Raw genomic sequence first — 143,582 nt, forward strand, 5'->3', positions numbered from 1 at the left:
ATGTCTCCTTTACACCTCCACCCTAACATAATGCCTGCTCCCAACACCTATCAAAGTCCACTACAGATCCCTAATTCATACGGCTGTTTAGAAGATTATCGGACAATTGTTATCTTTGTCTTCAGGTGTGTGAGATGATTTACAAACTTTAAGTGACTTGCTTAGGTTCACATAGGCAGTCGGTAGTACAAGTGGAAATTGCGCTGGGCCTCCTTGGAAAGAAACTCTCTAACTGCAAAATCCTGTTTAATATATCGGACTGAAATGTGAGTGTGTGCAATATGCATTACCACCCCGAAATAAATTAGAGCTCAGATCTATATGCCCCAAATTCAAGGGTTGTCCAGACTGTAGCAGTAGGACTGTCTTTGAGTTAAACAACTCTTAAAGTTTTTGAGAAAAGAGCTGTGTTACGAAGAAGTGGGCAGAACTGCTTTGATGAGTCACATGCTGACTTGGAACAGAATACAGCTGGCATACAGCTATTTTCCACAATTTCTTGAGGTCACTGCTTAAGTTCAAATAATGGAAAAACCAGATGAGTTAAAAGAAAACCTCTTTGAATTATATTTGAAACACATAGCTCAGTGATAGTTTTGCAAAATTTAACTAGCCTTTGAAAAGTAAGGCACAATCATCTTAAGCTTCTCCACTTACGAAAATTAGCCCACGCTTGATGATACAGTCGTATGGGGATTGCACGCTTTGACCAGCTACAAAACAAGGTAAGTCTGTGCTATGTGAAATCCTTTAAAATAAGGTACAAAAAGAGGAAAGGAGTAGTCATTCATTTGCTATAACTGATGCTTAAGCCAGGGATGACTAAAACTGTGTCTTGATGGGGTTTTTTCAGCATTTTTTTCCCCGCTCTCCTCTTGTTTGCCTGCTTCTGTCCTTATCCTTGACTGTCTATTTAAAAATATACTTTTGTTCACCACTTTTTAAATGGCCTTGTAGAGATAAACACAACAGGCCAAGACATCCTCATACTTATTTACCTCTTGCATGATTTTCAGTGCAAGCATAAACCTTCAACAACTTCAGCAAAAGTGCTCTCGGTTGGGCCATTCACTCGCAGGATTGTACCAATAATTGCAGAAAAAACTCTATATTTGCAGAACTAATTGCAGAAAAATATCTGTATTTGATTGCATCTGTTTCATACAGCTACAATTACAAATGTGATTAAACTTATTTGTACCCTCCTTTAAAGAGATCTTTGTGGGTGCTGTGAAGACAGAGTAAGATACTTCATTCTACTGTTCTCTGATCTAAAAAACTCCGCAAGAGGGCACCAGATAGTTATCTTAAATATCCAGGCAGCTATTATGAAAAAGCTGTTACTTGCGCCTAATTAGAGACGAATAGCTGTATCAACCAACTACAAGTTAGGCCTTCAATACAGAAACATTCAGTGGCAAGTGCAGTGTTTCCATCTACACTCAGAGTGAAGTTTGCTGCTTCACATACACATACAAGGAGAGCTTGTACGCAGGTATTGCTTCTACCTACAAACATTGCCCCATGTCTAATCTTACTGCCATGCTGTCTTGTGTCACATACCTAAAATATTGCACATACCTAAAATATTGCCTAGAGCTCTAGGATGAGAATAGCGATTGTAAAATTTGTTTTCCAGGGCACAGCAATTTTTTCACCACAAATGAAAAGTTTACCAGTGCAAGAGACAGCTTCATTATGGGTTAGTCTCAGTCTGTAGAGCTATTCCCCCAAATGCTACCACCTACCATGCTTCAAAGGCCTTTGACCTTGTCTTTGCAATGTGTATATAGTTATTTTTTAAAAAAAAAAAACAACTATTTCAAAACATTGCATACAGAATTTCCGCTATGGGAAACCACATTCGATAGGTGTTAATCACATTTGTTTCCTTACTGCAGAGTATAAGACGTTACAAACATGTTTGCTGAACCACAAGTTAAAAAGTTGTAAAAATGGTTTTATCACCTCCCTGTTTCTGTTCAAATTACCTCTGCTAGGCACCGGAGCTAGCATTCTGCATTCTTCTTTGCCCTGAGACTACTTAGATCCTTCTGAAAGTATGTGCAAAATCTCCTCAACTATTTTGAGGAAACAAGAAGGTAAAAAACAAGCTAAAAAATTATCTCTTTCCCCTCAATCCACTTATTATAATGCAAAAGGTAAATAAAGTGGTAAAAAAAGGAGTTACAGGAAAAACAGATGCAGCTTGACACCTAGCCTGGATTCTGTCCTCTTTACTGCCCCTTTTGCAGAGCAAGGTAACCACAGGAATAGCTTCTGTTTCACTAAAGCATTTCAAGAAGTCATCCTTTGCAAATCTAACAGAGTAATGTTAAGTCTTTAAAGCAGATTTACAGTGATTAATTTGTAATTATTTTGAAACAACTGGTTAATTGCAGAAGCCCCTGGATAGCACATGAAACTAGCCTTGGCCCCTAGCTGTGACACCAGTGGGAAGCATGTTATGGGATGGCAGGACTTTGTCCCTTGAAAAGAGAAGAAGGGATTAAAAATCTTTATTGCACATGGCTACGAGAGAACAGAAGAAGGTCAGTGACAGTTTGCCAGCCACACACGTACTCTCATCTCCTTCAAAGGGGAACAAAAATGCTCAATGGGAAAGTGAAGAATTCTCCCAGGCTAGCAGTATTAAGTCTTAGAGCAGTTACTATAGAGAGTGGTTTTGTTTCTAGACATATTCCTAATTAGAAGACTCATTTGACTTAGTATTCAAGAGGAGCAACATTTTATTGCCTTCCTAGTTGCTTATAATGAGTGGCCGCTTTTTTGTCTTTATCTCCCAGACCTGGATTTCTGGGAATAGGAGGGTCTCCTTTATCTTTTATAGCTTGGATTTTGAATATCCATTAGCTACACTTGGTCATAATGCACAACATCCCACAAATAGAAAAAAACCATATATGTTTAGTGTGTTGCTCTCACCCCTTGAAATAAGATGGACAAGAATAATATTCTGTTATCAGAGATTAAATCACTGGTGAATTCAAGCCAAAAAAGTTCAGTGTACTCTGAAAGTACAGCTTAGAGGACCAGACACCTGGCTTCACATGCAAGAATCTACACCAGAATGTTAACTAGCAACAGCTATATGTTTGGGTACCTGAATGGCTGTAAACTCTATCAGAAAGTTGCTACTTTGGGCAGATAAACAGCTTTACCTATTCAGTTATGATTTTTTCTGGCAGCACATGCAAGAAGAAACAATTATTACCTTTGGTTTTGTTGTGGCTAAACAATATGTTTTAGATAAATGGAATTAATTCTCTTCTCTTACCTTTTTAAAGGGATAAAGGAAATGCCTAAAATAAAGTTCCCACCAAATGAAAATATGTTTAGTAAGCTGTCTAATTACCTGATTAAATAATTACATTCTTTGTCTCCCTGCATTTCTACACCTGTTAATATACTGTCTTAAATATCAAATTCAGAATTAACACCAGCCATTAAGTGCATGCTACCCCACTCCAGAAGTCCAAATTAAGCATGTCTTTACAAATGATACCTCTAATTATCCAGCTTTGCTATTTTCATCAAATGTCTTAATACGCCTTGAAGACATTTCACAAACTAAGGAGACATAAAATGTCTACTCAAAGTATGAATATTCTGAAAACATTGTGTATTTTCAAGCACAAGCCCTAAGGCTATAGATTTTGTAAACACATTTTTTTCAGTCTGAGTGAGTTTGGGGTTTTGCCTTTTGGAATGTTTAAGAATCTGAATTTCATGTACTAACTTCTTCATTTGTAAGCCATTTCTGTAATTCAGGAGTTTGCTGTTTTGAACTGTCTATCTTTCATTTTTTACATTGGCAAAATCCTCTGATCACTGCCTGAAACTTCATTTTATGAAGTAGACAATATTATCTTGTGGCTACTCCTGAAGTTCTTGGCTAGTTTTGACCTCTGTTTTTACTTTGCTGACATGATTACTTTCAGAACCATGCAGTTTAATGGTGTTATGAAAACACTGTCTGGAAAATACTAAATATTCCTGAATTACTACCAGTTACTGATACCACTGTTGTTCACCAGTCGTGGTTGTAAGATTGTTTGGCTTGTATCTACACTGGAATGCTTCATGCCCATACAACTACTAAAACTATTAGAGTATATGGCCAGTTAAGAGGTGAGATAATTTTTTTCCTACACTCTGCCTCATCTTTGCCTTCTTATAAACGATCTGCATTAGAGAACTTAGCCTGATACTGTTTCCATCAAAGCCGGTGAAAGATTTTATGCCCCCGCTTGCTCAAAATCTGTTGCCATTCTGCGTACTGCTTAAGAAGTGCATTGCAGTCATGAATTTATTAAGACTATATTAGGGTCAGATACATCAACATTTTTAGGATACATTGGAGGGGAAAACAAGTCTTTGACCCTTCCTAAACAAGATCCACTATGTTACTATCTGCTCCCATCTCTGCTACTTCTAGCTCATTCAGGACTTACAAACTGCTATTTTTAGCAGTATCCTTCCCTCTTGGGTCAGCACTGATTGTCCAAATGCTGGCTACACACTGCTTTTCAGCAACTTTTTTGAAAGCAAGAACTTCATAATGGTGAGGCCTGAATACTGAAGATCCTGTAGTGTCTCATGCAAAACTTCTTTTCCAAAGGAATAAAGCTGAGAGAATCCCTAATATGTGCATTTTGATCCTTGAGTAACATGGATTCTGCTACAATTCCCATTTATTCACATTACCACTGTGAGTAGTTAAATATGCCATGGCTTTCTCCTTCTCCCTTATTTTTGTCTACAAGTCTCAAAATAAAGCCACAGTCTTTTCAAAGTTCTGAAAATATATTACTGGGGTATTATGTTACCTATCATTCAGGAAATTAATATAGATTATAGCAGAGCTCACTCTGACACACATGGAATTATTTTCATCACATAGACAAACAAGCACCTAGAATGCGTGACCCACTACTGAAACAGATGATAAGCCTGTCTCCAGATGTTTATCACTGCTGAGCATAACCTACTACACCGTTAGCAAGTATATCCAAAGTAACTCCTTACACTTCCAGATGCCCATTTGAATGCTGCATAAAGTGACATAACTTCTGCCTTGCCATGAAAGATATCCTCTATCGCTGATTTCTTTGGGTCTAGTAAGCCCATGTACAGCCAGGAAGCCCTACTTCAAACACAATGTCTTCACGAAAGTGAACTATTACTTGATGGAAGGGCTGAATTCCTGCCTTTACCGTATCTTTGTGCAGCGCTCTTACGATCCAACAAAGGGCTTTTCCTCTGGATTGCTACTGGACGTTTTCACTGGATTGTTATAGCTCTAGCAAGAGGAAGAGGTACATTGCAGTTACAGCCACACTACGGCAATGTCACATCAGTCCATCTACCTGTGCCAATAGTGTCTGCCAGTTCAAGATATCATTGTCAAGCAAACATTTCTTGTTAAGGTATCTTAGCTTAGTTTTGAAGCTGGAATAAGCACTAGCATCACATGCAAGTATACAGAGATTTTTCTTGTATTCTGAACTTCCTCTAGAATGTGACCTGCCACAACACAATCTGTGCTGAGCACTCTTGTTTAATTTCCCTCCTTTCCCATTTGTAATATTGAACATTTTTCATTAAAGATCACGCAGCTTGCCTCTGCTTTGTTTTTAAAGAATCTAAATCTTAAATTGTAGCAAACCCATCAATTCTGAGCCAGCATTGGTTCAGAAGACCAACCTCAGTGCCCCTTTCTTCCTGCCTTGCTTTTATCTGATTTGGTCCTAAGGAGGGCTGCTTTGTATACGCTTTGTAACCTGCACAAAGGGTAAACGCCTGTCTTGCCCTGTTTGACAGGGGCAGCCAGCATGGGAAAAAGGATTGAGTATTTTACTAATGTTTGGGCAGACAAGTCTCTCAGCCTACCTGGGACACCACCAATTACCTTACCTCATCTTACCAATCCACTGCCCATTTATTTTTCCCTTGCTATGACTTATTTATACACTCATCTTTCTTTACTGTAATGTACCACAGCAGAGTAACACACCGAGATTGCCATTTCCTCCTACCTTCTCCCACCTTTTGTGTATCATTTACAGTTCCCTGCCTCCAGACTTTTAAAATTGAAGTACTTTATTTTCCTTTTTCTTCTCTTTATATACTGGTTTCTAAAAGGCAGTGAATGGGTGGCCTTCAAACACTTTAACAGGTAATAAATATTTTACCTGGAAGGAGGACATGGAAACAGCATGTCTCAATTGACTGGAGTAATTTTCTTTACTATTATTTTGCTGCTGTGAGGAGCAGAAGAAATATTTCCATTACACCAGGAACAGTAGAAACCACGAGCTGATGAAAGCTTTTTCAGCTATCATGCTGCACGGTTTTTTCTTCCTGCCGAAGAGAAAGCTGGATGCTCACAAATGCAAAGGTTTGAAATACGATGTTATCTATATCCCAGGCTTTCTCATCTGCACTGTGAGTACAGAATCACAGAATGATGGGATAGCTTGGGCTGGAGGTGACCTCAGAAGGTCCCTGTCCAATCTCCCGCTCAAAGCAGGTCAGCTCTGGGGTCAGACCAGGCTGCTCAGGGTTTGAACCAGTTGGGTCTTGAAAATCTCCAAGAATGGAGACGGCACCACCTCTCTGGGCACCCTGTGCCACTGCTTGAGTGTCCTCATGGGGAACAGGTTTTCCCTGCATTCAGTCCAAACCTTTCTTTTCAGTTTCAGTTTATTGTCACCTCTCACCTTGCTCCTTTGCGACACTGAGAAAAGCCTGGCTCCATATTCTCACTCACCTCATAGGAAGGCGTTGGATGGTGTAGGGTCCCCGAAGCCCTCCCTGCCCCAGGCTGACCAAGCCTTGCTCTCCCGTGGCCTCTCCTCTCAGGGCAAGTGCTCCAGCTCCAGCCACCCTGGAGGCCTCCCTGACCTCGCTCCAGTTTGTCACCGCCTTTCCTGTACTAGGAGCCCAAAACCGGACACGGTATCTGGATGTGATCTAACGAGTGCTGAGCAGAAGGGACTAATCTCACCCTTGATCTCCTGGCCATGCCCCTGTTTGTGCCACCCAGGATGCCGACCCCAGGGCCTTCCCCCGCAGAGGCAGCAGTGTCCTGGCTCCTACGGCGAGCAGGGTACCTGGTATGGAGCAGAACTATGCATCTGCAGCACATTTTTCCCCTGAACAGGAAACCTTCTTCAAGTGATGTCTTGGCAGACTGACAGCCTGCACTTGAAAAGTATTCGGTAGCCTTTTTTTATATCCTTAGAAGTAGCAAGAACACTATACTGCAGAGAAGATCTGTGGTGCTACTATTAAATGGTAAATACAGGAAATATAAAACAAAATCAGATAAATATTCTTATAAATATGGTGAGTTGGACACCACTGGCACAAATTAACTGTGTTGAATTTCTTTTTGTCTCCCTTTCAGTCAAATGTTCTTAAAAATGTTTATAGTTTGTTAATTTACACGCCACTGTACAGTTTTGCATTTTAACAGATGCCTCCAACTCACCTTGCACTCCATCTGCCTTTGGAGATCTGCCTTCGGAGATCTGCCTTCCTTACAATTGTGTGCTTTGATTCTGCAAATCTTATTTTTGCAACGTTCGATGACCTAATATTCATTTAGGTTTTTGCACCTCGAAAAAACTTTACTAACAGTGGTACATTAACATAGAAACGACTTCACTCACCACAGTACTGCAGACAATTAACAAGTGAAGCAATTTTCACCAATGGACACTTTCTGGTACAGCAATAGCTTGACAGACGACGTCTTCCTTTCCTCTGATGAACAGCTGAAACATCAGGAAAATTTCTGTCATTAATTCTGACCAGTTTCGTTCTAAAGAGAGGAACTTATCAGAATCTCTTTTGCTGTTCTGTACCAGCTTTGAACTTTCACATTTAAAGAGCTCAACACAACCCGCTTAAGAAAAATAATTCTTTAAAAAAACTTAATCAGGAACAAAAAAAGGACTGTTAAATCCTGTCCCCAGTTGACTCCCTCTGAGATTTAGCCGAGACATTTGATCACACTTAGAAAACAGAGATGTTATTGCTGACTACCTTATCAAGCTCTTGTGAGGATTTAATTATATAGGTTGCGGTGTAGGTCACAAGGACTGTGGGGGAGTGAAAGCTACTACATAAAAATAGTTACTTAGAATGACCAGGAATAACCTGACACAGCCTCGAATTTCTTAAGAATACGTGAAGTTTTGCAAAGAGGGAAAAAGTCCAAACTAGGACTTCGTTAATATTCCAATTATGAGAATATTAACAGTAAAACTCTAGGAAAACCTAAAATACTCCATACTGAATTGCTTTAAATACTCCATATTGAATTATCTCAAATGATGTTGCTGCATCATTAAAGACTGAAGTATTAATTCAAATTTACGTCTCACAAGGTGATCTCTGTTCACTTTTTACTCGCACCAGATTTAATTACGCTAAGCGTACTGCTTTGCTTTTGCTATAAAACAGTTAATGACAACACCAATAAAGGCACTGCCAAAGACCCAAAGCTCATAAAAACTATCTTAATTTAACAAATATTAAAACGCAGACAGCGGAAGACAAATGCTTATTCCATGTTACGACCGCAGAGTGGACTCAAGACGCTTGAAAACATCTAACATGCGTTTTTGTGTCTTAAATACAAGCACCGGGTCTTGCTCCAGTTTCTGACCCTTGTTTGAGGAGCGTGAAGATGGCAGCGTGCCGTGACGTTGGGCTTGGTGCCACGCTGCCCCGGCCTCGCGGTTCACTCCTGCCCGGGGGTCCAGCTTCACCTCCCCACTGACAAATGGCAGGCACGTTCCTCTCTTCAGAAAGGTGGTCGAGAGCAAGACCGGCCAAGAGCCGTGGAGTTTAGAGGGCACGTTCAGGGAGAAAAGCCCAGCAAAGGCCAGCCGGAGGCCATGCGTTTGGCCCACGGGGTCCTGAGGCTGGCGGACCCGCTCTTGCCCAAAGACAATTTAATAACCTCACTCCATCGCTTCACCTGGTGAGGAGACGCCAGCTCGGGGTCAGTCTGGACTTCAGCCACGACACCGCCGCCGCCATCCCGCCCGCCTCGCCCGTCACGGAGGTACCCGCACCGCCTCAGGCCGACCCGCCAGCTCCCGGGCAGGCACCGGGGCTGCGGGAGGCTCAGCCCCGCGGCCCACGTCCCCTCCTCGGTGGCCTTGAGTGGAAAACACGAGACCGCACCGATCGCCCACCGCGGCTTTACCTCAAGGAGCGCGGCCGCCCCCGGCCCCGGCCCCCTCCCGCCAGGCGACACCGCCGGCGGCTGGCGCCGCTCCAGGGCCGCGGCGCCGGCTTGGGGCAAGGGGCGGCGGCTCGCTTGAGGGCTTAGCGCCGGTGTGGGCCGTTAATGGAGAGGGGCCGTGGCGCGGGAGAGCGAGGGCCGCGGGCTGAGGTAAGGGAGGGCGGCGGTGGGGAGCCCCTGAAGACCAGCGGCGGGGGAAGGGGAGTGGGAGCCCGGCGCTGGCGCTGACAGGCGGCGGGGAGCCGGGGGCCGGGCGGCCGCAGCTGAGGTGTGGGGAAGGCGGGGAAAGGGGCGAGTGGCCCCCAGCCGCCGCCGCGCCCCGGCGGGGAGGGAAGGGGGGGAGAGGAGGAGGGCGCTGGGCGGCCCGGTCTCGGCAGCCCCATCCGCGCTCCCCCTGCCCAGCCCCGGCCATGAATATGTAACTCCCCTGTATTTCCCGAGCTCCATTGCGGAGGCTGCCGCTCGCCATATTGTGCTGCTAGGGCTGCGGCTTCTCCGCCGGCGAGAGCGGGTGACGGGAGCGAGCGGCGCGGTGGCCTGAGGCGGGAGCCCGGCGGGCGGTGAGCGCAGGGTGGCAGGCGGGGGCCGGGGCCGGGGCGGCCGCTACCGGCGGGTCTCTCCCCCTAGTGGGGCAGGGGAGGGCGCGGAGCCGCCGGCTGCGGCGAGGTGCCCTGGAGGGGTGTCTGGTGCCGGGAGCGGAGGAGGGGCTGCACCTCCCTGAGGTGGTTGTTATGGCGGGGGGGGTGTCCCGCAGTGGGCTCCCCTCCATGCTTGGGGGGCTGTCCGGGGAGCAGACGCGGTCGGGCTCCCCCGGCCCCGGCTGGGCAGTCGCCGCGCAGGTGGGTGCGCTGCCCGCCCCGGCGTCAGGCGGCTCCGCTCGCCCTGAGCCCGCTGACAGGCAGCCCCCGCCGGGCCGGGGCTGCTGGCCCCCCCGCTTGCCGGCCCCGCACGCTGCGGGGGGGCTGCCGGGGGCCGTGAGACGTGCCCGGACCCCTTCTACTTCCCCCCAGGCTGGCCCCTTCGGCGTTGCTGCAGGGCCGTGGGGAGCACGGCAAGCCTTGAGCCATTCCCGGGAGGGCCGGCGTGTGGCCGCCAAGCCCGGAGGTGCGGGGGTATATATATATATGTGTGTGTGTGTGTGTATGTATGTGCACACGCACACTCTGGAAGCTGCAGGGAGAGGTACCATACGCAGCTCCGTCTCACAACTGCATACCGTAACACCAACCCAGAGAGCGAGGCATTGCCAAATGCCTTACTTGGGAAGGGAGAGCTGATTAACAGAGTCACGAGCCGTTATTGTTGTTTTAATAAATTGCCCCTGCTTAAAATACAATATTCAATATGATTTATTGCTCTGCATTCCCAGTCTTTTGTTTCTCGTAAAGCCTGTGCACATCACCATGCTGAACAGTACTTGCAAGGCTGATAAACTGGTACTGGGAACGACCTGCCTGCTCTTGTGAAAATGTCATCGTTTCCAACAGGGCATCAGGTGGGGAAAGACGTTGTGTCGGGAGCTGTAGAAGTGTCTCCTCCCTTCACACTCCCTCTCACTGCTTCCGATAGGAATTTAGCACCTGTTTCTTGCCAACTTTCATACTCTGTGGCAGCTGGCTCTTCAAAACTGTTTGCCTTTCTTGGACCCACCCCATGGCATAGCGTGTATATGAAACGAACGCTCGGAGCAATGTTCTTTTTCTTGGGATTTTTGTTAAGCTGTTTGTTTTTCAGACAAATAATTGGATCAAGTGCCTAATTCCATAGAAATCCAGAGGACATCTAGTGGAGAAAGCTGATTTCCAGTATGATAAATCGTAATCCAGTACTGTTTGGAAGTGGTTATAGCTCTCTGTAATAACTATACATTGCACGCAGGCTTTTAAGGATTAAAGGAAATTGCTTGCATTTGAAAAAACGTGACTGGTGTGTGTGTGAAATTATTTTTGCTTTGGGGAAAATTCTTTAATCAAATGTGTCATTCATTCAGTGACAAAGACTCGATTTGTCATAGGAGTTCCCTGCAGAGGTACTCTCATTTGTATTCATCTGTGTTTTCATGAAAAACTTTTGTAATGAGATAATTTGACATTTTTATACATCATGACAAGCTCGGAGCTGGCATTCAACTTGTCAGCTAAGACAGAGGTGCTCACTTTGAAAGTAGCGGATATCGATAAGCAGTATATTTTGCATTAAAAGATATACTTGTTTGAAGGATTAGCTTTGTCAGTTGTTTGGAGATGGGAGGAATTTTCACTGGACAGGTGTTAGCATGAGCCGCGCTGTCGGGTAGCAAGCTTTGTGGCTGGATCTGGCTCTGTTAAGGTGCGCTTCAGTGATGATGCTTAAGTAAGTTTAGAACATCTTTGTTGACCCTGTGAATTGTTATTTACAGTGTTTAATAAATGCTTTATTATTTTCTGCATTCAGCTTCATAATGATGGTGGGAAGCAGTTTTTGCATTGGAGCAACTGAACTTCTTAGGTGGCTAAAATTTTGATCTTTGGCATCAAAGCGTTGAAGCACCAGCCCTGCTGCAGTTGCCAAGAAAAGCACTGCCTGTCATGTCTTAAGAGTTTTAGTAATATGCAAGCACCAGTGTAATAAATTGCATGCGGTTCCTTTTATCAATAAGACTTTGTGTTTTAAGAATGATGCATGGTAGTATGTTGAGTATAAAGACTAGGCTGGGCATCTTGGGTGATTAGAGCAGAATTCTGGCATTTTCAGGGCTGTGTTATCATGAAATAGAAATGTGGTTGACACCTATGGAAAGCCATCAGTCTTATATGTGAAATAGATGTTTGGATACGTGAACTTAAGCTTTCTTTAAACGTTTCTCTTTCCCTTGCTTAACAAAAAGAATGCAATGGGGGCAGGGGGAAAGGCATGGGGAAAAGGGAGCTTCAAAAATGAGACATAAGTCTGCAACTGCTCAGTTGTATTTTTCTTAAAAGGAGCACTGGATCTACTGTTACTGAAGCATCAGTTCAGCAAACGTGCATGAAAGAAGTATCAGAGTAAAGGGATTCCTTCCACTTTTTTTTTTTTCTTGCTTAAATACCCTTTACCTATTTTTACTGAATAGATCAGCAGTTTAATAATGATGCAGAGAGAAAAGAGATTGGAGAAGGGATATCATTGAGCCTAAACTTGGTTCTGCTTGTTGGTGAAAATAACTGGCCTTTGAAGCTGACCTTAAATTCTTAATTTTCTGAGGAATGAGCAGCGTTCAGTATTAGGGAGCTGTTTAGACTTGTTGCAGTGGAGAAATATTTTAGGAATTATCCCTGTCTGCCTTCCCCCCACTTCTGGATCGTGGAGCTGTCTTGCAAACAGCTGGGAGTTAGCAGTAGTATTCTGCTAACTAATTAAAAACCTAATCCATTCTTTACTCTTTATCACTCAGGGATGAAATTAAACTATTTTGGATGATTACTGGGTTTAAACTGTGTAAGTATTGCTCCTGCAGTACTGTTTACAAAATGTACAGTTTCGTTTGAGAGAGAGTCCTTAAAACACAAATTGTTCTTAGCTGTCACCCAGCTTTAGATGAAAGCTGCCTGGTTGCCAAATTAAGAATTTTGTTTCTATATATTTATTGTAGCTATTAAATCAATCATACATAAGATGACTTGAGTCTTTCTTTTTGTCTCTCAAGTGTTGTGGGGGAGTTTATTTCTGTTTATTAATAACCAGGCTGTCTTTTGTTCTTATTAAGAAAATTATATCACTATTGGTTGTGGCTAGCTTCACGATGATAACTGGTAAGCGGGTGAGAAATTTTTGTGGCTGACTTAGCTCTGGAAAAACTGAAAAGAAACCAAGCATATTTCTTGATTTGATATTCTCAGAATTTCTCCCACAATACAAGCTCATTAGAATACTACTGCTTACTGCCATTTATATTAATAAATGTGACGGATAGTAGGTATGTTGTATGCTGAAGAGAAGGATAGCAAAGTGGCTCACTTGATGTGATCCCAGTCGCCTGGGGAGAGCAGTACACCCGATTTATGGTATGTTTGGCTTGAGCTTCTACGACATTTCTTAAAATTTGCTTAGCAGCATCTTGGATCCTGTAGTACTGTAACAAAGCAGCCAAAGCAGTGGTCCAAGGAGCTGATGCGCAGGCTTTCATGTTTTCTGCTGATGGAGTGAAAAATACCTAACCCACATTGGTTTCCCAGTGAAAGTGGAAGCAGATCTGTGCTGGCTCCTAAAGCATTGCAGTCCAGGGTCTAGCGTGGTAATTTCAACGTACCTTCGGTTTTACACCGTCTTGGCAACTGGATGGCGAGTGAGCTGTTCTGCTGTGGGCTCAGGAGCGGCATCTGAAGGCTGGACCAGCCACCCCAGCACAGTGGAGAGAGCAGGAGGTACAGCCCTGAAGAGTACTCTAACAAATTAACTTTGGAAATAATATATCAGTTCTGTAGCTCCTGTTTATTAAGATCCTATTAAAGGTATCCTCATGTTTGCAATTGAACAGAGTGCAGGTTTTGATGTTGGCGGTGCCTGACACCACCACAAATGTTGGGAAGGAACCTGGAAGCCTTGACTACGCATACCTCTGGCAGAGTTATTTTTTTATCTGGGTGAGCACAGTCTTGTACTAAAACTGCAAAGTTCTGAAGGTGAAATTGAATCAGTGTGTTTCATTATCAGCACCAAAAGTGGGTTGAGCTGTTGGGTAAAAAACAGCTGCGTTTTTTTTTTCCCCTGGTGTAACTGTAGCTATGGAAGTGATTTCTACCAGCACAGTCATCAGTCAAGGACTGCGTTTCTCCACGTTCCCGATTTAAAAACTGAAAGTAGAAGACTAGTTTTCTAGAGACCTAACCTTTGCTGCTGAACTAGTAACAGCATTTGTGGAGATGGCAAGGATCATTTGAATTGTAGTGCAAGTATGTTCATAGGATTTCTATTAAAACGTATGACAAACTAAAAGGCTAAGGACAGGGGTATTAAAATCATCTAACTTAGCCTTATTGATTGGAGGGGTCAGTTCTCGCTTTCGGCAGCTGTTATTTCAGAGAGACAACCAAGAAGTTGGTTAGCCTCAAAAAATGTGCCAGTAGTGCTGTGAGGCTAAGAAAGTGCTGTAAACACAAAAGCACTGGTTTGGAAGCATAATTCTGTAGCAGGGGGTGCACTGCACAATAGAAGGGTACGTGGTATTTTTATAAAGTCACATCCATGTAAATGTGGTCTTTTACTGCACACTATAAATGTGCTACTAGACAATGAATTTAAACAAGGAAAAAAAAAGTAAGTCTGGTTAAAAATATCCTGAGGCAATGTGTATCATTCCTGGCCTGTTTGTATTTAATTGCTGTGACAGATTCAACTTTTCTGGAGTTTGAAGGTTTACTTTTGTTTGCTCCCCAAAATTTTCAGTCCTTTATCCTTCCTACTCTGATCTGATACGGCACTGAAATGCAGTGATTTTAGAAAGGCAGGATTTTAGAAAGGCATTTTTGCCTTCACAGTTGGTTGTTGATTCTGAACTCTAAGGTTCATTTAACTCTAAGAGCTTAAGAACTTCATTTTTGAAACTCGCCTGGGTAATCATACATGCAGTATACAGTAGCATGCTTCATAATATGAGAAACTTTGCATAAAATTTAACAAATAACAGAGAAAATCGCAATTCTAGTCACTCGCCCACAGAGTTCTCCTTAATATTGTTACTTCGCAGGGCTAAATTATGGCTTGGTAATGGCTGTTTTCCTTTTTATACGAATTATTGGTGAAGGTCTTTGGCACATTTGAGGTCAAGTGCTTGCCTGATCTATTGGCCCACATCAAGAAATAATCTTGCTACCTGTTGCATTAAAACAGCGGGCAGTGTTTGCCTTTTTTTTTTTTCCCCGTCTGTATCAAAAACAGAAAATTTTTTTACTTCATCCCTCCAAGATAAAAAAAATCTAAGCTTTTTAGTTTAAGAATAGCCTGATTTTGAAATGCGATGAGTTTGAGCATTTGTAGGTATGATAGCTAGAGGAAGATGAGTGAATTTTGGACTACTTGGAGGCAAGTAGCATGATACAGAGAGAGCTCTTTGCAAATGTTGTGATAATTTTGTGTATTCCAGTTTTTGTAGCTCAGGAGATGTCCGGGAGGGTATGATACAGAACTGTAAATAAGAAGTTGAACACTAAGGACTGAGGTTATCGACAATAATGAAGTGATCCAGGAGGCAGTATGAAAAGGCCACTGATGCCCGTAGCAGGGAATATAGAAACCATTAGAATAAACTGGAATTTGAGCATCATCTACATAAGAGCAACGTAGATGGGCATACAGTGCTATACGTTTGTCGTGGTTTAACCCCAGCCGCCCACTGAGCACCACGCAGCCGCTCACTCACGCCCCCCCCCCCCCCCGCCGGGTGGGATGGGGGAGAGAATCAGAAGGGTAAAAGTGAGAAAAACTCGTGGGTTGAGATAAAGACAGTTTAATAGGGAAAGCAAAAGCCGCGCACGCAAGCAAAGCAAAACAAGGAATTCATTCACGACTTCCCATCGGCAGGCGGGTCTTCAGCCATCGCCAGGAAAGCAGGGCTCCATCACGTGTAACGGTGACTTGGGAAGACAAACGCCATCACTCCGAACACCCCCCCTCCTTCTTCTTCACCCAGCCTTATATGCTGAGCATGACGTCATATGGTATGGAATAGCCTATTGGCCAGCTGGGCCAGCCGTCCTGGCCACGCTCCCTCCCAGCCCCCTGCACATCTGGCAGGGCATGGGAAGATGAAAAGTCCTTGACTAGCGTAAACAATACCTAGCAACAACCAAAACCTCAGTGTGTCGTCAACATTATTCTCACACTACATCCAAAACACAGCACTATACCAGTTAATAGGAAGAAAATCAACTCCATCCCAGCCAAAACCAGGACAACGTTATTTTATTTTACTGCTATAAATATACAGGGAAGCACCAACTTAAAAATCACATACTTCTGTTGTGTCCAAAAGTACGTGACTCTTCTTAACAGTGTGGTAAAACAGCCTTGAGTATGATCAAAAGTTTAATTTGATACTTTTTTTTCCTTAATGCTCTTGACATCTAAAACGGGAGGTTTATTTCTCTTTGGTCACTTCTGTTAGCGTTAGATTCATTGAATGCTTCCATAGGTGTACATGTGTACAGCAGATGGTTTGTATGAGGTCATAGCACAAATGTTTCTAAAGGCCAGGATGAACAGCTTGACGGCCAGATTGGAAATGCTGCCATACCCCATGGATCAATTCATTTCAGGTCCAGTAAATTGTGAATGGCAATTAACTGGAAGATCCCACGTCTTACGGCACCAGGCAATAACACTTTCTTCCTTAGGAGCATAAATACAGCGAAGAAACTGGAAAAGACCATGTGCTAGCAAGCTGGTGTGTTTCAGAAATGCCGGTATTATTTTTTTCCCCTCTGTCAGAGGTCATCTGTCCGGTAGCCTACTGGACATTCATAATCACAGCATTAGGTGGTGTTACTTGGTTTTCAAGGAAGGATTTTTTTTACGTCGAAGAGAAACGCCTATTAAGTTTACAGGGCAGGTTGTGGGAAAATGGGAGTTTGGGACTAATTATCAGGAAAACTAAAAACTCGGAACTAGTGTGATTGAGAGGGACAATGATGTTGGGAAAACGTCTGTAGTGTTATCGACTATTGAGGCTGTTAAACTGCACCGGTGCCTCAGGTTTCTCTGCATTCCTCAATTTTATTGGCTGCTTTGGGACATTTTTGAGTCTGTGGTCTTGAATTAATTATATAACTTTTTTTTTTTTTTCTCCTCTTTTGTTTTTTTTCTCCTTCTCCTGGCTGCTAGCACGCTAGGGCAGAAGTGAGGTTGTCCCTCTTTGCTAATTGCTCTTTATAGGCTGACAAACTTTGGATTTTTCAGTTTGACCATCTGAAAATGGAGAGCTTTACAATACTTGCTTTGGGAATAAATGCAGCTTCCCTAATCTTTATGCACTTCCAGTGTTGAGGGTCATAAAATAACTTCTCATGTAGTCGAGTCTCTTCTAGATGAAAAGCTTTGTTATTGAAAGTAATGGGATAAGAGGAAAAAGAGTGAATCTCTCTAGGGTGCCTTTACAACGGATTTCAATGAGCTTCATGTTTTGAGAAATCGAGACTCAATTTTAAGTGGCAAATGAGAGAATCTGACAAACTGTCTTAAAGATGATATGCTTTCAAGCAACCTGTAGAAATGCATACTTATAACTTCTTATATGCCTTCTGGTGACACAATACTAAAAGAAAAGGAGAATATGTTATTTTTTCATGCAGAACAGGCTGGATTTATATTTTAAATGTAGAACTTGGCACAACTTTGAGTGTGGGGAACATCTGGCACTCATGTATGTACAAATAATTATTGTATTAGTAACTTCTTCATTTATCTAATGTTCAGTGGGAGTTGGATGTACCCATCTGAAAGAGAAATTTGTGTTTCATTTTAATGTTAGTTCTCTGGTTTTATTATAGTTAAATTGTTGTCTTAGCCATGGTGGGGCTATATTGATATAAGTGACCAAAACATTTGAATGTTAATCTCTTAATTTACTTTTGTAAATAAAGTAGGAAGAGAGGATGGCAAGGAACCAGATGCAGACATTGTTAAAATGGAATTGTCAGGATGGTTATCACCTTGTGTCTATGTCTTATTCGGTGTCCATCACGCTATCCTTCAAGTGTAACTGAAACTGGAGTGACTTGAAGTAGTGAAAGGGTAGACCTGCTTTAAGTTGTTTCATCACATTAAACATTGACCGTAACGTGCACCACAGTCAGATTGCTTGCATTAATATACATTATTATTTATGGTAATGTGTGGCCTCAGGATAGTCCCAGCCGTTCTTTATTTTCATACATTTTTATTCAGACTTAGTTTCTGTTTATTTTGTTCAGCTCAGAAACAGGTTTCCAGGTTTGCTTTTTAAGAATGCAATACAGAACTCCTTAAAAATGGATCCGGGAAGAAAGGAGAGAGGATACTTAACTCTTAATGTGAGTGCCTTGTGGCTAATAGCTTTCTGAAGGTATGGGTTATAATGTCAGCCTTCAAGAAATCATAAATGTGGTCTTTGTACCATTATTCAGTTGTCTGGGGAAGAGTGTAAAAGGGCAGCATTTGCATCTGCAGTGGAGATACATGGGGGTTTCTCTCCGGGCTGACATGATCTTTGCTCTTGCAGTAGGTTTGGAGAGAGGTGGAAGAGCGGGGGCTTCCTGCAGTGCTCTGGAGGCTTTGGGTGATTGCAGGGGGATGTAGGGGTAACAGTGCCTTTCCCTGGGGTGTTTGGGAAGGAACTGGGGGAGGACTGTGCTGGCATTTGTGAGGATTTTTTGGGGAGTGAAGGTGGTGGTTAGGGTTGTAATGGTGCGGATGGTTTTGAACATGCACTACCAAAGCCCAGTTCAAGATCCAAGGATGATGCCCTACAAGAATCTGATTGTTTTCTTATTTCCCAGCAGCACTGTTGCCCCTGGAGTTGCTGGTGTGCTGGTTTCATCTCTTTCATGGAGCATGTAACGAGCTGTAGCTATATATATAAAAAACAAGCTGTAGTCTCTCCTCCCTCATTTTTTTCCTAATTCAGTGTTTCTACCCCACAAATAGAGTGCAAGGACATGTATGTTTGCAAGCTGATGCATCTTAAGGGCGGAAAGCATGGTACTCATTATTTGTTATCAGATTTGACTTCTGGAGTGTGTAATTGCTATTTAAAGTTTCAGCTTCATAGTTTGTATTAATTTGGCAATTTTAATAGTCTTTTAATTGGGTTTGATTGTGCTTTGCAGATGATAGACTTTTAGTTAATGTGTACAGAAGTATTTTAAACACTGGCTTTGTGTAAGCGTTGCTAACCACTCATTTTTAAACATAGTAGGCATTTACAAAGCAGCTCACTTACATTACTATAGAGCATTAACTGATAAAGTGTTTGGTAATAATTTTGAAATTAGCCCATGAATGTAATTCTAGGTGTTATGTGATAGTAGCTGAAACTATTCACTTGATAACATTCGCTTTGTAATCTATATCTGATCCTCATGAATTTGCAGATTGACTACTAATCCGTCAGCATTTACAGCTCTATTCTAACAGCTACAAATGTTAAATTTGGGCAGATACCTTCAGCTCTCAAGAGGCCTGCTTTTCAGTAGATGGCCAAAACCCAAGGCATTTTTGCTTGCTGTTGGCCAATTTAAATATACATATAGGAGAGAGAAACTATATTCTCAGAAAACATTTGTATGGTGTTTTGGGGCTTATTTGTTAATTTTCCAGTTTAGACAAAAATACCTAGTTGCAAATTTTACTGCTGATTCCACAAGTTCTCAGAAAGTATTTAAGGAAAGTGTTCTTTTTCTTAAATATATGGTTATATCATGTGTTTACGGAGGAAACTCCCATCTTAAGCAGACTTGCCGGGTATTTTTTATAACATACTAGGTATCTGAAGGCCCAATTCCCTTGTTGCTGTTTTCACACAGTTCAAACAAATGGATTCTCCTTTGTATAAAGCTAGTAGTCCCAAAAAAGCCTTCTGATGTTTCTTTTATGGGTAAGAGGATCTTCAGATAATCATATTCAGCCACATAGGTAAAAGGTGCGTGTATGCAGGTGTGGAGTAGGAGAAGGTCTTGTTAGGTTTCTTCAGCTTTTTATTATGGCAATGCTTTATTGGCTGATGAGTATTAGTTGCCGTTGGCTTTTCTTGGCTGTGTCACTTTCTATACAAGTGCAAACTAAGTATAAATGTCTCTGATAGTGAGATAACCCCATAATTAGAATAATTTGGGTTGGAAGAGACCTCCAGAGATCATCCAATACAACCTCCTGGTAAAAGCAGGGCTGATTAGATCAGGTTGTTCACGACCGCATCCAGTCGAGTGTGACTGTCTCCAAGAGTGGACATCCCACAGCCTCTCTGAAGTGACCTTTTATTAGTGATCCTTTTGCTGTGGCTTTATGCTTTCAGTATAGAATTCATTTCCCCTATGAATTTTACTGCTCGATGCTTAACAGTTTATTCTGTCTGTCCATATGCCTTTTGTCATGGCACGTACTTTCTCATTTCGTTATTGGTAGCTTATGTAATTGTTGCTTTATGTCTGGTTCATGGTATGAGTCCACAGCACAACTTCTAAGGATTTTAAATGGGGTTTTCATGACTGTAAGAGATTATGATGGATACCAAATCATATCTTATCTTTTAGATGTCTGCAAGACTGACAGTTTGAACCTTGCACGTTGGAGGTGAGCTGCACTACAGAGGCAACTGTGCTTTGATTGCAACTCTGAACGTGATTCAATGAGCTTGAGTTTGTTGTTAGCATAGATCACGACTGATTGTGTCAAGAGAAGATGACTGCACGCATGGCTGACATAATATTGAATTCAATTTGCAAATACAAAGAAGCGAAAACCTTCCCTGTAAGGGACGTTGTGACATTGAACTTGATATCGGGAGGACAAGGACTGATAGCTGAATGAACTAAAAACACTTTCGTAAGACGTTCCTCTCTTGAGTTTATCCCCTTTTGAGATCACTATATAATTATAGTGAGTGCAATATAAACGTAGCGAGAGACAGTTTGAAGAATGGTGACATATGAGTAAACAAGGAGAAGAGGAAGGGGGGCACAGACAAATGCAGTGACATACTTGTTCAGGATCATCGAGCAGTTAATTTCAGAGCTGGGAACAAAATGAGCTCCAGGCCAGAACCTGATTCAGCTGTCTCCCAGGGATTTTGAGGTCCAGAGATGAAAAAAAACTTCAGAAAAGAGTGAATACTAAAAGTAATAAATTGTAATCTAGTACTAGTTGTCCTGGATTACAACTGAATGTAAAGCAATCTGAGCTGCCAGTGAACTGCAGTGAAGATTAATTCCTTCAAATAATGACTTTCCAGAAATTTTTTTTTTTTCAAATCAAGCTCTTAACCAGAAAGTAAAAGCAGAAAAAACTTAAATTTCAGAATGCTTTAATTGAATAAATCGAAATGAATGATTGAATTGAATATTTTGTCAAAACATGCAATTTGTCCCTAATACTAGTTAACAGTATCACAGAGAGTAAAACGTAAAACTCTAATCCTGTTAAGCTTCCAAAGTAACTGCACTGTGATACCTGTTTTTAAAAGAACTAATCCTTTGGAGGAAAAAAAATCGGAATGGTTGAAGCTGCTGTTGAACTTGGCATACCAAATAGAGGTCTAACTCTCTTACTGTTTTAAGTCTAAATATTTACCTTTTAAAACTTGGAACAAAAATCAGTTCATTTCTAAGGATTTAATACTGTGTAAAAATGTCTGTATTATTTTTTGCGTTCTTTTTTTTTCTCAAAAGTTTTTTCATGAAAGTGTCAGAGATCAGTACACTGTTTTGAGTTAAATAGCAGCTGGAACGGTTATGGCCACACCTGCGCTGCGTTTGTGGGTCATCTCTTCCAGCTGCTTGGTACCATGCCGCCCTTTCTCTGATCTCAAGGTGTGCTGACACAACCATGCATGCAGTTGCTCTTTAGTCTTTGCCTGGGCCAAAACGGGCACTGCAAAGTGTTTCGGAGAATAATTCAGGTTATGCTTTCTTTTGTTTTTAATGTCCTGGCAATGTGGAGAACTGGGAAACAACCTGGGTACAAAGAAATCAAAATTGACACATTCTGATAATCTTTAGCAATCCCCCTCTTTCATCTTCCAGTTTTCTTCTATAAAAGACACGAAGCAACTAGGCAAGTTTTATGACTAAATACTAAATGTTAGCTTGTTTCCCTTTTTTAAAAACCTGAAGAGATTCATAGCATTTCTGGTTCTCAGGTTTGTAATGCGTTCTTTTGGTTATATTAGTCAGCTCTTGCTTTGATAGTGACAGATGTGCATATTCTGTAATTACCAAGTTTGTGCTTAAGAGTTTTACTGTGCTTGAAGACTTGAGTCCGTCTGAAGGGTTGCAGGTGTCCTTATAATATTGGTTAGGGTTTTTTTTTTTTTAATGACTGACAAGAGTGGCCCTCTGGCTATAGCATAAATCACAACAACTAGTACTTGTTAGTGGCTCCAAGAAAAAGATGTTTGATCTCCCTACAGGAATGTGGCTTCTCCCCTTCATATCACCCTGTGGTCGTGTGACGGCTTGCTTTTCTCTTATATCCAGAGGGTATAGACAAGTCATAAAGCTAAAAAATGATAAAAAGTATAAAGTCGTGTTGTGTTAGAAGTTGTTTCAAAAACTTAATGGTGAAAAACGGCTCACAGGGGCTATCTGACTTCGTATTGTTCCCAATGCTAAAACCTGCGACCTGTGAAGAAGAGGTCTCGTCGTCTTCGTTTATAAAGTGGAAAAGATCTGAAATGTTGAATAGCTAAAAACTTTAATAGATATTGGTGTGATGAAATCTGCTTCGTATTTTGAGTCGGAAAAATGAGCATGAGAAATATTTATGTAAGACTTTAAAAAAAAAAAAAGCTGAAAGGGATGCGGAGGAATAGTGAACTATGTCAGTGAAGATCCAACTTAAGAATGTGAGATTTCAGTGGAATAAATTTCAAGACTGAAGAATAAATGTGAGGTTTTATATTTATTCTGTATCTTCTCTCCCCTTGCCAGTAGTAGTTAATGAAAAGACAGTTGTTCCTTCCGTCTATAAACTTTCCACTTTATATTTTTAACTGTGAACAAAGTGTCAACCACAGAAAAAAAAATCTTTCTTTGGCTCATGAAAGACTTTTCCTAATTTTGTAGCTTTAGACAGGATCAGCTAGTCTGGCCTGCACCATTCAGGATTTCTTTTAGCAGATGCCTGCTTGAAATCTAGTAATGGTGGACAGTCTTAAAAGAAAACTGAACTAAGAAGTAATCTCTGTATTATTGTTGCAGGCTGTGAATGTCTTGGCACTATCAGAACAGCTAGAAAAAGCCCTTCTGTTGGATTCACCCTCGTGCCAGGCAAGGAGAGCTGGAGATGGTCTGTCCACAGCAATTCAGCTCCACAGCCAGCACAAGAACAGAGAGAATGGTGGAGTCCAGTCCAGTCGTGTCTTGCCCATTAGGGTTTTTTCTACTGGAGACCAACAGATTAAATGACACCTGAAAATGAACTAAGCAGTGCTATTTGGGATGCGCTTTGAAAATGACTGCCTCTAAAGAGTACTTTAAGTACTTGCTTACTTAAAACAGATGTCAGTACAGTTGCCTAACTATTCGCTGTTAAATTTGAGCGCGAGGCGCCAGTGCAGTCTCCTCCTGCTTGGTTGTAAAGCTTGACCTGAGAGTCAGCTAACCGCAGAGTTTTTTCCTACCTCCGTTCCCCAAGCGAATGGAGAAGATCAGTCATTGATGAGAAAGTCTAAAGAGATGGTTTACTGGTTATGATTTTGAGACTGCTAGTTGATACTTGGTGGCTATTGCATGGTCAGTGCAATTTTAGGTCAAAATGCCTCTCCTGATTGTGGAGTTTGATCTTTGATACTGGAACAGCTGTTGATGTTGCTGTATTAGATTTCAGCAGTGTGAAGAAACATAATCCAATCCGATATCCCAAAAATGTCATAAGGAAGAGAAGTCAAGCCTCATTCACATGCATTTTTCAGGCCCAATACAGATCTGGAAACTATAGGGGAACAGGAGCTAAGGAGGCTTACTTATTGATCATCAAGCAGATGAAAAACTCCATGCAGTGTAATGTGATTTTATTTTTTGTTGTTGTTGATTTTTTTTTTTTTTCTTTCTGGGCAGGGGGCTTTTCAGCATGTTTGAATTGACCATGTTTCCACCGTTCCTCAGATTTCGACTTTGAACACACCAGAGGCAGAGGAGGTGTTTACTAGTGATAAAGTGGACTGTGTGGATCTCTCCAACTTTCAGCTAGCTTTAAGGCCAGTGTTTTTCCTCTTAAAATTTGAAAGTGCTATCACTGCAGACTTTAGGGTGAGAATGAAGCACTCAGCATCTCAGATGAGAAGCTTTTAGAACAAAGCTGGTCAATTATTTATCATGACACTTGTACCGTGTCTTCTGCAGTGTAGCCTCGGGCTTGTAGGCAAGGCTGCGGTATAAATGATAGCGTTAATACACTTGTTCTCTGGATTGATAGGTCTGCTGACAGACTGGCACCCGGAGAGCTGCCGTTCTGCGTTAGCAAGTGTAAGCAGGCGAGTTTAGGCAAGATATTAACTTGTGCATGCAATGATCTCTTTACTGTGGGGCCGCTTAGATGAGCTTTTTACTGTGATGGAGCTGCGTAATGTTGGGAGCAGCTTTTCTGTAAAGAGAGGTTGGATTTACTGGGACTTAGGTGTCTTAATCTGCTGCTGTAAGAGATGTATGCTTCCGCAGATTTTGGAAGGGTGTGAATGATTAGCAGCTTCACGAATTTCTCTCAGTAGTTGAAATGATAGTTAATTAAATGTGTCAGCTTTAAAGGCACTCAAGAGTAGTATCCAGTGCAAACACAGAATAATAATGTTGGGTCTCTGTTAGAACAACTGACTGGCAACAACGCTAACAAAAATCCGTACCCTGAAGGACTTGACTTCCTGTACGCCTGGAATTACCTTAAATAATAGTGGAAATTAGAACACAGAGAAATACTATTTCCTTCTAACATTGCTCCATTAAATGAATATCTCTGAATAATTTAAATAAAATTCCCAGAATCCTGACAGGACAGTCCAGTGTTTGGCCAGACTGGGAGCTGACAGTCTGCAGCTGGGTCGCGGTGCCTTGTCACTTCTAATGGGGAGGCGAGGTCCTAACTGGACATCTTACTTTTCTGATCCACACAGAGGAACATGTCTCTTATGACAAGTAAACTGTATTTTTAGAGCAGAATATTTATATAGTAAAAATTGGAGTTGATGGTCTGTCATCTCCTAATTATTTCTTTTGATGCCTCTTCGGACCCTTGTAACTTATTAGACATAATAGTGGACATGGCTACTTCATGTCAGGCTTCCCCCCCGCTCCTTTTTTCATAAGGTGGGAAAACTCTCATTTCTGTGCCTGAATAAAAGTAGATAAAATAATCTTCGCTGCACTGCTTCTCTCGCTTTTCCCTCAACAATTAATTAAGGCTTATAAAGTAACCTTGTTCTCCAGAGAGGTTGACCCTTTTCAAATAGAACTTGATGAGTTGGAAACTGGATTATAATGTACCTGGTAGAGGCCAATAGAATCTGCATTTGGCTGCTGATTTGAAGGGTCTGGAAATACAAACCTAAATTTTAAAAAAAGTTATAAATGAAAGGAAGAAAGCACTTCTGCGTTTTCCACCTAGTAGAAATGTCTGCAACTGCAATCTTGTCTCTTACATGCTTACATGTATTTTTTTGAACATACCACACACCTGGGATAAATTTTCCTGCTTCAAGGCAGGCATTTTTGGAGAGATGGGGAGGATTGCCCCTTCTCCCCCAGTGTGAAAATATTTTCTGTTCAGAAGCATAATTTTCTTCTGTCGTTTTGACCTGACTTTCTTTCACATGCCTCTGCAGTGACCATGTGTAGTGGTTTTGCCTCATCTCATAAAATAATCCCCAAATTTTGGTGGGAAAGCATTACAGTTTCTCTGCATGGTCCTTTTTTTTGGTGTTTGTTTTTTTTGTTTGTTTGTTTTTTTTTTTTAATGAAAAGGTGATGTGTGCCTTTGCCTGTAAGCAAATTCTGCAGCAGTGGTTGTGGAGTGTATCAGTGGTGCAGTTATTTCTAGCCCTGTCCGTTTTCCAGGAACGCCTGTCTGCCACTACTGATACAAAAAATGAGCAAAACCCTGATAATGCGTGTATGATTTGGGTTTCTGAAACTTAAAAACTTCTGACTTCCCGCCTCCCCCAGTGTCATTGCAAATCAGGTGCACATCCACCGAAGCCCGGTGGGATTGCACAGGAACACCGGACCTCTTGATTGAAATTACCCACTGACTAGGTTTTACTTGATCTTTCAGTATTCTCTAAACTTCTGATCGGAAACCCCTAGCGATGTATTTTGAGGAGGAAATGAAAGGCATTATAGCGTGCTTCCAGTGAACACGTTTAGCTGGTTTTCTGTGTGCGTGTATAATTTTGACCTTCCACTCAGCTAGGCAGTAGACCCTACTTGACCCGTATGCACGTTTGCAAGGGGATGTTTTATGAATGTTTGCCGCATCAGGTGGCATTTGCAGCTTTCGCACCACACGGCCAAAGTTTTATGGCCTTCAGTTCTGTGTCACTTTTTGTTTAACAACCTTAATTGATTTTTGCAAAGTGTTCATGGCTGACTGACTCCCTCAATCTTTCTGGAGTGGTGCAGTGCGTGGGATTATCCGTGCGTGACACAGTGGAGCCTGGCACTTGGATGAACAAGCGTTCCCCCTGTACTTCTGCTTTGTTGGCACAGAGCGCGCTGTGTCTGTACGGAGCCGGGGACGCCAGAGAAGCCTGCTCGGGAGAGGGAGCTGGCTCCTTGTACGTGAGCATGCAACTTGTTTCTCTTTTTCTTCCCAGCCATGTCTCAAGCCGTGCAGACAAACGGGACGCAACCTTTAAGCAAAACATGGGAGCTCAGTTTGTATGAATTGCAAAGAACGCCTCAGGTAATGCATGTTAAAGAGCTGGCCTTTACGGCAAGGCTTTTTTTTATACATTTTAGAACTTGAAGCTTGATGTTTTAAGATTTTCTTTTTCCTTTAGCAGTGTTAACTGCCTATTTTAAATGACAGTATATGTTAAAAAAATTATCCCAAAACAAAACCTATCTTACAATATTAGAAGAATAAACCAATGTTTGATCTTTATTTCTTTTTTCCTTCCTTTAGCAGTATGTGTGTGTGTGTTTGACGTGGTTGAGTATGTGTCTTGTTTTGTCTTTTTACTGTGTTTCTCTTTAAAAGAATAGTAAAACATGCAATCTCTGTGAGGAAGTTACTAAATTCCATTAAAGAACTTTTACTTTATTCTATGCTAGGAAGCAATCACTGATGGCTTGGAAATAGTGGTGTCACCCAGGAGCCTGCACAGTGAACTGATGTGTCCCATCTGTTTGGATATGTTAAAAAACACCATGACGACAAAAGAATGTTTGCATCGCTTCTGTGCTGACTGTATCATTACAGCCCTCAGGAGTGGGTATGTAAATATTATTACAGGGAAAAGGGATTTCACTTAAGATGAAAATGTGATCAAGGAAATCCTTTAAGTCCTGGGTGTTGATGTGGAACAGTTACGTGCCTGCGCAGTGCAAGTTTCTGAATGTGTAGCACACCTTTCATGTTTCATTCCTGCGTGTTCAGCCACCTGTGGCAGACCAGATCTGGTTTTTTTCCTCATACGAAAAATCATCCTATAACTTTGTTTCTTGCAAGGAGTTGAAAACCTCTTTTTTTCTCTTCTTTTTTTTTCTTTTTTTTTTTTAAATCCAGTAACAGCAAAACACAAATACACTATGTTATTTAGAAAAATGAGTCTAATTTCTGTTATTCTTCCTTTTCCTAATAATAAATTGCAAATTGTGTGGCCTTTCAGCAGTAGTCCTGCTTCCAATAACCTGTGCTAAACTACAAATAATTTTTCTTGTATTCTTCAAGTTACAAGTTTGTATTTTCCTAAAAGCGATAGAATTCTGAGGTAACCAACAGCAATTAAGTCAATAATGTGAGTATCTATTTCTGATAGTGGCAATTACCTGTGTTCAGAGGGCACACTTAATTTGCTGTGTGTGTGTAAATTCTGATGAGTAATTAGCAAAAATACGTTAGAGGAAAACAAGAAAACCATCAGGAGTAAAGACGCCAGGGTTTCAGCTATTGAGGCCTCTTCCTCTTACAGGAAAAAAAAATATGTGAACTTGACATTTTAGTTAAATAAGAACAGAAAGGTAGGAAGGACAAGACTGTTTTGGTTTTCCCAGTAATTAGTGCTTGAACTATAGAATAGGTTCCTTAACCTCTGTTTTGTCCTGCGAGTGCTAGGAAGACTATGCCTTAATTTAACTCCCACTAGACATGCATTTTTTCTAGGTGAAAATCCATTCAGAGCGTTAGGGGAAGAACCGTTTTGCAGAGTGGAACTTTCGAACTCTCCAGTCTAAATACAGTTTGTTCAAACATACTTGGAAAAAAAAATGAAGGAGGGAGAGAGATGTTTGGGGTTTTTGTTTAAATATCTGGAACTACCTGATCTGTCAAAAGATAAAAGCCCCATTCCAGAATTACTATAAATACTGAGTCTTGGTGAGCACTTTGACTAAGAATTGCAGCATTAGGGCAGACTTTTGTTATTGCTGGAGAGTTAGTATTGTTTTCTCCCTTCTTGTTCATGTCCAGCAACAAAGAATGTCCCACGTGTCGTAAAAAGCTAGTTTCAAAAAGATCACTGAGACCAGATCCCAATTTTGATGCTCTCATCAGTAAAATTTATCCAAGCCGAGATGAATATGAAGCTCATCAGGAGAGAGTGCTAGCAAGAATCAGCAAGCACAATAACCAGCAAGCTTTAAGTCACAGCATTGAGGAAGGATTAAAGATTCAGGCTATGAACAGGTACGTAATCCACGTAATTTGTCCATGTGTAACCTTGTTTGCCTTAACACTAAAAATACACCGTCTGTCCTCACTCCCTGAATAGCCTCAGATTCCTCTTCTCTCCTCTGAAGTCTGCCAAAATCATTTTTAACCTTTGGCAAAATAATTCCTAACCTTTTGTCTACTGATAGAAACCTTTGTGTCACTCCCTGCAACTTCTGTGGCAGCCTGATGTAGACAGCAGATTTCAGCTTAGCTTTAACAAATTATGGTTATCATGTCTTAAATAATAAACTGTAATACAATGAATCCTGTACCAACATGTTACTATTACATGCAAATAAATGCACATAATGCTAGAACTTAGGTTTTAATTGCGACTTAATTCACAAGACTGGAATATATGGTATTGAGTATTGAAATTCGGGGTGTGCATTTAAACCTAAAAGAGCCAGCTGGGAAAGAGGCCTCAAACTTTACGTTGTGGTGAAGCATGGTGTGATTTGTATTTTTAATCACATGTGGATTCATATTTAGATTAAAATAATGGTCTGAAATTGCCTGAAAAATAAAAATAACTGTATGAAGTTAAAAATTATCTTAAAACATGTCTAAAAGGTGCTTTTAGATATCTCTGAAAATGTTTTATATCGTTTAAATATCTCTGAAACGTTTAGTGCTTGTGTGTGCCTCTGTCTAACTGGCATGACGGAGACTGGGGGAGGGAGGAGTTGTACAAGCCTTGTGGGCCTGTACATTGGCTGAATTCTGAAGTGGATTAGCATTTATTTCTACCTATTTCTGATCAGGCTACAGAGGGGCAAGAAACAACAGATTGAGAACGGTAGTGGAGCCGAAGATAACGGTGACAGTTCACACTGTAGCAATGCCTCAACACACAGCAATCAGGAAGCGGGGCCTAGCAATAAGAGGACCAAAACATCGGATGATTCTGGGCTAGAACTGGACAATAACAACACAACTGTGGCAATAGACCCCGTGATGGATGGTGCTAGTGAAATCGAATTAGTCTTCAGGCCTCATCCGACCCTCATGGAGAACGATGACAGTGCACAGACGAGGTAAATGTCTTCTATTCCTCTTCATGTATTCTGCTGTTATTTTCTGTTGCTTTTCTTTTCTATCATTCCTTGGAGCTTCTTAAAATCAGTTTACTTCGGTCATACCACATCCTGTTTAACCATATGCACTCTTTCCCTCTTTCATTCCAAGTCAGGTAGATGGTACTGCTCAACTACTGTCAAGAATGCAGTAACAATCTGTTTTAAGCCTTTGAACACAAATAAAGATGTTGTTATGGGTTTCTAGCATTGCAGTGTTCAGTAGGTACTAGGTATGATATCAGCCTCTTTCTACTTATTATAAGATTCTTTGGGAATAAAAAAACCTTGCATAAGTGTCAGCAGTTTTCGGAGCAACTTTGTGTCAGCAGGATTTGTAGGCTCGAAGCTTTTCCTGGCATTTTTTTCATGATCCAGTCCAAGCACAGACTGCAAATTTTGGATCACAGCAATGAGCAGTCTCGTGGAGTTTCCTCAGATCTCTTCCTGGCTTTCTCTCCTGATGAGACATCCCTCTGTAGTGCCTATAAATATATTATAAGTTTCAGCCAGCTTTTCTTTTTGGTTTGGAATTGCAAGGGAGTTCTGGGGATTGTTCTGAAAGGCAAAGAGAAAGCTAAGCTTCTGGGGGAGAAAGCAGAGAAAGCTCTGCAGCTTTTCTGTCAGCCTTTAATTCTTGCGTGAAGAATTAAAGTGAGAACAGGTAGTGAGACAGTAAGGAAGAGTAACTTTAACGAGGTGCAGAGTGTCGCGAGTATCGCTCTCGCACCTTGCGGCTTTCTGTCCAGGCACTTCAGACCGTATCTGTGCTCAGAAGATTTCAGCAGTCGTGAGTAGTTCCCAAAACCCCTTGACAACCTGTTGTTAGGTTCTGCATTTTGAGCAGATGACAGGGCAGTGCTGTCTTCTCTCTACAAAGAGCAGGAGGGCCTGTGGGAGAAGTGTCAAAAAGATGTAAGGGCACTTCGGAACAAGGTAACTTGGTAAGCTGCTTACGTGTCTTGGGTGAGAGCAATTAATATTCTTGTTTGTGAACCGTCTTTAAAAGCCTTTTCACACTTGATGCTTAATATTCAGGGGTGTTTCAGATGTCTTTTTCCCATACCTGCAACTCAAACATCTTTGATTCTCTTTGTGGTGGTTGTCACAGATACATCAAGACCTCAGGCAACGCCACTGTTGATCACTTGTCCAAGTACCTAGCTGTGAGATTGGCTTTGGAGGAGCTTCGTAGCAAAGGAGAATCAAACCAGATGAACCTTGACACGGCCAGTGAGAAGCAGTATACCATTTACATTGCTACCGCCAACGGGCAGTTCACTGTAAGTAGAATTTCTGTCTAAGAGTGAAACTGAGCATCGATACATCTTTGATACAGATGTGATTAAAATCCACTCAGCTGGACTTTTCCTGAGTCAGCTTAGGGATAAAACTCTGGCACCAGGTTGTTTATTTAGAAGCAGGTCAACTTCTTTGTAGGAAAATGTATACAGCAAAAGCTTGGTTAGTGGAAGAGGAGGCATATAAATTACCTGGGAAAAATCCAGTGATGCCAGCAACTACTGGCTGACTTATGCCATTATTTTACTGTTAAAATTGAAGAGGAGAAATATTACTCTGTCTGAGAATCTTGTTTCAAGAGCAGATAGCTCTAGCACCAGGAAGCATCTATTGTAAGGTGGCGTTTCTCTAGTTCTGTGTAGGCTTCCAATATTCCACTATGAAACAGCTGTGAGCACACTTAGGGAAGAATCCTCCTCGCGGCTGCTGACTTCAGAATGTACAGATACAACAGCAAGGCAGTATCGCTATTAGATTAAACTCTGAGCCCGGTCTTACACTTTGGCATTTATCTGAGTAAGTCTTCTGGTTAAGAGATAGGCGGATGCTTTGCAGCAAGACTCTATTTCAAACAGCTTTCAAACACGACTAGAGATTGTCCCTTAGACAAAAGCCGAGATGCTTCTGGTGTAAGTACACATCTACTACTCCCTCTGTTTGCAGAGAGAGGAAAGAGAAAAACTCAAGTTCGCTTTATTTACAACTATTCATTTTGCAAAAGTGTTTTTTGGTGCAGTTTTGGTGAGATCAGCGGGAGTTCAGAATAGCTTGCGTTGTTGCTTTTTGACGCTGAGTGGTTAGCTAATATCTTGTTCCACATTATCTGTGACTTAAGTCGGCACATTCCTCTGATTTAAGTAGTTGTCTGTTGCTAACAGTACTACCTGTGCAAGCCATCAGATTTCATTTCTGTTTTGGTGTTCTCTTCTAGGTATTAAATGGCTCATTTTCCTTGGAACTGGTCAGTGAGAAGTACTGGAAAGTGAACAAACCCATGGAACTGTACTATGCGCCAACAAAGGAACATAAATAAGCTGTGCTGGAAAACTGAGTGGGACTAACTCTTTTTATAGCTATGACTTCTTTAATATTAAGAGAAGGCACCACCATTATCTTCACGGACAATACATGTGATGCCTTCAGGCTCTCTCAGTATACTTATTAATATGATTAGACAGTATTCTGGGTTGTATTTAATTTAGTCTTTGTTTTGGGTTTTTGGTTTTTCCCTAGGAGACTAAATGACCTTCTCCAGTGCATTCCAGTGTTTGACATGCTTTTTTGTTCCTAATGCATGATAACTGAACGAGTGTTCCGGTTTGGAATGTCTTAATTTTGTCCAGGTAAATCTGGATTTCTAATACATTTGACACAGTTATAGTAGCCTCTGTGAAGTATTGAGCATTGGATGGCTAAGTAAGTCTATTCAATAGTAACATATGCCAAGGAATGTGTTAAATGTTGTAATTTGCTAATGGTTATCCATATAAAAGATCGGTAGAGAATTGATTTCTGATAGTCTTGCAGCTAGAGGTCATCCGATTCCCCAGAAAAGATTTATTAGTCCCTTTCTTGTGAACAAATAGAGCTGTAGGGAGAAAACCGACACTTTAAAACCTTGCTGTTTACTAGGTTTCAGTGCAAGGTGATTCGTGAGATTGGTTTGCTTTTTAACGAGTATTTCAGTCAAAAACCTCCCAAACAACCCAAACCCGTAACTCTTCCCCGTGTAGAACATGCCAATCTTGATGCATACTGCAGCTTCCCGTCTGGCCCCTGTTGCGGCGTTATCTTGTCCTCACAAGCTTAATTGAACAAAATGTTCTGGAAGTTTTACAGCCCTACTCTATTCCCTATAATAAGAGATTTTTATTGTGAATGTATCAGAACTTTCTGCAAAGAACTGTCTTGAAAACTTTTTTTTTTTAAAGCAAGTCCCCGAAATTCCAGCACACGGACATAATGCAACATCAAAATGCTTTGCTTTATAGAATCCGTGCCACCCCAGCTGTGAGCTTATCCGGGCTTCAGTTTGAGTAGGGAGGACTTCAACCATAAGCTGCTCAAAGATTTTTTTTTTTTTTAAATTTTTTTTTTTCTTTGCCATAGCTTTAACAAATGTGGCTTAGCACTTTGGAAGACAATTTTAGTACTTGACAAAGTTTACCGGTTAGTGTCTTAAATTTAGGTTCAAGTTTTAAAACTTGGCAGTAGGCTGTTGTGTGAAGTCCAGTAGCTACTGTTCATTTGCCTGTTAAACTCCTCTTCCCTCGCTCTGGACCTTGCTGTCACTCCATGGGGGTTGCTTTACCTGTTAGCATTCTGTCTTGAGGGAAGTGATGTTACCGTGAGATTCCCTTTGCTGTAAGACTTGCTGATGAAGCCTTCACCCGTTTGCACCTGAAGCTAGAAGCAGAAAATGTTGCTGATAGGTGAGAAGTTACATACTTCAAGCCATACGGTATCGCTCCTTCTTTGTCTTGCCCGTAGTTAGACTGGTTTTGGCATGTGGTACGGAAGTATTCAGATGCTTGGGGATTCCCTTGGGAAGTGCGTGCCCTTCCATTGCTTGGGTCTTTCAAGCCTAGCACTTGTAAATACGTGTTCATTCCCAGTCCTGTTTCAGATCAGCTTTATCCCGATGTGAAAACTGCACAGGCTTCTTTGAGTAACGTCATTATTTTCTCTTACTGGAAAGACTTGGGTTTTTGTGACGTGAAACGGAAGTTTTCGGGCCCCAGAACGCAGAGGGGGGCAGTTTTTAAGGAAATACGTTATTCATGACTTTCTGGTGAAATGTTGCGTTGTATAGACTAGTAGTGCATGTCCACTAAATATAATCCGGGGGGTGGGGGAGCGGTGATTATAAATGCTTTAAAATTTATGGGGAAACTTCTAGATTAGTTGCAGCATACCTTCCCATTGTGATAGCTAAGGTAATGTCCAGTCCCTTAAGCAAGAGAGGTGTGTGTTTGTGAAGCTGAGCAGTCTGTCTAGGAGCTGTCTGTCACTTTGTCCCCAGTTCTTTAAAAAGCGTGGGAGAATGTGAAGCTTTTATTTTCATGTTGTAGTGAATTTACTGAATATTTATGTTCTTTAAATATTATATATATATAATGTAGTTGTTTAATTAAACCATTGATTGCACTGTGACTCTTTAGTGCTATAAACTATTTTATTTTCAAAATGACTTTAAAAGACGGAAGAGTAAAGCCACGTTATTTCTTAAGTACATAACGTGCGTTAGGTACAGGTAAGCCTAATAGCTCTAGTATCCTGCTAAACTCACACTGAAATTCTCCAATTGACAATAAAAGCAAAAATGTTACTAACAACCTATTGGAAATTCCAGTGCTGCTTCCTCTGATAATTTATGAAAGAAACCCTTTGGACAGTTTCTGTGCAGAGGGAAGGGTGAGTGGGCGCAGCTGACCTCTGCCGGCGTCGGTCCGAGTTGCCTCTGGCCCCGAGCGCTGTTCCAGGCCACTGAAACCAGCTGAGCTCCCGAGCGCGTTACGTGCCTCGAGGGAGGAACAGGCACCCAGAAGATCGCAGCTCTTCCGGTGACCCGCCATGGGCGCTGCTGTTCTCATCGGATCCTGTAGCCCGAGAAATGGGATGAAGGATTTTCACAGCACTGGGGTTAAACCCAGCAACTTTGGTTGCATTTAATTGTATATTAAGCAGCTTCAACAGAAAACACTGTAGGGGAACTGTAACGAATGACTTGGGTTGAGGTACATTATGAGCTAAAAAGCGTTAGAGGTGCCACTGTACCACCCATACTGGTAACTAGATCATATCCTAAAACTTCAGTTTTCCATCATCCTCTGGTGTTTGTCCTCCAGCAGGCTGATCAGCTGATACGCTAATACTGATTTCAGGACCCTAATGGTTCCAGCAGTTAATCGGTTCTGATCTTCTGTTCAGCGCAAGCCACTGGCAGTAACACCTTGATCCGACAGAGGTGTGTTGCCTGTTGAAGGTCTGGCGTTAGCGATAGTGGCACAGAGGGCCTGGCAAAGTACTGCGCCGTGCACCGCCTCAGGCCTGGCGGTACAAGGTGGGCCAGCTCTGAGAATTTAAAGAGAATCAGCAGTAACCTTGCCACCAGCACCTGCGTTATCCTAATTTATTTACTACTGTAACAGCCAACCGTGGCAAGATGGATTACCCAAGCTGCTCAAAACAGTTCTGGGTCAGGGTTGTGCACAGAGCGCTCTGCGCTGCTGCACTGTTGGTGACTTGTTTTGAGAGACAGCCCCGCAGACTGCTGTGTTCCCCAAATCCCGTTTCCATACAGCACGAGGGCAACATGCTGTCATACCTTCTAGTAGAATCAAGAAATAACAAAGAGAAGCCCCCAAACAATGGCCTTGAACCAATTTAACTAATTATTGCAGGACTGGCCCTACCTGATGAACAACTGAGACAACTATTGAACAGAAAGAATTCTCGCAGTCCTGAGTTACAAACACCCCTTCTGCGGGTCACTTACAACAGGCGGAACTCCTTGTCCCAGGTCAGGACGGCTTCTGGCCATCTGACAGAGGAAAAAAGCCCGGTTGTATGGACAAGCCTGAACTTCCCTTGCTCTGCCCCTCCTTGTGCACAGCCGTGAGCACCAAGGAGGAGTTGGAAAAGATGCACAATGTCTTCCGTTACTTAGGAGGAGCTGTAAAAGTAATCAAAAAATATTTCCCACAACAGGCTGCAGTTAAGAGTTTCTTTTTAGCCTACTTTATTGTAATTGGAACATTCTCTTTTGCCCCAGTTAACCGACTTCATGACTTATTCTATCCCACTTACATTAACACTGAAGTGAGCAGCATGTTATCTGCAAGCGAAGCCTTCCAACGGCCTTAAAAAAAAAAGTCAATTAAAAAAAATGCTTAGTTCAGAACAACTAAGAAACACTAACTTTTCTTTCTCCTTGCATTTATCTTTCCAATTTGATCCCAAGTTATCTTTGGAAAAGAACTACAAGCACTAAATTTTTGAAGGAAACTTAGTTTGTTGCTGTATCACTACTGAAGTGCACTCTATTATCCCTTTAGTGGTCTCCTCTTTTTTTTTAATTAGGACAGAATGAAAATAACTCATTAACAAAGCAGTCCTGAATTTAAGATGGTGTAAGAGGCAGTAACTTAATTCTGGCCTGATAGGAGGTAGGAAGTTTTGCCTAATCAGGAGTGATTCAGTCACGTTACTGCTGGTCGGCGCTCAGTGAGAGAGAAGCAGTACTCTTACTGCGAAGTTTCAGAGACGGATAAATACGAGTAATAACCCCTCATGTTCTGCTCTTAGATAAACCTAACACTGGGGGCCAGGTGGAACACCAAACCTGTGAAAAACTGGAACGGCTAGGTCAATGGTGGTAGCTGCTCCCAATTCAAGTGAAACAGAGGTAGCTGAACAAAGCTTGGGGGGAAGAAAGGACAAAGTCAAGCTTATTTGGCTGGAATGCTGCCTTATATTTAAGGAAACCAGAACCGACTACCAACACACAGCATCTTTGCTCGTTCACAGAAGAGATCTTTTTAACAGCTAAGATTGTATTATTGACGAATAATTAATAGCGAAACGTCACCTAGAACTTGAACTTGCGGTGCCTTGTCACTGTACCTTTTTGCAGTGCACAGCCAAATGTAATCTCTGAACAATCAACTACCTAGGGTGACTAACACAATTCACTAAAGTTTGGTTATAAACTGAAGTTTAAGTAACAGTCTTGGAACCATTCTGTTCCGTTCTCACTTGCGTTAGGTCCTTGCTTGTAGGCAGAACTATGAAAACAGAGCTGAATGCCAAATGACACGTGCAATCTGGAGTTAGAAGCGCACCGAGTCAGGACTTTCTGGCTTGCTTAAACTCCGATCATGTTTTATCCTGTGATGTTTTATCATCTTAACATGACCTCCCTCTGAATGGTAACCAGTCACGTTTTAGGAATGATTCATTTTAGGAATATTCTGTTTCATATTAACCTCATGTTCAGAAACGCGTAAGACTTTTGGCCCCGTCCACCCCTCTGGGTTCTGTGCTAGCAGTAAGGCTTTCACAGAGACCCGGGAGCAGCCACAATGCCTCAGTGTGGAAGTGGGTGTGAGCCTAAAAGCAAGTAACTATCTCGGAGACTTTAACCACACACGCTGTGATCAGGGGTAAGTTCTGCTACATAATTCTAAAACGTCTTTTCAAATTAAAACAGCAGGCAACTCAAATTTTCAAAATCCAGTTTGGTAAGAAGTACTGGCTTACTTGAACAGGGTGTGCTTGCAAGTCTGTAATATCCTGATCTATGAACAAAATGGTTTGCATTAATCGGCCACACAGTGGGCAGGGTAGTCTTTTGTGAACGTGGCGGCAGCGACTCCAGATTTATCATCTTCCAGAAACTCGGCATCTTCTGCCTTGCCGTCTGCAGCAGCTTGAACCTGTTCTCCTGCCTGGACGTCTTCAGCTAGATGGACAGGGCCCTCTGCCTGCCCCCCCGCGTACGTGGGAGTGCTGTACTTCATAAGAATAGTCTTAAATTGTGCCAAGGGCGCATTCGTGCGAACTCCCATAGGATCAAAGTGGGTTCTGCTTACTCTGTATCCAGCTTTGGAGAGATACTTTAAGAACTTATTTAACCTGAAAAAAAAAAACCCAACATTTAAAAAGGAGTTAATGCTAATAAGGCTGATTCAATACAAGTTATGTATCAGTTGCCATAGCAATATAAGACTGGAACTTAAGCAAAAACCTTACTTTGGCATGTTCATTCCTTTAATACTGTGTCTGTGGATATTGTAGTAAAATGCAGGGTGCTCAGCACTGTTCTCAGATTTTTGTCGCTTGGCTGCATTTCGAATCACCTCATCACTTTTTCTTTTTCCTAGACCACAAAAAATGCCAGTGAAACCAGTGAATATTCAGTGAGACCACAAAAAATGCCAGCGAAGCCAAAGACAGTACGTACAAAAAAAAGCCACATAGCAACCACACCTTTGTGTCTGCTTGTATAAACTAGTATTTTGCAGAGTTAAAAATCTAGCCTGAACTTAATTAACGTGCCATTTTCAGTAGTAAAAAGTGAAGTCAAGGAGGCTTCATGGAGTATTTAGCATGCTGCTTTTACCAGTGAATATAATTCTGGATGAAGGTAAAGTAAAATCAGTATTCAGCGGGAAAACAAATCCTGAGTACCAGTATTGTTAAATATAAAAAAATATGTGAACGCTAGGTTGGCTTAGCCATCACTTAAACTATAGCTTGATTTTAAACTGCTAGAGCTACACCAAAATGATCTACTTACCATGTACCAGGTAGGATTCTGCAGAAGTATTTGGTGTTTTAATATATACGCCACACTCTTCTGGAATACAATTAAAAACCAAAATTAATTCGACTGTAAGACAGTAAAATGGCAAAATGCCTTGGTTAAACAGAAAGAAAGAATACCACATTCTGGCCTCAAGAAGGAAGTGTAATAAGAAGCATACAGATGGGTAACTTTTACTTACTAACACAGTAACTTGAATTTAGAGGAGATGCTGAAAATACAGTTTCATTTAATACTAGACCAGCATTCCCGTACAGAAAGCCATTTCTTTTGGCACACTGATTTGCAATCCCTGCCGAGCACGCAGAGCATGACAGCTGGAGTCCTCTCTTCCTAACAACACGTGCTCTCGGGTTGGGATCGGGATACACCAAGGAACTAGCAGACACTGAGTATTTCCACCTCCTTCAGGGAACAGGCTGGATTTCATGGCAGTCAACCTGCCTGCGTTACGTTTATTTGGTTTAGGACCTGTCATACTGATTAAAGATATCTAAATCCAGCGCTCTGCCTCTGACAGACCCTACTCCTTTTGCAGCACCAAAGACCATCTGACAACAGCTGACAAGTCCCACACTGCATTCAAAGCAACAAACATTTTCTTGTCCTTTTTATGTGTACACTGCTGCTAGTAGTAAGTTATCAAAGAGCAGTACCTCTCTAAATCACCGCAAGGCCAATCCTTTTTGTGACCAGTCTGCCATTTTTCTTACCTTGTTTGTTCTCATCATAAGGACTATGGGTAGAAAAATGTTTTAAAGTTGTGCACTCAGCTTCATAAACTAATGTCTTCAAAAGTGGCTGAGCTTCGTCCAAACCATACTGGAGAGCCTCAAACAGCATTCTTCTGAGGAATCCAGTGTTAAAGAGAGCTCCTGACCTATGAAATACAAGACGTGAAAAGTTAAGGCTTCTTAATGAAAGCAAAAATGTTGCTCTAAAAATCTCTCACCCAAATTGATCAGCAATTATATTGCACCAAAGTGCTGCATCAGGCCGACTGTGTTCTGAACTTAGTGATATTGAATTGCTTTGTTTCCAGTGACAGTAACATTGGTCTCGTGTTAAAAATTAGGATCTCAACAATAGCAATTTTATTTCCACCACTGACTTGCCTTACTATGCTGAGAAAGTAATTTAACCCCCAGAAGAAAGGTACTGTCAATTGTCAACCGTTTTTAATACTGCTTTGAAATGGTTAAAAGCCTTAACAAAAGGATTTATCCTTGTTTCTCACAAGAGAAAATTCTAATTAATTATCAAGCAGTGTGTTATTTACTACCATCAGCACACGTAAGGATTTACTAAATAAATTCTCCACGAGTATCAAGTAATAAACCATTGCTTAACATTTGGCAACTGGAGGAACACACAGCCAGGTTCTCCTGTGCGGGACGCGTTATATAAGTTGCACTGAATGTGAAATCTAAAGCAAATTTATTTTTATTTATTAATAAAATAAACTCTATGAACAAAAGCAAAAACTAAATGCCCTACTAAATTCAAATCAATTAAATGTTTCCTAGATCCCTCCTGATTGCTATACCACCTTTTGTAGTGCTAAAATATGCAGGAGACTTGCATGGATTATTGTATGACTGAACAGCTGACCTCCAGAGGGCCCTCCAACCTAAATTATTCTCCAATTCTGTATTGTGTTCTGTACTTACCAGAGAGGACCAAGAACTACTGCCGTCTTCCCAGGCATACTGCCGTGACAATCACAAGGCAGCTGCTGATAAGGGTTTTCTACAACAGAAAAACAGGATTTAACTCGTTTTGAAATAGTCAGCAACGCCTACTTTACTGGAGAGAGATGACATAGATATGAAGTAGTAGCTTACCTCAGTGGAGGTATTTGGAAGGGCAAGCAACAGCAGAAGGGTGACACCGTTCTCACTTCTGCCAAGCAGTGCTTATGAAAATTTAGTGATTGATGACTTGATCTTTAATCATTGTTAAAACATTGAAGAAAAAAAAAAGCCACATAACTTCCTACGTTTGTTGGCAGATTTCAAGTAACAAGGAAATTGTTAGCCCTGCTACACTTATATAAGTAGCTGTCCAGGTTAACAGTAAACATCAACAAAAAAAAATTTCAACCATCAGCCAATTACATCTACAAAATACAGCCCACCTACAAGTTTTCAAAGCCGTAAGTCAGCTCGTTTGCAATTAACACATTAACTAAACAATTCATTTACTAATTAAGATCTCTACCATAACACTGTACTTACCGGTTACTCATTCCTGTTCTTAAAACTTTAATTTTTTTTACTAACAAGCTCATCTCATGCTCATGCACCTGTCTTTGAGCCGGGCACTCACAGACACCACCAGTTAGTAGGGAGATACCCAAGAACCTGTAACTTTGAAACGAGGTTTCTCCTTTTGTAGTCATTCAGACTACCATCTGGCTAGTAGCTACCTCCTAGCTTAATTTTCGTCTCCTACCTCTGCTAACTCGTGTACAGAGACAGCCCACGAACAGCTGGTTTTTAACCTAGAGGCTGCCTTCGTTTACCACCAAGCGTTAGATGAATTTCAGGAATGTTGCATACCTGTCCTACCACACCTGCCGAGATACCTCCATCAGGCATTTACAGATACTGCCGGAGGCCGGGCAGGATACACCCTCATCTGAGGGCAAAGTGATACTGTTTAGTCCACTGCGTTTTAAGGTAACTGAAATGAACAGCAGAAAAGCAATCTGACACCGAAATCCATCAAGCTGCCGCTGTATGGAGGAACTGAACGGTAGGAAACTGTCCCACTCGTCATGCGCTTCACTGACAGGACAGATCCACGGGCATGTCGGGCATCCTGGCAGCTTCAGCAGCTACAGCTGGAATGTGTCCTGCCTAGAAACAAGTCCAGTCCTTTGCAGCAAAGCCCATGCAGACAACTAATCTAACCCACTACCATAAAGCACGGCACCCTCTCCACCTCACATAATACACTCATTGTTACATTAAAGGGAATTATTACTTTACTAAAGGAGCGTAAATATAAACAAGGCCTAAACAAGCACAAAACAGAGACACGGGAATCAGACCTTCTACAAAGTACAAAGGAAAATCCATTTACCTTCTACCATATTACCCTCCTTCTGAAAAATTCTCTCTTCGCACCACTGGCAATGGATGAGGTATCTTATTTTCTTTGCTGAATCATCCGCAGGAGATGGTCCCCTTAAAACTCTGACCACTACTAGAACAAAATGTTCTAGAGCTACTGCGAGTAAAACTTCAATGCCTTTGTTACAGCGAGCTGCAGCTCTGCGAAGGAAAAACAAACACAAAACCACATTGTACTGAAATGAGCAGACTAAGATTGCCACAGACACCTGAACCTGCTGAAAGATTCTTGAGCTCATCCACTTTCTAGAAAGAGATACTAAAGATCAGAGAAAGTGATCAGGAGAAAGTTCTGTTTCTTAAGTGCCTAGTTTTGTCTACTTCCTGAAAGGCTAAGCAAATCTTCTTTTACTTCTTTTTATTATGTCTAGAAATATTGGTCTGCCATCTGCATCATCTTTCTATCCAAATACCTACCTATTGCCAGGATATTGTAACAAAAAATATAAACAAACTAAATGAAAATCTGAGAAAGTAGAAATGTAGAGGGACACACATGATGGTAAATCATCGAACGTTAATTAAATAAGGACTGTGGGAAGTGAGCAGTTCCTGAATAGGTAAGCGTTGAGAAGGATTAAGAAATCTTTAGGGGAGCTGGAGCATGTAACCCAGAACACAATTAAAACTCTGCTTGAGCAGCATATCTGTATCTAAGCATATTCTGCAGGAACAACTTCACATATGTGGGGAGATAGAGAAGGAAAATCTAAACATATCCAGGTCAGTATTTTTGCTCTGGCATTCTGAAGACCTCTGCACACTTTATTTCATCCCCCGTCTTTCCCGAGCAGTTGTCCCATCCTCTTGCCCGTATCTTTTTTTCCCCAACTAGGGACCAGGTTTTATGTCTTCGTTTATCTAACAGACTGAATTTACTGAGAATATCTATATGCAAATGACTAATTTCACAAGTTAGTAATTACATGTATCTTAACCTCAAGCATGAGGACCTGAAGCAAACATCACTTTCCATTGAAGCAAGTCTAACTGTAATGCTTAACTAGAGGCCATTCAAGCAGTTATAATTAATATTTACAAAGTCCTATGCAGCACTAAAATGACCACAAAATTGACAGAGGAATAAAATTTAGAGTCTGCAGATAGGCAAGTCTGGATATTACTTTTTACATTACCATCCCTCCCCACCACCAAAAAACCCTCCCCACCATCCCAAACTCCTCCCCTATTTATGCATTTTCACCTTGCCCAGTCTTTTAGTTTAAAATTTACATTATCCCACAGCAGCACACAAAATATGAAACATCAATTTTGTATCAAGAAGTCTGGCTTTTAGAATTAAGGAAACTGAATACGTACAACCTACAGCAGCAGTCTTAAGTTTTGTATCGCTAGTACTTTTCTGGTAAGTTTCTATCAGAATTTGAGCAATTTTCTTTTAGCGGTACCTTGTCACAGCAGCAATTACTATTCTGGCTGCCAGTTCCTTGTAGTACTCTGTTCTGACAATATTGCATCCATAATGACGCAGGGCAACGTGTTGAGCCTTTGCATACAGAGAACTGATGTCTGTGGACGTCAATGACACAATTCCAAGATTTCTCACATTTCTAAAGGCAGAATCCAGGTAATTCACAGACGTTCCAAAGGGGTCCAAATGGCTGAAAAGAAAGGAAGTCCCACTGAGGATCTATAGATGCTTGAGAGTTTAGCTTTAATCTCAGGAAAACACTATTTTATAAGCTTCACCTACGTTCATACTTAAAATGAGAAAACAGGATTAAAATTTACAGCACACCTCTCATGAATTACTCTGGAATACTTAAGCGTCAGATTGCAAGAGCTAGGGCAGCACTGTGCTGGAAAAAACCACATCACCACGAAGCCAGCAAGTTGGGGTTTTTTTGCACTGACTAATTCAAGTTACAAGAATATTGGCCTGATGCTTACCTTCAACTTTAAAACAAAGGGAAGCTTCTAAAAACAAAAATATCTTCAAATGTCTGCATTCCAGTTTATGTACTAAATAATTAGACTAATTTTCAGCCTGAATACCTGCTGCTTAATTAGCTTAGATCTGGATGTTAATCAATTAAAAAAAAAAATCCCATCACTTATTTTGATGTCTGCATAGGTTTTGAATGTATGCATCTATAAACCCAACTTGGAAGAATTAGCCTACTTTAATTGAGAATGAATATGCTGCAAAATGGATTAAAACAAGAGATGTGATAAAGTCCTACACAACAATATGCAAAGGTATGAATTTTCAACTAATTAGAAGTTTTAAGGAGGGGGGAAAAAAAAAAAAGATTAATCATTTCTCTTTATCAGACAGACAATGAAGTTATACCAAAAACAGTTTGGCTTAAAATTTTCATGTACGTTTACAGTCCAATCCAGATGTCAGAAGGGCTTAATATTTCTCCAGCGATTTCTAAAACATTTCAGATTAAACTTCTGTACCCACACCATTTCTGGGCCAACAGTTACATTTAAAAAACTAAGTGATTTGACTGTTGGTTGCTTCTGTCATTCCAACTTTCCTAAATAATCATACACTGGGAGATGGGGTGGGGTGTGTCATTATCAAGCCAGAAAATTATTAACAGAAACATTCAACACTTACATAAAATCAAATGATCTCAAATGCATTATAACATTGGCATCCATTTTTGTCACCTCAATGGTGTCAGTATTTTCTTCTCCATCTCCCATAGCTTCATCATTGTCTTCTTCCTTAGTGTTCAGTTTCACCTTCATTTTGTTTAAAAGGCAGTTTTCCTGAATCATTGTCACAGAATTTTCATTACAATCATTAATCGTAACTTTCACAGAACTTCTGAGATGCTTTGCCCATTGTAATCCCATTATACCTAAGGAAAGACAGAATTGTAACTCCGTGACAGAGTAAGGAGTTGGTTTCTGGGTTGCTGAACTTGTTAAGAAAAAAATTCATCCTTTTAAATGCTTATAATACAGAAGCTTGCGTGAATGCAGATTTTGTCATGTTCCTGCAAAAATGTGTTGGTGACCTTCTGCCTCAGCACAGAGTGACAATGGGGTATGTAAAGGGACAGACTATTTGTCGCTACGTTACACGATAATTGGGGCTATGGACCGAAGACCTGTGATTTTTGCAGCAAGCTGGACCCACAATCTGAGGAAAGCCCCTTGGCTTGTTTAGCACACCAGCGTAGCAGACAGACTCCTGTGACAGACCACGATGAAACACAAACACGAGAACAGGTACTGTGAAGGTTGTTAGGCTGACTCCAAATGTTTATTGCTGACTTTTGTAGTGAAGTCCGTGATTACACTGCAGAAGTGCAGGACAGGTTGCACTTGTGAAGTCTGGCCTAGTTCAGAATGGCGATAAGTTCATCATCAAGAATTTTTATGCAAAATGCTGAGCAGTTACTGCTGTTCTCAACTACGATCTTAAGTTTACAGTAGCTGGCTGATGAGGCAGCAATCCAGAGCTCTTCAGATTTTTGTTCCAGATGGTTAATAGACGCTGATGTAACAACTTTACATTTAGTTCATGTTCAGAATTTTTTTAATCAATTAAGAGACGATTCTGATAAAGCAGCTTGGATTCATCACCATTTTAAACCACAGGTTTTTACAGCCAAATTCCACAGCCATGGAGTCACAAGGGATCTGTGACCTTGGACGCAAGTTTAGGAAGATGCCATTTCATGGACATTAAGGCAACCGATTTTAAGGAGACCACTGAACTTTGATTTTATTTACAGTCTTTTTAAAAGGCCTAATACCAGGGTCTCGAAGGCTGGGTTTTTTGTGTGGAAGCTAATGACTGCCTGTCTAAGGAAGAAAATTATTGTGTACCTCACATTATTTTGAATATGCAATGTCAGTTACTACGAATTTCTGCAGCTTCATACTATTGGACATTAGCCAAGAGATTAAAGAAATGGACTTTACCTGTGGCACCAAAAGCATCCAAACATTCTATCGGTTTACGTTCCTCAGCTAGAACGGCTAGTGCGCAGAATATCAATTGCCTTGAAAATAAAAAAGAATGGTCATAGTAAGTAAGTTGAGAAAGTATTTTTCCTTCCTTTTCCTCATTTATTTCCCTTGAACATAATACTAGAACATTTAAGCTAAACTCTACCTTTTACACAGAAGAATCGTAAATCAAAAACCTCAACTACCCTTAAAAGTTTAATTCTACAGCAGGATGTTCATAAGCTAAGATCCTGAATCAACTTACCAGTTACTCTAACACTGGAAAAAGTGGCTAGCATTCAAAAGCAAATAGTGTTTTTCTTACTTTCCTAGCACAATCTGACACTACCCTACTAATGGCTCTGTGTTTAAAAAGATGTCAGAAATTGCTGTAGCGCAATGAAATTCTACTGTGTTGAGGAACAGGCCTTGTTCTTTCAGGCACGGCCATAACCTTAGTTGCAATGGCCTTCTTCAGCGGCGTGCCTTAGCTTTCACAGGTGTATCCGAGCTAACTTTAAACCCAGAAGCTCAAATATTAAGAGCACTGAGAACATGAGGGGTCAGCACGGGCTAAAGCGCAGTCCCACACGTTGGTGTCAATGCTTGCACCTTTCAGTTGTGGTACAGACACCATTTGTGAATCTCCTTAAAAAAAGACAATGTTCCTTCATCTTTTTTAATGCAAACAATGGGAAGACACTTAAGAGAATCTGAGTCCCAAGAGGAAAAGGCCTAGAATATGAAAATTGTAAATTATAGGTATGCTGCTGTTCAGTTAGAGAAGAGAGAGCAGTGACTATCCATAGTATCTTGTGGAGATTCACAGAAAAACATCTTAAGCGTATACAATGAAGTTAGGTTTCAAGTGTGCTCTGTCCAAATCCTGTTCTTCTCCATAAACTACTCATTACAGAAAAATGCTTAATTGCTTCAGAAATGACAATATTTCCCATATAGTGTTCTTGGGTTTAAATATTATTTGTCAAGAAGAGTCTTCTGATGGAAAACTATTTCTCCTGCCCTCTGAATACAAGTTTCGCAGGGTTTGCTTTTCAAAACATGAGTATTTTTCACTACAACCTTACCACCCCTCTGGTGCATCCTCCCACTCCCTGTTCTCTCACCTGTTGAGTTTCATTTTAGGATTAAAATAGGAATCTGTTTTCTGAGGTGTGGAGTAATTGGGAAGAACCTGCACATCTGTGGCCGACTCTTTCAGCACTTTATGGGAAGACTTGGGAGCAGGAACTAAAACAAAGAAATTGTGGAGGAAGGAAAGAGTGAGAATTGAAACTAACATTAGCACATTTGATAAATTAAATTGAAAATTTGCTCCCATATAGCAAGAAGTCTGGGTTATGCTGTAATCCAACTAGCACATGGATCAGTTAACAAGTATGTGGGGGGAAAAAAAGCAGGCAACAATTTATCTTCTAGCCCTAAAAGTGGCAGATAAGGATCAAGCTCTACCACAATTTTCTTCCCATAAAACATCAGATTTGTTTCTCAGTTTCTCCTATGTATCCACTCAAATTTAAGAAAGCAAGCCCCTGAGCCTGAGGCTTAGCACATTTGTTTTGCATGTTCAAACATAACACATTGCTAATTAATTAAAACCCTATTAACGTAGTCTTAAATGTCAACGAACTGCAAAAATCCCTCAAAATCCTTGATCTAATCTCTGTAAGTTATCAAACGGCTTCATGAAATGTGTATAGACAGCACAAGCACAGGGACAATTTCAGCACTTAACCTTTGTATAAAATAGTCTGTGGCAAAACAAGCTTTCTGATTTGACGGCTGCAAACACATGCTGTCATTCCTCTGAGCAATTTATTCCCAGTCTAACAGTAGCAAAATTTACCCAGGAACAACCAGGGAAAATTTGTTAGCTATCCACTAGATACCTTTCAGTGCTCAGCCTGCCTATCTCTCGGTGCTTTCAAGCACACAGGTTGCGTATCTGTGAACCGCTCTACCACCTGCTCCACGTTCACAGCCCCCAAGTGTTGCTGAAGCGCCTACAAAGCATGAAATATCTGACCTCTGAATTTCTCCTTTCCCTGTGAGGAAAAATTGTTAAAAAATGACAAATGGGCCATTCTTTACTAACAGCTCTGAAGGGAACCATACGGAGATTAATAGATTGCACAACACAAACTCTATTGAAGTTAAAGGTATGGAATATGGTATGGATGGTACTATCGCTTCTCAGATGTGCAAATTGATCCCCAGACACTTAAACTACCACTCCTAAACTGCATATTGGCAACAGAAAGATGTGTGACCCTCATAGCTTCCAGTCTCACCTTTATTATATTATATTTAGATAAAATCCATACATCTACACAGAGACAGAGAAAAAAAATCAGACTAATTTTCAACAGTAACAGTTTGGGCTATAGCAAAAAAGCCTTTATTTTTACACACCAGCTAATCAATAATGTGCTTTTTACTTGACAGCTGTAGAGAACAGACAACTTGCAAAAATAAAGATTTGGCATTCCAATTATTTAAAATGCTTCCAATCTAGTTTATACAAGTTTATAAACAAAAGTCTAATTCTGGAGAAAGTCAGACAGAGTTGTCATTTACCAAAGAACTATGGACAGCTCTGTCATGACTCTCCAGCACTGACAAAAAAGTCATCTTGTTTTGTGAATCCATGCTGATGCAGTTTGGATAAAAAGCAAAGGATTTTTATATTGCAGAGATTTACTCAAGACTGATTTACAAACACACATAAACACATTGGCATTAAATTCTCTATACAGATTTTGTTTCATGGATTCATGTCCTCCATTCCTTTGAAGAGACAGAAGTCTACATTTACAACATTAAACTAATTGTGAATGGAATATTATTTATCAATAAGAACAGAGTATCTGGTCAATGCAGACACTAAATCACAACATTGCAACACTTTTGAGGGCAAAAAAAGAGTTCTGAAATATTAAGGGCAGATTTCTCATTAGTAAAGCTAAATTTGTTTTGGAATTTTTCTCATGTCTCTCACCCACATATCATAGTTATTCCATGTGCTAGGTAGTATAAAAAGATTGAATGTTTTATAGAAGTAAGACCTACCTGTAATAAACCTTGATTCAGTTTCTCCTTTATTCACATGACGATTAATATGACCTATCATGTCAGTTCTTCGCGTAATAGTTGCTGAACAGATGATACAATGGTAATGGGCTCCCATCTTTGAAAATGTCTGTAAAATATAATATCTGTAGTTTCAGAACATACAAACATGGTTAAAGTATGCCTGAACACAGGCATATGAAGAAGTCATCTGTTACCTCTAGCACATACAAAGTATTTTGAATCTACAGCTACAGAGACTGCAAATAATCATACCCGCAGAGCCAGCACGGCACAGCTCTCCTGCCACAGCACCACAACCAATTAAACTCTGCCAATATTCCATATACTCAGCACACAGGGAAGGAACTGAGAAGCATCCGTCGCCTGGCCTGATGAACCCTTCACCTCTTCCACACAAAGCTGTTTACTCCAAACCGTGACAGTGTTTTACATGATCTAGGCAGCTGCCCACCGAAATAAGAGAGAGATACAACTACATTCAACTACCCAGAGGTTGTATCAGATATTTGTACTTTGGACCAATAAGCTTTTGGATAGCAAGACATATGTTGAGACTAAGTAGATCGCAAAAGTTCCCCTATATCACCCATTTTCCCCACTCTGTAGGGTAACAAGTATTTCTGTGATTCAGCATTTTTACCTGGTCTCCAACGAGGTTTGGTTTTACTGGACGACAAGGTAAGTGGCAGATGCACATTCTGTACCCTGGGAAACAAATTCTTGTCACATCACGGTACAGTAAGTGAACAGAATGCACATGTCCTGTACCACAAACTCTGAATCAAAGTGTTCTTTATTTTTAGGGTACGGTCTCGTTTAAGATTCCCAAATATTGCCACAAGACAGCAACAAGAGAACATTACCAATTATATGATAAACTCACCTTCCATACAGAGAAATTTTCAGCTAATTATACATTATAAATTTTTAAAATCAGAAAAAATTACATACAGGCAGTTCATTTTAATAAGTCTGTTAGCATCCTACAAAGCTATGGTGAGTCTTCAGGCTATATGTTATATAACTTTCAAAGATTGTTACCCCTGGCTAAAAGACTTGTGTGAATACTCCTATGAAACGTATGTTCCACGGTTTAAAGAAAAAAAACCACCAACAAAAAAGACATCTGCTAGTGCACACAAAACCAGAACTCCAGTCAGATCATTTTTAACTTAACTTTAATCTTGTCCATCTTCTGATTAGTCATCTTATTTCCTGCAAACTCATACACCTAGTTCCTTAAAAACACATACTGCTCACTTTCTTTTCCTTCTTAAAACTTCCTGTAGGGATTTTAATGCATCTTACAGACCACAGAGTTTGTTAAAAAACAGATTAGGCTACTAAATACTGATACTAAATAAATAATTTAAGTATGTATCTGAAACCATGGAATCTTTATGATGAGCCAGAAACAACTGCATGCACCTGTGTGTCTGATTATTAACAATATAACCAAAACTTTCATTAAAGTAATTTTCATTATATACATATTTTAAATTTTATAGTAATTTTCATGCTATGCCAAGCAATTGTTTTTTTTTTAAATGAGCAAATGCACAACTGTAACTATTTTGGCATGTAGAAGAATACAGAGTTATTCTACATTTACATTTTACATCCCAGGTCAAAATTCATTATGTCAAAATACGGTTCTAATTCAGAGCTGGTAACAAGATGCTTAAGTCAAGAGGAATTTAAAAAGATGAAACAGAACAGTGTCCTACATGTCCACAATTTCTTCCAGTATTTACTATTCAAATATGATTGTCATTACCTTCAAATTCAACAGAAACTTTCCAGTGCAAATTCTGAAGGTGACGATGGAGTTTATGACTATAGCAAGCTTTGAATTTCTCCTCAGGACACAATGGACAAGGCTTCTTTTCATCTGAAAATACAAATAAACAAAAAGTATGAGAAACATGAAACGCAGTTACCACTCATATTAACAGAGATGCATGCTAGGAGAAAAACAGAATGAAGGCACTGTCAATGGGAGTTCAAGATGTATTCCCCAGGGTATACTCTATTTCAGGCATATACAAACTTCAAATTTATGGATTGTCTCCTTCTACTCCATAGAATATAGACAAGAACCACTATTACGTTAAAGATCATTAACTGCTACACCCTTTAGTTTTTGTTTTTTAGTATTTTTTACTCCAGCAACATGAGGCTAATGCAACTTCTGAAGAGCATCGCAGAATAACAGAATTTTATAGATGAAGTCTAGAGACTTGCAACGTTTCAAAAAAAACCCAACTGAAGAGGTTAGGACAAGAATCTGTCTTTCCTCCTCCTGAATCTTTTAGCTAAAACAAGCAACCTTTTAAGCTGCAAAAAAGATAATGTACTCTATGTTAAAATAATTTTTCTTCTTGGAAATTCTGCATAAGGGACAAAAAAGCAAAAGCAAGATTATCTGACATCAAAGGTGTTGAAGCACTTGAAGTACTAACCTAAATAAAAACTAGCTACTGGGAGACGTATCGTAGAGCTGTACATAGGAATTATGTATCAGAGCATGCATCTGCTGCTGGGTCTTCAGATTGCTGAATGTCAAACAACCTCTCATGCAGAATTTAGCAGAAAAGCTTTGTGTTAGAATAGTACAGGATGAATACTGAAACATGCCACACAACGTCAGCATCTATAATAATTACTTATCTTAGGCTTGCACAACAGTAAAACTCCTTTTTTATGACTTTTTAATGAGTGGACTACATGTCCATGCAGAGTCCCATGCTACTGAATTCAACAGAGGCAGCCTACAGCTCACCAAATAAATCACCAGTGTTCTCTAACGTTGATCAGCCTCTTCTATTGACTTATGATTTATTGAGTATCAAATACACGAGGCGATGGTAATAAATACAAGTCAGTCCATTAACACATGTCAGAAGAATGCTACATCCATGGCAAAGAAAAAAAATTACTATTGAGAATAGGCAAGGGAATAATGAGTTTCTTATCACTACCATGGATTTACATATAACTCGACTCAGCAACAGCTACAAGTACCAGACTTATGAGATACTTATGATCCATCTCCTCATTAAAAATGCAACAAACTTGCTATAGAAGTTTTTGGCATATTTGTTAGTAAATTAAACAGACATGGAGGTAGGCTATTATTTCCATCAGTGGCCACTCTAAAAAATGATTACGGTGCAAGAGCCGTATGGTGCAGAGCCTATGTAGACCCTGACGTTTTTCTTGATCTGTGAATAAAAACTAGTTTCAGTTGCAAGGGCTGCCACTACCAGCACTAAATACATACATGTGATCAGAGAAAAACTAAAAGTTGTAATAAAAACATTTTGCAGTCTTAAAGCAATCCTTCAATATACATCTGGATCAGAAATTAATACAGAATGGGAAACATCCAAAACAGAGTACGTATTTATTTAAACTGATATTTAAACGCTGCAAAGACAACAATTAGCTTCCGTGTTACGGTGGCACTTGAAGTAAAGTGAAAATGAGACTAAGCTGCTATGTATAGCTAGAATTAATATTTTGCTGATCCATGTACACTGCCAACATTAGAAATGCTACAATGCAGAGGAAAAAGATGGAAAGGAATCACTAAGGCCTTAAATTTACTGAAGGAAGTACAGCATTCGATAAGTAAGGGAACAAATCATAAAGCTATTTTTTATGAAACCCTTAGTCTTCAAGCATTATAAATATATGTAGTGTGTTAAAAATAAAAACTAAGAAAAAATGTAAATACCTGTAACATGAAGATCTGTGTTCTGGGATACTGCCATGGTAAACTCACCTTCTTTCAGGTCAGCTAGTTTCTCTAGATCAGCAAGATGTCTTTGAATTGAAATATGTTTCTCTAAAAAACAGAGATATTTAGAAGTTAAACATTCTTACTTAAAAAATTATTTTTAGTTTACTGCTATTTGTCTATGACTTTAGTACCAACTGAAGTATTTGTATCCTTTAAACTCCATGGTAGAAGGAATGACTGCAAAATTAATCCCAAGAATGGTTCTTTAATAAGATCCATTATTTCCATATATTTCTACTTGCTTTTTAACACTGACACATATCAAATTTCTCAAATTGGAAAGACCTTCATTTGAAAAAACAAGCTGAAAAAACCAAGTCACACTCCATTTACTCCTGATTTTACTGCTCGACATAGTGAATGCGAATCACGCACAAAGCAGTATAAAAACATCCTATGAACTGTCTAGCAAAACTAAAAGATCAGCTAAGGTGGACCAATTGTAAGTAACAATTATTCACTGTATAGCCAGCATACATTAAATTCTACCGCTTCCTTTTTCCCCCCTTAGGAGACTGTTTAATCTTCAAATTTACCTCCTGATTTTTCAATTTATCAGTCAATGGGAACAGTGAAGAATTTGCTAAAACCAAGAGAATTAGCTTAACCAATAAATCAGCTTTATTAGTTTCAGCACACAGAACATCCCAGTTTACAGTAATACTGGTTCTGTAGCGATTTTAAACCTTTACAATGTCTTTACAAGATTAGGCTTCAGGTTTTCCTATGTGAAACAAGCAGCAATTGATCAATGTGCTCAAGATACGGAGGTGAGTTTTAAAGCTAGGGTTAAAAGCAATTCCTAGTTTTTAATTTCTCCACTTAGACACAACAGATTTTCTCTGCTCTCTGTGGTGCTTTTAGCATCAGAGCCTGATGTAGATCATACCTTATCTAACCTTGGCTTCTCTTCTGTCACTGTGTATGTGTGCATTTCCGCAGTGATTTCTACAAATGTTAGTAAGGAGAATATGGCATCTCATTTGAAAAAGATTTCCAACGCCTTAGGAAAATATTTTATTCAGATGCATGGGAAAAAGTATTCATACCTATCGATGTATGGAAAATGAGATTTCACACATTCCCTTTACGTTTCTTCCCCACTATTTCTACCTTTTCTCCTTTCCGTCAGTACACAACACAAATATTCTCAGAGTTTATTAGCAAACCTCTCGGATAATCAGATGATACATCCAAAATGTTGCTATCGGATTCCCTTGTGGATTCTTCCTCTGTTCCTTTTTCTTCAGTTTCCAATTCTGACTCAGCAACTTTCACATCCAGGTTGTTGCTTTTCACTTTTCCAGGGACAACCACGCCATCTTAACAAAATCAAACAAATAAAAAAACATTAAAAGCGTTGTCCATATAACTGAATTATACAAATATGTTAATTTGTTTCCAACTGTTGTGGTTTAACCCCAGCCAGCAGCTAAACACCACAGCTGCTCGCTCACTCCCCCCCTGCCCCAGTGGGATGGGGGAGAGAATCGGAAAAAAAAGGTAAAATTCGTGGATTGAGATAAAGACAGTTTAATAGAACAGAAAAGGAAGGGGGAAATAATAACAACAACAATAATAATAACAACAACAACGATGACAAAATATACAAAGTAAGTGATGCACAATACAATTGCTCACCACCCGCCAACCGACGCCCAGCCAGTTCCTGAGCAGCAGTCACTGCTCCCCGGCCAATTCCCCCCCGCTTATATACTGAGCATGATGTCATACGGTACGGAATACCCCATCGGCCGGTCTGGGTCAGCTGTCCTAGCTGTGCCTCCTCCCAGCTTCTTGTGCACCTGGCAGAGCATGGGGAAGCTGAAAATCCTTGACTAGTGTAAGCACTGCTCAGCAACAACTAAACCATCAGTGGGTTATCAACATTGGGGAAGAGTGGCTGGAAAGTGCCCAGAGGAAAAGGACCTGCGGGTGCTGGTTGACAGCCGGCTGCACATGAGCCGGCAGTGTGCCCAGGTGGCCAAGAAGGCCAACGGCACCCTGGCCTGTATCAGGAATAGTGTGGCCAGCAGGAGCAGGGAGGTGGTCGTGCCCCTGTACTCGGCACTGGTGAGGCCGCACCTCGAATACTGTGTTCAGTTTTGGGCCCCTCACTACAAGAAGGACACTGAGGTGCTGGAGCGTGTCCAGAGAAGGACAACGAAGCTGGTGAAGGGCCTGGAGCACAAGTCTGATGGGGAGCGGCTGAGGGAACTGGGGGTGTTTAGTCTGGAGGACGCTGAGGGGAGACCTCATCGCGCTCTACAACTACCTGAAGGGAGGTTGTAGCGAGGTGGAGGTCGGTCTCTTCTCCCAAGTAACAAGCGATAGGATGAGAGGAAATGGCCTCAAGTTGCGCCAAGAGAGGTTTAGATTGGACATTAGGAAAAATTTCTTTACTGAAAGAGTGGTCAGGCCTTGGAACAGGCTGCCCAGGGAAGTGGTGGAGTCACCATCCCTGGAAGTATTTCAACGACATGTAGATGAGGTGCTTAGGGACATGGTGTAGTGGGCATGGTGGTGTTGGGTTGACGGTTGGACTTGATGATCTTAGAGGTCTTTTCCAACCTTAATGATTCTATGATTCTATGATTATTCTCATGCTAAATCCAAAACACAGCACTATATACCAGCTACTAGGAAGAAAATTAACTCCATCCCAGCTGAAACCAGGACAGCAATAATTCGGTGCTTGTAACAGGCAAAAATGACTACAAGTGTGAAGGAGAAAAAAAAAATATAAACACTACATTGGAGAATAATATGAGATTAATTATCACTCATCCTTGGAAACCACTGTGAAATAATGCCATCCTGGACAGAAGAAACCATTCACCCATCTGTATCATCAGATGTTTAAAGTTAACAAAATAATATTTATATGTTATTTTCTGGCAAAATGCAGTGCTAGCAAGACAAGGCAAGGCAAGGAAGGGGTCCAAATACTCGTAACAATATACTAGCGGCTAAGAAAATTTGAAAACACAAGTTTAGAACGGTTTAGGACTAGTTGAACAATCTGAAAAAAGGAGGGGAGTAAGGAAGGCATTTGCTATCATCAGGGGCCGTGATGAGGGTTAAGTGCTGGTGCCATCAGCATCTGCAAATGACTGACTTCTCTGGGGTAGCGCAGAGATGGGCCTACTGAAGAATTTCAAAAGGACTTAGAAGGCTCAGTGATTGGGCAATAGAATGACAAAAAAATAGTCAAGTTGTGGACTTGGGGGAAAAAAAAATGATTTTGATTTCACATATGAATGGATGGACTTTGACCTGAACATCACCAGTCAGGACTACCACCTTGGGATTTTAAAATACAGTTTTGAAGAAAGCAAGAAGTATAAATCCTCAGAAGCAGCGGGTCACTCTCCCCGCCAACTGACATTGGGAAGGCTAGGAAAGGATGCAGAAAGCCTCGCTCAGCCTGCATAGTGAACAGCATTGCCCCTGATCCCTCACGCTTTGAAGGGACAGGTAGAACTAGGAAAGTTTCAAAAAAGAGTGACAAGAAATAACAAAGCTACGGCATCGCTTCTTAGCTATCAAGAAGCAACAAAGCAGGCCATGACTTTTCAGCCTGGATACAACAGATGTCCGTAAGATCACGAGGTGCAGAGAGAGCACAGAACTCAAGCACTCACTGTCCATTCCAAGACAAAAACTGGGATGCACCACATGGAGATATCAGCTGGAAATTCAGAGCAGAAGAATGTTCTCTACATGACCGACTGTTAACGCTGCAGACCTCCCTGCCACAGGCTGCTGCAAGTCTACAAGTGCCAAAGTGAGAATTTTATGGAAGAGAAATCCACCATGGGATTTTAAATACGAAAATCTTTGGCTCAAGAAAATAGGGAGTAACAAACTGTTTTGTGTTTGAAGGTATTTTGGGAGGATGCATTAATGTATCGTTGCTCTGTTCTGCTAGTCTTCCCTAGCCATCTACTCCTGGCCACTACTTGTCACAAATGAGTGGTTTTAAGGCCGCATAAAGAATCACTGGCAAAGATATTGGCAAAGGGTGATTTTAATAGAAATGTAAAAAACATGACTTAACAGAATTTGATGGCAAGGTTCACTCTATTACTTATTACATGGATTAAGTCTATACAGGGGAAAATCGTGTCAGAATTGTGTTGGAATGATTTGTACAGAGATTGAGGATAAAAGGGTAAAGGGGGGATCCTCCCATTGAGTCACGAGGTTCAGAAAAGATCCGACTGGACCCAACCTTAGTCTCAGACTTGGACAACAGTTTGTGTCTAATACAAAAGGGGGTAGGAAGGCCCTCCCGTTGGGTCACGAGGTTCAGAGTAGACCCCCTTGCTTTCTAAACTCCTTCTCAGAGAGGAGCCTAGGTGCGACTGGATCTACCCTTAGTCTCAGACCTGGACAACGGTTTATGACTAAAGGGTTAAGAGTGTTTAGCAGAAGTGTGCTCAGCAGTAACTAAACACTAATTAATTTGACAGCTATACAAAGAATTAGTTCAGTTACTACAAATACTAAAACAACTTAACTACAGATTATACTTGTTAGTAACTGTACAGATAAGCGCGCAAAAAGATCTAGATCAATCAATACATATATATATGCATATGGTACCAAAGCTAAACGAAGGGCCTAAAGTTAGCTAATTTATAAAGGTATACCTGTTAAAAATTTCCCTTGAGTCCCGTGAAATACTCACGTTAAATGCTTTGGCATTTCTCAACAGGTGAAGGATTGAGCCCCGAGGAGTGTTTCAGCCCAAATCTCGGGGATCCTCTGAGTATTGCAAATTCGAGTTTGCGGACTCTGAAAGGCGTCCCACTCAGAAGGAGATTCTGGGCGCAGCCCGCTGCGGTCCAGGAGAGCTCAAAGGGTCTCACTTGGTACCGCTGTTTATAGGTTTGCAAGATGATTGGCTTTAATCATCAGTAAATTTCCATTCTGGCTACTATCCGAGGTGGTCCAGGGTAGTAATTATGGTATAAGAATGGTATTGTTCCACTTGAGCTATGATCCAGGTAGGGAATGCTTCAGAGCCGCCAGAGATGAAGAATTATCTCTTGTTTCTGTTCCCTACTTTGATCATGTAGCTAGTGTCCCTGGTACGATCAGTGTTGTTCCCCACCTTAGCCACGCAAGAGCGCTTGGTACAGCCAAGGGACGCTTAACTGCCTGACTCATACACAATGGCTAAGGCTTAACAGAAGATTCTGAGATTGTATTGTAGCCCAGAGGAAAAGAGGGGGGGAGGAATGCACCACCACACTACTGAAGACAGAATAAGGGCTGGAAGGATCTTACAGCAGTACTTACGATTCCCCTGGGGTGTTTTTTTGTTTGGTTGGTTAGTTGCTTTTAAACATTGCAGTCGGACACAAATCTTTGCTATTATAAAAAAACAGAAAGAGGAAATGGAAGGAATATCTCAAGACAGGGGTTAGAGAAATTGTTTAGAAAGACAGAAGCACAGACTAAAATTATTCTACCTACCTTAAAATATATCAAGACCAGCACTGCTACTCAGAGAGCATTGCTGTATTTCTCACAGACCTATTTTTAAGCTGACAACTCACCTGAGACAGACTTGTATTTTCTGCCTACTTTTCAATTAAAAAGTTGCAAGATGCCTGGTAATAGTTTCTGCACACTTTATTAATAGAAAGACAGAAAGAAAATGAAGAAAGAAAAGTATTTTTGGTAAGAAATCCATAAGAAGAACAATGATTGACTACATGTGCTGTGAGAAAACTGCTAACGCACTTACAAAAATGCATAGTGAGAGCATAGCAGTGACCAAAGTCCACCAGAGTTGGACCGTCTGCATCTTCAGATCAAGTGTATAGGTTAAAACGGTTGAAAAAGAGAGTATGCATATATGTACATATAGTTTCTATATACATCTACATGAAGAGAGGTAAACTTTCACACTAAATGATTAAGAAAAGCAGGCTGCTACTGAAGCAAGACTGCAGGATTTTTAAAATGCCCATCAGGAATCACTGATTATGCACAAACATAATAAAGCTTCAAAGAGCCTAAATTATACTTTTTTTTTTTTTAATCAGAAGAGTCAGCTCACTTCAACTGGAAGACTGCACTAGCAAACGACTAGCATCAACGCCACATTTGGCGCGGCTGGAAAACTGGCATAACCAGTTTAAACACATTTGCTAGAAAATACTGAGGAGAAAACGCACGGGTCAGAGACGGCATGGCACACACGGCACCCCATCCCTCCCCCAACAGGCCCGCTTTGTAACGGGGCCTTGTGGACCGCCGTTTGAAATAATAAAAAGATTATCGACAACAACAACAAAATCTCGTTAGATTTAAAGGGAGGAAAGGGCGACACAAGTGCTGGTTTCGCTGTTTCAAAGCTCCCCGGGCACGGAGGGAAGCGCCGAGGCCAGCGCCAAGGCTCAGCCCCGGGGCCGGGCCGGGCCGCCGCAGGGAGCACGTGTGGCCCCGCCGCCTGCCCAATTCTACACAAAGTCGGTAAAACGGGGAAAACAGGGCTTCGTGCACCCCGCAGGGGTTTCATGGCGCAGGGGGAGGGAGAAAGGAGCCGGGACCAAGGCGGCTCCAGGCGCCCGGCTGTAAATTCAACCCCCCACGGGGTTCTCCCTCCTTCTCCCTCCTGCGCCTCCGCATGGCGCGGGCCCGCCCGCCCGCCGCACCTCCCGGGCACGGCGGGGCCGCGCAGACCCGGGAAGAGGGGCAGCCACCGGGCGCCGCGCCGCTCCCATCAGAGAGGGACGGAGGGCCCGGCTCCCGCCACACCGCCCGCCCGCTCACGGCCCCCTCACGCCCGGCCCTCACTGAGCGCTGCAGTCTCGCCGCCGACTTCAGGGTTCTCCTCATCGTCGTCTTCCCGCCCTGGCTGCCGCCGCTCGGGGGACAGCCGCGCCAGCGCGGCCTCTGCAGCCTCCTCCGCTGCCATCTTCTCCGGAGACAGCCCGCGGCGGGTCGAAGGGAGGCGAGTGGAGGCAGGAGGACGCGCCGCCGTACCCACACGCCTCTTGTTTGGAAGGGAGGCGCGGCGGTGGCGGCCCAGCACGTACGGCGGGAGGGGAGGCGGGCCCGCACCGCCTACATTTCCCAGCGCTCCCCAGGGGCCCAGGCCTTGCCCAGCGCGCCCCGCGGCGGGGCGGGGCCGGGGCAGCGGCAGCTCCCGGAGGCAAGCGGCGCGGTGGGCTGTGCCTGACAGGGAAGTCCCCGGCCCAAGAGTGGGGCCGCGCTCGGGGCGCCCCTGGGGACCCTCCGCCAGGACCGTCCTCCTGAGGCGACGGGGCAGGGGGCCGCGGAAGCCGGTGCCCGCCTCGGCTTCGACTTCGACGGGAGGGTGCGTCCGAGCTGGCTGACTGTGAGGCGGGGCCGTCCCTGTGCCCTGCTGCCGGGGAGGCGAAGGAGGGAGGGGAGGGGAGAGGGTGTGCTGGCAGCCGCCGGGTGGGGTGGGGGAGGCCGGCCGGCTTGTGCTCTGAGGGGCCGCGGGGCTCACCCTGTATTTGCCCTTTCTTCACGCGTGGGGTTGGGGGCAAGAGGCGGCTCCCCCTTTGCTCGTGGTGGGGCAGCCGCTCTTCCTGCAGTCACTTCAACCCGCCCATGTTGAAGGCTGTCTTCAAGAGCCGTGTGTTTACTTAGTTTTCCCTGCTTTATGGCCGAGCTGCTTCTGGGGCTTATCTCTGTAGGCAGTTGACCTGTGCTCTGGAAATTCACTTCTGGAGCTTTGGGGGCTTCTGGTGGAGCTTTCTTACAGCCCTCTTAAACCTCCTCTTGTTGGCGGCAGGCTCGCAGGACTGGTTTGTGCGGAGGGTGGTGTAGCTGCTGCGAGATGTCACGATATTGCCTCCACCCCAGGGGAAGAGTAGGGGGTCCTAAGGCGAGAGTTACATAGTTGGAACTGCTTTAAAACTTGACGGTTGTATGACTAAATGTTAAAGAATTTTTGTCTCTTATTAGTCTGGTATGTTTGCTGGTACAAAACATGTGTCTCTGGAGCAGATGGTGAAGTAATTGCCATCCTTTTTTCTGTAAAGTTCTCTTAGTAGTGAGAAGTGAATAATTAACCCTGTTGAAATCTGCTGTGGGTCTGTAATGAGAAAACAAAAGAAGAGTATTAGAGTATTTTTTTCTCTATGCAGTTAAAATTTATTTTTTATACCAGCTGGAAATAAAAACTTGAAATAAATAATAACAGCAACACTGTTTTTCTTAGGAATTGAAGATGTCTAAAAAGAAACTGAAGAAATTGACTGGAAAGGAAGACTATTTGGATGGCCGGGATGACAAAGTAGGAACAGCTGTATTACTATTATCATTATTTTAATTCAAACCCCCACATTCAAGAGAAGAGCATGAATTATTTAGCAGTCTTGTGATAGAAGGATGAATCAAATTTAAAGGTGGGGTCATTAAGAACAGTAGGAGGGTTGAATTGGTCAGACAACTGCAAGTTCTAGCCAGATAACTAGCTTATGTTTTTCTCCAGAGGCTGAGTAGTGTGAGTATCAGAAAATAAGAGATTTCTTTTATTGTAGTATATCTTCCTGGTTGAGGAAAGCTGAGCTTAAAACTGTTACCAAAACCATTACTGTTTTCCTGGATTATTCTTTATCTTGGATCATACATCTTAATTTTCTGATTCATCACAAATTGTACTTTGCCGCATTTTAGCAAGCAACTCTCAAATATTTCCTTTTAACCACTGAGACATAAATCTATGACCAAAATTCTTGTATACTCTGGTACATATTTGTATCTAGTGAGTAAGCTTTCACTGAACCACTTGTAAAATGCAGGTGCCACAGGGGTGATAATCTTTCTGGTCACGCTTGTATGTAGCTTCCCATTCGTTTGTATTGTTTGTATCCCCTTCTGGGAAGTTATTTCCTGCCAGTAGTGTAATATGTATCCAATAAATCAGTAGTTTAATAAAGCCACGCTTAAGTTTGCTAGATCTTTTTCCCTTGGATTTTGTAAGATATATATGAAATAAGAGCTTTTAACTGTCTTATCATAAATGTCTGAAAAAATGTTTGGAAGTGTTTATAAAAGCATGACATTATGGCCTTATAAACTGAGTTATATATGCTAGAAGCCTTTTGCTGATGTAGAAAATGTTGTTCAAAGCCAAATATTTGTAACTTTTTTTTCTCCTGAATTCCTTATTATTATTCAATTTGTCTTTTAACATTAGCTTATTCTAAGGTGTTTTTTTTTTTTTACTTCTCTAATACAAAGGGTAAAAACTTGGCTTAAAATCTTGCACTGCAGATGTATTGCCATTGCTAATGCCTATACCAATTTGAAGAATATGGAGTTTTAACTGTTGCATGACCTCGGTCTGTTTGAGACAGCATCAAATATTGCTATATGCAGGCATTGACCAGCACAAGCAGCAATGAGAACCCACACTAATAATAGCAAAAAGATAAGGAAACCTCTGAATAGTAGCAAGTGTTTCTTCAGTGTGATCACAGTATGCATAAGGGGTATCCTCAGCTCTTACAGGTGAGAGTAAGCCATTTAAGTAGAGTCATATTTAGGCACGATTGTGGGGGGTTTTGTGTGGTGTAAGCATGACCACGGAAGACTTTATGCCTGTTGGCTTTTAGCGGTTTGGCATAAGATTCCGTAAGTATGAGTGAAAGGACATTTGTCACAGCGTAAATTAGAACAGCTTTACACAGAGCTGTCTAGAGGAGCCGGCACAGCTGCTTCTTGGTAACGTGGCCTGGATAACACCAGGTGATATGGTAGCCATGGGATTGTAAACAGAACACCTAAAACAGTCTGCTCCAAGAGGACGTTTACCCTGAACTGATAATGCGAAGAGGGAAGTAGCAGTAAGAAAGTTTGCTTAAGATGACCGAAGTAAGTGAAAATCAGGGAATTATCAAGAGACTTTTGAGAAAGGGAGGAGCGAAGTTGAAAAGAAATACTAAAAACATCATGAAAACTCGTGGTTCTAAGGGAATAGGCCTTGAAGAGAGAAAGCGGTAACTGAGCAGCAGTCAACCTGGGCTTGATACTGCCGGAGGTTGTCCCACCGGCATCACGACCTCCACCTACCCCGGTGGAGCACCCTCGCTGCCCGACACTGTCAGTAGCCTGCATTCCAGCTGCTGGAGTGACAGTACGGGGGGGCATGCCGTAGGGTCCCACACCTTGGGGCTGTGTACGTGACCTCGTGGGGGGCCTTTCTCACCAGCGTGTGCATTAGCAGATTGTAGGAAGTGGTACGGCTGCGCACATGACCGGAGCACCCACGTCTTCAACAGCACGAGGGTGTGTGCCAAAGTGTATCATGTAGGTGTGTGCGATTTAAAACTTTCTGGTACCAAGTCATCTGATCTGGTATAATCTTGTAATTGTCTATTATTATAGTTTTTCTGCTGTATTGCTAGTATTGATCCTGACTGCATAGTTCACTGATTGCCAGTTAGTTGAGTTGTTAATAAACCAATAAAACGCTTTGATTCCTATTTGATTATAATATGTGAGTTGAACAGGTCTTCCTGCAGCAAGTTGCATCAATATGATTCTCAGTGGCAGCAGCCTTTAACAGCCTCCTAAGTTACGATTTCATTTGTTTTGCTGCTGTTACAACTCCAGAACCAGCCGCAGGCAGAAGTTCTCAGAATTTCCTGAATTCGTTAGGACTCCACTTGTTTCTGCAACCCTTTTATTTTTTAATGAAGTGCTTTCTAATGTGGAAGTAAAATAGCTAAGGCCTCATAGGCCTTTGCAGGCCTCTCTAGTTAGGAAAATCTCTGCAGCAGTGAACTAACGGCCTCACTGAGTCAGCAAGACCCAATTATTTAAGGAGTGAATTATTTGTAAAAGGATGTACTGTGTGGAGCTTCCTTATCTGAGGTAATCCATATGTTACCATTCTCTGTTGTAATTTCTTACACCCTGCTGTAGTTTTGGGAAAACTGAGTCCTATAACCCCAAGGTATATAAAAATTAACTGCCTTGTTGGGGAGAGTTTATATCAGCAGAGTCTGTCATTTTGCTGCTCTCTGTTCTTTCCTGTAGCTGCAATAATAAACTGCTTTCTGTTCCAACCTGATCAGAGTCACCTTCCAGTTATTCCGCAACATGAATGCGACGCAGCTTGCAATATAGATATGCCAAGCAGTGATATAAGTGCTTTTGAAACAAGGACTGTTCAGGTTCTTTGTTTGGGGGCTATCTTGACTCTCAACCAGGCCTATGTAACTGCAGTTTCACACTGTTCCACCTGATCAGTAAATCTGATGAGAATTAACAACACATCTCTTCTGCACAAAAAGCTCCCATAGAAATATCATCTCTTTGGCCTTACCTAGGGGGTAGTTGGAAGCAGTCTTCAGGTAACTTTCTTTCCCCTAAGCATTTTTATGAATAGACAAAAATGTGTATTTTACATACTGATACACTTGTAAAGCATATGAAACACATGAATCCTAAATGTGTTTAATTAGTTGAGCTTTCTCTGTTTATAACCCAGAACTGCATGCCGCATTCAATTTTTCCCCTTGTGTTGTTCTTAAATACAACAAAATCTAAATACTAAATCACAGCAAGGTATGTGGCTGCCTTTTTCAAGATTAACTTATTCAAAATCATAGTGAATCTAGTTTGAAATAATAGCTTGTTCCATCTTATGAAGGTTTTTTAAACATTTCCCTCTATAAGCCCTTGGATTTTTTCCTTCTTTCAGAACTCTGAAGACACGAGAACTTATAACCATACTTTGAAAGGAGAGACAGAATTTCAGAGGTAAATTCTTGCTCTGTCATTAAATGGAATTACTTAAAAATAAAACAATCACAGACTGAATTTAAGAATTTTGTTCGACTTGTTCACCAAATAAAATACGGTATTTTAACTGATGAAGTGTTGACATTGCATTGAGTGGATTCTGTCTAAGCTGGGCAGTTTGAGGTAGCGAGAAGAAAGGGTTCAGAATTTTTTTTTAACTAATGTATGCTACTACACTTCAAATAAGGTAGGAATTACATCCTTCCAACACTGCTGTCATAAAAAGATCAATTTTTTTTTGTCTTGAGCACTACCTTGTTGGTCTGTATTGCATATCACACATGTTTTGTTAGCAAAAAAAGACTGGAGAGTAGTTCTGTAGGGAACTTAGTATTTTAATAGATTCCTGTGGTCCTGAAATCATTGATTTCTCCTGATGCTTGAAGTAATTGATTCCAAGGCAATGAAAGCAGTCTTCCATCTTGAGTGTAGCAAATGTAAACAGTGTTTGAAAACTACTTCATATAAAGTGAGAATGTTCTCATGAATCCTGAAAGGGAAAAGATTTGGATTATTTCTTAATCATAGCAAAATCTTGTTGGAGTTTCTCTGTTTCTGGAGTTGTAAGTTGTAGGATATTTAGCTGCATGTATACGTGCTGTTAAGCACTATTTGCTAGTATCATATAACCATAAAACAGTAACTACGTTCATGCCAAAACTCTGTCCAGTCCAGTTCACCGTCCCTGACAGTGGCCGGCAGGGCTTGCATAGGAAGGAGTATGTGAAACAAGACAAGTACAAAATTATTTTTCCTGTTGTACACCCTTCCAGCTTCTAAGAACCAGTCAGGGGTCTCCTAAGTCAGAAGTTGGATGCCAATCAGTGCATTTAAGTTACCTGTCCTACGAGAGTTTCTCAAATGGCCTTTACCTCCCCAAGGTTTTCGACAATGCTGTTACAGAGTAGGGTAGAAACTTTCGCTGGATATTTTAAACCTGGTATATGATAAATGAAAGCTGTGCGGTGTTTGGCGCTGTGCAACCAAGTTGAACTGCTGCACACTCGAATTTTAGGGTGCCACACCTGATATATCATTAAACTGCTGTTAAAACTTATCTGTGTGGTAAGATGAAGCGAGACTTTGTAGGGTATCTCTCAAACCAATAGATAGTGAATGCAGAAAAAGCTTTTTCTCAATTTTGTAAGCTAAAATAGCTGTACAGCTAGGAAAAATGTAAATACTAAAAATGCTGTATCAAACTATTTCAAAGGACAGATGTTGCTGCAAGTTCATATTTAAGAACATACCAAACTGGTACTCATAAATACTTAGCTGTAACTGCCTAAATCAAGTGCAGGCTTTTTTTTTTTTTTGTTCGTTTATATTAACTGAGCTAGATTACATAACTTTTTTCGTAACTTTTCTATAGATTCAAAATAGAGAAAAATGGCCAAGAGAAGAAGCAAGACCAATGTTCTAATATTTCTCATGGTGCTGACGGAAGATCCCAAGGAGAATCTCCAAACAGAAGCAAAACCACAGACAATTCTTTAATCCAAACTGAAAAGCAAAAGAGAATAGTTATCCAATTTAAAGCCAAAGAAATTAAACATGGAAAAAGTACACGCACTCCTGATGTAGTGACTACTAGCAGGGAAAGTTATAACAAAAGTTCTGGTGGAACAGAAGGAAAAAGACTCTGGCATAGCTTTGCAGTTCAGAGGGACAAGGCACTGAAGAAGAAGACAGAGAAAGTTGAACTCTGCAAACTAAAGTTAAAAGCGGAACAAACTATGCTGGAAAAATTTAAATCATCTGCGTACGATTATGTGCCACATAAAAAGGCAGAGGGATCAAAAACACGGAGTGAAGATGTCAGAATTCCAAAAAAGCCATCTGACACCTCTACAGGGACTCTGCATGATGATAGGCCTTTCACTAAGAAGGCAAATACATTATCTAGGACTTGGGAAGAAGAGTATGAAGAAGAATATAAGGAGTTTTCTAAGAAAAAACGGCATGTGAATAAACATACACCATCACGCTATTCAACTGAAACACCACAACGATGGGACTCTTGTAAACGGAAAAAACAGGATGCTGATTCAGATAAAGCTACTGGTAATTCAGGGACTGAAGAAAGGGACTTTGAAGCCACAGCACTATGTTTTAAGCAGGTAATGAGAACCCAATTCTTTATATTATGCAGGTAGATGTTTCAGGCTAGTTTCTGAATGGCAGGCAGTTTTTATATAAGCAGACTGTCTTCTTACAGATTTCAAAACAGGATTTCATAGCTAACAGATGGATTTTTCTGATCCAAATGTAAACCGTGTTTCTCTGCTAGGTGGTTAAACAAACTAGAAGAATAAAGGTCTTGCCTATTAGGACTGTGTCTGCACATATGTTTTCATAGCTTTACTTTGCTGCTGGGGGCGTGGAATACTTCAATTTAGGTATAAGTCAACAGTATTTTTTTGAGCTGACATAGTTGTATCATTTTTTGAATGAATAAACTGAACCGATGAAAACTTGTCTGCCAAACAGGTGCTTATTGCTGGCAAAGTGATGCCAGGAGAACTTGTTGTAGATCTAGGACTAAATTTGTATGTTTCCTGCAGAACTTCACGTTTGGCTGTGATTGGTTTGTTTCTAAATCCTAGCTTGTGTTTGGCTCTGCACCTCAACTTCATCTTGAGCATAGTTACTTTGTTGTTGTTGATCTTGTTAATGAGACTAGCAACATGATTTCAGTTCATGTTATGGTAGCGTGGTCATTTTGTGTGTACGCAAAGATAGTAATTACATATAGAATTACGGAATCGTTGAGGTTGGAAGGCACCTCTGGAGATCGTCTAGTCCAGCTGCCTTGCTCAAGCAGGGTTAGAGCAGGTTGCCCAGGACTGTGTCCAGTCAGGTTTTGAATATCTCTAAGGATATTCACAACCTCTCTGGGCAGCCTGTTCAAGCACCTTCACTGTAAAAAAGTGGGGGTTTTTATGTTCAGATGGAATTTGCTGTGTTTCAGTTTGTGCCCATTGCTTCTTGTCCTGACATTGGGCATGACTAAGAGTCTGGTTCCATCTTCTTTACACCCTCCCATCAGGTATTTATAGACATTGATAAGATTCCCCCTTCTCTTCTCCAGGCCAAACAGTCCCAGCTCTTTCAGCCTCTTGTATGACATGCCCCAGTCCTTTAATCATCTTAGTGATGACCCTTTGCTCAGTTCACTCTGTTAAATTCATGTCTGTCTTGTACTGGGAAGCCCAGAGTAAGAATAACATAGTCACAAACTCACAAGAGATTGGAAAAATAGACTTACTGTGTAAACCACTATATTTATTTTAAAAGAAAGCCATCCTTCTAAGCCCTTTTGAAATTATACTGTAGATGCTTCATCATGGATATCAAAAATATGTTCTACGTTACCTATTCAATTCACTTGTGAATATTCAGTGTTCTCTAAAAAGCACTGTAAAAGACTGATGCATGTTCTAATTCCGTTCCTACTTGTTTCTAGAATTTTGAGGTCCCCTGCACGTCTGACTCCTACCAAGAAGGTGAGGTCATAAAGTCTGTCCAAGAGGTTAGTGATGTACTTGTTTAACACTGAAGAGCTATATTCCAAAACTCTTGACATGGGGATCACTTGTTCCTCAGTCTTCCTTGATATTTGTGGTGTTGGTATGTTTTTTTTAATTCTTCCTACAGAGCTTTGAAGTCTTTCCACCCCTTCAAGACAGTCAGAACCCAGAAACAGACCAAGAGGTTAGTAATGCTTTAATTTAACACTTCTAAGTTGTATTAAAAACTCATGGCATGGAGGTTGTGTAGCTAGACAATTCCATGACCTTTCCTAGTATTTTGCATTGTTGGCTTATGATCTACACTTGAAAAAATGTGAAGCATTTTTTTCAAATACTAAACAAACTTGCTAAAGTCCTACTAATCAGGAACTTTCTGAGATAGAAAGATTGCCTTTCTGTTATTCTCTGCAACGTAGGGGGCCTTCATAGTTGCTTACATGCTCTAGCTATCTCATTTTCCATCCTCTAACTTTCAAGTTGGAAAAAAGACATATTTTTTTAAGAAACACTTGTCAGGAAAGTTGCAGTCTATGTAGCAAAAAATGGAACAAAATTTTTGGGTACCAGGTGGAAAGGTCATAAACAAATCTTCCTTCTAGGCTGTTTTTTGGATGTCTTTTGTGGACTTCTTATAGTGGAGGATGTGCAGAAGGTTCTCATGGCTTTACATTTGCTGTACCAACATAAAATTTTTCATGCTTCATTTTTAGTCAGTTTTAATGCAACAGAGTTAATGCGAAAGTATCTTTTTCGGGAACAATTCCTAAGTGATTACTTACAATTGATTTCATACGTGCAAATTTTTTTCATTGTAGATGCAGATAGTTGAAGATTTGCATGTTGCTCGTGTTCAGAAGAGGATGGCGCTCTCTGTAGTACAGACTTGTGGAGAACTTACAAGTATGGAAATAGATCTTCCAGAACAGGATTTAAATGTTTCTGCTGGTATGTCATGATTTGATGTTCTTTGGTATCTACTTGCAACTAGTTATTACAGTTGGTTAATGGTCTGAGTAGAGAGTACACAACGGATTTTTTCACAACTGCCTTTTTTTTTTCTTTCTTTCTTTTTTTTCCCCCAGAGGCTTTTACTTCTGGACTGAACATACTAGTGGTGATTGACACAAATATAATGATTAGTCACCTTGAGTTTGTCAGATCCCTGAAATCTGAGGATATACCAGGTATGTGAATACATGGTGGTGATCAATAAGGCATTTTAAGAAAAAACAGATTTTGTAAGAACTTCAGGCTACGTGCAGAAAAACAAACCTGGGCTCCTTAAAAAGGCAGCAGGTTTCATATAGAGGCAGAAGGCTCACAGTTAAGAGGCTGGTTCTGTGAACCCAAATAGGCTGCCTCTTAAGGAAAGTTCAGCTGTGAAAGTAGAACCTACTATGTTTATACCTACGTACCTACAGAGAATCATGGTTGACGTTCCCAGGAATGTACCTGAATTCTTAGAGGTAAATAAATCTTACCTATTGCAAGAACATACTTTTAAGCGTTTAATTCATTACTAGTGGTAATGATGTTTTCTACTCTCTTTTTAGCATTTTTTTTTCTAGAAATCTAAAAACATTTAAAATCTGACAAAGCAGTCAGTCAGTGCTTTATTTCTGTCTTGGTAAAGGTCACAGAAGGTGCACAGTGCGAGCAATTTCTCAGGAATTCAGATTGCAGACCCTCACTTTAATGTTTGGCTTTAATATGTTGTGAAGCTTTTAGTGATTTAATGTTAGCAGGATTAGGATCGTGCGTGTCAGTTGTTGGTAGATGTATTTGGAATCTATCAGAGTACTTAGGATGCTTTGATGTTTTCAGCTAATGAATACGCTTATTCTGGCCACCAGGAAAATAACTTTAATAAGGGCCTGAGTAATTTTCAAGAGTGTGTCAGACTGTATTTCTCTTTTCCATATTGGGAATGGTGTTGCACTGTGTACACTGGGATGCCTCTTTTAGAATATTGCAGCTCCCAATTTCTGGTCCTGCACCAGACCCATTATGTTCAGAAGGTTGCTGATTCCTGACTTATTTATTACAAAGCAGGTGGATATTAATGTATTTTTTCAAAATTGTATTCTTATAATGTGAATGAGAAAGAAAACAGTTGAAGTATTTGTTGTGGGTGGACCAACAGAACAGTCATTAAATTTCTGATTTACCATGTATTTCATATATAATAGTTTTAAAGTTCAGACCATAATTACATACAAATAAAACCATGGTCCAATATCCATACTTCCTGTTTCTGGCTTAGGAATGCTGGTTGGCAATTAGCACAAACCATTGCACCTTTTATTTGATGATTGTTTTGGCACAGTGACTGTTGTGGTCATTCAGGTGTTTTCAGCCCGTTATTTCAGCTGCTGTCACCTTGCATTAACATCTTACAGTGAGTGTGTGACAAGATAGTAATTGCTGCAAATATATTCTATAATATTGCTACACACTGTTGTCAAAGTATTCTGTTGATTAAAATTGTGTCTTCCTTTTGTTTGGCTAATATTGTCATTTTTACATGTAATTAATGTAGTGCCAGTTTGAGGTTAGATTAGAAAGAGGAACTTGGCTTTTTTCAGTTGTTCGTTTTTTAATGCTAGATACTCTTGAGCATGGAATATGAGAACTCCTGGCAAAAAGATAAGTGTGAACTCACATAAATACGATGTTTGAATTAGAAGTTATCTGTAGTAATTTGCATGGCTCTTCAAAATGTCTTTGTTTTTTCATTGTGGGTGGTTGTTTTTTTCCTTCTAGGTGTTGGCAGACTTGCATTAATAATTCCCTGGGTCGTTCTACAAGAGTTGGACAACTTGAAGAAGGGGAAAATGTTGCAGCATGTTCGGGACAAAGCTATCCCTGCAGTCCAGTTCATCTACATGTGTCTCAAAAACCAAGATTCAAGATTGTGGGGGCAATCCATGCAGCTTGCTTCTCAAAAAATATGTAATATATGTGCAATCGATCTGTTTTGGGTACTTAATCCTTGCAGTTCACCTGATGTGAACCCTAGCACTAAATTTTGAGTTTAATACAGTCTTCACTCTGCAGTTTGTTAATTAAACAAATTAAGTTTGTTAAGCTAATAGCTTACAGCAGCCTTCAGAGCATATCCAAGGCTATAGTATGCAAATACCTTATTCAGATTAGTGCTTTGTTCACTATTGTTTTATCAATTGTTTCTCACTTTTAGCTACATCTGTTGGTAAGTGGGGGATTACTTAATGAAAATTCATCTAGTTACTTTTACCTGTGGGCTAAGTATATGTTGTGTGCTTTTGCTTTTGACTCGGTTGTCGCAAAATCCAACATACTCAAATTTACGTGTGGCTCACAACATTTTCTGGCAAAACCAGAGCAGTTTTGAGTGGAGTAGTGCCTAAGAATTCAAAGTTCAGATTTGTGTTTAGATTACACTTCTCTGTCCTTGTTTGGGGAGTGTTAAATTTAAAAACAGTACCATGACTACACTGAAGTATTTCTTACGTTGAGTTACTTCTGAACATGTCAGCACTGTCTTAACTAAATTTGCAGATGGCCTGAGTGACGAGAACAATGACGATCGTGTTTTGCAATGTTGTCTGCAGTATCAGAACCTCTTCCCTCAAGCTGTTGTCATACTCTGCACGTGAGTTCCTGTGTGGTTTTAGGTCTCTTACGAGGTGTAAGTTAGTCTTATGCCAAATACGCTATTTTCAAATCACATCTTAAAATGAAAAGCTGTTTCTGAAGTAAGCTTTTTGAAGAGCAATCACCCTCTTAAAAGCTAGAGTAGAAGTATATAATAAAACACAAAGATTGTAGACTTAATCACCTTCATGTGCTCGAGGCCTGAAGTAGAATTAAGTTCAATATTCAATTTTAAAGCTTTCTAAAGCATAGCTTTCTCAGATTTTATTCTGATTTCTTACAAAAAATATTACTGGAGTTACAAAATAGAAAAAATATTTGTATTAATGATTGAGATCCAGTTAGATGCTTTCTTTTTGCTCACCTGGTTGGGATCAGTGATAAACATCTGGGCATCTGGGACAATGATTTGGCCAGTAGAACAGTAAAAAAGAGTGTCAAAAATGAGAATTTATTGTAGCAATCGAATAAGATATTACTGTCTTAGAATTATTGCCTTGTTTACATTCTAAGATCATAGCAACTAGGCATTATTGCTGTAGTATTTATAGCTGGTTTTTTCTTAAAAACCTAAAGCCCAAAACATTTTTCAGTATGTTTCTAATTTTTTCAGAATAGCTGCTTTAGTTGATTTTTTTGGTTTAATTTTTTGAACTGCTTCTAATTGCTTGGGAAAGAAAACGTCGTATATAATGAAGTTCACAAAATAAGCTTATCAAAGACAATTTTTTCAGTGTGTTGCTTTTATTACTTACTATGTAGTAATGTCAGTTTTATGTCAACAATTAATTCTCTTCTCCTAGGGATGATAAAAATTTATGTAATAAAGCCATTGTGAGTGAGGTCAAGGCATTCTGCAAAGCTGATTTGGTTACTGCTCTACAGAATCTGAATGTGAACAGGCACCAGAACTGTGTTGAGCTGCAACAGTCAAAATGTGGTACGTTTGTTTAATGCACGTATATACATATGATGGTTTTTGAGACACATAATAATCTGTGTAGGAGAGGGATAATAGTTTCTACTATAACTTCAGTTTTCATATACTTTGAATCCTTAGGAGTGCTTTTTGTTTGGGGCAGATTTTTTATTTTCAAAGGTAAATGGTTTTCTGAAAGTTTATTAAAACTTTATTAAAACATCTGTCTCTTAGAGTTCTAGGAAATTCAAATAAGACGTATTTCTGTTTTATAGAAAAAACACAGCATGAATTTTCTGTGTTTATAATTATTTAAAAGGTGTCCTGAACTTTTTAGGCCTGAAAAGAGGTTTTTCCAGTTGAGCCAGTTTGAGTCCTATTCTTAGTAGCTGTAAAATTCAGTATGCTAAGATCACTCCTTACATTTTATGCCAATACCTTTACCTTCATCCCAAACAGTAGAACCTGATTCTTGAGTTGTTCATTTTTCCAAAGATACAAATATAGCTTACGGTATTAAGAAGTGATCTTCTTATACTTGCTGATAACCCCACTGGCTGTATATAATGTAAGTTATTTAAGGAAAAAAGAAATGTGGAGTAAGATCACAAATTAATAATGCTCTGGGGAAATTAATGTTCTTGGTTAGTAGCTTATAATTAAAAATACCCACAGTACAAGTGGGTATAACTAGAAATACTTGAAACCTCAATTAGATGTAGCCCATCTGCTTTATAACATGAACTGCAGTCTGTCTTTATGGGAACAAGTTGTTTGTGTACTGTCAACATAAATTAGATACAGAAACAGTTGCAATAAGTACCTTTTATTATCATTGGTTTGACAGATACAGAATTCGAGAAAACAGGAAGAGGTGATGCTAGTCTTACTGCGCAATTCCCAAATACACTTCCAGACCTTGAAAAGAACTTAGGAGAAGCTTTATCTTGTATTTTGGAGACTGAAATGAAAATTGCATTTGGAAACCTATGGATGGAGGTGGTTTCTCATGTCATCTTGCTTGATATTTCAAGTGTTAAAAGGTTTAAATGTCCTTGGTATTTTAATGATGTTAGTACCTGTGCGAAGCCAGACAGATAAGCCATCTAGTTCACTAACGTAACAGTTCACTGACAGTGAACAGTTCAGTGTTCAGTTTTACTATTTCATTTTATAACGAGATTATTCTGTTTAACCAGTAATGACTGTGCAGTATTTTAATAGTCTTTTAATATACGGTAACAGAGATGTTGGCTGTTTAGTGTGAATTTTCAGAACTCTTTTTATTAGTTGCATTAAATTTCTGTTTCGGCTTTTCTAATATGGTTAAATCACTGCATTGTAAATATGTCCTTCAAGAAATAATTCCATCACGTTTTATATAATATCAAGGCACTGTTGTTGCAGGCACTTCTTCCCAATCAGAACAGATGTTTTTAGATACCATGTGAATAAAATTGTTCACCGCTAAATTGGTTACCACGCAGATACAGAATTACAAGGGTGTTAACGAGAACCTCCAAACACTCACTCTTTCAAAAGTATTGTTAACAGAAAATAAATACGCATGTACAAGGCACTTTCAGATTATCCATGCTTTGGTTTAGATGCCATTTTATAGCTGGTAGGGGCTAGTTAGAAGTTTAAATTTATTGCAGATGAGCCTCTGCGGCTTTAAAAAAAAAAATATTTGCATGGCATGACTGTTGTTCCACAAGATAGAGTTTTGGTTAGTTGTTGAGCTTTTAGGCACTTCTGACTAACTTAGTTGATTTCTGTTAATATCTTTTCAAACTCTGGTTTCACTTGGTAGTAATAACTTTCAGTTTTATTGCAATATGCATATATTACTTCATGTATATATAGTCACAGCTAGGAAAAGTGTGTTTATTTTTACTTTTTTAACAACACTAGAAAATTAAAGGCATATTTACTGTTGTTCTAGCTTTTGTACACAAGTAACACATTAAATCACTTTAAGAGATAACTCAAGAGTATTTGGAGCGTTTGAGGAAAGGGGAAGCAAAAATCATGAAAATGATTGTACATTCAATGCTTCTACATGAGCATCACTGTTTAACCCATGATGCTGCTGAACCAAATCTTTTTTAATAAACTTGTTAAATCTGAATATGGCCTTATTTCTGAGGAATCATTGAAATTCTACTTCAGCAAGCACAAATCATAATATTATTGAAGAATACAGCAGTTGTGAAATGTATAGGAATATGTCTATATGAAAATCAGCCTTTGAATTTATAACATACTATCTTTCAGATACTGTATCTGAAGCCACCATGGACATTGGCAAACTTGCTGAAGTGTTACAAAAAACACTGGATGGCTGTTTTTGGTTATGTTGTGCCAAGGAGTTTACTTTCAACCATTGAATGTCTCTATAAACACCTTTGTACAGGTAAGAATCTCTGAGAACGTTAATTGTAAATTTGTAAAAAAATCTCACTGTTCTGGTTTTAGTAGTTACAGAAGTAGATACTTTGAGAAGGCACGTATTCTGTATGTTTAAATAGTAGTGTTCCATCCTCTTCTGCTTTTTTTTTTCAATTGAAGATTATCCAAACGGAGCCATACCTTGGACAGTCTTACCTACTTTTGTATTGACCCACAATTTATTCCCAGGATGGATGACAAAATCCCAACACTGTTTTTGTAGCCTTAAAGCCAGAATTGAACTGAAATTGATGAGCTATGAAGAACATTAAAAAAAAAAAAAAAAAGAAAAAAAGAAGGCTTGTGCCAAGATCAAGTCTGTCCAGCCTCTGGTCCCAGATGGTCTAAATATCCCCTGCAAAAATCATGAAAACGATTTCTGCAATCTTTTTTTTGTTTTTTGTAATTCAGTATTCTGCTGCCTTTTTTCTACTTTTTATACAAAGACAGTAAAAGCAAATGCATGGACACTATCGGGCGTGTAAGAATTTATTTCACACATCTCTATGTACCTGCAAAGATCGGGGGAAAAACATTTTAATGAATATATATACGAATGGTCACCAAAATCTCTGAACTATTTTTAAAAAGCAAATAATCTTTCCCCCTCCTTTGCCACCATGTTATATGTGGCCAAATGATCTGCATTTGCCAGATAAATTATGGAGGAGTAAAGACTACTTAATGTGATAGATGAGGGCAGGGAGGTTTGTTTTCAAAAAAAGCCAACAGCAACAACAAAAAAACCCCTTTCATTTATTTAAAGATGTGTTTAAGAATTTGATTTTAACAGATATACCTCTTTTGGGATATTGCTGTTCTGCAGAATTATTTTAGGTATGCCAGTTGATCCTCTTGCCAGATCCTGGGATAAATATGGAAGACTTGATTAAGAAGCGAGAAATCTTAACCTCACACACGTTTTTCTTGAGACTGTTTTATCTAATGCTTCTGAACCATTTTCAAGGCTTTTTACGTCCTTCAGTTAATCCAGATATTTGAGTATTAAATTTGCCTCCTAAGATTGATAACTCCTAACATACAATACTTTTTTTTTTCTATTTCCCATATTACTGTCTAAATATCAGGTAAAATAATTGACTGCTCAACAGCGGGTATCTTGCTCCAGGAATCCAAAAAATTACTCCATGCTTTCAGTTCAAGGTCAGACTATAATGGTATACTTCCCCGGGCTTATGCTGAAGTGAATAAGCTATACCAAACACTTACAGAGGTAAGGGGAGCTTTAGTATTCATTCACCTAACATCTTCTTGAAGTTGCTCCATGTTCATATTACAAATCTGGCTTAGATTTCTAAATTATTCCCATAATTTCAACAAATCATTGCAGGAAATGTTGTTGCTAGAGTTTTTCAAAATGAATAGACCCCAAATTTAACTTTTATTTTCATGTAGCAAATATCTACCTTTATGTATATGCTTGGTAGGCTTTTTTTCCCCCCCTAATATAAATGTGTTCATGTTGGGAGGGTGACTGAAAAACATTGTTTAGCTGCTTTCAGGAAAAATGTCTTAGTTTTCTATTGTATTTGTGGTTGATGGAAAAGGGCCTTAAAGATTAAGATTAAAATTAAAATTGTTGTTTCTACTTCTGACGTTGATCCAATACTACTATTCCTAGGCATGTTATTTCAGCTTTCATTGTCTTGGTAGCTCTGGTGCTACACATGAAGAAAGGACTTGCTTGTATCATGTGCTTTGTGATAGTTAATGGGGGGTGTCCTGATACCTTTTGTGTTCTGAGAAGTATGTCTTTACTTCCAGCTCATCTCTGAGTTGCTGTGGAAGAAATTTCAGTGTCTTGGTTTGTGGTTACTGTTAGTTCCATATGTAATGGCATAAAAAATGGAATAATGAGCATGGATGACTTGAAATATTTCTCTATATGGGAAAGAATACAGGTCAGAATATCTGTAAAAAGTTCTTTTTAGTTTTGGAGAAAGCTGAAGGGGAAGGGAAGAAGAAGGTGGTCAAGGAGAGGAAGGATGATCTGGGGAGTCTTGACTGTCTCCTGAGCTGTAACTTCTGTGTGCATTGCAGTCATCCACTTAGTTCGCAATTCTGTGAACAGTGCTGCCACAAGAAGCCCGCTTTCTGTCTGAAAACTTGTTTCCTGTGGTCCTTGTCCTGACAGGCGTTTGACTTCACAAAGAACTGCCCTTATGCAGACTAGGTTGTGCCAGATCAGTTCAGTTTAACCTGGACAAATTTTCTGAACCAGTTTACCAAATGGGTAGATGAATACTTTGTGCTGTTGCAGAGGAAAATGTGCCATCAGTCGTGGGATAGGGAGTAAGACTAAGAAGCAGTTCTCATTTATACCAGCGTACCATGCCTGGGAAGCTTTGGCACAGGGTTTCCCTTTGCTTCCCTTTGTTTCCCTTTCCTATCTATAGAAATACCAATATATACATATAGAAGAAAGACTTGGTGAAAGACTGTGAGATGCTTCAGATGCAGAGACTATAATAAAGATGGTTATGACTAGAAGAGACCTGCCTTCTTTTTTGAGCGTTGCCTTAAAAAAAAAAGTAGAAGTGTTCAGGTTTTCTTAAGTTAGGAACCAAACACACTCATCATTTGTTTGCTAAACTGTTTTATAAGGTGAGGTCAGACAGTGAGCAGGATTTATCAGAAGACATCATGGTTCTTTCAGAAAATGCTGTATGTGAAAAAATGGAAGCAATGACACCAAATCTTCAAAACTGTGAAGAAAAAAAGTTACATCCAAGCTTTCATGTAGCTCAAGAAAACAGGCACCAGGAAATCTGGTCAGTCCTTGAAGGTGTATGGAATACAATAAACTTGTACAGGTACAGTATGCTAAAGAAAATCAGAACTTCTACATAACCTTACATAATTTTCACACGAACACACTTTAGAAATTGCTTTTTTTTTTCCTATTTTAGAGAAGAAGTTATTAGTAATTAATCAAAATCGACAAAAAAAAAATCACACAACTTGTCACACAAAGAAGTGACAAAGAAGCATACAAATTGTGACATGGATGCAGTCAGGGATCTGTCTAGTCTGCTGCTCTTTTTCTGGACAGTGGCTGAAATAAGTTGCCTTAGAGAATGGTGTCGAAAACCCTGTAAGAGCCACAAATGTGAGACATCTGTGGAAATCTCATCTTTGTCCATAAAAAAGAGGCATTCAAGTTTTCTCATGGTTATTTTCTTTCCAAATCCTGTGGAGGTATACTAGCCTATGTAAAATTGTTTACTTTTTAAAAAACTTTAATCAATTTGAAATATAGTAAGTTTTCTTGTTAAGCAAAATCCTTCACTCTATAAAATCCAAATGCAGAATCTAGTGACGAATTTCCGTTCTGATCTAAACTCGAAGTTGCATGAAATTAAACCCCCCTCCATCTAGGTGTTTTACCATTGTTAGTATTTTGGTTATTTTTGAAAAATCTGCTTGAAAATCACTGAGATGCCACGCTTCTGGATGCTATCACAAAATCTGAATAGATACTGTGTTTTCTTTTTGTAATCTTAATCTGAAATCTTTTCAAAGGAGGGACACTGACTTATGTCAAGCACAAAGGAACTCAATTTTTGGTAGTCTGTTAAGGATTCACCTAATAAATGGTGATGATAACTCTACCAATGCCATTTCCACCCTAGCATTTGAATGTACTGTGGAGCTGGTGAGTCCTCTGGGCTTACACCAGTGCAAATTAATCTGAATTGAAGCTGGTTAAGAGGTGGCTTGGTGTGGTGTTCAGATCAGCTGAGGATCTGTGCCAGAGAACAGTCTCTCACTTAAAACAGTTCTCTTACTGGGACAGTAATCATGAATTTGAAGGTTTCATACAGGCATCAAGGAAAAACTCTTTCAAGTGTACCACTTTGTAATGAAAGTGCAACTGAACTGTTGGCCTTTGCTACCTGTTAAGGACCATACTGTGAAAAGAGCATAAAATTTGAGAATCAAAGGTCACTTCACACTCTTCTTGTTCACGTCAAGAAAATACTACTTATCTCACACCTGTGGGGATAATTCTTCATGAGTGCACTGCAGCTCATCGTCCCCATGCAACCATTGCAGGGAAGGTGTCAAGCCCATTCCAATAAATCTTGAGAATGAAGCTGCTTGAAAAATTGATGGAAAGCACTTTGTTTCTTTAACCTAACAATTCTCTTCTAAGAGAGGCTTACTTAGGTGTACTCAGGTCGTGCATGAAGAGACTGTTTCATTCTCAAGTGAAGTTTAATGATAAATCTGTTTCAGTCAAAGGTAAAATACTGTTACAGAATACAGTTTAAACAGGGAAGTACAATTGTAGGGCATAGTCTTTCTACTATTTATTCTAAGACTATTTTAGATAACATGGTTTTAGTATAGATTTACATTTGACCTTTCTTTTTAGTCAAAATACAATGCATACAATACATACTGGGTTTCTCTGAATTTTGAGAATTTTTATTAACTGCTTTTCAATGTCTCTTCTTTCTTTCTTTTTAATATTAGTATTGAAATTTTCCAAAAGTTGGACCCCAACACAGTAACTTTGACTGCAAAGTCTTCGTTTGAAGAAGCTTTTTTAGGTCTGCAGAAACTGTTGGCAGCTGTGAATGATATCCGTGAAGGAATCAGTAGGCAAGTATTTAGTCATAAAAGCTAGTGATAGTAACAGTCACTTAAAGTCATAAAAGTCACTGAAATCTTTTGATGTCAAACTACAATTTATTATGTGTGCTTGGTTACATGATTCTCAGTAAAAATCTTGGTATCAAGGCTACCTAGAACCATTTCTTGGTAGCAGAAGAATGTTGCAGACATTCAGATCTCTTGTAGTGAATTTTCTTTTTTATGACTTGGGACTTGTTTTCCAGTATTTGATGACGAACCACTCGCCTCTGCTCAGAGTGTAACCGGAGCTATGACATGAGTAACTAATACACTAGCTCTGATGGCAAGAACTTTTAATAATTCAGAACATTCATTTTTCATATGCGAGGCGCACTAGAATTGGGGCAAATTTCCGATTTAGTGAAGGACATAAAGTTTTGGGACTTCACTGTTACCAATTCTAGAGTATTCTTCATGGGTCAAAACCTATACTGCAGCAGCAACAGCAACAATCAATCAGCTGGACTCTCAGTTTAGGAAGGATAATATTCCCTCTGTCTTCCTTCTTTTTTAAAGAGTGCAGAATAATAAAAATGAAGCTTCGGAAAGACTAAGGTAGCTCGTGTATAGTCAGCTTAGTCCTTTTTTTATAGCAGTGAAGTTTATTCACTGGCAGGACCAGATACAGAAGAATGCTTTACACTGTCACTCTTACGATTGTGGAGTTCCTCAGTTTCCCATTGACTTTAAAGGGTGTTTGTAGGAGCTGGTTTGTAATTGTGGTTAAAGTTCCAGTAATTGCCATGAGCATCCGTAAGTGTTACAGACTGTGAATCTGAATGGCTGGAGGTATTTGATTTGGGAAAACACCACCACTTCGGACACTGTTTTTGCATACTAATGATAGAAATAGGTTAGAAAACTGTGAAATAGATGTATCGAATCGATTGGGCTTGCCCTGTACGTTAACAATCTGCCTTTTAAGTAAATGTTGAGGTATATTACATTTCTGTTGTAGACTGTAACGGCTTTGTTAGAGATCATTTAATAAGCGTATAATTTTTTTAAAGAAGTGTTCTTTCTATCATTCTACATAGTAGTGAGCTTTTAAACTTGCATTATCAGTACTAAGCAGTGTTCATTACAATCTTTGCTGAAGGATCACAGTCCTTATGCTATAGTTACCACAACAGTCCTTCTAAGTATGGATGTATGGTTATCCTAGTTGTGAAGTGTGAGGTCTGACCTGTCAAGGCATTTCCAAAGTCTAGAGCAGGGATCTGGAGCTCTGTCACTTGGGACTTGAGATAGTTTTCATTTGTAACTGCTAGAGTATTTCTTTTTTTTTTCAATAAAAATTGTGATAAAATCATGCAAACATTTGCTTCACTTGTCACCACTCCCAAATAAGTTTTTGTTGCTTTTTTTTTTCATTATGGTCAGAAGAATATGTCTTTAAAATGTTTCAGTAAAATATATATTCTGTAAGTCCCGAACAAGGTTCAAGGTATGCTCATGTGTGTTCACATGAGTGTAAAAGACCATCCCTGCCTCAGTAGTATTACAGCCTAAGTTATAGGTCTGATTTTTTTCAGCACACTAATAGTGGGACAAATCCATTCAAAGAATTGATGTCTTTCTTTCAAAGATAAATGGTCTAAATACTATGAAAGTAGAAACAGAAAAATATGGGTAGAAATGTGAGCTAGAATAGCTTGGTGGTAATTGATTCGTTTTCATTGCTGATTGTTTGTTTCAGTACTCCCAATTGAGATTAGATTTTAGTAGTGGCAATTGTCAGTTTTTTCTCTAAAGAAATTTTTTTAATAAAGCAGGTTACTGTTAAACTTGGTTCTTTTCATTCCGGTCCTGAAGTTCTTGCAAGAAACCCTGTGGTAGCAGTTTATACATGCGGTGGATGAGATTTAATGGGAATATGGTGCTTCAAAGTCGTTATTTCTGTGTTACAGCGGTGTTTAATTAAAACTTTGTGTGGCTATAACAAAAAACATTTTTTATTTCTTTTAGTGAAAGCTACTTATCTCCTGTATTTCCCGTAACGGGAGAGCTCTGTAAAAATAAAAAGGTCTAACATTATATCGGATAAATCTATTTTACAAAAGATGTACTTTCTTGATTAGAGCCATTGGAATATCTGGAGCAAAGATAAACAGAATTCTGTCATTTGACTTTATTTGAAATGGAGAGGCTATTTTCAGTTCCACGTGATTACCATGACACTCAATAATATTTATGAAATGGCTTTAAAAATTCCTTTCATACTTTTTAAAATTTTCTTTTCTACCACTAAACCGAAATACATTATTTATGCATCCAGGATGATTCTCGGAGTGGAGTAATTTTCTTGCAAGGTTGCATTTCGAAATGCCTGCTCTGAGTTTGTTCTGCAGGTTTGCAGTAGGGGGCATTGTGGAGCAAGAAATTCAGAGAGACTCTAACATGTAATCTTCTGGTTTAGTCTTGAGTATAGGTATTTAAGTTAGTTTGAGACTTCTGAGTAGGTTTTCCAAAGAGTCAGAAGCCATATTTATGAACCATTGTAGGTTTATATATATTAGGGAGTATTAAAACAAAAAGTCTGAAGTTTTAAAAAGCGAGAAGGAGGCTCGTTTTGCCTAGGGCACGCAGCCTAAAACTGAACTTAGAGTATATCAAGTATTCTTGAGATGTACTCACTTAAAAAGTGAGCATGAAATACCTATTTTCCACCCTTGACAGCAGAGGGTATTATATATGTTGATGTATATTACATTGAATAGCAATGAACAAAGATTATTAAACCCCTGAAATTTATACTTCAAGTCAAATTGTAAAACCATTACATGTTTTTAAATAATTTTGGATTCAATAATATTTCTGACTGTTTTCAGTGATGATTTACACTTGTATTTGTGTTGTGTATTATTTGGGTTGGGTATTATTTGGAACCAGTTAACTAGGGGACCTAATTTAAAGTCTCTTAATTTAAGTCTTTAAAATAAATTAAAATATTTATCTTCAAAAATTTTTAAAGATAATTTCTTGGTTTTCAAGTAGCTCTTTGAGGCAACAGCTCAGGGTTTTCAAGTTTGTGCCAAATCTTTCATCACTCGTAGAAATTCTTCCACTGATTCTGCTGGAAGACATTTGGGCCCTTCATCTTTGGAGAGAATAGAGGTTTAAGTACTTATCACAGCTAATTAACTCTTACAGATCTTGTTCTAAGAAGTGCAGAATGCCTTGCAAGGTATCGCTGCTGGGGGGTATATATATTTGAGATATATTTGACTCTATACTTACGTTACATCATAAATTCTCTCCACTTTCTGCATGCAGGATGTGTTTCTTTTTTAACCTGTTGAAATTAACGTGTGCACCAGCACCAGCAGAAGATTGGAAGTGCTTGTAGGTTTTCATGATCAGTCATCTGAAACATGTGTCTTGTTGCTGTTAAACCTTCCCATTAACATACTGGTTGGAATATTGGATACAAATAGCTTTCTTCCCCTTTCAAAGGCTTCAGCAGCAGCGTTTAAATGTGTCTGTAGGGGTTTACATTAGCCAGCGTTTTCCCTTGGCTGAATATAACTTCTGATTCAAAGGTTTATATGCATTCCTAGGGAATTTTACATGTCTTCATGGTTCCTGCCCAAGTTGCTTTTACATCAGAAAACCTTGTTAACAGAAAAGAAAAAGGAAGTTTAGTCTTTGGTGAATTGATATAGTTATTTCTAGTTTGATTTTTTTCATCTGTTCATTAAGAGATAATTGTTTTGTTCACATGCCAACTTTAAAATCACTCACAATTTACAGCATGTACTCTTAGATACAATACTCATAAATATTTGTACTAATATAGTGTCAGCTGTAAAAATATTTACCTGTTACTTATTGCAGTAAGGAATCTGAATTCTGCTTTTCTAATATATTATCTAAATGGAATTTCTCTCAAATTCCCAATGATTTTGTTTGGAAAGCACTGATTTAGACAAGGACTCCATAAACATTTGTAAATTAAAAATATAGTTTTTTACGATCTCAATAGCGCAGCAAAGCGTTACTGTATGTGAACTGATCACTGAATTGAATGTTTTGGGATTAACTCCATGGAGCATTTTGACCACACATAGTCTGATTGGCACAGCTGAGAGCAGGATTACGGTTGGATGAGCCGTAAGGCATCTTGCGGAGAGGCGTTGTATGTGGAAATGTCCCTCCCGAGGGGTCAGCACTAACGCAGAAACATCCTCTTGTTTCCTAAGAAAAAAAACACTTTACATCAGTAATAGCATTTCTGAAGCTCGTGTTTCTGTAGTATTGTATCCTTTAGTTTAATTATCGTGCCTGATATAGTTGAAAATATGCAGTATCTGACAAAAGATAGTTTCTCCTAGTTGTAGTGCTTCCTTTCCTACATGGATTCTTTGCCCTCTCCTGTTACATTTGAACTTAACCTACAGCCTTCTCTGCTGCCAGGATTCAAATTTGTCCTTCACCCTTTTGCCTATTTTAATGAGAGCTGTAAGAAATTAAAAAGTTGCAAGACCTCTGCCTCTGTCAAATACAGCTGAAATTGGCCAGTGCTTAACAAGGTGCAGGGCGGGGGTGAGGCTGTGGTAACTGTTTAAGCCTTGTGGCCTTTAAGCCAGTCTAAAAAGCAAAAAAGTTTGAATAAATGAGTTAGTGTTGTAGAAGCCATGGTCCTTTCTGACCTTGCAAAGCTACGGAATAGGCATCTAGACGAAGTGGGCCTAGGATCTGACATCTGAAGTACTTCCACAATAGAAGAAAGCATGAGCTTGACTTTATTTTGGGAAAAATACCCTTAATTTCCCAATAGGTTGATGTTGAACAAAACTCTGGCATGTGTTGATCATTGTAACACCAGTTTAAATCCCTCATTGCAGTGCAGTGTAATGAGGAATTGTTAACAAGCCACGTTTGTTTTTCCATTTCTCATCTTTTTTGCTTCCCTGATCTTTTGACAGATTAAACGGGGCTTTTAATGGGTTAAGTGGACTTTTATACAATTAAGTCTCATGCCTTTTTGATTAACCGCACAGATTTATTGAATTGGTTAATGCTTTATGACAGTCTTATCAGTCTTATGCCGCAGGCAATTACATAGAACTGTTGAAGAGGAGTGGCTCAGTGTGGCAAATACTGAGGTACAGAGGTTCGGCCAGATGTGAGAGTGATTACCACGTAGTCTCATATGACTTTTATCCATATGCTTTATTTGTTATAGCCCAGGATTTCAGTGTTTGTGAGCAGCTGGCAGGCTGGCCTGCTTTCACTGCCAGATTGTTTTGTGGGCTGGTTTTTTTTTTCCTTCTATTTCCTAAGTTAATTTTCTGATCCTTTCCAGATAGGCTTTGCTTGTTTCCCAGGTCTTCTCTGTGCACAAGCGAGGAACCACATTGTGAGCTATTTCCTAACCATTTCCATTTTTGATTATCGTATCTCTCACTCTATGCATGCGTTTGGCATCAGATGAGTGACAGGACACTAGGTAAAAAAACGTTCTGAGTGGTTTGGGAAGCCCTATTGCTTATGAGATAGAAATCATTAAGCCTGACTCGCTCCTTTCTCCCTTCTGCCCCAGGAACAATACCTAACCTCCGTTTTGTAGCTGGTACCCATAGTCACTTTTTGTGTCTTTCTATGACATGCTCTTCTCTACCGCACGTACTAAATATTTTCAGAAAATTTGCACAGAACCATACTACAGTTTTTAGCTTGATCAACAAATTGCATTTTAGTGGTGATCCAACTTTCATGTCACCCACATCCTTGCCAACCTGCTCAGAGCATGATGTTTGGACTAATTGGAAGTTGAAGTACATAACGTGGGGTCATTTGTAGTTTGGTTTTGCATGGCTGTGCTGATAGGAAAGGCAAAGCGATTCAGTGGTTTTCCACCGTCTGCTTTTGAAATACGTTTGATGTCATGTTGAGAGAGAAGAAAAAGCGGTGGTTAACTATTGCAGTGGTCACAATACTGAGATTCAGATTGCTCGTTAAAAGCGTTTTACATAAGAGCCCGTTTGCTTCATGTATTATTAATTTAGAGGGTGTTCTCTAGACATAGTTTATAGCTGAGACAGACTTTTTTTCACTGAGAAACTTTGATGAAAACAAGATCAACTTGCTTTAATGAAGTAGCAGATGCAGAGTTGATGTGCATACAAACATGTCCAGATTTCCCAATGTATATCTTCTCTTAAAATTTCTATTTTCCGTAACACAGAATGGTGGCTACTGGAGATGAAAGGAACATAAAATGATTAAGCCCAGTAGACAGCAGCAGTGGTGTGAAATCATTCCCCTGCAGACAGGAATGTGTTACAATTTTCTGCATAAAAATATATTCCAAGAGTGGAGCTTGTATTCCAGTTCCTATTTAGTTGAAAACAGCAATAAGCATGTTTTATGAATGCTGACCTGTTAAGAATTTGTGGGGGAAGTTACTGTGCAAGCTCTTCTCTCACCAGCTTCTTTTCAATACTCCATGTGTAGCAATGGCCCTTCCTTGAAAACAACAAGTGTCTTTTATTTGAAGATATTGTAAAGCCTTGAGCCAAATGTCAGACTTCTCATTTCATGTTATAAACCCAGAAGCAATTGTTGTCATAATCCAAGAAAACGCCATAAAATAAGTTACAGGATTTAACATTAAGTTACTTGTATGCTTATTTACACATTTTACTTTGTTTTTTTTCCAAAGAACCGGAATCACAGCCGGTTTGTGCATCCACCTGAGGTCTGGTAACTTACAGTGAGTCAAACCAATAATGTTAGCTGTTTGCTAGTACACTCTGGTCACCAGTCCAAAATTAAGTATGTTTTCCAATTTGATGTCCTGACAAGAAATGAATATGAAGAGGGTGAGGGTTACCTTATTGAGTGCCTGAAGTGCGTAGTCTGGGGAACACCAGTGGAATAATTTTTAAGTCTGCAGCATCCTAACTGGTGTCAAGATTCAGATTCTCTAGTAATCGCTGGAAAGTGCTCTCTTCAGTGAGAAAAGATCAAATACAGTGTATGTGATGCTGGTGCTTTCATGGTGTTACGTTCGCTAAGGGAAAGGAAATGTGGGTGGTGTGTTGGCTGCTTTCATACAGTACAATTAAAGATCTGTGCAAAACCAGAGGTCTAAAAATGACCTTGGAATTACAGTCTAATATTGCTTTGAAAATTACTCTCAAACTGGTTTTCTTTAAATGTAGTCCTGCTAAGAACGATGGAGTGAAACTTGGAAGTTTCTAGCCACTTCTCTGCCCCGGGAAGTCAGATGAACAGAAATAGCCATGCGGAGATGCCATGTAGTCAGAGGGAAAGGCAGCACCGTTTAATCCTGCCTTCCACTCCACTCTCAGCCTCTTCCTTCACCTTTTCATAGCTCATATCCACATTTTTCTTCCACAAAATCCAGAAGCGCATAATTAATACAGGTCTTTCTCTCACCCGCTGCCCTTTCCCCCCCACCCTCCATCCTTCCGATAGAAAGCTTACCTGGCTGGGTTTCCCACCGGCAGCTCAGCTGTGGCAGCAGTCTTACTTACCCTGCACCCTTCCGTCTGTGTCCTTGGCACAGCAGGAAAAACGCAGTGATGAACGTATTTTGCCCCAACACATTGTATGGCAACATGTAATGGCCTTCAGGTGAAGTTATTAGTAATATCTTACCTTTTATGTTTGCTACGGTTTTGCATTCCGTTTTATGAACAGGAACATGCAAGCTTTCCTCCTTTTTGTATGAAATAAAAGGCAGAATGGTACAAAAATCATTAGCAATAGAAATCACACTTTCCCAGGCTCGGGTGTACCCGTTTATTTATATTGCGGATGACTGATGCGATAGCTAAAGCTGATGCATTGTCCCTTGCAGACAGGGTTGCTGGCTGATGGCTACATGGAGCTGGTCGGTGGGAATCTGAGCTGCGATGCAGTCCGCGCTGCCAAGATTCCCAGCGTTTCCAAGGATGTTTGCCAAATTGTCTCTGCCGGGGTTTTACGCTGTCAAAGCTGATAGCTTTCTCACTGAGGTAGCAGTTGAAGGCGTTGAGGTATTTTTAGGAAAACTAGCCAATTGGTTCTCCTGCTGACTTCAAGTTGGCAGGTTAAGTGTTTTAGTTTAAGAAAAAACTTCTGGGTACATCTTCTTACGAAGGGGGAAAGAATGTGTGACTGATTTTTGCAACAGTGAGAATTCCTATGTAAAATCATGATGAAAATAAGCAGCGGACTTACTAGTTACAATAAATCCTGTTGTGTGTCACAGTCTTCCAGCACTGTTTAAAATACAGTGCCTTTTTTAACTGGGATTTTTAACTTATTCTATTAGTTTTCTGTTTTTTTTCAATTCCTAATTAATTCATTTATAAAGGCTTACAGCTTGCAAGGGGAGGGAGGGAAGAATTTGGGCACTTTCCCATGGGAAAGTAAACAGAGCTTCCCAAAAAGATTTTTTTCATTTTTTTTTTTTCCAAATCCTGTCGTTTTCTTAATCATTATTTACATACTTAAAACTTAACATAAGGCGGAATTTTATCAGTATTTCTTAATACATGTAAAGTGTTACATGGTTTTTAATGTAGATTTTAATGTACATTTTGTGATGTTTAAGACGGTTCTGTTTTTTTCCTAGTGGATGCAAATTAAATTACACTGAGGTATAACTGAGTTACAGCTGCTTAAATAGATTAGGAGAATTAATTTTTGAGAGAATCACTTCCTTACTGGATCATTTTTGGAGCCTTGTGGAGAAGGGTGTACATATCTTAAAACTTCCTTACGGAGAGACCAAAGCTGATGCTTTCTTCTGCGGGTGGTATCTCCGCTTGTAACGTGGTGAACAAGGACTGGATTTTGGGAAAGAGTGAAATGTTGCTGCCTGCTGTGTGCGTTTGTGGCTAAATAAAATACCAGTATTTCACATGGTACGGGGTTCTTCATAAAGACACCTCTCTTCAGCTGTCAAACCCGATTTTCGCTTCTCGGTATTGGGTGGGAATCGGTTGTTATTATTAGAAGTAGCAAAAATGGTACATAGATTGCAGCATTTGAGCTGTACATTAGGATGCCGGAGGGAATGAGTTAAAGCTTTAGCTAGTGTGGGAAAGTTTTGTATTGCGTGTCACTTTTCTGTTGCTCCACATTAATACAGCAGGCTTTGCTTATGTGAAACAAAAGGCTTTTAATTATTGCTGGTTTTCTTCCCGTCTATATAGAGAAATTGCTCATGGAAACATCAGTTGAATTTTTAATTGGGAAAAACCTTCATAGAAAGTCCTTACAGAAATAATAAGCTCATTTAATTCTTTTAGGGGGAGCGGAAGGGGATGGGTGGAAGGGAAAATTCTTCAAAGATCAGAATTTTCTTTTTGTTTAAAGAAAGTAATTAGATTTTTTTTTTTTCCCCATGAAGCACTTCTGACTATTTTTTTAACTCTTCCATAGAACCCTTTTATACTTGCTTAAAAAAATCCGCAAACTTTTTCTTTTTCAGAATTTTGACCCCAACCAGTAGTTTCCAAGATATTTGGACCCTCTATAACTTCCTCATAAGCAACGAGGTATGAAGCTTTCTTTAACATTTTGTCAGATACACTTATGTTACAGTTTTTATTTAAAATGGTTACGAGGTTAGCTGTCTCATCGCTCTGTTTCCACTAAGCTAGAATTTTGAAGATCTGCTGTTATTTATTAGGTGTTGGACATAAAAATATATTTTCAGTTGGTACCTACCAAAAGTTATTTGAATCTCTACCAGTATTGGAGTTGTTTGCGTGCCTTTCTGAGCAGTCACTTGTTGTGAATGACTCGCTCTAGAGAGGAGAAAGTCTTGAAGCTGAAGTCACCAAAACATCCCTGACCTAGTTGTTTCAAGAAGAGGGTACGTTGCAGTAGGTAGTTCTGTGGAGAATATTGGCTGCAGTTCAGAGGAGAAAAAATAAATTGAAATTACGAGTTATTCATAAAGTTTTAACTCATTTGTGCTGAAAGATTTTAAGAAGAGAAATTGAAATGAATGTTTGCAGTAGAATAGAGGTATTTTTCCATTTAGTATATTACGTATTTCAGATTTGCAGTCCTCTCCTATGCAGGAAAATATATTTGGGTTTTGGGCCTGTACATATGGGGTGACTATATGGAATTAACGTGAGTCAGAACTTACTCCGTTTGCTATAGAATTGTAGGGTAAATTAAGAGGGGAGGAAGAATTATTTAAGGTCGTTTAGATTTGTGCAGAAATTGTTAGAAAAGGGAGCTGGAGTGGTATCTATCACTCCCATTATATACAATCATGATTGTTAATTTGTAATATTTGATTTTATAATACATAGCATGACTTTTTTATGTACTGTCTCAACTTGGGAGGTAATACATTAACCATATCTGTTATACCAGCTGTATAATTTCAATCGGTATGTGATACATGGTAAATTACTATGTTAATTCTTTGTTCTTTGTTTTAGATAAACAACAGTATAAAATTCACTGCTGAGGAGCTTTATGAGTGTGTTTCACAAGAGAGATATCGGTAAGCCAATTACTGACCACATCAGATGGGTTTTGAGACAGCATTTTAGCATGTACTGTATTAACCAAAGTACCATAACAGAAATCGTGTGGATAAATAAAAAATCAGCATTGTCAGAGGGGCATGGGGAAGCTGAGTGGGGATATTTTCTCTCCCCCCCCCGCCTTTTTCTTTTTAGTGATTTATTATTACAACAGAGTAGGAGAGAACAGAAATTAAATTAGAGATGAGCTATTAGCGTCTACATAGTGATTTTCAGCTGTTTGAGGTGAGATGTTTGTCCCTCTTTCCTCTACCAGTTTTGAATTCATGGCTTAGTGGCAGGCAGAGCCAGTATAGGTCAGCATTCATTGTAAGGTAGGTTAGAGCATGAGACGGCATTTAAATGAATTTGATTATAACTGAAATTCTGTTTTGGTGAGGTATTTCGTGTAACAGAACCTGATTATTATGAGCACTTTGCTTAAATCAGCAGAGGAAAAAACTCTGCGATTCTGGAGGCGATTCAAGTGATTGAACTGTACCATGAAAACTGGGCATATCTGCAGTTGCTGTGCTACGTTGTGGCCATCGTTATTAAAGTCATAAATTAAGCCATTGTATGTTACTAAGCCATTTGTAAGTACAGTTAGACAAAAAGGAGAAACAGACATAAGATTCCAAGTACTTGTTTCCATTTTAGGAGGCTTTTTTACAGTTCAATCACAGGAAAATAAAGGTTCTGTTGTACAGCTGAGTTAAAGGCCTTGAAAACATTAATCTAAAAACGAGTGTCACGCAAGCCTTGCAATTCTTTACTGTAAAGTTTCTGGCTCCTAAAAGGTTTCTTTCTGAGTTTGTGTAATTGAGGGCTTGTAAATCCAAATTCTGTAAGGTTTTTAAAATGCCATAGTGGTTTTTTAATAGATCTTAAGTGGATAATAAAAGATAGGTAAATATTTTCTTTGATGTTCCTGTTATATGTATATGAATTAGCTGTAACTTGCCAGGCTATGAAGCATGGTTCCATCAGCTGCATAAAAGGCTTGCAGATTATTTTAATGTGAGTAGGCAGATTATTCTAAAAAGCTTTCTTTTGCCTGGATTGATACACATTGCCCAAATCTTCTGTGAATTTTAAAGTCCAAATTGCTAGGTTAGGGGAGAGGAGGTGTGCAGGGAGGGAGAGATTTTAATGTATGTATCAGTAGAGAAAAGTGGTTAACTGGCTTGAGTTGGTGACCAGCACTTCTGTAGTTCTCACATTTTCAAACGTTTGTGGGCATCTCCATCATTGTCTCTATAAAATGTGCAGCGTACATACAGCCTTTGCTGTTGTGCTAAGGGTAGCAAGGGAACTGCAGTTTCTTGATGTTTGAAAGGTGTCCCTAGGTCCACATTTTATCAGAAAGCCTGAAAACGTGGACCATTGTCGTGAGTTCTGTGTGCCATGGTAGATTTCATGGCCAAAACAAATGTTCTCACCAGAACTTCCGTTTTCTGGATGAGCGGTACAGGGTGAGGGTGACATTTTTGTTACATATAAGTTATGTCCTTTGAAAACATATAAAGCAAACGAAGCAAAGATTAAGATCTGTTGCGATAAATTCAATCCACACATTTTCAAAGTACTTCCTATATCTAATTGTTGTTCTCAGTTATTACAGCAATGAAGCTATTTGGTATTATAGAAGTGAAATAAAATATGACTCCACCCAATAAAGCAGAGATGCTAAATGATGTTTTAAAAGCACTCAATTAAAAAGAGATGTTCCAAGAGTAGAGGCATACATAGGAAAGGAGACTGCGTTAAGGCAGGCTGAATTACTTGTGCCTTGGCAGAAACATGCTGAACAAAGTGTTTCCCCTTGCTTCAATCACTAGCGAACGTTTTTACTTTAACTTAGCTTCTGAATTCTTTGGGAGATGCGTTCCTGTCTAGAATATTTGTACTCTGACTGTTCCTTTTTCAGGATGCACCAAAGATGCTCTTGTCTTGAAATTTTGATCCAAAGGGTTTCTCCTTATCTGGAGAGGGAAAAGGCCTACTTGAAGCTAAATATTCAAAGCTACATGCACAATTCTCACTGCTTTCGTATCTCTGAGTGGTGCTGTAGGCTTCGCTATCACAGCAGCATTGAGAAGATGCCAGCCAAGGACTAAGGTCCAGATCTTTAGGATATATATGGAACAAAAAGACTGACCCTGCCCCAGAGATCCACTGTAACAATTCTTTGCATCTTCAACAAATACACAAAATAAGTTTTTTCCATAAGAAACTCTTACATGACTTTTTTTTTATTTTTTCTGAACTTGCCTGCTAGTCACCTGGTAGATTCCAGTCTTCCTCTCGTAGACCTGAGTAGTGTTGACCTAAGACCTCTCCTTTTTTGGTGGGGTCCCCCCAGCATTGCTTCCACATGTCCCCTGTCCTTACGTAGGTAGAGACTGACATGTGGTGAGAGCAAAGCCCTGTGACAAGACAAAATCTGTCCCTTGTATGCGTCAGGTCTGTCACAGTTAACATCGCTGCTGGGGGCCGAGGCAGTAGCTGCGAGGGAGGAGACGGGATTGTACAAAGGTAGCAGAGGGCAGGCCTGGCCGCGAATGTCTTCCTCGGTACCGATTCTTCAGGCCCGATAAAGCGGGTTTATGAAAATCCTAGCCTGGGGAATCTTTCTGAATTGGAATGAAGTTTTTTCCCTTTCGAATAGTGGGAACATGCCACAGTCCCAAGCTGCTTCAGCAGAAGAATTAGGTAGATTAAGGGAGGTTTAAAGCCCTCGTTTATTCCTCCCTCCCCTCCCATTCACGTGTGCGCTGTGGGCAGCAGAGTTGCTGGATTGCAAGAAGAGTTTCAGAGAGGTCGCTAGTTTTTATGGCCAGCAGCTAATGTGAAGACTTAAAGTTACCCATTTAGTACTATCCAAGGCTTTTGAGTTTTCACTGTTGACCAGTGAACAGTTTGTATCATTGGATGGAAAGGGTAAGTGATAGAACAAATTATTCAGGCTTTGTTTCGCAAGCTGCTGATCTTGTCTGAACTAAGAAAATACATTGTTTGGAGGCCCAGGCATCCAAGTAGATCGCTTGAAAGCAACGCGTGACTTCTCTACTGCTTTTCTTGCTCTTCCACCTGGTTGCATCTACCTTAGAGTAACCTAGCAAAGGAGGTGGAGGTGTCTGCGTTAGGCAGGGCTTGGGAAGATGCCGACGCCTCGGGTCTGGAATGGGCACGGACACGGCGATACCAGCGCGCTCGACCCCTCCGGCAGAGTAGCTGTGCCAGTGCCGTAGGTTATTGCTGGAGAAATGCGATACGTTTAGAGTGCTCTTTGTGATAGAATTCATCTCCTGCTCTCTCAGGCTGATCTGCCAAGCTTATGTTACTTGTGAGAGCAAAAAATACTGGCAAGGTATGGCATGTATCCTTTTAAAAGCATCTCTTAGTTTGAATCATATTAAATATAAATATATATATATATATATATATAAAAAAAGAAATTGATCAGTGAAAAAAAACCCAAACTAACAAATCTAGCTGTTGGATATAGATCTGCATCGATACAGGCATAAAGAAAACGTGTGTAAATTTGTGCTCAGCATAGTAACAGAAAAATTATTTCAGAGGCTGGTCTGGTAGCCCTCAGGCTGCACCTGTGTGACTTAACCTTGCTTTTTTTCCTCTTTTTTTGAGAAGTACCTTTTAAACGGCCTTTTGAGAAAGGATGTTTTGGAAAACCAAAGTTATAGAATGTTTTCTGTGTAATCAGGTTTAAATTCCTCTTTTGAAACAAAAGTCTAAATAATACATAGGTGTAGTCAAGAGATGTATTTTGTGTGTAAATACATTATATGTAAATATATGAAAGATGGTTTGAATTGAACCTTCCAAAATCCCCATTCTGTCAAGAAAGCTGTAACAAGTGACCTTTCAACGCTGATTATTTTTTAAAACTACCTTTACATAATACAATGAAAAGCAAAAAGTAAAAAGGAGCTCTGCCTTTTTGCCGAGTTATGGTTTGGCTGTTTTAAGGTATTTGTATAAAATCATTGATTTTAGCAGCTTTAGAGCAAAAGTCACTGCTACTTCTTGGTCTTATGGAAATTGCCTTTTTGATTATACACATCACAACTGCATAGTTTGTCTTCTGCCATATCCCTTTTTAGTTAAAAATTGTATTAAATTGTATTTTGAGTCAGGACAACTGCTTTCAAGCTTTGTAGCCACTTTCCTAGTAGGAAAGCAAGAAATAATTCCTAGCAGCTGCTCCTCCTCAGGGGCTGCGTTTGGTTGCAAATACCAGAGCAGAGCCTGCAGAAACCACCGGGCGGGTAACGCGGAGAGCAGCTGCTGTTTCACCAGTGCCGGCGTGCCGAGGGGCTGTTGGGAGGGCGTGAGAGGCAGGAGCGATGCTCAACACGGGGCAGACCGCGTGCTGCTTTTCCCTGGGGGGGCGAAGGGGAATTTTTGCATCATGCTCGTGCAAGCAAGAACAAAAACATCTGTGCTAATTGTCAAAATAACAATTCTTACGTAGGCATGAGGTCATTTTTTTAAACTCTAGACTTCAGCTGCCTTATCTGTGATTGATTGATTTTTTTTTTTTTTAATCTCCCCAAGTGCAATAGCAAATATGTTTGCAAAATACTCTAGCTTAAGTATAGAAATGAGGATTTCTTTTTTTTTTCTTGCTGTTTACCATTTAACCAATTTTACCATCTAATTCCAAGTTCAAATAAAAAAGCAGGAGCAGGTATTTTGGCAATTTTACTGCTGGAAAAAAGGCAAACTGCGCAGGGAAGACTGGTCAAACTGTGTGAGCAAATAAAAATAAAGCTGCAGATCGAAGTCAGATTATCCCGGAAGCCTAAAATCGGTCTCTGACCGTATTGTAACTGTGGATAGAACTTGTTTCTGTCTGCAACATATAAACCTATAGGAAATGTATAGTTGACTTGCAGCTCAAACACATTCATTAAAAAAACAGTAACATTTTATATTATTGAAGGTTTGGTTTTGGGTTGAGAAGACTGAACTAATGCTTGCTGTGTGGCTCTTGGATTGTTCCTTATTAAAGGTGTTGTTGCAGGATACAGCTGGGAACACGTAGTGATTAGCCAGCTCTGTAATAAACAACTTGATCTTTTTCTATAAAGATAAAAATATGTCTGAGTATTCTCCACTTTTGACAGAATTAAAGCATGGTGTTAGAATCCCTTTGAATTTTGTTTTAAGGGAATATATGGAAAGATTCCCATCTGTAAAATGGGTCTATTGTGTCCCGATAACCTTTGTATCGTCTCTTCCCTAGGGAGAGGTTGGAAGTCGGGTGTTGCCAACTGGCGCAGCTGGAGCACACCGTTAAGCAGTGTCACGCGTCGGTTCACACGGAAGCCAAGAACAGGGGCTGGCTGTGACACCTGGGTCAAGTCTGGAGCTGCGGCACTTCACCCCCTGCGTTTTCCTGGTCGAACTCTTAACAACTCCTCTGGTGTGCGTGAAGGAAATATTCGAGGAACCGAAAATCTGCCACCTTTGTTCTCGATGGCGCTGGTTTGTATTTGAGTTGAAAGAAAAAACCAACTAGTTACTTACGTGCATTAAATGTCAGAATTTCTGCTAAGAGTCGCAAGCTAGCGGAATTTTCTGTCTCAAGTGCGGGGCTCTGGGTTGGTGCAGCGGGCGTGCAGCAGGTGTGCTGGGCTGCTGCTCTGAATTCCAAGCGTCCGCGGTAGGAGCTGGCGCCCTTAATGGTTGCGTAGGGAAAAGCCACCCACGGCTTTTGTTCTGCTGGTACTTGGGCAGTGACAAGTGAGAAAAAAGAATGTGTCGTGGTACCTGGGGGCCTGAAAGGACTGAAAGGAAAGCAGCCGCACACAAAGCCAGATACCTGTGGTGCTTGCTACCCCTACGGACATGACAGACTAAAACACAAATGCAATGTATGTATCCTATGTAGTGAACTATGTAAGGCCTAAGAGAGGATATAGAATGGGGAAAGAAATGGATTGATGCTCTTCTTTTTTAAAAACAAAACAAAAAACCCACCCTCATGCTGGACCTCTTTCCAGAGGGAAGGGGTGTTTTTCCTTTGTTAAAGTTGTTATCTACTTAATCTTCATACAGCAGAAACCTGCTAGCAACACTCTTGGAAAACGCCTCATCCCCCCCTTTTGCCACGCTCTCCTGCAAAGGCAGGAGCGGTTTTTCCCCCTGGGGGTTGTACTCCGTGACTCATCTCTGCCCGCCAGGCGACCGCGCTCTTTGAATGTACTGTTTGTCACGTTCCAACACTGCTTTAGGTCGACGAAACTTTCCAGAAGCCATTTTCAATGCTGCTGTGCCCTTGGAAGCTACCTCTTCTATGTATGCATTTGTACAGAGGTGAGATGACTGGCAACGTTCTAGAAGTGTTTATTTTGGTATTAACTTTTGGATGTATTTGTACAATCTTTGTTGTAAAAATCTAATTTATTGTTACAGTAAATGGCAGTTAATTCTACATGGCTGTTTCTTTGAATAGCTCCATTTTCACTTTGCCCAATTACTGCTGATGCAAGTTCAATGCAGTTCTTGCCCCAGACACTTGAAAGTCAGAGACAAGTGGGTTGGCAGAGTTACTGTGGGAGCAAAATTCATTTTAAGGGGTATTTCCACTCATGTTGTTGTCCCACGAGTGGGGTAAGTATGTTATGCTCCAGTAAGGTTACGTTGGCACAGCTAGGAAGCGAGATCAACTTAAGCACACGTCTGCCTGCCTTGGCTTGCATCTGCTTCTGATCGGCTGTGGGAGAAGACAGCTACTGCACACAGTCTCATACCGACTCGCCCTGTCCCAACACACCCAGCTGCACAGCCTGGAACCACCGGTACTTTGCCCCGGTGTGTAGGTGCAGTGGTCTGCTCAGGCCCCGCTCGGGCAGGACTAGGCCCTGTGGCAGAGGTCTGGCACTAGTGTTGGGATCAGGCAGCTGTAGTTCATTAAGACCTGAATCAAAGCAGTAGACTAAGACTGGTGACTGCAATGAGCGCCATCACTGGTGGCTTCATTTCCCAAAGCCACTTGATTCATGCTGAGGAGCACAGCTGAAGGAGCAGATCAAGTCTCTTGCAAGAGTTTCTACTCAGCCCAAACTTGAGCTGGAGCAGGGGCAGTTAAATACCTACTTTGTCTTAAACCTGCATACATTTGAAATGTCTGTTTTAATGTCAGAAACTGTCTGGTTAAAGAAAAGGACACAAAGACACATCACAGCGATCCTGTGGTGCAGGGATTTCCCAGAAGGTACCTTTAATGTGTTTGCATCAGCAGCAAGCAGTCCGTGCTAGCTTTGGCACCCGGAGTTAGATGTGCAGCACTACACGTTAGACACCAAGTCATCCTAACCGACGTTTTATCCGTATGAATAGAGAAAGTGAACTAAAACATAGTACTATGAGCACATACAAACTCAAGTTATTCATGTTCTATCACACTTTCAGCTTGTAATATTAGAAAAATAAACTTAAGACAGTTACTAATCAGATGAATACATTTTCATTGCCAACTGGCAAGAGTTTAAAAACCCCACACGGAAGTTTTTGTTTTACAAACGTTAGCTCACCCATAGTAACAAAGCTGCTGTACAGAAAGCACCCTCTGAATTTTTGTCAAAATATTTGGAGCCAAAATAATTTTCCCATCCTACAAAGTCACAGCTATGTTATGTTCAGAAACTCCATTCAGCCCTAACGAGCGTGTTGCGTACTAAGTTACAGTATTGTAGCAGAGGCCAAAGCTCAGAAGCTCACGTACAGTGGTACATCAGTTCTCCCACTCAGTCTCTATGAACTCCAAGGTTGTCTCTTTGCTTCAATAACCATTTATCTGCCATTTTCACATCAACAGATAAAATACTCTGCTGAGTATATAAAAACTGTTATAAAAAGGCAGTCATAAAAGATAAGGTATTGGCAGGCATGTCAGCTTTTTTTAATAAAAAAAATAGCCATTATATCTATTTAAATAAGGCTTCTTGTTACAGATTGTTCCAGTTACCGAAGGAAAACAAGGCCTGATGAAAAAAAAATAAAATGATCCCCCCTAAACCTTACACTTCCTGCCCCAAGAACACATCCTACAGGAAAAGTCATTTAATGTGCAAAGTGACAAAACAAACACTGGGGGAAGCTCCTAAAGTGATATGCCCAGTCCAGTTTCTCTTGCATTATCTTCAAAATCTTAAAAAAAACAACCCTAAAACAAGTTCTAAAGATACACAAAAAACCCTTCATCTTGATACTCTTTCCAAAACAAATATGTACAGCACATTAATATGCAATATGCAAAAGCTCTGTGTTGCTGTTGGCAACATCTATGCCCTCCCCAACCCTATTCACATGTGTACCTCTACTAAAACACAATTACATCACTAAGCCTGTTAGTTTGAAAAGGGAATTTAATTCACTTAAAACTTGTAAATTTTTGTGTAGGGGCTCCATTCGTTTGACTCTGGATTGTAGACTTCAACCGTGTTCAAGAATTCATTGCCATCAAATCCCCCAACTGCATAAATAGTGTTTGCCACTGTCGTAATGCCGGCGTTGCTCCTCGCAGTAGTCATACTGCCCATCATCTTCCACTCGTTCTTGGCAGGGTCGTACATCTCCACGCAGCTCACCGCGTGAGAGCCATCAAAGCCGCCACCAACAAAGAGTTTTCCTATCAAAAGGAAACAAAGCCAATGTTTCACTGCTAAGCACCAGCTGTGTCGCCAAACACAGCCTCCTTCCCGGGGAGACAAACTAAGCCAGAACAAGGGAACTTCAGGTTTTCTGCCAGAAACCTTTGCCTTAAGTCAAGGTTTGAAGTTACGGCATCGACCTGCTTTGGGTCTCTTGATCATTACAGCCAACTGGAAATTATTTCAGGGTAAGTGCAAAGTCCAAATTCAAACAAATGCAGCGCTGGAAGCTGCCTGGTGAGGTTTTGAAAAGAAAGAGGTGGGGACGAATGCCCCAAAACAAAAATGAGGTTTTTTGGGTTTCTGGCTACAGTTTTTAATTAAAATTGGAGGCATAGAGCCAGGTTCTTACTGTACTGTTTCCTCCCTGAGAAGGAACACAGCTTTGTGTTCTACTTGCGTCATAGCTTAGCATGAAAATTCATCAAGCACAAGGGGTTGCTTAAGCCCGCGGAAGCCTACCGTCATGAACAGCCACTCCCGCTCCTCGTCGAGCCACGTTCATGGGCGCAATCAGGGTCCAAGTGTTGTTCTCTGGATTGTAGCGCTCCACGCTATTCAGGCAGTTCCACGATTCTGCTCCTCCAATTATGTATAAATATCCACCCAGCTCGCACACTGCAGACTGATGTCTCCCTACAATCAAACCCCGGGAGTTACAGCCCAGCACAGAAGTCACGCACTAGCAATAGCAGCTGAAGTTTAAACAGTTTTTTTGTTCGGTTTTAAACCTGCAGTTTTGCAATCGCCCTTTTCCCCCTCCCTCCCAAACTACACAGCAAACTTACGGATGTTAAGGGGAGCACAGCTTGTCCAAGATTTTGTTACAGGATCAAACACATCACAGTTCTTAAGTCCCTTTTGGCCATAAGGATCTGAACCACCAACAATGTACAGTTTTCCATTCAGGGCACATACTCCTATTCATACAGGAAAGTATAATAAGTAAGCTAATAAATGAATAAATTAAAAAAAAAAAACACACAACAGTCGATCCACTGCAGATGTGTTACCTGCATTGCAGCGATTGGTTCTCAGCTCCGGAACAGGAGTCCAGTCATCTATTTCTGGCTCATACATTTCTCCACAGCTCAGGTCATCTGAGTGACCGTTTGATCCACCCACAACATAGAGCTGCCCCTAAATGGAAAAAACACATACCTTCTTCACATCTAAGCACACAACAATTCAAATCACTAGCACTTTGGTAACGGTGTAACTACAGTTAAGCAACTTCTGTTACCAGTTTGTAGAGGTTGCCACGTCTGTCCCCCCTATATTTACACAACGTCACACTTCATCTGACCTCCACCCACCACACACCATTAAAACTGCCATCTGGAATCGAGCTCTCGGTGTTCTCATCGGTGCAATGAAAGTCCAAGTGTCCTTTTGCGGATCGTAGCATTCCACTGTGCGCAAACACTCCTCTCTGTTATACCCACCTGAAAGCAAAAGGTCAGGTGAGATCACATTTCCAAAGACCAACTGCTTTCATGCTGACGAAGGCTGACTCTAACAGAGCCTACACAGTTAAGAAGCCACTGTTGTTACCGTTTCCCTTACCTGCAGCGATTAGCTTGCCGTTAAGTTCAGCTGTGCCCAGCCCCGAACGAGCGTACTGCATCGGAGACATGGGCTTCTCTATGATATCATTTGGTTGAAGCTCAAAACTCAGGCTCTTCAGCAGTCGTGGCGTGCTCGTGGGAGAGCTCTGAGGGCTGTTACGGCCGTGCAGGAATATCACACACAGCACACCATCCAGGACAGCAAGACACAGGTAGGTGTTACCTGTCGTCAGGAGACAAGGAGAGACCACCAGTATAATAAAATTTTAGGTGAATGCCAGCTAGGGTCTTCTGATTAGGCTTCTCCCCTTGTAAGCGTGAAAACTTTATATTTTTTCTGGTTACTGGTTCCAAGTGTTAGCCTAGTTACTGAAAAATACGCATTTTAGATGATTAATTTAGCACTCAAAGGACATAAAGACAGCAATCTAAGATGTGCTAGGAGACAGTTTCCTCGCACGCACAGAGCGAATAGCTCTGTTAATTAATCAGAGACTGCCTATCTCCTTAGGACTTTCTGGGTAAATTATACACACCAGGGGATTTGGGATGGCCCTGTCGATAAGGAATCAAGATGTAAGTGATCTCAGTTTGGCCCCAGTTACGTCAGAAACATCCCACAAATTACTGGGCCAATTACTTGACTCGCATCATCAGTAAGAAAAAGCACTTCTGCATTTCTTACAGATGTTGAAGGAAATCCCATGGGAGTGGGAGGTGGTAGGTACGTAATACCAGACGCATCTTTTAGACAAACCCTGCCCCAGTTACTCACTTGACGTCTTCTCTGAAGCAATGATTTTCCACTCGTGTTTAGGACTCTGAACAGTAGCACTTGGAGAAAGACTTCCAGAGGAGCTGCTACTAATCTGCTTGTGATCATTCTCACGTGGTGGCTTCTTCTGCAAAATCAAAAGGCAGCTACAGAAACCTAGCCAGAGACCTTCTACCTTTGCTTCTCTGAGCTAATGCATAACTATTCAAGAGAACACTTCGTCTACCACCTCCGCAGAGCATCATTTATAGCACACCTAAATCTTCAACAGAACATCTCGCCTACTCAGCAACAGTGGCCAAAATCCACCCGACATCTTATCTTGGTACTCATTTCATCCTGTGACCGCACCGTTACGCTGCTGGTGTCTGACTAGAAATCGGGTCAAATTCCTAGAAGAGAGTATGCGTTACAGGACTTTCAAGTGTAAACAAAAACCTACACCCATTTGGAGAGAACTGATCTACAAATAGAAGACTCACTCGCAAGCTCTGCTTCTGGAACTGGAGTTAATTATATAACGCTATTTGGAAGTGAATGAACTTATTCTCTTCATTCCCTGAAGACAAATTAATTTCGCCTCAGTTCCTCTCTGTGCTCAGATTAGCTGTTTCTTGGATTTTACTCCCTTGATACTTCCCACTAACAGGACATTTCTGCTTTCTTTTCTTCTTCAATTAAATTTATGCTGTAGCTTACATTATTTTGCTCAATTAAGAAAAAACCCAAAATTTCAGATTTCAGACTACACTGCACAGTTGGTTGGGTTGTTCAGGCTTTTTCTGAATCATAAGAATCAACCACAAAAAGTTAACATTGTCTATCCTGTTTAGGAGCAAAGTTTACGACCACAGTATCACGTCTGCAATGCTTGCACAGTTCCCTGGAGTCTGATCTCCATGGAAACTGTCATAAGACTTCTGAAATATATCATCTAACTCACAGATAACCTTACACACACGAGTTTGACAGCTATAACTCCACTCAGCATGAAAACCAATTCATTTGTGGATAGCATTTTTGTTATTTCTGAACCTTCATCCAATTAACAGCTTATTCCCTTACCCTTACATTGCCTTGACAGTCACAGAAATTACAAACTTTCATAATTCAAAAATTTAAAAGTTATGCTTTTTCCAGGACTGTCATCTATGGGTTTCTGGTGTTAATTCTCTCAACTGTTTTGAATTTCTAAAGTTGGCAATTCTTATTATCAGAAAGGATTTAAAACAAGAAGTTGAGAACTCTTGGCCTTATTTCTAAAAATGAACTTTCTGAACGTTCACCTCTTAGCTTCTAAGTATTACAAGGAGTAGTATCCAAAGGTGGTGAAGTCTGTGAAGGCTTACTCAAAACAATTAAGAAACTGGAAAATTAGCTGGCTTTTCATTTTCCTCTCTTTTCACTTCTAAAATCCATGTTCCGGGATGAAAAGTGTTTTACATAGACATTAGCTAAAAATTTCAAGAAGTACACTTTTGTATCAGCACATTCCACTGTTACGAGTTAGAAGCAAATATATTGTGATATTTTAACTCAGTGAATTTAAACAATCTTGATTTTTATAAAGCAATTGATAATTTACATCTATTAGCCCTTGTTTATTCTTTGTTTCTTAAACAGCCTCCATTGTGCTAAGCTGTGGAGTTGAGAATTATTATATCTGGCTAGAACAAAAAAAAAAAAAAAATCATCATCTCAAAAAGCACAAGACCGATTTGTACACAGTCAAAGCATCGGCTATCTCTAGATCAGAAGTTACCTACTGTTCCTTTTTAAAATCTCTCCTGCACATTACCAGTGCAGCTGAACAAAAGAAATGGATGCTGGCAGCTGAAGGATTAGAACTTATGTCTGGAATCTTTTCCTGTGCCAAAATTTAACAGACACATCAGCCATTCTCCACTGCAAGCCAAGCAGTCCGTGATTCTTTACAGTCCCTTGAGTATCTCTACAAAGCCACAGCTGACTTGCTACAGCTGACTGCTTTTCTACCTCTTCTTTCTTCTAACAGCCTAAGATTTATTTTGAAGCGAAACCTAAAGCACTCCGTTTTGCAAAGGCTTAGTCAGTCTGCCGAAAAACCGGAAGCAGAGACTAAATCATCGCCTCCAGCAGTTTCGAGAAAGATACTTTCTCGTCATGTATTTCTCCATTAAAGCTACTGCTACTTTCTCTGCTACAGTAACGCAAGACTTCAGGTGTGCTGTAAACTGCTCCAGTCTATCTGGGGTTACCTCAGACTGTCTGCAATTTGTACCTGCACAAACTGAATGTGGTCATCATCACTGCCATACACCTCAGCCTGTCCATCTAGCAGATTTCCATCAAGCAGCTTGTGATCAGCTGAGTAGTACAGCGTTTGAACCTGCAAAAACAACAACAGAATACCCATGTGGTACTGTCTCCATTGCTACTTAGCTACAGGCAGATTACAAAAGGCAGTCGCCAGCATACTTCTCGTCATCTCATCTCAATCTAGCAGAATGACAAAACTAAAAGGAAGCAGATGTCATGGTGGCAATCTTCAAACATTGGATGAAGGCTCCTTACTTTCTCAGCTTGAGAGAAATCTTCGTTTTCCAAGGACTTCTACTGTTTTTCCAGCACAGAAACATTAGACAAGCAAAAGGCACATTAATTTGCAGAATTACACAAATTCACAATCTCATGCAAGCATTTTCGTTATCCCCGCAAACAAGTTTTCTGCTTTGAAAAATACACATATTTATCTCGATCAAAAAAAGTTAAAGAGAAGCCAACAGTGGACTCTAAAAAAAAGGTATGGGAATGAGGGAAGACAACACAAATTTAAGTTCTGGAGGAAACTGTTGTCCACAACCAAACATCAGATGCAACTGTTTCAGTGAAATGCATCTGAATTTCAACATGATCAAAGCTTTTAAAATGAATTTTTCCAAGAGGAAATACACACTTGAGAATATACGACAGCGTCAACATGTACTTTTGCCTATACAAGTGTTGCTGAAGGTCTATCGTGCTTGTAATAACAAACTGGGAAAATTTTGATGTTTCATGGGTTTTTGTAAAGTCCATTTTCTCTAGCCAATTAAAAATTTAGACTCCCCACTAATTTTTCCATTAAACACTGCCCAGGCTACATCTAGTATTAGTATTCATGAGTAAAGCCATTTAATAACACACAACTTTCAAAATAATGTATCCTGTAAAGGAGTAAGTAAACACCATTAAATCATCATCATCGTTCTCTGCCCACAGCGGATTTTCTTAGGAGAACTGGGGCAGGACTGCTGCTTCTGTACGTGTCAATACACTTGAGGTTTCTTCTTGGTTCTTCAGCCTTGGTATCCTAGTTTTGTTAATAAACCTATGGGGAGATAAATCAATGGGGAGGAACAACCATTAGAAGCTTTTACCTACTTTGCATTTACAAGCAAAACCTGCAAAGGAAAACATCACGAATCTACGGCAAGTTTCAGTACCACCTCCCCAATTCTAAAGCAAGATACATGCCACTTTGAGGTTACTATACAGCACATAGTGAGCAAAAAAGGAAAGCGGAAGACCAGACTGAACAGTTCATTCAGCTCACCTGAACACCCCCCCAGTTTCTCAGCTTAGGGGTACCTACAGCAAAATTTAAATTCTTTAGGGTCATAGTTAAAAAAGTGAAAAAATAAAAAAAAAAAAAAAGAAAAAGGGATCATCCTTCATATTGACTTTTTTTTTTTTAAGAAAAGATGTTTAATCCCATTTTCTTAAAGACTAACCTCTTCCATTAGATCTTCCAGGCTGTCTCCGTTCTCCCAGATGCTGCGCTGTACCCAGTTGATTACCTTTGTGTACAATTTGCCATTGCTGGGTAGGCCAACATTGTCTTCCAGCATTACTTCAAGCTTGAATTAGAAGAGGAAAGGATTATTTACTCTACAGGCATTACCCTTGTATTTGTAGCATACTGTACTTTACACAGTAAGCATTACTCTCACTTCACCGCAGAGCAAACACCATCTACAAGGAGCTTTCAGCCTATATCACTGAAACTAGGAAGCACATTTAAGTACAGCTGCAGTTATCTTTTATGCTTAGAAAGGATGACAGTATGTATTCTCTACAGTTAAGGTTCAGAGTAGCATGAATATTATACAGATGCAGAATTTTCACGTTGTTGGTAAGAGTCAGTATACCGAGTTTTCCTACTCCCATAAAGGAAGCCATAATGATTGCTCCTTGCGTTGCTTTTTGGAAGTCATGTACCAGAAGGAAGTCTACAAACTTAAGCTAACCTTTAACCGTGGAAGTTTGAGAAATTCTTCCTGTTCTGAAATCTGTAAAAGATGTTCCTGAATGTAGCCATCGATCTTGTTCAACAAACGCGAGTCTCCCATACAACTTGCAAAGTTTCGGTAAGAGATGCAGCTCTGAACATCCATCTTGGACAGCAAGTAGTCACCACAAACCTTTTAAGAAAAAAGGCTGCATCTTAGTTTACAAGTAGACCAGATTTTTATATGTTTAAATTATCCACCCCAACATACAGCACAGCTGTTTTCTAACTGCAGATAGTGACTGTCTGTTGTCATTCCCCACCCTGTGCTAGAGCTGTAAATGAAACGTTGCCTTCCATAGGAATAAAAGAAAAAAGTCATACACATTCGAAAGCTACTCACACATACATTGACCCCATGCTTTTCTATTGAATGCCTATTCAAAACTGTTTATCTGCAGTCAAGTGAAGATAAGAATCCCAATTCCCTTGTCAAACGTATCCCCATACGTGGCAAGAGTAAGTTCTAAAGTCAAGCTCTACCAAACTATGTTCAGCAGCGTGTGGATTATTCTTTTTTCACATATTACTGCCACAGATTTACAGGTTTGATTATGCCTCCCAACACAACTAAGCACATCACCACCGCAGAATCATCATTTTTTGTCTCATTAACACCAGAAAGCATAACGCTGTCAGCCTGAGAAAGCAGAACGGACTTCCGGAAGCGCTGAGAATTGTACCTGCTTAACTCTCTCCATCTTCAACTTCTTTGCTGCAGAGTATACATCTTTCACCAGTTCTTTATCAGCTTTTAACCTATTAAAAAAAAAAAATTATCTTCATTATTTTGACTTTTTAAATTAAAACCTACTCTCTCTAGCTTCTGTGAAAACTACTTACTGAGCAGTATAGGCATAGTTCAACAGAACTTCAACAGCTTCTGGATTGAGATCATCGAATTTAACATGGGAAATTCCATGAGAATCACTATCACTATTGAAGATTTCAAACAGGTAGGGACTGCAGCAAGCTAGTACGGCTCGGTGCGCCAACATCTCATGTCCACATACCTTTATTTAAAACACAAATAAAACCCACATGCTGGTAAGAATTTTTTTAAAGTACGTTTGTGTATTATAATAGTATAAAGGCCTACTCAAGTGAATGTCACAGTTCAAATCAATTTTTCAGATCAATAGTCTCCAATTTACGTCAGCTGAAAAAAACGTTAGTGTCGCTTCTCTCACAGTATATCTGATTTTTTTTTTTTTAAAAAGTGTGCATTTTTCAGAAAAATCAGATTCTAAAATCCCATGTCTCACAATCAATGAGGCACATAGCATTACACGGTGTAACAAAAAACCCACCGCATTCAACCATTATACTCAGAAAAAAGTTACCTGGAGACGGACATCGCAGAACTGGCCACTTTTACGTAAGGCATTTAGTTTGGCAACAGATGACTCGATGAAGTTTTCATCTTCAAACATCAAATACCCATTAGGAATCATTTTGGTGTTGGTCTGGCTGAAAACAGAATGTATGAAGTTTAGAGATACAACATTTTGCTTCAGTATAGAAGTACTATTAGCACATTGTTGGCAAACAAACATTCATGGGGAATCAAAAATAAAAATCCATCTCAAAAAAAAGCCTAGAAGAGTAGTACTGCTGATGAGTACATGTTGCCAACAATCCTTTGGATTGACTGGATTAATGATTTTCAAAGAGTGAGGCTACAACTTTTAACTTATCCACACTTCAGTAGGTACCAACCCCAAAACTACATGCTGAACCTGTGCTAGGTCCACTGGATTACACAAGAAGCTTTATTCCCCTCTATAAAGATCAGATTTGGTAGATTCATCGCTATTTTCTGCTCACTGCACGAAATCTGTCATACTGGTCAGCTTCATTTTTTTGCACAGACCAAAATACCAGCTACATTGAAAAATAAGAACTGAGAATTTAAAGTAACTAGTGAAGTAGGAGAATAGCCATGGAAATAATTTTTTGTTTAATTTTATGAGTAATGATTTAATTAAATATTTTACAGTAGCTGGAAGTCATGAAAGAACATTAGCTCCAACAAAATAGATAGAATTATATACATTATGAACAATGACCATGTACTTTAAGTCATCACGAAGCTAAAAACAACTTCTCCTGAGGATCTTGCCCATATATAAACATACCACCTCAGGTAAATTGGACCAAAACTGGAAAAATAACTTCAGGAAACTAAGTTTTGTATTTGGAGGCTATTTTATAGGTCATTCAATTGATTCTCTTTTTAGCTAAGCACTTTTAGGAAAAGTCCACTTTACAAATAGGAAGCTATCTTCAAAATAGTAAAATATGACCCTGAGGTGACCTAATGAATTTGAAATAATAATTACAAAAAAAAAAAAAAAAATTTTATACGTTTGAGCTGCTAACACGAGTATGTTAGCAATATAAAAGTATACTTTCCTCAATGATTTTAGAGGAAAGAATATGTGGGATGCTACTAATGTTACCAGCAACAATTTATATTTCCATCTGAAGTTTAAGAAAATTCTCAAGATCAGACTAAACAAGAAAACACCCAAAACAGAAGGAGTGGATAGCAAAAATCAGTAATAAAAATAGCAAGCCCCACACAAAATAATCCTAGTGGTAATCCGTTTATTTTAAATTCATTTACTACTGAAAGCATTTGACCCTAAACTGGCAACAATAATCTTACTTACAAAGATTATTATCCATTTATATACACTTCCATTTGTTATGTTTTATTAAAAAAAGGACAGCAAGGTTTTAAGGCTGCAGAATTTCAGCAAAACTATTAACTATTGTATACGCAGCTAACAGTATCAACTTACCTAGCAAATATATTACTGTAAATTTTTAACTGGGAGATCTTAAAATAATCCAATGGTATCACTGTTAAAAGAGAGCACTTCAGTTTCAGTATCTTCTGACAGGGAAGATGTTTGTTGAAATGCAAAAGCAGACGTGCCTTTCAGCTGCAATATGGATTCCAAAACTATCAGGCTTGAAGATGATGTAATCAAGTCCTTAAGAGCTATAGACATGAATTTCTTCTGTGATAATCATGCATCATAATCTGCAATAAAGGAGAAGTTATCAAGTAAGGACAATAGATAGTACTACCATGTATTTCAGATGAAACTTTAATAGTCTCATGAAGTAGAAGTTCCTGACCCAAACAAACAAGTTTTTCTTCACAAAAAGGAAACAGCCTGAGAACATCCATATCGACATCAATACATTCTCGTGCCTAACAAGAGATCAACCACATCATTTTTATACCCACAAAGACAAGAAAGTGGCTAAATTAGTGCTTAGAGAAAAAGTTAAAACAGCTGAACCCCATTTTTAGATAATTCCTTACTAACTCTAACCTTCAGCACTTCCTATATCTAGATCATTATTGCTTGCTTACACAAGTATATAACTCTTAAGTTACACAACAAAAATGACAAAATTTTAAGAAAGAAACCAATCCACATGCCTCCTACCTTTTGCTTTTCCTGTACTCAGCTACTTATATCCTTCTTCTACTGAATGCCTAAAATGGACTGAAGACGGATTAAGGACATGTCTGAAATGACTGGGCATGTCTCCAGTACTTCCAAAAAAAATTATGCAGTCAGAAATCACTATTTCGATGATAACTTTCTTTGAGAAAAAGTCTCTTTGCTACCCTGCAAACAGAATCTGTTAAGTTCTAGTCAAGTTCTGCACTGGCAGTGCAGACTGGGGTAGCTTTGTTGGGATTCTGCATGCGGGTGGGCTGTTTATGCCGGGCTTTTTCAGGGAGGGGAGAAGAGGAGGAGGAGCAGCAGTAGGGAGGGAACAGGCAACAAATACCCAGTGTGGAACTTTCCATGACCCTGATGCCACCTCAGGAAAACATTGATCACTTCATCCACTTGAGTTCCCCACTGCAGTTCCAAAACTATATTTGTATCTACAGATTAAATGCCACATTGGCAATCAGGTTTCCTAAAAATAGGTGCAGCTCGCTTCTCCACGTCAAAAATTAAAAGTCACCTACGTTGTAGGCAAGAGAGCCTTGCGGCCCTACCGCTTGGCCAGCGCTTATGCACGGGATCGTTTTGGCAGGAACTGTACCTCCCTTGGTCTCTAAGTATATCAGCGGCTCAGGCGGGAGGCTGATTCTCAAGAGCGGCAGGGGGCATTATCCCACAACATACCAGCTCCACAGGAAAACTGCTTCTGTCCTTTAACAGCTTCCTGCAACCCTGAAGACAGAGCGTTTCAGCCAGCAGATAACGTTAATTAAGTTGGCTACTAGAACAGACACAAACACATACATAAAGAAGGAAACAACTGCTCCAGAGCAGCAGTGGTAACTGCCTGTAATATAGTACCCCCTCAGGTACAGGGAGGACTACAGGAACAGTATCCCAGGGACTACAACTTTCTACAACATATTTTAACATCAGCACACTTTGCTAGGAAAAAATCTCCATAGAGTAAATGTATGTTCTTTTTATAATCCTACAGGCAACTTACGAAACTGTAATCAAGCTCTATTTACCAAATATTATTTAACTAAGCATTTGGAAGTCAACACTTCTTCTCTTGTTGATACAACTGGTATAACCTTTTCAATTTCAACCTTTTCAAGCAATCAAAACGTTTCACTTCTCAAAAACAGAAGAAAACAGTCTGATGCCCACACTTTCCCCGAAGATTCACCTCAACTGAAACATTCTGTTGTTCAAAGATACAGAGGTATTATTTCAACACAAGTGTTGCAATGAATTAGCTTAGAAAGTTGTAAGAACCTATTGAAAGTTATGCTTCATCAAGACTATCCATGAATGTACAAGGGAATTATCACCAAGAGAGCTCTGACTTTATCATCTCAGGTTTTAAACCTTCTGTTTCCGTTTAGGAATTATCCAGACATGATGGCTAGTCTTACCTAGCCAAATGCAAAGTACAGCAGGCATATGAAAAGGAAAATCAAGGGGGACAAGCTCTGAGTTGCAGGCAGGAGTGCACTGGGTGGTCAGTAGAGCGTCAGGCCATTCTGATAAAGAGACTTTGACCAACCCAGTCACCACTTTCTGGATTCTGAGCAGAAAGCGACACATCACACAGCAAATCATCCATCTTGTTCACATTGATTTCAAACCAGCTTTTTCTCGACTGCCAGCTCTCTCAAAGAAGTTCTCTTGTTAACTGAGTAGAGGTCCATAATTACCAAAGCAAATTAAATATATATTGCTACCGCAGTTCAGACAAACAGGCTATCTGTCTGCTTGCGCATCATATTATGCATTCCCCTGTTCAATATTCATTGGGATTGCTGTTAATTACCAGTACTGAGGCTTTGCGGAGATTTCAAGTTACACGACAACTATTCAAACAATTTCAACTAAATTCCAGAATCATCCCCATTCAGTTTACGTCTCTGGGCATGTTTTGTCACGTTCTGCTGTAACAGAAGAACTTTATTTCAAGTGCAGTGTTTTAACTTGGCCTGATGTACTTGCTTATGACCTTCAAGACCTATAAAGAACATCCAAAATAATTCTGCACTGAAATGGAAGATTTGTCTTTTAAAGTCCTCCTTTGTGCATGAGGTCAAAACCACACATTTTGCATTTATGCACCTAGTAGTATTGTCCAATCTGAATATCTAGGAATCTGAACGTCTTAATTATTGCCACAAATTTTCAACAGTGTTGTGTGTGAACCATGACTAATATTACTACTCAAAATGGCATTAAACAGTACAAGCACATGTATTACTTTCTGCATTCTTTTTGGTTTGGTATACTATTGCTAGAACAAAAGCCAATCAATCAGTCAAAATTCAATGAAAAGCCAAAAATGCTGCATTTTCTGCATTAAAGATTATAAACAGGTACTGCGAACAGATGCTGTGAACAAATTCCCTTCTTAAATTATTTTAAGCATCTAAAGAACTCTGTCATTACCTTTTTTCCCCCTCTGTCTTATACTCCCTTCTAGCTCACCACATCGAGAACCATCAGTGGCTTTTTTTATAATTTTCCAGGACTTTGAATTTTTTAAACCAAGTGTGACGTTCACAGATCACTGTCAACTAGGTGAAGTATGAAGTCTGATGCCTCTGAAATGATTACTTTTCAAGCGCCATCAGAATGCAATTATTTAAACATGTTAAAGCTACAGAATTAACATTCCTGAATGGGAACAACACATTCCATTTCTTACTTGAGAGCAAGCCTATTTCCTGCACTTATTTTTAAAATCAAGCAAAAAATAAGTGATATACAAACTCTGGATTTCCATTCTAGTTTTAATATTAAAGACTGACACTGATGTTGAGCCTGGAGGCACCGCCTTCAATCAAGAGTCGATCACACCAGATGTAATACTGCAGAGGACTGAGGCAGGCCAGAAGCCATGAAGCATTCACGTGGTGTGTTTTGATGATTCGGCTGTACGCAGGAATGCCAGTACTCAAACGTCTGCCCAGTTACTGGGTTTAAACATAATTGTGTTCTAACAATTGTGTTTCCTAAACACTTACTGTTATGCACAGACTGAGAATTTCATTTGCTACGTGTATGTACCACCGGACCATGAAAGACACACAGCTCATAATACACTCTGAGATAAATTCGCTGCACATAACTACTTCCAGAAGAGAAATTTCCCCCTTTTAAACTCATCTTTCCATTTCACTGTATATATGTTTAAAGGTGCATTTAAGAAGACTCAGCTAAATAACAAGGATACTAAGTCTTCTCATCCTTCACTACACTATCCTCTTACAGGTATCTTGCAAATGCAACTACTACTGAAATATGATTAGCTCAGTTACAAGAGCAAATAAATGTCATAATTAATACACTTAAAATTCTTAATTGTGTTTAGAATTTAGGATCTGTTCATCCCAATTTTTTTTAAACAGTTGTTCACTGCAGAAAACATTCCAACTTTTAAAAAAAACCTGCTGCACCATGATTACCGTTGAATTTCTCCAAGATCTAAAACCCACTATCGTGCCCTGGGACTCTCCACTGCAGAGCCACTTTCAGCAGAGGTACAAGCTGTGGTCTCAGGTGAGGTACCAAGGAGACAGGTCCCAGAGCCGCATACTGAGGCAAAAGTCACCTTGCCCATGACCTAACAGCACAAGTAGTGTTCATTTTTCATCCTACCTGAGAGCCCTCATCTTTAGTATAGTCCATTGGTACTTTCCATGTGCAGTATTTCATTAAAAAAAGTAAACAAAGCCCTTGCTTTGTGCCAATTCTGCACAACCTTTTTTGTCAGATTAAGGTACTACCTCTTCAACTCACAAGTACAACACTACCTTGGGGAAGATACTTTTTAATCGTTTGATTAAAAGTCGGTACTTGTTGATATAATGATGGAACTTGATTGACACTTGTTGACCCAGTGAAACAAAAATGGAATTTAACACCACAGTTGGTGCTTTCTAGTTGCTGTGGGCTTTCTGGCTTTTCACAGCCCTGCTCAGAAGAAATGTAGGTCACGCCTACGACTACTCAGAGTCCATTACCTGTTTCGGAAGATAAAACCAGACATCCTCAAAAATTTTCTTGCATACGTTAGCATTTATTTATGGTAAAAACACACGATCTTTGCATGTCTGAGTTTGCATTTGGGCAAAACATGAAGACAAATATCAAGATACTTTACACCACTAAACAGGCTCAACTTCTTTACACCAGTGATTTAAAATAAGACTCATAGAATTTACATCAATTTTGTTTCGCATATTCACTTTTCAGTTGATTTCCACTAAAGATTTAGTCTCATTAGTAACTACGACTTGTAAACAAAATTGTTCTATTTCACTGCAAATCAGCCTCAGTTGTGCTCCCACCCCAACAGTGAGGAGAGAGGGAGAGAATATTTGCTATCACCGGTTAAGAATTGAAGGGGAAGGAAAAAGTACTATGGACATTTTCCAAAATCTTTTCCATGCAGTCCAAGAAGATGTAATACTTGGACTGTCCTCTATAAAGAGCAAGCCTAGAGAGCTCTTTCAAACACGCATTTATGTATGTAGGCTTAAAAAATTTACGAGAAGCAGGTTTTATGCTTGAATATTACTGCTCTTTCAACTACAACTCTCAGCTGTAAGACACCAGCTGCCAATTTAGTACTCGCTTCCAATACTATCCCCCCACGCTTTTAACATACTGTTTCACTGAGTCTTAGCACTGGTCATTACGTGCCCTTTCTGTACTGGTTCTGCGTTTCCTATTCTCCTTTTCCACGTTATACTTTTTTGTTGTTGCCATAGTCTTTATCTACACCTCTTTTTCTACTTTCTGCCTCGCATGCACTCTCTTAAAATCTGAGCTCTTTCCTTCCTCCCCCCCCCCATATGGGTTTCTTTTTTCTACTAACACACACTTCCCACAGTTCTTGAAACATTTGTCACACAACCAGCAAACTGGTGGTTTTTTTGTTTGTGTGTCGTCGTTGTCTCCCACCCCTCATTCTGGGCAGTTTTTGCCTTTCTTACCATCTCCTGCTCCTTAAGAACTCAAGCTGAGGAAAACAAAATTAGACCTATTTACAGCAGCTAAAGTACTGTTTCCTAACTGGAAAGTATTCCCTGACTGTTGCATCCTGTGCTCCAGCAGTTAGGCTTGTGGCTACAAAATCCGCTTTCTAAAATTAAACCAATCTCACCATCAAAGCACCACATCCTGCTTGGTTTCTTATTTTGTAGATCCCTGACAGAAGAGAATAAATGTGGCATCTACACACTCATCACTGGAAACAAAAAAATCCTCCCCTTCACAAACCACGACAAATAAGGAGAGTGACACGATACTGAATTCCCACTAGTCTATCACCGCTCAGTCTTGCTATCCTTCTCTTAGTAAATAACTCTGACACCTCGCCCGTCACTTCATTCTTCACGTCTTTCCACCCTGCATGAAATTGCAACCAATTCAGTTTTTATGTTTATGGGAATCCTGGGTGAAGGAACAGTGAAGCTGCCAATGCGAAGATATTTTCTACCTTGAAGCACCTCTGAAAAATTCTAAAAAGCTACTGGAAATTTGTGCATGCAGGCAGAAAATACTGTACTTCTCCCCCTCCCTCCCTCCCCCCCAAAAACCCTTCTCATCACCTTTTTCCAGAAGCACTAATGTGGACTGACAACCACTGTGTTCGCTGCATTATCTCCTATTTCCTAGAACTGGTATAGATGACCGGGAGGGTCATGACATTGGCAACCAGCTGTCAGCACATGTTCTTCAGCCCGAAACGGCTGTTTTCTTCACTCAAAGTCCAGGATTTCTGCGATTCTCTTTTCCCCCCACTGACTATAAAGGGTTTAAGGAAGGTGCCACTACGCGATCGCAGCGTGGCGCTTGGAAAGGCGCACAGGCAATGCCTGACCTTGCAACAACAGCCACCCGTGTGGAGAACACTGACTTTCGGGGCTGGGGGCTGCACGACATTCCCACCAGCCGCTGGTCCCCACGCGGGGCCACGGCAGGGCCGCCGACCCCGCGCGGGACGAGGGCCGGCAGCCGTGAGGAAATCCAGCTCTGGCCATCTACACAACTTCGCCTCGATGAGCATGGCAACTTCGAGATTTGGCCGGCGTTTGAGAAACCGCCCCCAAATAAGCGACGAAACGCCGCGGAGCCAAAGCGGCTCCTCTTCCTCCAGCCGAGGGCGCGGGGAGGGCACGGTGCAACGGGCCGGGCCGCCACTGCGGGACCGCCGCCGCCGCGGGGCCCACCCCGCCCGCCAGCAGCCCCGGGCCGCCGCCACCCCCTGCGCCAGCGCCGAGCGGGGAACAAAGAGCGGCGGAGCCGGGAAGGCGCAGCGCCTGGCCGCCTCCGGCCTCATGATCGCTGCCCAGCCCCCCCCCCCACGCCGCCGCCCTTCCCCTCACAGCCGGCGCGGGCCGCCTCTGGGCCGGCCGCCCGGGACGTCCCGCTGGGGCCCGCCGCCGCCCCGCCGTACCTGGTGCCTCTCAGCGTAGACGATGCTGTTCATATTGGGAGCCTCCAGGCTGAGGGGGAAGCCGACGCGGAGACGCAGCCCCAGCCCGCCGGGAAGAGTGAGCGGAGGGAGCAGGGAGAGCGAGACGAGGCGCTGCTGAGGGAGGAGGGGGGCGACGGGAGCGCAGCGGAGCGCGGGCACGGCGCCGATGGACCCGCCGCGGGAGCAGAAGGATCTCCACACCGCCTGCGCGGGCGCGCACTGCGCCCCGTAACCCTCCGCCTCCGAGGGGGCGGGCGGGAGGCGGCGCTGAGCAGGCCGGCATCGCTCCGCCGAGAAACAAGTCCGGCCGCGCCGCTCCCGAGCGGGCCGGCGGCGGGCGGCAGGGGGCGCTGCGCAGGGCCCGCCCGCCTGAGGGAGCGGCCGTTGGCGGCGCCGCCGTCAGCAGCGGCCGCGGGGCGGGAAAACCGGCCCGGTCCGGAAGGGCTCGGGGCCGGGGAGGGGAGGGGTACGCGGGCACGGGAGGACTTGCGCCTTCCTTACTTGTAGCTCACAGCCACAAGCCCACTTGGTTTAATAATTTTGTTTTTCTAATTAAAAAAATTGCCTTTTCTCCTCAGCGATGACTTCGCCTCATCGTTCGGATGGGTAGTTCAAGGCGTCATATCTGCATACAAAGACAGGCACCCGCTTTACCAGAAAATACCATATTTAATGCCGGAAACTCTCCCTGGCGGCCTGTCCTTGCGCGCGCGGGGGCCAGGCCGCGCTCCTTCCCGCCGCTGGCTCCAGCACCGCTCAATCGTTCTGGGAAAGGCATTTTCCCCTCTGGATGAGAAATATCCCCGGCACTGTTCACACTAAATCCAATCTTGCTAGGCAAAGTAGTTTTAAAACATCGCTGCTGATAAATGAGGGGTGTTGGAAGCCTTGTCTGTTTGTTACGTTTTTGCATGCTAGATAGCGTAATGGGTTTCTGATTCATGGCTGGGGCCCTGAGCGCTGCTGCAATGTCGTAATAAATAAAACATGGAGCTGGATGAAGTCTGAGGTTCCTTGCTCGCTTCCTGATTTAAAACACCAAGGTCACCCGGCAGGCAGCGATACCTGCCCCGTGCTGTTTTTCTGTGTGCTTTCTCCTCTCCTTCAGGGGCCGCCTGGGTCAGAAACTAGGAAACCTATAGGAGATTATGTTAGATACAGCCTCAGCATCTCAAATGTATATGACACACATGATAATATTTACCCATTTCTCCAACATTCTTCCAGAATCTCAGAGAAGCATGTTTCAAAACACTGAAGTTGGATGATTCTGAGGTTTCTGGCAGAAAGTGCTTCAAAATACTGAAAATAATGGTCTTGCCTCATCAGAAGTGAGCAGAGGCATTAAGCCATAGGTATATTCCTCACCTACGCGAATCCCTCCATCTCTGGAGACATATAGCCGTGGTGCGGCTGGGCCCTCTCTTCAGCTTGGCATTTTGCTGGCAGCAAACAGGACCATCCCGACTTCTCACCTCTCTCGGATAAGTTTCCACTCCCTCCTCCTTTCAATTTTTAAATGACCAGCCACACCTCAGTGCCTACCTTCCCACTCTCTGCTTTCTTTTTAAATGAAGCTTCTTATTAGGGCCGTGCTAATCAAAGGCACTTGTCGTCAAGCAGGGAGGGAGAGGCAGGTGAAGACAAGAGATAGGAACTATGATCAAATAAAACAGTGCTGGGGATGTTCCTTAATTAAGTACACCTCAGGATTACGCAAGCTGCTGTTCCAGTATTCCTAGGAAAGGATATGTCTTTATGAATCACCATTAATTTTCATTATCAGCCACTGCTAGTGGCGTCAAAGAGGAAGCATAGCATCTTCCCAACAGCGCAGGGTTAACAGATGGGTGTTTCCAGTTCTTCTCAGATAGATCCCCGTGGCAGGGGAACACATTTGGGATTTTGCGAACCGTGGCTAGGCTGGGAGTTCAGGCAGCATCTCCTTTGGGCCGGTTGCATTCTGATCACCCAAACTCACCTCCCACTGAAAAAAACGTTTTTTTCCTCTGCTTCTTGCTTTGTCATCAACATGAAATTATTTTACATCATTAAACCACCATTGTTCCAGCTATATTTCCTGTGATGATAGAAAAGACTTCTATAACGTGCAAGCAACTTTATTTCAATTTGCTAGACACTTTGTGATCCTTTCCAATTAAACTTACGCTAAATCTTAAACACAGTTATCACTCTTCCTTCAAAACAGGGTGGTGAAAGCCAGAAACGAGCATGTTCCTTCCAGCTGACACTTTTGTTCAAGAAAACAAGATCTCTCAGAAGGACAGGGTATTCTCTTGCTTTGCTAAATTGTTTGTTCTTACATTTAAAAGTATCTGATGGTAGAATTAACGTTACACATGTGAATACGATTTCTGCTTGAGCTTCAGCTTAGACTCCCTGATGTCTTAGCTGAAAATGCATCTTGAAATCTACAGCAGCTTTACAAAAATACCATAAAAAGTAGCTAAAACTCAGCCACTGGCAGGCAGTGGACTGCAGGAGATCACTCTGTCTAAACGAGGTGCCTGGGTGAGAAAAGCTTCCTGGTCTCACAGAAGAGGGAGGTAGGCAGGATTGCTTGGTTATTGAAGCATGTCAACAGGTAGAGGGCAGAAAGTTGTAATGGCAAGTTCTGTAGTAAGGTTGCTTGATATCTAAAGAAGAACACTTTACTGAAAGGGACCAGTGGGATCCAGTTGATATCAGACAATTGAGTTGCTGGGAGCTGAGCCAGAAGAGCTGGTTAGCACATGTGCAACCATCTTCATTAGGGTCTTACATCTCCTGGTTTGACAACTGTCCTTCCCTGTAACAGTGTTCGTAAGAACAAAACCACTTCTCTAACACCACCGTATTTAAAAAAAAAAAAGAATAAAGTTTTGCTTGTGGAGGCTCTGGATGTTCTGCATACCTGTTGTCTCCCACCATGGAAGATCCAGTCTCTCCTGGAAAGCCCTCTTGCTTTTGTCCCAAATGGTGTGTTACTCCTAAGTCAGTGGTTTGTAGGTGTCCGTGACTCTGACACAGCTCTCTTGCTGGTCCCTGTCTCGTTATAAGGGACTCCATATGCCTCATCTAAAGATCTAATGTCTGAAGGAAAGGCTGAATTTGTTAACTCTGGATATTGCAAGGGCCTAATGTCATAAACTCTGCTTCTGCCAAAGCTTAGTCATGAAGACTATCTGAGAGCAGAAAATATTCCATTCGGTGCCTTGGATTGCTGCATTAAAAATGGATAAATTGTAGGAAAAATATGTTAGTCCTAGAAGTAAGAACAAGACCTGTTTTCACATAAGCCACTCAACAATATATCTTTAAATCTAGCATCATGTAGCATTTCTCTTTGGACACAGATTAGCATAGCTCAGTGAAGTACACCACCTGAGCGAGGTATGCTACCAGTCAAGGATCTGGTCCATGGTTTTCTTTTTAAAAAAAAATTGTTTTTATGAATGAACAAAATGTGTTGTGAAACCGAATACAATTTAGTGAAACACCATTTATTATGTATATCTCTAAAATATATATAGATATGTATTGCAATTGAAGGTCACTTGTGTTCTCCGTAATTGTCACATACACCAGTCTACTCATTCCATAACTTTTCCTTGCTGCATTTTGAAAGGGTTTTTGAGAATTCATTATAGTTGCAGAAATCCTTGTGTAGAACACGTGTTGTTGGTGTCTTGGCTCTCAGAGTCCTTAGCAGTGACATTTTAATGGTGTTTGGGGTGTAGAGGCTGTGTTGGAATTAATGATCTGCATTGGACTGTTTCCTGTAAATTCTGGCACGTCATTTGCCATCTGGCTGTCTGATAACAGCTGCTCCGAGGAGGACAGTTCATCTTCTTCCCTTTCCCTCTTCTTGGGCAAAGCAATGATCATCTTGGATGAATTCTTTACTTAGAAGCAAAGATTGTAGGAAATTTAGATGCAGTATGGAAGAGTAATAAAAGGCCCAGTTTTAATAGCTATGGCCTTAAATTTTAAAGGCAGGTTCTTTATCAAGTCTCTGTTCATCTTTCTTAAACAGTGTAAACAACTTTCCTTCTTCATTTCAGGAGACACCATTCTTCTACCACAGTGACCTTCCTTGATTTCAAATAGTTTTGGGTTGGATGGAAAACCAGAGACTCCTCCACACCAAGGTTATAAATTATGTCTTGTCTCATTTCCATTAAGCAAACAGAAATCTTTTTAATTAATTCCATTGGATTAAGTCCACAGGAGATGTACAGAGGATTCTGACAGAGCTGCTACTTCATGTCTAAATAAAACCCCTCTTCTTCTGACTACCTGTCCTTGAAGGATCAGTCCTGTGATCTCAAAAACACAGCTTTTAGGATGAAGCATCATGGGAACTCCCAGCTGCAAATATATCTTGCATAGAGAAAATAGCTACAATTTTTGAAAAATTACAGCTTTTATAGCTCTTTCAAGACAATTCTCACCAGGCAACTGTCAGCAGATCCATTCTGTGCATGGAGATACTACCTTTATTTACGTTACAAGTTATTTTTGCTTGGCCTGGGACAGTCGTCACAGTATTTAACTCAGATGTAACACCAATTTGAAAGTATGGATGTGCTTATGTAAACTGCATAATAGTGTTCACAAAGCAGTATCTGTCCTGTCACCAGGAAAGAAATCAAAATCTGATATTCAAATTTGATTCCCCAGCAAATGTGGCGGGATGTCCTTGAGGAGACTTGCTTAAAGTCTGGTCCTTTGGACTGTGCGTCTCAAGACGCAGCTTCTCAAGGGCTGGATCAGGAATCAGGCTTTTAAAAAATCTCTAGTTTATGGCTTTCCTGTAGGACCTGGAATTTTGTTATTGGTTCTTTAGGACTGGAAGCCTAGTTAAAATTAAATGAACATGCTTTCCAGCTGTATTAATTTATGGTCACTGCGTGGTGATACTTGCAAATATATTCTACTTTGTTCATTATAAAAACGCTGACTTGTTCCATACACCTGTATGTCCTTTCTTGCTTCCATAAGGACAAAGGTTTCTTTGGCTGAAACATCCTGGTCAGAGTGTTACAATAAAAGGCTGTAAAACAGTTTGCTCTTAAATTGTTTGCCTTCATGACCCTTAAGCTTTCTGCCAGCTTCTGACTGTGCATGCAAGTAAGAGCTTTGTACTATTTGTCCTTGGTGGTGCATTCACAAAATATATTTGTTGGCTCTGCTGCAGTCTGGTAGCTCCCAATTTGCTTTTCCTTCTTTCCCCCTCCCTCCCCCCGGAAACTACATCATTACTTCCACTCATGGTCCCAATGAAAAATTAAAATGGAAAGAAAAATGATTTAGAAATTTTCAATTATGAGAATGTTTCTTCAAGTGTTAAGAATGGTAGCACTTGGAATCTCTGGCAAACAAACAAACACACACACCCCTAGTTGCCTGTGACCCAAAGAAAAGCTATGTTAGTGTGGGGTCCCGCCAGCGGAAGAAAGGGAGAGGTGTAAGTCCCGGCAGCTGCCTCTTGTGCCAAAGAACCGTTGACTCCTGTTATGACACCGCAACTGGAAAAGGCTGCTTCTTGCCAGTGGTGTGTCAGTTATGGCTCTGCAGACTTTCACATCCCTAATCTGGTCGTTAAGTGATGACTGTAATTAGAAACACTAGAATACAACATTGGTAGCAGGCACAGCGCCATCCTAGCAGATTGGGAGATCATGTCTGCACTCCGAGACAGACCATTTTCATTCCTGTGGCTCTGAGGAATACACTATCTGTCATCTCCATCTCCAAGGCAGGTTAGCTTTTACAATAATGTAAAGGCTGTGAGTGCAGGAATGATCAGGTAGTGATTTGTCTGCTTTTCTGGGAAAACAAAAAAGAATTAAACATCCTGTTCTACCGTGAGCTCAGAAAATGTTCCAGGCAATGACCAGAGATTTATACTAATAGGTCCAAAGCTCCTGTTTCGGTGCCTTTTTTTCCAAGCAAAGCTCTTTTTTTCAGCTTTTGCAGAAGAACCTGGAGCCCTTCAATTTTATTTTTTTTAATTAATGCTAACATCTAAAGCCAATGAGAACAAAATTGGTTTCAGAGTTGGACTATGCATTTGTAATCTCTGCAGAAGCAGAGTAGCATTATTTCTAAAGTCTTTAACTCTGCTTATATGTTTTAGCCACAATAATGCTATGACTAACTTAATTTAAAAAAAAAAAGAAAAATGTAGAAAAACCTTTATGTCCTGTGAAAGGAAAGCTATTCCCATTGTATATCCATGCTAGCAGGAAGGCAGAAGGTTAATGAGAAAGCCTCCTTTAGGGTTGTTTTTCAGTTGCGCACAGAAACAAGCCAAAGATGAACTATATTGTTTCTTGATCAAGAGCAATGAATTAATCGTAAAAACTCATAATTTATTCCAAAGAACACAGAAATGTATTATAACTGTGTCCTCACTCTGTGTTACGCTGCAGCTTGACAGTGTCTGAAAAAACAACCCTCTTATACATAGATCCTCTTTGATTTCATCAATGTCCTGAGTTCATTCAACATGGGGGTTTTTTGTTTGGGGACAAATCTCTTTTATTGGTATGATTTGTTTCCAAAAACATTGATAAGTGCTACAGCCGGCCTGCATAGGTTACGGATGTCGCTAGGGCTGAGGAACACTTCCATGGAAATGAGATCTCTGAACCGAAGGTAGAGTTTAGTCGTCAGAGTTTGTGTTGAAATGATTTCTTTCACATGAGTCATGATACTTTACAATTGTGTAACATTTTCTGTTCGAAGACCTCCAACTGTATGTAAATTAATTCAGCAGCATAGAAATGCATAGGAGGAGATAACTATTTTATATTTATACTTCGCTTTTTTGTTGTTGTTTGTTTCTTTTCGGAGATGAGTGGACTGCGTGAAGAGGTCTGTCTGATTTGCCTGAGATCACAAAAGTGCAAGAACTGGCAACGCTGACAGAAACTAAGTTTCCCAACTCTTGAATCTTGGGAGAGAAGCCAATAAAATGAAAATCGGGGCAGTCTGCACAGAATTTTTGTGGGACTTCTGCAAGTGCAGCGTATGGTGCGTGTCCGATGCATGGCGCGCTGTTCTAGGGGTGACCCGAAATACCGGGGAGGGAATAAAGAGAGGGAGCTGCAGCAGAAAGCAAATGATGGGAATGATTTAAGAGCAGGTTGGAGAACCGCTGGTTGCGCTGAGCCATACTGAACTGCTTCCAGCGCAGCCCTGACACTGGTAATTCCAGCCATAGCCTTGGTAATTCCAGCGCATCCACCCAAGTGCTCCCTCCCGAGATCTGCGCGGGGCTGGATCTTTGCTGCCTGGAACTCCTCCGTTCTGCAGGGCGGTAACTACCTGTGTCTTGAGCGGATTTCTCCTCTCCTTGGAGCCTTGAAGAGGCTCGGGCTCACCAGAAGGGATGTGGGGGACAGGGGCTGTATAAGGAATGCTACAATAGTTAGGGGCTATAAGGACTTTACTATACTCCTTATTGCAGTGGGATTGACTTTAACGGTTGGGCTAAAAGGGTAACTGAGGCAGCTGAGGCCCCTCTGCTCACATGCTTTTTGGAAACTGAGCAGGTCACCATTTATAGCTTTTTTTTTTTCGTATTTAACTGGTAGCTTCTTATTGGAATGCTAATACAAGCAAATCTCTCACAATTAAATGGGAGATGTTCATAGTAGTGTGACCTGTTTATATTTAAGAAAATTGTCCCATTAAACACAAGTAACTGCAAGTTTCTCCGTGACAAGAATATTCAATTTAAACACAAGTAAACGGGAACAAAGTGGTCTTATTTTAGAGCTAGATAGCCAACATTGATTTAATCAGGAATCAGTTCATGCACAGCAGCAACCTTAGGTTGCCCACACCTCATAATGCAGTCACAGAAAATCTGCATAATCAAAATACCATGCACTTTGAAGACATGCATACAAGTGTAAATAGAACGAGCACTAAAAGGTTTATGGAAGATAGAGCAGCACAGGGGGAAATTGTAAAGGAGCACGTTTGGAGCCAGAAACTACTTTTCCTGCAGCACCAGTGTCCCTTCAAGAATCTGAATTACCGCACAGCCTTGAGAAGAGACAAAAGCCTGCAGAGATTTAAAATTCCAGCCTGATGGCTGCTGATGGGAATGAACTAAATGCAACAAGAGTATGTAACATACACTCAGTGTCACGTCTATCTGTTCTCCCAAGGACCGCAAATTCCATTATAAGGTCATACATTTCACTTTTTGGCTCCATCCTTTTAGCACAGAGAATGATAACTGCTACAGGCTGCCTCGTGTTACACTGGAGTATTAATAGTGTCGTTATCTGGCCAAACACTGCGGTGAAATGACCAGCTTATTTCTTTAAAGATAGATATAAAAAAATATGTGCATTACATAGTGCCATTCTTATGTGTTTTATATTAACATACCAGGATACTCAGGAGAGGAAGTTAAAGAATAAATTCAGTTTTTATTAAGGTGAAATACCATATTTTGGCCCTCATATTAAGGACACAGTTATTTTATTATCATACCTAAGATGAAGAGTTTGTAACATGCTGATAAATAAATGTTTATGGTGCCAAGATAATCACTGATGTGTGATAGCCATGTGTGTTTTGTTCCAGCTTCAAAGCTCTTCAGCCATCCCTACCAGTGAACATCAAGTTCCTACTGCTATTATAGTTAAAAGCATGTTTACCTTTGAACTCTGTGGGAACAAGAACTGGCCTCTTGGGTAACTGTGTGAAATAATAGACTTTAGTAACATTTACTTCACTCATCCGATCAGCCCTGTGAGTTGATTTGAATCAAATTACTCAAGTAATTGCAGCAGGGGTTACTTACAGTTTTACATTTTTATTTATCATGCAAGTCTCTAACATGAGGAACGATATGGATTTAGGAAAAAGAGGGAAAGGTATTAGTGGTTTATTCTACAAGCTGTGTTCAGATAATACACACAGACCAAACAAAACATACAGCCGCTCCAAAATATACAGTGTGTATTCAGCTCTTGTGAATTCTGGTAGTTACTAGAGCAAACAAAGCAGATGCTCGTTTTATATCAGTCCGAAGAAACATTTTCACTTTCTAGCACTGAGGCCTGAAGTTCTGAAAAGAAACTAGGAATGTGTCTTGCATTTCCCCAAAAGAAGTTAACTGATAATCTATCTTAACCTCTTAATTTTTGCCTCTTGTTCATTTCTCTTGTTTTCTCATGTTCATTTATGGTCTGTCTTCTGAATGTCCTTTCCAGAGTAATTTTCATTGTCTGCTTTTATGTCACTTGGCAAAAACCAAAGTGATAAATTACAGACTTTTCATTAGAGAGAACAATCGGCAGTGGCTTTACTCTTGTGGTACTTTTATGGGATGCCTTATCTTTTCCTTTCGCTTGTAAATGAATGAGATCTGAAATGTGTTTGATGGGAAAGGGGAAGTGGCATAACCATTTATAAAGTCACAGCCACAATGTTGAGAAGGAAAAGACGTTTCAAATCTGTCAGTGAAAGCTGGATCCCTTTTGGTTTTGTAGTCACTCCCTTTTTATAAGCCAATCAGGATTATGCCCTGTTGTTATTTGGAATTCTACTACAGTTACTTTTCTTGACGTTTTCCCCACTGCAATATCTGATCCCATCACCGAGATTAATGATTGTAGTCCCACAACAACGCAGAGAGATTTATAGACCTCATTTCACAGTTCAGGAAACTGAGGCTCAGAAAGGTTAAGTCAAGTTACAAAGGAAGAATGTAGCAAAATTGTGAGTTAAATTTGGATCACCCAAGTCCTATATCCATGCTTTTACCCTAAAGCTATTGTTCTGTTGTGAGGCAAAAAATAATGTGACTCATGCACGTATGCTTCTTTTTCTCTTTTGTATAACCATTTAGAAGAGGATGACCTTATGAATATGAATAACCCAGCATGATTTTAAGGAGGAAATATCCAGAAATATGTATTATTGTTTGGATAAGATTAAAAACTTGCGATTTTTTAACTCAGCAGTGAAGGCTGATGGCCAAAATAACTGGCTAGCTGCAGGTATTGCTGTCCTGTCTTCCTGTACTTCCTAGCTACCTCTTTGAAAAATGAAACAGGACTGAGACTCTGGTTTTGGTGAAAGAATGGGTAATGGCATGATCATAGTGAAAAGGCTGGTGAAGGAAATAAAAGAAGGAAACACTCTCAAGCTTTCCAGGTCTTCTGAATTTCAGAATAAAGAAAACCCCAGAACAACCAAACAACAAAAAACAGAATGAAGGAGACATTATTTGACACTGTGACATCTTTCCTTTCAGCTGTAGCCATTACGTGATTTTCCTTTACCCTTTTGACCTACAGACTCAATTCATTTTCAACCACAAACTAACGCTCTTGAGGAACTTGACTTTGCCATTCCTGACTCCTCCTTACCTTAGGACTTGCCTAGCTCATTATTATCCTCAGCCATGTTTTCCAGTCTCCACTCACACCCCCAGGCACGCCTCTAGCTCCACTGCCTGAAACCCTTCATTTATTACCAAACCTCTCAACACCTCTCATTTCTGAACACTCTTTGCATGCTCCCAGGCTCCTTGCTCCCTCCCTCAGAGTTTAGGTCAGAGAAGCAGCCGGTGAGGTTAGATGTTGTTCCTCCACAAACCCTGACAGATGCAGAAACACTTGCTCTCCTATCTCAGACCACCTGCGCTGTGCGTGCAGCTGCTGCCCTATCTAGAGGAACAGGAGATCGAACTATTCCTAGATATGGAAAACATGTGTCCTGAGTCTGTGTGGTTGAAGAAAGTCAGCTCTGCGGAATAATCCTGCATCCTTCACCTTCTGCCTCCTTGGCGTGCTGTGGGACCGGGAGTACTGGATGAGAATCAGGTGCAGTGCAGATTTCAGGGACTAGCGTGGCATTGCCGTGTGCGTTTGGATAGGTGATGTGCTTCACTCTCAGGGGATTATAATTTCGGTGGTGGATATATGATTAAAATGGGTGAAATACAGAAAATGAGCTAAAGAGGAGGATGGGAAAGGACGACAATATCAGCTGTCACAAGAAGGGATGCCTTGTACGGGACTCTCCTGCACAGCAACGGAGATAATCTACAATAGTTTCTTGCACAGCCTGTTGGATTACTTGGAATGACTTTTTATTTTTCAGGAACAAATCCAAAAACTGCAGTAACTTTGGGAGGTTTGATAGGACAAGCACTTCGTCAGGTACCTCTGTTAGACACAGAGTTACAGGGTTCTGCAAATTAGGGTTAAAAAAAGGAGCAAAGGGGACGTATTCTACAGTCGTCTGTAATTCCATTCATAATGAAGAAAGGAGAGGGTTTTTTCATGATGATCTGGATCTGCTTCTAACAAAATAGAAATATGGCAAACATGTTTCCCTTCATTATATGTTACTGCTGTTGCTGTAGTTCTGCAAATCCAGCTGAAGAAACAAACGGTTTGGAAGAGCAACCCCTAAGGCCTCACCATTGTTTTTTATTACCCCCCATCACACCAATGCAATTATTTACTGGGACATGCTGTAACACAGCAGAATGAAATTACCTAAGCTAAGAAACAACTTTTTTTCTGTGGAGGTTTTTCTGTTTTTCAACCTGAATCATTCAACCGATTGGGTTTGCATGGGAATGGGCAGCTGGCTGGCAATTCTTCCACCTACTTTTGCTACTACAGCCAGCGAACAATGGGCTACGGTGTCAGGATAGCAGTACTATCTATGGTGTACCCCGAGATATAACTGGCTTGATACTTAAGAGGACCAGGAGAAGGCACAGTCCATATCATAAAGTGGCTACTTGCAGTACTTTTATTATCAGTAGGGCAAAATAAGTACAAAGTAATGAAGGCGGTGGATGCATGACGAACTGTTATTCACCAAATCCTTCAGTAGTAGGGCGCGTATGTTGAAACAAGTAAGAGGTAGGTTTAAAACTTTGACTGAAGAAAATATTTTTTTACAAGGTGTGTAATGAACTTCTAAAATTTGTATCCACAGGAGGTGATGGAGGCCAATTTAAAATGGGAAATTCATGGATGCCAGGTACATAAATAGGTACTACAGGGAATAGGCAGAGATGTATCCGCCAACATCCCTGACACAGCTGTGGGCGTTGGGCAGTAGGAGGGACCACAGAAACTGGTCAGGCTCATGGGCTCTCCCGAAACAGCGTTTCCTCTTGTTACTGTCACCCAGCCAGAAACCTGGGTGAGATGGACCATTGACCTGAGGGCAGTTCTTATACCCACTATATAAATAGGCCTGGGGTTGCTAAATATGTATCTAGATATTTGGATTTGCTTTCGTTTTGAGTAGTACAGCACTCAAGAGTATGTGAACAGAATACTGTAGCAATAAATACAAGATAAAACATTGTTAGGGGTATTGGGAAACAAATGACAGCCAGGCACAAAAATAACCATTTCAAATACATACTAAAGAAGAGGTTACTCTTTCATGGTCCAACACTTTTGGTATCAAATAGAATTTGTGCCTAAGAGAGACAACCAGCATTCCTGCTCCGGTTTCCTTAGTACTTTGGAGGTGTGGAAATGAACGTTTTTGAGAGAGCTTACAGAGAGCTCTGGAGATTGAAGTCCAGAAGAAGGTAACTGCTGTACAGATGCAGTTGTACCATATAGCCCTTTTTATCCCTCATGAAGATGCCTGCAGTTAGGCTGGGTGCAACTTGGAGTTTTAGCATTTTTTTATTGACCAACATGCTCACTCACAATAGAGCAGTGATTAACTTCGAACCTGTTCCGATCTACGCTGTTCCCAAGTGCCCCAATCTACTACAAACACATCACTCATCCTTTTCTCAGGACATGACAGAAAGTAAGATATTTGGAGGGACAGAGAACCCCCATTTAAAGATATAAGATGAGACAGCTTGTATTAATTTTAAAATTTTGGGTCAGATTCCTTTCTGGCTCAGTACATTTGCTGCATATTGAATTTCCTGAAGCTATACAAGACATAAAACCAGCCCTTTGTCACCAAAAGCAGTACAGCTGTTTCCAGGACCGTGAGTCATGTGTATGACTTCTCTTTTTAACTTCCCACTGGCTTTTTAAAAATATACTTTAAATCAGTTTTGCTTTTCAACACCAAGGAGAAACAGCAATAAGTTTTCCCAAGAACTGGAGATTTGGGGCAAAACATTAAGTTTTCATACTCTAGGAAGGTTGTGTTGTGCAGTTGTTTTAAACTCTGACATTGACACAATGTTATAGAATATGGGAGAAGTAATATATATGATTACATACATCTAAAATTCAGATTGGAGGTACTAGAATTGTCTTTGAGGAACAGTGAAACACAGCTGCTGAGGGGCTGCTGGAGCTATTTTAGATAACCAGGCCATCTAGACCTTCTCTGACCAAGTTAGGCATCAGAGTGGTTAAAATGTTGGTTGCTAGGACACCTTGTAGAAGCAAATCAATGTTAGCAGCAGTGGGAAAAATTGAGAAGTTTAGGCTACACTCCCACTTTTTTTGGGAATGTGTTCATGTATAGTTAATAAAGTATCGAAGCCTACGGAAGTGGGTATACTGAAAAAATAATGAACACAGATAGAGGGCGATTCTGAAATTCTCATTGAAGTATCTTGTGTGATCCCGTCTGGATTAGCAAAACAAGCACTGATGATTAAGACCAGCTTTTCCTTGTCCTCTTTCTGTAGCATTTCAAACAGAGGTGTAACAACCTGGTCTTTGTGTATTTGCTTTTGAACCTTGTTTTGTTTTGCTCCAACTTTTGTGCCAGGGATCTGACCTGACCTGGACGTACCTCCAAAGGGAACTCTTCGTGCTCTTCTGAAGCAATGTCATCTCATTCCTCTTCTGCGTCCCTGGGATCGCACACAGGGGCTCATTTGGACAAGACTGTGGCCACAGCCTTTGTTCGATGCCCAGAACTTCTCCAGGGGTACAAAGAAGCTGCAGTCCTCTCGACCGTTCACTTAGTCTCTTGTTTTTATAAAAATAACAGGGAAAGACAGTGTGGCAGAAGCTTGTTTTAAAAATCACCTTGTTCCTTGTCAGACACTGTGGCTACACTTGAAAATGTTATTTAATACGAGTGACCGTGTGATTTGCCACAAAGATGCAGACAGTGGGGAGGAAAGAGAGAGCACAGTGATCTGAAAACAGAGTTATCTAAGCCTGTGTCCTGCCGTGATCCCAAGACGGAGCGGTGTGGCACGTGTGCGTCACCCTGTTTGTTACCACAGTATCTCCCAGGTGCCTACTGAGCCGAGCCAGACCACTGCATTACACACACAGAGAAAACAAGATGTGGATAAACTATGTGATTCCTCCCAAGTCACCTGGGAGGCAATCTGTGCCACAGCCGGGGAGTTTTATGCGTTAGTTTTATGGGTTGCAGTCCCGCCTATTTACCGCAAGGCTCGTGAAGCGAGGAATTTATGACACCTCTCCTCAATCTAACTCCCTCTTACGGGTTTAAAAAAGCCACTGCAGTGCTTTGACTGGCTTCCCAGGGGTGTAGCAGCACCCAGATACTCGACTTGTCTCTCAAGAGCAATACCAAGAATTAGGTAAAGTGTATAAACCACTCCGAAGATTAAAGGCACACCAGTCCTAGGTACTATGTGGGAGCAGTGGCTTTCCAGTTTAGACTTCCAGCAGTTTAGATTGCATTTGCTGAAGTTACATCACCTGCACATCTAAAATTACATGATATCCACATATCATATTATATTATATTCGTATGATAAATATATGAAATCTATATATTTGCACTCATCTCCTCTGAGGCTTTTGGTCTGTTTTATGAGCTGAGAAGACAGCATGCATCCTCCTGACTGCTGCGTTCAAGATCAAATGTAAAACATTCAGTGAAGGATTAATGAGCAAAATCTCCAAATGTTTTTACAGTTTCATGCTTCTCGCACACTTGCATAAATTTCAACAAATGCGTAATTTTTAGTAAAAATAATGGCAGGGGCATGACAACGCAAGAAAGGCTGAGACATTACTTAATAGTTCTTGCATGTATTACGAACCTCTCCGGTTTGCTTCAAAGCTTTTCACTTTTGTGTTTGAAGTCTGGTGAGAAACTCAAAAAAATGAAACGTGATGCAAGGTTTTTATGATGGATTTTTCTAAGGCAAAAATCAGTGGATCAGCGTCATACCCCCATCACAGTTTAGGCAATTATTAATTCATTTAAGAAGACAGATACTAGGTTTTAAGTCAAATTGCACCAATGCACCCAGAAATACATACAAGAACACAAACATAATTTCTTTTTAGCTCTGTATGTACATATATATACACAGACATGTACATACCTATGGGAGTTATAAAGAGACATCTATTCGTGCATAGGTGGGAGGTATGTATAAGTTACCTTCCCTGGGCATAACCACATGCACAAGTCTGTGCAGGATCAGGCCCTGGCTCTGCCTTTTAAAAATGCTGCTGCTTAGCAACCATTTTCTGCCTGGATGAAAGCAGAAACCTTGCAAATCATAAACAAATACGTAGGTCCATGCAGAGGCCAAGTTAAATAAAGTAGTATCCTTTACTCTAACTCTCTCTGCTCCTCTTTTTTCATGGTGAAAATTTCCGTGAAAAATAAGAGGGAGTATAGGACACAGAGCTTTAAAGGAGGGATTTAAAAAATAAATAAATAGGAAATAAATATGATGCACAGGAAGTTTTCAGCCACCATGGAAAATAAAAAAAGACCTCCAGAGGAGATAAAAATAAATTAATTCAGTCTTCTAAAGCCAAAATTTAAAGTGGATTTAAAATTTTCCTTTTTTTCCTCCATGAGTAATTATTACAAATATGTGTTATTTCTTCCGTAAAACTTAATATGGAATGGAGAGGACAAGGAATTACTTTTGATATCTTTATTTACAGTTATTTTTAATCATGTCAACCAGACGTACTCATGCACTGAAATTTCATTAACGCCCAAGGCTGACCGGGTGAGCTTCAAAAAGAGAGCCACAGCCAGCAGACTACAGGGCTGGTGCTCTCGAGTTTGCTTACTGACATAGGACATGCTCTCTGGCAAATTGCTAGGAGTCCAATTTTCAGAGATCTTTGTATCCCTAGAAATGCAGCTGGCACCCAGACATCGCATTTTCGAAAGAAAATGTAATGAAAGGAAAATTAGGCGCCTAAATCTCAGGGCAACTAGATGCTTAATCTATTAAGGTACTTTTGAAAATCTCATTAGGCGTCTAAATATCCAGAAAAATCTGGTCCTCTGAGGTTGAGCAAAATCCCCTTGACATCTATGGGAGTCACTCACAGGTTTTGAATTAGGCTATTATATTGTACCAGCTGTATTGTTGTACTGCACCAGTTTTGTACCTCTGAACAGCAAATAGTAATCCCACAGCTGCTGTGTGGAAGGATGCCCACCCTCAAGTATCAGCTCAGCCTAGAGAGCGCAGCAGGTAATCAGGTAATTTCTTACTCTACGTTAGTTTATATGATATAGAAATAATAGTCCTTGAGCACAAGTGGCTACAAGCGGCTGAGCCTCTCGGTTTGTGATCTGGAGACAACGGTACGGAGAGCCTGAAGGGAACAGGTCCTTTCTGAGTGATGCCTGCACACCCCAGCCTGGCACAGACCGCCTCCCAGTTACACAAACAGCTATTTTACCACTTCCATTCACCTCCCCGCTCCCCTGTCATCCCCCAGATGTAGAAAATCCCTGGTTCAGACCTCCTCACCTGTGAATATGTACTACCCAAGACACGGTTTCTACTTCCTTTTCTGTGTCTGCTTTGTAATGTGGAAGTTTTACAGTCTGCAGAAAAAAAAGCTTCTCGGTACAAATGCTTCTCTCACATCTCACTTCCCAGTCTGCTTGTAGAGTAAATCCTTATGGACTGATCTCTATATGTATCTCTGTATGCACCTCTTCATATTTTTTAACTGCAATACACCTAATCATGGCCCAATACCTGTCTAAAGAAGCATAAATTCTCCCCAAATGATGAATGAGGCAGACAAGCCCCACTGTTTTCTTGATCTCCTTTGGGGCAAAGAGACTGCCCCCTGCGCCTTTTCCAATAAAAAAAGCTGCTGGTTAACGTGAAAAATAGAGAGGCCTGCTTATATTTTCAAAAGCACCTGAAGCTTTTCCTTTCCTTCTAGGATTAAATATTTCCCAACACCTGGTATTAAGGATTTAGTGTTCAAGAAAAACAACTTTGGATGCTAAAATTGTGGCCTTACTTTGAAAATCCAATCAATAGGGAATGGATTAGTTTGCTATACAATTCCAGGAACAAAAAAAAGGAAAACTGTAAATTTTTTTCCCTCAAAAATGCCTCAGTGCTGATTTTCCTTATGGTTTGATCACAGGTAACCTACAAATGATGAGTCCAGTGTTGCAAGGTGCCCAGACATCTTAATTCTGGTAGCAGGAGGAACCCAGAGGCACTGGCCTTGTAGCGATTAGTGAGCTGAAAGGTGAGATCAGAGAGAACTGAATGCACAAATTTTCTTGATGCTCTTTACTCTGTCCATTCCCTGGCAGGTTCGTTAGTCTGATTACCTCTGCATGGTCTTGCTTATGCAAACCGAAGACAACCAGGTTGGCTCCTGCAGCTACAGCAAAAAAGGAGAACAGAAGTACTGCCTGGCAAACGGAAGGGAACAAAATTGGAAAATTTTGCAGAGAAGCTTTTGAAAGTTGCTGAAATCCAGGACTCTTTAGGAGCATGGTGACAAGTTTCCTGTAAAACAGAAGGGAATGGAAAACATTTGAAATTCTTAATATAATGATAATGCTTTTTAAGTTACACTAAGAATAAAGTGACACACTCATATGTTTAAGACATTTTTACTGTAGAATTTCCATCCTTACAAGCATCACGTTTTGGCCCTGGAGGCTGCTTTTGTATAAACCGGTGTTGACATACTCACTAATCTTTGGAGGGCTTTGAGCAAGGAAATAATATGTAAGCTGGAGGCATGTCTGCAGAAAGCATTCTGTGTACATAATGCCAGCATAAACAAAGTTAAGCATTACAAAAATACATTTATATTTTCTGGTTATCTTCCTATTTTGAAGTCTCAATATCAAATGTTGTAAAAGCCTTCAGGAATATAGCAATTGGTGCTGTTATTTTTAAGCAAGTGAAGCTGGTATCGTCACTAAATATTAGAGGCAAATCAGTGCTATCAATTCTGTTTGGGAGAGATGAAACACTGCCAAACTTCATGATGATGCTCCCGATACCATGGCTCTTAGAGATAAACTAAACCTCTTAAAAGTACCTTCCAAAAAAGTACTCCTAACTATTTCTGGTTAAAACCGAGTTAGAAATATCTGTTTTCTGGGAAGCATCTTTTCAGGGGGAAGTTACAGGGCTGCGTGGAAGGGAAGGAGGGCTTCTCGATTGCTAACAGTGACAACAGCTTTCATTTTTATAAGTTTTTCCACCACAAGATTAATGCTATCCTTGAGTATGAAAATGGCTGGCAAAAGACTTCTGGATGACTGGAGGAGATTGCCACAGAAATGCCTGTGGAAAGATGTTGTGGTTAACAGGGAGCCTTCTGTCTCAGGCAGAATAAGTCCTTCTCTTAGACAACTGATCCTTGGCATGTGCAAACAGAGTAAAACCGAGAGCAACTACACTCAGAATGAAAAAGGGAAATTGTTTCAATTAACTTTGGTTGCATTTTCATCAATGTTTATCAAGGGAAATTACTGCAGGGTGAAGGAGAACATCAAGTACAGGGCACTCAGCAAATCACCACCGAAGTTGAATATTTATGAAAATTTAAAAGGGCCTGTAGATTATAACTGGTGTCTTTCAAGGCTGACTACCAAGGAATATACAGAGAAGTCATGTGATGGGAAATAAAGTTTACAACCCCAGTCCATGTGAGTTGATTGAGGCCAGATAACGAAATTTAATCTCTGTCAGCCTTCTTGTGTATTATACTCTAGTTGCAATTAATAGCTCTGTGTACATGAAGTCTCTTAGCAATTAGCTTGCTCTGCTTAAGCTTGGAATCAGGAATGTAATTCAGATATAACTGTTAAGCTGGAAAAGGTCTATGAGTCCAAAAGCAATCTGAGAATAAACAAACACACCTCCTTCACTGAAAACAACATGCTTGTAAGGCAATTACTTCCTGAGAATGAATATAAAAATAAAAAATTCTGTTAAGCCCTAAAAACGTCACACTATAGCAGAACCTTCACTTTCAGGGTGGTGACAGACTGAGAAAAGCCATCCATAACAGCAAAACTCAGAAAGAGCTGGTCTGCCTCACATGTGAGATGCGTTATTCAGTGCAAAAGCTAAACTTCATGGGAGCTACTTCATCTGGCATCAACTTACCCTTCACAGTAGAGGTTTTGATGTTTAAATGCGCAGCTACATGCTGCTTATTTTATCTTAATGTCTGAGTGAATCAGTGGGTCAATAGGCTAAAGCCCAACCACCCCAGCTTCAGACTGCGAAACGTGGATGTTACACTAGGTTTAGAGGAAAAACAAGATCTTCCTCACTTCGCAGGATCAATATCCTTCATTTAAACTTTGCAAAGAGCTAATAAATCTTTGCATGAAGGAGGCAGGTATTATCAATCTCATCTTATGAGTGCTGACATCTTAAAGAGATGTGAAGTAGCTTGACCAGTTGAGCTGGATCCTTGTTTTAATCAGTAGGTAACATCCTCAACATAAGAAGATATTAGTTTTAAATATTAACACTTCAAAATACGAAACCTGTCTCCAGCCGAAAAATAGGTTGTTTAATGAGGGAATAAATAGAATGATTCCCTTTGAAATGCAAAACTGGCTTTGGTTGTAGCAGAGTAAATATTAAAAGTACTTCTTATTAATAAACCTCAGACATTCACTGCCCAAAACTCGATGCACAGCAGTTGAAGAGCTCAATACCACACAGACAAAATATAATGTATAATAATATAAGCAGATTCCTCCAGAAGGGTATTATAACCCTCTACTCCAAATCTGTTTACCTCTCTGTACAAATGTCTTCTTATTTCTTTGCAGTCCGTAACAGAAGACAAGCTGGTTTTTGCTGGTCAGTTAATTTTGTTTGACATTGACATCTTTCCTCAAGGTAGTGAGGTGTTATTTCTGTAACATTTCAAATTTGAAATTTATATTTTAATGTGGCAATAGTATTTAACATACAATAAGGCATTAAAATAGGGACTGAAAATGACAGTTATTATGAGCAGTGTTTTGTGGAAAGGCATTATTCACTTGTTTGCTTCATTCCAGTATTTACAATTTTAAGTGTCAGCACTGTGGGGTTCAACTGCCTCTCTCATAATTTAGATAATTTTCCTTTCTTCAGGGTTTGCTCTTATTTCACAGTAATAACACATACTGCCCCTTTTATAAACAGCTATTATCTCTTCCCTTCACAAGTAATTTTCATTGATCAAAATATATGGAGAATTTGCAAACAGGAGAATATGGTTTCGAATGTTTCATGTTAACTCTTACCTTGTCCCTCTTTATCTTTTAACAGTTCATTTGGGGCTTGGGTCTTCAGTCAACTGGCAGCACGCCGTTGCTGAAGAGAGATGGCAGATGCTTGGAGCTGCACAGTCAGCAGTATCAGGCTGGCCACCCTTCTCCCCTTGAAGGGGGAGAAGACACAGAGCAGCTGGGAAGCACCAGTGGGGTCCCTGGCTCCACCACACACAATATCCATGGGCATAAAATTCATTACGGGCCTTATGAAAGTGGGAGAATTCAGAGCAATTTGCCTTTGCTTCAGGTTTGGCTGAGATTGGGCTGTTGAGGGTTGGGCAGCAGCAAATCTTTCCTGGTCACTGCTGCTCTCCGTAACCTCCCGGCAATATAGAGCTGTAAAACCTGGCAGAGAGCTTGAGTCGTAATTTTCTCGCTTTCTCACCTACAGAAAAGTGGTAAATACACTATTTCAGCAGACAGACCTGAGAGCAATTATACTCCCCAGTATGAAACATCTCACATTAATAAGGCTCAGTTTAGTGCTGGGGGTTCAGTGGGAGACTGCATCTGACTCCAGTGGGCTGTGGAACAGACCCTAAATACAAAACATTGCATTACCTTAACTTTGCTTTTTAAAATAGACTGCTGATACCGAGAATTATATAAATAAATACATAAATGTACTGTTCAACATAATGGATAGCTGCCCCGTGGTAAACATATATGTTTGTATTAGAGAAGTAGAGTGTAATTAAGGTTACTTAGTGCTGGGAAACTTAACATTACTTGGGTTATTTTGTTATTGCTAATGTATTAATCAAATCCATCTCACCTATGTTTCCTTATTCACTGTCTTTGCTAATAGTGTCTCATTTGCCTTTCTTCTAAAATTAATATTTATATTCCATGCTTAATGCATAGCCTTTTTAATGAAGAACCTCAAAGTTGAAATGAACATATGATTTATTTCTCTCTTTGTAGTTCCCAGTTATGGGAACTGTCCCACCAAAGAACAGCTGGGCTTAACGTCTGATACACTTTTTCACTTGCAAAAACGGATCAATTAACTAGAAAAAGTGTATAAGCTGACTGTAGGCTTAGCAACTTTATTTTCTCTCATGGTGGCAACAGTCAAATCTTGCTATCTTTAAGCACGATTTTCCAAAAATCCAGATTCTGGATAAGTATACTGCTCTGTTTTGTAAGTATAAAAGTATTTGAAGCTCTAATAGATTCTGCTTCTGCATTTCCTTGGTGATGATTATTCACATTCTAAGGACCAACTTTGTTACAGGGTGGATCTAGATACACAGAAATTATCCTATTAGAGATTAATGCTGCAGAGAGTTTTAGATAAGGAGGAAACAAATGGGTGCCACCTCATTTTACACTCAGCAAGTGGCAATAGCTTCAGTCTGATCCGTGCTATGTGGAAGCTATCAGAAAGGGTTTCATAGCTAATTACAGGTAGCCCAAAATGCCCAGTCACACACACACTTAATGGCACAGAATAATTCAATTTTTTCAACTGCTATACTTCCCTCTGGAAGATCCAAGGGAGAAAGAACAGCATGCCAGAAATTTCAGGAAGACTGTTTTCTCCAACGTATTGTATGCAGAGCACAGACCTCTGGACCTCTGCTGAGGTAGCCAAGGTTTTTTTCAGGGAACTCTTTATCCCTGCATGAAGTACTATTTCCAAATAGAAAGCTGTAGCATATGAGTTAAAAAGCCAGCTTATAGCGCTGATGCAGTGCTCCATAGGGATTGAAACATACATTCTCCAAGCAGAATCCATAATAGCTCAGAAAGTTCCTAAGCAAGGAGTATAGCAGGGTTTATGACTGCTAAGAAAACAAAGGTAGGAAACCTAGATGAGATCAGAAATGCAAGCATAAAATGAAAAAGATGAAAATGCTGACTTAAATATATGTTCTTATGTTCATAAATGCAGTAGAGTCTCTATCATGCAAAACATTTTTGTGTCTTGATTTTAACCTGAGGCTGTAACAGCTACTATGTTTTTGCATCATTTGTCACAATGGTACGATTCATCTGAAAGCATTTATATCCGTTTATCTCTGCTGACTTCACTATTATTGTGTCTTTATCTCTCTCCTCTCTAATAAGAGATTCCTGAATTTTCCTTCTCACTTTAAATACTGAAAGAAATACTATATTCTCCTTTCTGTTCATATAAAAGCAGAGTCCTATCCTTTTAGAGTCGAATCCAATTTTCATTAAGTCAACACAATGTTTTTAATTTATTTCTCTGGGAGCTGGATCAGATTTTCATAGCATAAACTAAATTAGGTATCACCTCATAGTATATACATTGTAAATTTTCAGGAGACTTCATGCATTCGGGCAGTTTGAAAGGTGAAGCTAACATAAACCATATTTAGTAGATGGAGTAAGAGATTCTTACTTAAAATCCATTAACATAATTCCACGTGAAAACAGCCTGGCTCCAAATTATATCCAGGAAATTTCAAGAAGTTAGTGATACACAGTCAGATCTCATATGACACCATGGGAGAGAGGGGAAAAAAGGGAGGATAAAAATAAGTTGTAAATATTTTCAAGACTGTAATTGTTCAAGATGTAAGAAACATTAGCTGTTAACACAATCAGTGGGAAGCATTATCTGTAGTGAGGAAGTGTTATTTTCTGGCTGTGCTTGTCTGAAAGAATTCTGCCTCTACGTCTCCCCAGGAAATATTGGATAGCTTATGAATCTACTAGGCAACAGTAATTAATTGGAGACACTTAAAACCAAGAAATCCCGAGTGTGAGATGAGGTTTATTCGATTTTTTAAAAAAAGAACTTGGTAGGCTTTACATCCCTCTTGACAATTATTCATGACACTACATTTATGAAACTAAGAGCTTATATGAATATGTGAAAATATCACTAACCTCCTGAGACCAAATTCATAAGTATAAATTGAAAAATAAACTATTATAGTGTGTATAGAATGAGTGATGAAGCATTACTGAATATGCAGAAATATTTTCTGATTATTGACTACCATAAAAAGAATTACTTAAATCGCTATAGCTCCACTGAACCCAGTAAAATATAGATATTTAAGGGTTCTGATTATGTCTTGGGCCATCATTTCTGGAAAGTCTTTTTTTTTTTTTTTCTACATGACCCATTTTCAACTACATATCCATTTTTATAATGACAGTGATGAAAAGAAAACTAACAGAGATGAAGAGCTCTTAGATTTTTGAAGCAAGCAGAATGTTATGTGGTACATATAATTTAGTACTCATGATCAGAGGACAAAGGTATCTAACTATTAGTGGCATTATATGTTGAAAAAACAGATCTGCGATAGGCTGAATGGTCCAGATTCCAGGACAACCAAAATCATGGACGTAGCTTGGGTTACAGAAGCATTAGCCAAAGTTTTTGTTGAGTAGAAGTTATCTCACACTGATGAAGCAATATTAACTTGCTGGGTATTTCTGTCAGAAAAAAACTTTCTGCCTTATTACTACAACTTTTTCTTTTCATTCCTTGAATGCAGAGGGCTTTGACGAGGTTACTTTACAAAACAGCCGCTGTATATGGCAAACTCAGAGTAAACTTGAGGCTTCCCTATTTTATATACAAGAGTATAAAGTGGCCTCCTACAAAGGTCAAGTGGCTTCGCATGAAGGTGAAGAGCAGGGAAATAAAAGTACTTTATCTCAATGTCTGCTTCCCACATTGATCTCTGCACTGACCTGTGGCAGAGCGTATCTTTTTTAGGCAAGCTATATGGGGTATTCGAATTAAGATAGCCTATGATTAGTCATTAGCTTTGTCTCTTCGTGCTTATAAGTTTATAAGTTCATAAGCTTGTAAGTACAATATTTTGCTTGTTTTTTACAACATGCACGCTAACTGGGCTGGGAGACCTTGTGACTGTTATGACAGCAGAGTTTAGGAGAGGCATTTTTATTTGGAAAAACATGATAAATCCTTATCCTGTGAACTTCCTCTAGAGATTGTTTAAGGATAATGAAGCAGAGCAAAACCAATTCAGAAAGATGTTTAATAGAAAAACATTGCCCAGTAGGACATGATGAAATATAACTGGACAAAAGAGTTTGAAATTTGACTTAAACATTTAGCTGAAGATATTTACCTAGTGACAAAGTTTTCAGAATGTTTTCACTCCAAGTATAATTAATCTGTAATGTAAATACTATCCATGTATTTGGGAAATAGCAGATCTAATCGAGAAGTGTGTATCCAATAATAAGTACAGTGTACTAGTCCTCCTGTATTTACTCTGCTTTATTTCAGCAGTAGCTGTCAAGTAAGTAATTTTTTTCTCTGAAGTAACGTAATACTTTCTTTTCATCTACAAAGGTACGTATTTTTTAGCTGATTTGGAAATTCTTGTATACCGTATCATGGAAGATTTCTGTCGTTTTGACTTGCAAAACAGCGAAGTCATAGATCATCAGTAATACTTACAACCTGCAATTACTATGGGCAGACGTGTGCAAAACACAATGATTTAATTCTGTTTGGTAGTTGAAAACATAATGTTCGATGGTAAAGGATCATTGGTTTGAAGGATGAGATTTTATTACTTACATCTATAAAGTTACCAATCCCCATTCAGGTTGGCATGCGCTGGCCAGGTAGAAATGTGATTTCTGTTCTATTCCAGAGGGACAAGTATTTCTACTGCCAAATGTTTCAGTAAAAAGGACAAGGATTGAAGAGGTTTGAAGAGTGAACTCTTCCTTTCTCTCCGTGGCCCCTCAATCAGCTTCTTACACCACGGTTGTGGCTGACAGACAGCTCTCAGTAGGTACTGAGTAAGAACTGCTCAGTTCTACCTGGGCTGCCTCTTTTCTGGGATTAGAGAAATGACAGCATGAATGGTACCTAATCTGATGCCTGCAAAAGAATAAAAGTGCAGTGGAGATTGTGTTTTGAAGAACCTCCTGTCGTAGGAGGTTATTTAAGAAAACAAAGCATGAATCGTAACACCTACTTGCATGGTAAGGGAGAAATGTACTCAATCATGCTATCATGGATAAACAAAGCAAGGAGGTGAAAATAGTAGGAGTGTCTGTCTCAATAATAAGAGGTTTGGATACACGGACAAACTATTCAGGAGCAATGAAAAGAAATTTCAGAGCAGGCTTATTTTCTCTTGCCATCTCCAACATGCAGACAGTGCAAATAATAATGGGAAATGCAAACTGTGCTGCCAGATCTGTTCTTCATTTTTATTCTGCTTGATGTTTTTAGGGAAGGGAACATCTTGCACTTTCCTGGATGGCTCAGCTTCAGTTTCTGTGACAGCTTTTAAACTGCCCTTCCTAAAAAACAATGTCACCTCAGTAAATGGAGGTGAGCAAGATACAGGAGCATTAAAAGCAAAATATCAGAGCTGAACAGCAGTATAATTATCTGAATTAAAAGTGATTTCTAGGTAGTCAGTGGATGAGTAATAAAGGAGAATGCAAGTGTCACTATACCAGATCTGACACACAAACGTCCACCCCACCGCCTCCTGAATTTCAAGATCTGCTTCAGATGTCTGGCTAGCCAAGGTTTTTCTGTGCAGACGTACATCTGGTGTAAGCATATAGAGGTGACAGCCAGCACAACTGCCTGCGAATGTGATATCACTGTATGATCTTCTGTATTTAGGGAAAATTAAGTAATTTGAAAAAAACCCCACCACAATCCCTAAAACCCACATACAAATTCAAAAAGAAAGGAGCACCATAAACAAGTTGTCGAGATAGGAAACAAGACACAGTACCCCTCCCCTCTGGCTTTATCCAAGGCTTCTTTCACCTTTGTTCTGCTCTAGCCCTGGCATATGTAGGCCAGCATTTACTAATTACGAGGAAATGGAAAATGGTTGCTGAATAGCGCTAAAGGAAGATTCTCACATTTAAAGCCTATGTTGATCTAATGTGGTCCAGAAAAAATGCTTACTCAGACGAACGTTAAGAAAACAAAAAAAATATTGCATTACTAGATAATTGGAGCTCAAGCTGGGTGCGTTATATAATAGCACTTACCAATCCAGCTGCATTTTACCTATTTACCCATCCCTCCAAGCGCAAGACAGTAATTGTTACCACACCTTAGAAACTTTCCACGGAAAGGTGTGGTCTATTGTTGTCAGAATTACATCAGATCTTGAACTTGCATCCACGGTGAGGAAGCAGTTAGAACCTGCCAGTAACTACAGCAGAGAGAAAGAAGAAATTTGGAAGAAGAAAGTAGAAGAAAAACTGCTGAAAGCTTACCAGAAATAACTCCTTTTTTTTTTTTTTTCTTTTTTCAGGTTATTAAAAAGATATGCATAAAGATTTGTTTGGAGAACTGGAAATAGGTGAGGAGAAGGGTGCTGGCATACCATCAGCTATTAACAGTATGCAGAATATGTGTCTAAAAGGAAGATTTACTAATGCCTCAGGCAAAGCCATAAAGGACAGGAAGGTGTTTGGGAGCAGGCATAGCTCATGTGACTGGCAGTGGTATGCAGTCTTCTGAAAGCTGGTCACCAGTTTAAATTCCGGCCAGGCAGGGTTAGACATTGCCACTGCTAACAAAGCTGCCAATTGATTTGGGCACGATATTGTTAGACGGACATTTGATACGTTAAGGCATATATATAACTTTAATTTCACTTCTCTAGCTGACAGATTCAGCCCAAATACACATATTAACATTGTTTGGTTCATGTCTGTTTTCTGAGATGCTTGTCAAATTAGGAAATGTTGGAGTGCACTGAAAAAAAGTTTTCCTAAAGCACCTTTTAAAAAGATTTAAAATGAGAAGTACTCAGAGTATATTCAAATTTTCTAAAGGGGGAAAAAAACCACTAAGTAGTCTGCAGAAGTTATTGTAGTGCTAGTCTTTATCAGTAGATTTGCAATAAATCCACGGGCTTATATATAGAAACAGGACTGTATTAGCATTCTGTTAGAAAAAGGCTATTTTAGTCTTCATCCACTAAGGAGATAAAACAGACTGTTATGTCAGCCTTGACAGCAACTCTGAGTTTTCCTGGATATGTCTAAGAAAACGGTTTTATAACTATCACCATATGGACGTATAACATGTGATGCAGCTCAAAGCTATTTCCTTTGAAAGCAGAGCTCTAGATTCCTGTAATAAAGCCATGGATGTAAAAGCCTGTTGTGAACTTGAAAAAACAAGGTATCTGACATGGGTAAATTACAGCACATTTCACCAGAATAAATTTGCAATTTCCTATTAGTACCTGCAGTGGGATATAGAACAACCATACATTTTAATTTACCTGTGATTTTTTTGGCTGAGGACCTCTGAAAAGGGCTTTGGGTAGCTCTGGTCCTGTGGATAGCTGGTTAGTCCAGAGCCACGTGACACTTACCAACCCAAACGGACACCGAGGTTGTGAGACTATTTCATAGAATCATAGAATCAGAGAATCATTAAGGTTGGAAAAGACCTCTAAGATCATCGTGTCCAACCATCAACCCAACACACCATGCCCACGACACCATGTCCCTAAGCGCCTCATCTACACGTCTTTTAAATACTTCCAGGGATGGTGACTCCACCACTTCCCTGGGCAGCCTGTTCCAAGGCCTGATCACTCTTTCAGTAAAGAAATTTCTCCTAATATCCGATCTAAACCTCCCCTGGCGCAACTTGAGGCCAACAGGGTGAGGGTGAGAAAGGACAGAGGTCTGGGAAAGTGTCTAAATCAAACAGTTTTTGCTGAGCCCACTGGATT

General features: G+C 40.3%; 4 protein-coding genes across 11 annotated transcripts; 2 read left to right on the forward strand and 2 right to left on the reverse strand.

Moving 5' to 3' along the window:
- Nucleotides 1–9,319: 9,319 nt before the first annotated feature.
- On the forward strand, nucleotides 9,320–34,383 carry RNF2 (ring finger protein 2). Of its 2 annotated transcripts, none has more exons than XM_075156972.1 (7): nucleotides 9,320–9,433; nucleotides 26,793–26,881; nucleotides 27,253–27,413; nucleotides 28,610–28,825; nucleotides 29,617–29,889; nucleotides 31,040–31,211; nucleotides 32,162–34,383. In XM_075156972.1, exons 2-7 carry the CDS (start codon nucleotides 26,795–26,797, stop codon nucleotides 32,261–32,263), a joined length of 1,011 nt encoding a protein of 336 aa, XP_075013073.1. In that variant the 5' UTR covers nucleotides 9,320–9,433; nucleotides 26,793–26,794; the 3' UTR covers nucleotides 32,264–34,383. The 2 variants fall into 2 exon arrangements, with proteins under 2 accessions (XP_075013073.1, XP_075013071.1); XM_075156970.1 differs by lacking the exon at nucleotides 9,320–9,433 and adding an exon at nucleotides 9,608–9,843.
- Nucleotides 34,384–34,738: 355 nt separating this feature from the next.
- On the reverse strand, nucleotides 34,739–59,686 carry TRMT1L (tRNA methyltransferase 1L). 4 transcript variants are annotated; one of them, XR_012674584.1, is made up of 17 exons: nucleotides 59,363–59,686; nucleotides 53,719–53,871; nucleotides 52,484–52,594; nucleotides 50,522–50,635; nucleotides 49,385–49,449; nucleotides 48,721–48,850; nucleotides 46,758–46,881; nucleotides 45,604–45,683; nucleotides 44,285–44,531; nucleotides 43,104–43,316; nucleotides 41,645–41,835; nucleotides 40,228–40,306; nucleotides 39,271–39,437; nucleotides 38,531–38,590; nucleotides 37,984–38,110; nucleotides 37,492–37,866; nucleotides 34,739–34,829 (listed from the first exon to the last, which is right to left on the reverse strand). XR_012674584.1 is itself a non-coding variant. In XM_075156964.1 (16 exons), the coding sequence occupies exons 1-16, from the start codon at nucleotides 59,481–59,483 to the stop codon at nucleotides 37,551–37,553; spliced, it is 2,298 nt and encodes a 765-aa protein (XP_075013065.1). In that variant the 5' UTR covers nucleotides 59,484–59,686; the 3' UTR covers nucleotides 36,768–37,550. The 4 variants fall into 4 exon arrangements, 2 of the variants coding, with proteins under 2 accessions (XP_075013065.1, XP_075013066.1); XR_012674583.1 differs by lacking the exon at nucleotides 34,739–34,829 and adding an exon at nucleotides 35,815–35,905; XM_075156964.1 differs by lacking the exon at nucleotides 34,739–34,829 and having other exon boundaries at nucleotides 36,768–37,866.
- Nucleotides 59,680–96,526, forward strand: SWT1 (SWT1 RNA endoribonuclease homolog). 2 transcript variants are annotated; one of them, XM_075156962.1, is made up of 19 exons: nucleotides 59,680–59,885; nucleotides 60,759–60,833; nucleotides 64,251–64,309; nucleotides 65,724–66,471; nucleotides 67,818–67,883; nucleotides 68,009–68,065; nucleotides 68,700–68,829; nucleotides 68,967–69,068; nucleotides 70,648–70,836; nucleotides 71,425–71,518; nucleotides 72,324–72,460; nucleotides 73,287–73,438; nucleotides 74,717–74,855; nucleotides 75,979–76,124; nucleotides 77,516–77,724; nucleotides 79,391–79,519; nucleotides 89,004–89,070; nucleotides 89,974–90,038; nucleotides 95,336–96,526. In XM_075156962.1, exons 2-19 carry the CDS (start codon nucleotides 60,768–60,770, stop codon nucleotides 95,439–95,441), a joined length of 2,661 nt encoding a protein of 886 aa, XP_075013063.1. In that variant the 5' UTR covers nucleotides 59,680–59,885; nucleotides 60,759–60,767; the 3' UTR covers nucleotides 95,442–96,526. The 2 variants fall into 2 exon arrangements, with proteins under 2 accessions (XP_075013063.1, XP_075013064.1); XM_075156963.1 differs by lacking the exons at nucleotides 77,516–77,724; nucleotides 79,391–79,519; nucleotides 89,004–89,070; nucleotides 89,974–90,038; nucleotides 95,336–96,526 and adding an exon at nucleotides 76,676–76,849 and having other exon boundaries at nucleotides 59,688–59,885.
- Nucleotides 96,527–97,282: 756 nt separating this feature from the next.
- IVNS1ABP (influenza virus NS1A binding protein) lies at nucleotides 97,283–115,688 on the reverse strand. Of its 3 annotated transcripts, none has more exons than XM_075156967.1 (15): nucleotides 115,342–115,688; nucleotides 108,207–108,451; nucleotides 106,743–106,869; nucleotides 106,243–106,412; nucleotides 106,083–106,158; nucleotides 105,359–105,532; nucleotides 104,843–104,968; nucleotides 103,351–103,458; nucleotides 101,091–101,217; nucleotides 100,314–100,538; nucleotides 100,071–100,192; nucleotides 99,761–99,887; nucleotides 99,536–99,667; nucleotides 99,210–99,383; nucleotides 97,283–98,725 (listed from the first exon to the last, which is right to left on the reverse strand). In XM_075156967.1, the coding sequence occupies exons 3-15, from the start codon at nucleotides 106,851–106,853 to the stop codon at nucleotides 98,472–98,474; spliced, it is 1,926 nt and encodes a 641-aa protein (XP_075013068.1). In that variant the 5' UTR covers nucleotides 106,854–106,869; nucleotides 108,207–108,451; nucleotides 115,342–115,688; the 3' UTR covers nucleotides 97,283–98,471. The 3 variants fall into 3 exon arrangements, with proteins under 3 accessions (XP_075013068.1, XP_075013069.1, XP_075013070.1); XM_075156968.1 differs by lacking the exon at nucleotides 115,342–115,688 and adding an exon at nucleotides 108,867–109,132; XM_075156969.1 differs by lacking the exons at nucleotides 106,243–106,412; nucleotides 108,207–108,451; nucleotides 115,342–115,688 and having other exon boundaries at nucleotides 106,743–106,816.
- Between the last annotated feature and the right edge of the window lie 27,894 nt (nucleotides 115,689–143,582).

Source organism: Calonectris borealis, chromosome 8, assembly GCF_964195595.1.
Source record: "Calonectris borealis chromosome 8, bCalBor7.hap1.2, whole genome shotgun sequence".
NCBI lineage: Eukaryota > Metazoa > Chordata > Aves > Procellariiformes > Procellariidae > Calonectris > Calonectris borealis.

Excerpts from the sequence above, each read along its gene's own strand:
- RNF2 (XM_075156972.1), top strand. The coding sequence starts at position 26,795 with ATGTCTCAAGCCGTGCAGACAAACGGGACGCAACCTTTAAGCAAAACA. Across the intron at positions 28,826-29,616 it reads AAGATTCAGGCTATGAACAG|GCTACAGAGGGGCAAGAAAC; the intron begins GTACGTAATCCA and ends ATTTCTGATCAG. Across the intron at positions 29,890-31,039 it reads GATGACAGTGCACAGACGAG|ATACATCAAGACCTCAGGCA; the intron begins GTAAATGTCTTC and ends TGGTTGTCACAG.
- TRMT1L (XM_075156964.1), bottom strand. The coding sequence starts at position 59,483 with ATGGCAGCGGAGGAGGCTGCAGAGGCCGCGCTGGCGCGGCTGTCCCCC. Across the intron at positions 45,684-46,757 it reads CCTAAAATGAAACTCAACAG|GCAATTGATATTCTGCGCAC; the intron begins GTGAGAGAACAG and ends TTTATTTTCAAG. Across the intron at positions 44,532-45,603 it reads GGATGCTTTTGGTGCCACAG|GTATAATGGGATTACAATGG; the intron begins GTAAAGTCCATT and ends GTCTTTCCTTAG.
- SWT1 (XM_075156962.1), top strand. The coding sequence starts at position 60,768 with ATGTCTAAAAAGAAACTGAAGAAATTGACTGGAAAGGAAGACTATTTG. Across the intron at positions 60,834-64,250 it reads TGGATGGCCGGGATGACAAA|AACTCTGAAGACACGAGAAC; the intron begins GTAGGAACAGCT and ends TCCTTCTTTCAG. Across the intron at positions 71,519-72,323 it reads GCTGTTGTCATACTCTGCAC|GGATGATAAAAATTTATGTA; the intron begins GTGAGTTCCTGT and ends CTCTTCTCCTAG.
- IVNS1ABP (XM_075156967.1), bottom strand. The coding sequence starts at position 106,853 with ATGATTCCTAATGGGTATTTGATGTTTGAAGATGAAAACTTCATCGAG. Across the intron at positions 105,533-106,082 it reads AGATGGAGAGAGTTAAGCAG|GTTTGTGGTGACTACTTGCT; the intron begins GTACAATTCTCA and ends TTTTCTTAAAAG. Across the intron at positions 99,668-99,760 it reads AACCAATCGCTGCAATGCAG|GAGTATGTGCCCTGAATGGA; the intron begins GTAACACATCTG and ends CTGTATGAATAG.